Raw genomic sequence first — 103,053 nt, forward strand, 5'->3', positions numbered from 1 at the left:
GCCTCAGTTTCTTTGTGAGGAGGGAGCGAGGGGAGGAGAGGCGCGTCTGGGCCCTGGCGTCGGCCCGGCCTCAGTTTCCGCGGCCGTCGCGGCGGCCCCGCCGAGGAGAGCAGAGCGCGCGGCGCCCGAGCGTGTGGGGGGGAGTGTGTGCGCCCGGGCCCCCGGGGCGGCGGAGGGCCCCCGTGGGGCGCTCACTCGCGCCGCGTGAGGGACGTCGAAACGCCGCTATTGAACACGGGGACAAACACCCCCTCCCACCCGGGGCGTGCACGTGACAGGCTGGGGCTCTGGCAACTACGTGGAAACTTGGAATAGGTCTGCGGCTGCACACAGCCGGCCGCCGGGATTCCCGCGCCCCCGCCCAGCTCGTCACGGCCCGGGCGCCGCGCCACCCGCAGCAGGGGGCTCCGCGCGGCCGCTGCACGCGCCTCCCCTGTCCAGGCCCGCGGCTCTCGGGCTTCCGCACCGCCCGCCGCGCCCTGCCCGCCGGGAAGCGGCTCCCGAGGCGGCGGCGGCGGCGGGCCCGGCGCGGGCCCTCAGGCCCCGGCCATGTGGGACCCACGGGTAATTAGGTGCGTAAGCGGCGCGGGAAGCGCGGGGGGAGCCGCCGGCCTTCTGGGCCCCGCACCCTTCCTGGCAGGAGGCGGCCGCGCGCGGGGGCCCGCGCCCCCAGAGGCGGAGGCCGAGCGGGCCGTGCCCCGCGCTCATCCAGGTGCAGACCCGGGCCTGTGGCGCGGGCTCGGGCGGAGAACGGCTCCGGCCTTCCGGGCGCCGGGGGACGAGGGCACGCGCTGCGACAGGACTGCGGCGGCTCGCGGCCTGCCGCACACCCACCCGGGGACCGAACCCGAGGCTCCCGCGCCCGCCTCCCACCGCCTGGGGGACCCCGGGGCCGCTGGGACGTTGTGACGGGGAGACCTGCGGACGCGCCCCCGGGCACGCACTCGGGCTGGCGGGCTGGCGGGATTCTCCGGGAACTTGGAGAGTGGCCGCGTCCAGGCGGCGGGGCTCGCGGTTCCAGCCCCGGGCAGGCCTCTTGCCCAGCACCCCGATCGCGAGCGGGGCTTGTCCGAAAGGGGCCGCGCCGCCCTACGTTCTCCGCTAACCGAGTCTAGGGCTGGGGAGCAGCAGGGGCCCAAGGCTGAGAAGGGGAAATCCTCAGAAGCCCCGAGGCTCCTGCTTCCGTGCGTTTTCTAACTTGGAGCCTGGGAGGCGCGCTGAGCACCCCCTAGGCGCGCACCCACGGCGAGCCCTGAGCACTTGCAACGCCGCTGAAATAGCGCCTCTCTTTCCGCTTGCAGCCCCGGCCAGCCCCCTTCCGAGCTGGGCTTGTTTCTGGGAGGCAGCGAGCTCTGGTGCTTCCTGGGGAAAATGTTTAGGGAGACTTGCAATTTGAATAATAAAGGAAACAATTTTAAAAAGAGGACAGAGAAAGGGGGCTCTGATTTCTTTGGTCGCCAGCCCAGTTGCTATTAGTCCAATCAATCCTTAGCTGGAAGAAATACCAGCGAGCAAAAGGGCCTCTCACGCCCAGCACCCAGATTCTCTGACGCTGCTGAGCCTCCCAGGTGCGGGGCACCTTTCTTAGGCAAGGCTGTTGAGCAGACGTTGTGCTTTTTTGTTGAGCATCCTGTTTTGTGTCTTAAAGGAAGTACCACCTTGAAGGAGAGCCAGAAGTTTATTTCAGTTGTTTTCCAGTCAGTTCTGTTTTGTGTAATTGCAAGATGGGTGCTTGAGTTCTCAGTACCCTTTGCTGGCCCTTGCGTCTTCCACAGGGGACGGAGGTGGGATTGGGGTGTGTGGCATTCATCCCCAGAGTCAGATCCCACTTTGTCAGGCATGTGCGTGACAAAGACCAGCAACAGAGACCACATGCACATCCACCCCCATACAAGCATAAGTATAAAACTGCAGCAAGAGCTTCACAGTGTATTTATTCTCTACAGGATGAGGCACAGTGATATTTTCTTTTCTTTTTCAAGCTACGCATAATCCATTAACTTGATTTTATGAGTGACTAATCAGTTGAGGTGGCAACTGCAGGCTCTCTTTGGGACACCTCTGGAGAGGCCGAGGAGAATACCAGCCTTTCCCTGGGAAGTAACTTGGGAAGGGAGGAGTTGGTGTTGGAAAGATGGAGGCTGATATTCATACTTGAGTAAGGAAATTCTTGCCTGAGTAATGAGAGTACCACATTACACGGCTCTGTGGTTCACACCATTAGTGGCTGCAAAGGCGGGCTGGAGGATGCTTCTAGTTACTCTGGTTCTGGGTCTGTCTGCCTACACCAGCCTGGCTGCTTGCCCTGGGCCCAGTGAGGCCTTGTGTGAGTGCTGGGGAAGGAGGGGTGGTGTAGGGGAATAATGGTTTTTGTTCAATTATGCTTTTTTTCCCTTTTATTTTTATTTTTATACCTTTATTGATTTCAGAGAGAGGAAAGGAGAGGGGGAGAGAGAGAGAGAGAGAGAGAGAGAGAGAAACATCAATGATGAGAGAGTCATTGATCAAGCCCACTACCGGGGCATGTGCCCTGACTGGGAATCAAACCCAGATGGCCTGGATCCTAGGTCTACGCTCAACCGCTGAGCCACGCCCGGTGGGCTTCCCTTCTTTTTTTAAGAGTGCTGCAAGGCTGCCCAAAACTCTGGATTCATAAATTCCAAAGGGGATTCTTTAAGTCTCTGCTCAGAATTTCACACCTGCTGTGTCAGGAGCTGGGCCATGAACATTTTATAGATAAGGAAACAAAGGCCCATCACCTATTAGTGACTGGTGGGGGATCTGGGATTAGATACCAGTTCTCTTGCCCTGGCCGGTGTGGTTGGCATGTCGGCCTGCACACCGAAGGGTCTTGGGTACAGTTCTCAGTCAAGGGCATGCACCTGGGTTCTATCTCTGGTCCAGGTTGGGGTGTGTGAGGGAGGCAACCAGTTGATGTGTCTCTCTCATAGCAATGCCCCCCCCCCCCCCCCCCCCGGCTTTACACTCTCTTGGGGGGGGGGGGGAAGATACCAGTTTTCTTGACTTCCCAGTGCAAGGCTCTGAGGGACCAAATAGAGACTTTGCTTTTGTAGGATTCTTGAAGTTCTCTTTGCTGTTTACTTGTGTTTTCCCATGGCTGCTACCAAAGGCCCATTGCTGTGGTATATGCCCTCTTATTTGATCTTTGCTTCTTGGGATAAAGTTTCTTTTAGCAGCTAGAGTAAAGCCTGCAGGCCCCTTGTTTGGGAGGGGAAGATAAAGTGATCCCGGGATGTTTTTAAGAACTGAAGTGGAGGTTGGGATGTGGGCCTCTGGCAGTTGTCAGGAGTATGGCATTGTTTTAGTTGGCCTTAAGGAACAAGCTCTTCTCTGCCGTTTTAGATGGGGAAGTGGAGCGACAGGTCAGTTTCTTGCCTGCAATTTCCCAGCCAGTGACACAATTGACTGTAAGGTCATTGGTTTTGTATCAAGTTTCCTTAGAGCACAGCCTGAGGTTCTTAAGGCCAAGAAATCTTTATTACAAGAAATGAAAGAGGAATTTGAGGGGAAGTAGTCTCCTTAGCAAAGATGACACTTTAAGTTATAGCAGAGATTGAAGGTGGGGACAGTGGCAGTGGCAGGTTTAAAATTTTAAAAGTATCGAACCAGGTAAACAGGCATCTCTGGAACCCCAAAATGTCATGTTGCCCAAACCAAGAGCAGTGTTCTTCCTTTGGTCAGTGAGGTTGTCCATGCTGCTTGACCAGACCTTTTTTTGGGTCTAAATTTCTTAAGTAAACATTGCCTCGTTTCCTTGTTTTTGTGGAAAATCTGGACGTGTGAATGAGCCTTACCTCTGATACCCTGACTCAGTTTACCTGAATCTACTTCCTCATTTGCCTGGGTGTTGAACCTCAGTATCAGTGCCCACCTGTACTCACTATGGCACCTTTATCTGAGCTCCTGAGAGCCTGGTGAGCTGGTGGGACTCCTGTGTGTCTGTCAGCCAAACCAATTCTAGGTTTAGCTATGTCTGTGTTTGAAGTTCTAAAGACATTTAGATTAAGATGTTTGTATTTTTTTAAGCACTGTGTCCTCCTGTCAATGGGGGCAGCATTTGGAAGGGGGGGGGGTAGGATTGCTATCCCTAGAAAATGGTGATGACATTTTGGAGGTATAGGGGGTGGAAAATGTTTTCCTGTCTTCTCTGCTAGGTTCTTTGGCTGTTCTGATAGTTAAATTGACAGAAGACAGATTCAGAGGAGAAAAATAAATTTAATTTTGTGTGTATGGGAGGCCCATAAAAATATGAGACTCAAAGAAGTGACCAAAGCAAGAAGCTTTTATACCTTTTAGACAAAGAAACAATATATTGTGAACAATGATAAGACAAAGGGGTCTGGGTTTGCGGTAGTAAACTGGTAAAGAAATAACAAGGTTTGTTTATATAGCCTTCTCTGCCCTGAATTCCCTGTGTATGGTGATAAGAGTGCCTTCTACCCTCCTGGTACAGGAAGATTTATCTCACAAAGGAGGGTCAGAGTGTCCTTCTTGCACTGGCTATTTCTCAATACATTTAATTCAAAATAATTAGCATGTCAAAGTGACATATTTTGGGGAAACCAGGCCATTTTGGAGGAAACTGAACAACACAGAAAACAGACTCACAGTGCTATACTGGGTAATTTGATTCTCTGTGACAAGAATACTTGGATCATAGCCTTGAACTGGGATGAGCTTCATGTCCAGCTGTGGCCTGTAAGGCACTCTTCTTTGGCCACCGTTGGGCCAGCTCATCCTCTGCCCATCAGGGTCCACTCTACCTGGAGGCTTAAAATTTGGTGACTTCTAGGGCTCACTCAAGTCTGAACTCACAGGCCAGGTACTAAGGTTCCCCTTATTCTGGCCTCAGACTTTCTGTCTAATATGCCTCTTCTCCCCTCAGTGTCTTACCTCTTCTTACTTCTTTTTGCTTTCTGTTTTTCACAGCAGTGTCACCCTTCACAAAACTCAGGGCCCTGTCCCATGGAAGATGTAAACATATAACACATAGGCACTGCTAACAGTGGTGGAACACAATTACTGCCAGGCAGACCCGTGAGAAAGGATTAGCGGAGATGCAGACAAGCACTCCTAGAGAGTTCCCAGCCCCTGGATCCTTCCCAGGGGGACATTTGGGAGGTCAGTTTTGAGCTGTGCCTCGACAGGTGAAGAGAACTTCTAGCAGGCAGATTGAGGGGCTCCATGAGGGAGAGACAGACATTCCAGGTAAAAGGAGCAGCTTCTTTTTAAGAGTAATGGTGTCATCTTCATAATAGTTGATTCTGTGCCAGGCTCTATGTTAAGTGTGTTTCATATATTATCTTATCTCACAGAACTATTATGAGTGATCCCCACTTTACAGATCTCCCTGTAGCAGAATGTAAACTTCATAAGGGCCACAGTGTTTTGGGTCAGTCTCGTTCATTCGTGTATTCCAAGCATCCTGCAGAGGGCCTGGCACTCAGTGTTTGTTGACTGATTGAGGAAACAGGAGTCCAGTCACGTAGGCAATACTGTCTCTGTTTTCCCGTAAGGAAACTGAAGCTTAGAGTTAAGTGATTTGGGTACCTGACACCAGGCCTGGCAGAGGTAAAGTGGGGCTTGATCCTAGGCTTCTGGGTTTTTCTTTTTATCAGGGGGACACATTCATATTCTTCTATCCTTCTGACACTAGCCCCAGCCCTGTTACATTGCTGTGCAAAGGCATGTGAAAGGGAGGGAGCCAGATTAATTTGAGGTCATGTGCTACAACGTTGTGGGCACATAGTGTTGGAGAATGCTAGAAAGGTAAGTTGAGGATGTGTCTCTGTCTGTATGCATATATAGGACTTAGAATGGGAATCTGAGCTATTTGAGCTTTATTTTAAATAGAGTTAGGAGCCATGGAAAGTATCTGTGTGTGTGTGTGTGTGTGTGTGTGTGTGTGTTTTAACAGACCTGAGTTTTATTTAGAAGACTGGGAGTGTGGATGAATAGATCTTTCAGTCTGGCTACTTTTTTCAAGGCCAAGTTCAAGGACTCATGTTTCTGGACTGTTAGCTAGTGTTAGAACTGGGGCTAGAATTCAGATTTTCCCAGCACTGCTGAGGGGCTGCCCCTTCAGGGATTCCTGTTTGGGGGAAACTGTTTTGTTTATGGGGGTTTCCTGGACACCTCTGGACCCTCCCCACGCCACAGAGGATGTGTTTTAGCCCCCTTGCTGGGTTTGTCTTGACCTTCATTCAGGTGGAGGAAGAAGTAGATTACTTTGGTTTTGAGGGTGGGAGGTGGAATGGAGGCCATTAACCAGCATTTAAAATATTACAGTAGAGAGTGGGGAGAGGTCTGGAGAAGAGGATGACTGGATTGCTATCATTCAATTCAAGTTCTCTGTGAATGAGAAAGCATCTTTGTTCAAGGGCTGCTGCAGGAGGCCTTTGTGCCCTCTTGGGGGCTCCAAACTTTGCAAACTTTACAATCATCTGTAGCTCCCAGATGCTCTGGGGAGAGTGGGGAATATGAAAGGAATATGGCATTTGTTGGGCAGCCTGGATTTAGCACAGCTACTGAGTCAGGATTTATGAGCAATCTGTGCTGGCTGATGCTTCACTTCCTCGTTTGTCTTGAGGCAGAGTGTGGAATGCTAACTTTTTGGGCTTTCTTTGGGTTTGCTTTTGCAGGGATTCAGGATTTAATTTTAATTTTGAAGGCCATCCTTCCTTTTTTCCCCCTGTTGCCCTCTCCCTTTGTTCACCTTGTCTCTCCTAGAGTTTGTGAACACCGATTCTGGTACTAACTTGGATTTGTGCCTGGCTTGGAGAAGTCCCTTCACCTTGAATAAACCTGTTTTCTGACCTGGGAAGTTGGGATAATAATTGTACATCTCTCACTGGCATTGTTAGGGACATTCAATGAGCAAATGCCCAAGAAGAGCTTAGTATGTGGAATATAGTAAGTACTCAATAAATTTTACTTTTTATTGTGTAGCTGCCCAGGACTACTCTAATTCAAATAGCAAAATGGAAAAACACCAGTCTGTGGCACACACTGAGGAGAAATTGTGCCCATCTCTGGCCACCAGCTGGGAGGGAGGCATCCTTACGGCCTTTCTCTTTGGAGGTCAGGTGATGTGGAGACTCCGCTGCAGAACCAGGAGTTGAAATTGATCCATCTTTGCCCTTTAGCAATATTTCGTGAGCATCTTCCAGGGGCCTGGTGTGGTTTTAGGGACTTGGAACATCTGCCTTTCAAGGTCCAAACCATCTTCACGCTGTCCAAGACTAAAATGTGCTGCAAGGTTCTTTGCTCGTCCTTCCTTGAGAATGGCTTTCTTAAGTCTGAGTTTATATTTTCCTCCTTTTTTTGGAGTTAAATACTCCTTCTTTTGTGAAATTATGGGGAGAGATGGTACACTTTAAAAAAAAAGTTCTTATTTGGCAAAATAAAGAGCTAGCAACCCTATTTAGGTTTCTTTCAACTTCTTTTCTTTGTATACAAATGTTACTGTTTGCCAGCTCCAAACTAATCAATGGATTTTTCTTTGTTTTGAGCATTTCTGAATCTCAGGGACTATAATTTCACATGGGAATATGTGGCACTATTTGCTGACCATTGAATTCTCAGCAGGTACTTATAAATGTGTAAACATCTTTCTCCTTTGTTTTCCCCAAGTAGCTAGCAGCTTTGGCAGTTTTACTTTGGTTGGATTTATCTGGTGGTTTCTGGTTTGTATTTTGCTTGGTTGGCTTTTATTAAGTGTGTGCCCTCCCAGGGAACAGCTGACAGTTCAACATTTTTTGGCTTTCCAGGAGATGGTCAGAAATCCAAAACCACCAGTGAAATTACCCACCCCCCCAAACATTTCTTCCTTTCCCGTTCCGTCAGCTTAATCACCTGTCTCTGATCAAAGTAAAGAGCCAGAAAATCATGTATTCATGCAACGACCCTGAGTCCTCGGGTTGCAGAAATAGTAAGACTTAGTTCCTGCCTTAAGAGTTCAGTATACTGGGGAAAGCGGGAAAACAAGGGTCTAGCGCAGAGCTCGGAGACCTGGCGCCAGGAGAGTGGGGCAGGACACCCCTGACATAGACCTTGTTTAATGTGAAGTTGTCCTGAGGGGTGAAATAGGCAAGCCACTCTCCTTTCTAGTGAATGAAAGAAAAAACAAACCACTCAGGCCAAAAGAGGAAAGTTCTGGAAAGCTGTTGGTGTCTTTGGTAATTAGGAAAGGGGCCGGGGAGCAGCTGGACCTCAGAGGCAGTGGCATCTCGCTTTCTGCCTCTCCTGTGTCTGAGTATTGCCTTCTCTCACCCCAAAGTGGCTTTTTCACAGGGTAGGGGCAAGACCAAAAGGAGCCTCCAACCTCAGCTCCACCACTGGAGGAGCTCCTCCCAAAGTCCCAGTTGGCACACTCCTGTGGAGGAGCCCCAGCCTGTGGTGAACTGAGCAACCATCCCAGAGGGTGCTTACCATGGTGACAGCTCTCCAGCTGAAAAGGGTTTATTAGGGTTTGGGAGTAGGTGCTATTCCCTTCAGCCCAAAGGAACAATCACAAGGAAAGAGTTGGGGCCCTTTTCAGATGTTCCAGCTCTGACCCCTCCCACCCTCATCCGAGGCCTGAGTCTCATAGATTCTCTTAGCTGCTTAGCTGACTGGTCATTTCAGGAAAGCCCTGAGAAAACAGGCAAATACTAGGGCTATGTTTCTAACAAATATTTTCTCTATGCTGAGTCAACAAAGCAAAGGTTCTGTAAATGTTGCAGGGTTTACACTCGCATTACATGCAGAAATTTATTGTGTCATAGTTCAGGCAGGAGTGGTCTTATTCCCAGAGCTACTTCCCTCAGATCACCACTCTCGTTAGTTTCTTAAGTGTCTTTCCAGAAAGCCTCCTCATAGGTCAAGTGCACACACACACGCACACAAATATATATCCTCAGGCCCTCCAAGTTGCTTTACAAACTGTTCTCCGACTTGCTTTATTCTCCTTAATTACACATTTTGACTTCTCTTCCTCTATCTAGACCTGCCTTGTAGTTTTTCACAACTGTATGGTATTCTGTACTAAGCTGTACCTTTTTAAAAATATAAAACGCAGTTGTTGGGCTTTTGGATTTGTCTGGCCCTTGCTTTTACAAAGAACAAGGCAGTGAATATCCTCCTGTACTGGAACAAGATAGGTTTGTAGAGTCAACTCCCAGCTGCTAAAGAGCTGTGTGAAAAGTTTGTGTGTTTAACATTTCTGTAGGCAGGAGCTTCACCTCTTAATTCTGCCATCAGCAGTACAGGACAGTGACTCCCCACCCATAAGCTTGCTGATTGAGGGTGTTAGTTATTAAACTACTTTCCAGGCTTTTTGATGTCCAGAAGTTTTAAATTTTTTATGAATTCAGGACTGTCACTCTATGGTTTCCGCTTTTGTTGTCATTAGAATGGCTTTCTCAAATGTGAAGATTACATACAAATTTTTTGTTGTTGCATTAAAACTTGTGAATTTATGTAATTTTAAGAATAAAAAAAATATAAAAAGTTTACAGTGAAAAGGAGGGAGTAGTCTCCCTTCTCAGCCCACCCCTCACCCCACAGTAAGGGTAAATAGCTTTATTTCTGGTAGATCCTTCCAGAATTTCTTCATGCATATACAAGCAAATGCAAATATGTATTCTTATTCAGCCCTTCCCTCTTTTCAAAAAAATTTACACCAAAGGGAGCATAATGTACACACTATTCTGCATTTGCTTTTTAAAAATATATTTTGAAAACTTTCCCAAATCAGTACATAGAAAGCGTCTTCATTTTCCCTCCCTCCCCTCCCTCCCCCCCTCCCTCCCTCCCTTTGCTCCTTTCTGTTGTTAATAACTAGCTATTTACCACGGTATCACTTTTATGGTTTCTTTCTCTCAGTGCTTTTTAAAAAAAGAAAATAAAGTTTCTGCATGTGATAAAAGGCACAGATTTTAAGTGTACTATCCATTAAGCTTTAACAATTGTATATACCTAAGTGGCCACCACCCCAGTCACAGAGAACATTTCTGTCGCCCAGGAAGTGCTTTCGAGCCCCTTTCCAGTCTATAGCTCTCCCTCTCTTCAATTTCTTAAATTTGCCAATTCTAGAACTCGATCTAAGTGGAATCACTTCTTTTGCTTAACATAATGTTTCTGATATTTTTTATGTTGCTGTGTGTGTCAGCTTGTTGCTTTTTATTACTGTGCATTTAAAAAAAATTTTACTTTTCAATTACAATTGACATTCCGTATTTTATATTAGTGTCAAGTGTACAACATAGTAGTTAGACAATTAAACAATTTATGCTATGGTGTGTGTTTTTTTTACACTAACATTTTTTCATTCATTTAGAACGAATTTGCTATATGATGTGTATTAGTTTTCCATTGTTGCCATAACAGATGATCGCCAAGTTAGTGGCTTAAAACAATACTCATTATGTAATAATCTCACAGTCTGTAGGTCAGAAGTCTGGGTTAACCTGGCACATTTCACAGGCGGAAATCGAGGTGTTGGCTGGGCTCTTCCAGAGTCCCAAGGAATCCTCCTCCGGGTTCATTCATACTGTTTGCAGGGTCCAGTTCCCTGCAGCTGTAGGGCTGAGGTTCCTGTTTCCTTACTGACTGTCACCCAGGAACCTCTCAGTTTCCAAGGCCACATTCATCCTCAATTCATGCAGTGATGGGCCGTCTTTCTCATGGCTGCTGCTAGTCTCTCCTTCCTTCCTCCCTCTAGCCAGATGAAGTTCTCTGCTTTCAAGGGTTCATGAGCTAGAATGAGCTCATCAGATCATTCAGGATACTATTCTTATCTTAAGGTCTGTAATCCTAATTATACCTACAAAGTCCTTTTGCCCTGTAGTGTAATGTTTTCACAGGTTCTGGGGTTTGGGGCATGGACATTTGGGGGGGGGGTGCCCATTATTGGTCTACCACATGGTATGAAGGAGAGATTTAACTTCTATTCCAAATATCTAGCTAGTTGTACCAACTGATACATTCTTTCCCTATTGATTTAAAAAGCCACTGTTATCATGGATGGAATTCTTTTGTAGCACACGTTATTTCTCTATATTCCATTTGTTCCATTGATCTCCTTACTCTTATGTTAGTATCACACTTTAAAAATTAGATAACTTTGAAAATGCAATTTAAAGTTGGTAGAGAAGATTTTCTGTTCCTACTTCTCTTATTAAAAATATCTTAGCTATTCTGGTTTGTTCTTTTTGATGAAGTTGAGAATTTTTTCCTTAATTTCCTTAAACATCTTTTTTTAAATTTTTATGTCTTTATTGATTTCAGAGAGAGGAAGGGAGAGGGAGAGAGAGATAGAAACATCAGTGATGAGAGAGTCATTGATTGGCTGCCTCCTGCACCCCCCCCACTGGGGATCAAGCCCTCCACCCAGGCGTGTGCCCTGACCAGGAATCGAACTGTGACCTCCAAGTTCATAGGTTGATGCTCAACCACTGAACCACTCCAGCATGGCAGACATCCTGTTTCTTAAATAGAAATTCTGTTGAAACTATATGTTCATTAATATGGAGAGGATTTGACATTTTATAAGAGTGAATTTGCTCAAACAGAAATGTGTTGGGTATTTTTAAAAATCAAGACTTTTTTTGAGTGAAGTATTTTTTTAAAATTTTTTAATCCATGTAAGTCTTGCAATTTTATGAGTGTTAGTGGTTATTCTGTTTGGAGCCTTTAAAAAAATCTATGAGAAATTTTTATATACCTATACTTACATATTTTTTCATTAAATTTTTTTTTTTATTACCCTAGTTTTTCCTTGAAAATCTGTGTCTGTCCCCTCAGGTTGAACAGATATATTGTTATCTTATTCCTGTATTAATTTAAGCTTATAAAATTCAGTTGTAAAGCAGTGTGAATATAATTAACCTTCCCAGGAGTCCTCTTCCTGCTTTTCTCCACATAGCAAAGTGTTTCATTTATGATCTAGAATTTAAAAAACACCCATGTTTTGAAATACTGGTTGTTTGGGGGAACAAGAGGAGTCAGTTGGAGGTGAGTCAAGCCTTAATGTGCATATCCAGGGAAACTTAGGGCTCTAGAGTTGGCTGTATTGAAAATTCTAAACAGTTACTCAGCTGGGATAAGACTGCAAGGGCAGAAGAAAACGATTTAATCCCCCCTCAAATAAAAAAACCCACGTTGCTTTGTGACACCATGCCAGGAGATTTTCTCCATGCTTGCTTTACAAGGCAGTAGCAGTTCTCTTAGGTTGCCCCTTGATTTTGCAAGGCTTTGCTCTGTTAAGGGAGTAAGCGAGATAGAAACTTAAGGTTCTGGGTTTGTGGGGAAGCTGTGGAGCAGTGTGCTGGTTTCTAGTTGTACTGCTGCGGGCACTAAGGGATGCTTGGAGGAGATCCAGCCCGGCTTACTCAGCACAACCCGCGACCCCACATTCTATCCAAAAAGGCTGCAGAAGTAACTCCCAGAGAACTTAGTCCCTGGTTGCAGGTATAACTAATCTCTGCGTATTAGGTGTTGTGTGGGATGGAAAGACACACGGTGCTCAGTGGTGGGAATGGGAGTGCGTGATGTGGGGGTCTCCAGTCCTGGGCAGAGACTGCACACACCAATACCTGGGGCAACACCCTCATATCTACCACTCTCACACAACAAAGGCTGCATTTCTGACTGAGTAGGAAAATAATGTTCCAGATGTTGTACCCAGGTCACTATTCTATCTGGAACCTACTCTCCAATAGAACTTTCTCAGGGTTGGGGATATTCTGTATCTGTTAAGTACGGTATCCACATGTGACTACTCAGCACCTGAAATGTGGTGACAATGACTGAGGAACTGAAACTTTTAATTGAGTTTAGTTTTAGTTTAAAATGTAAATAGACACACAAATAAGGCAGGTCTCAGGATTCTCCCAAAGCAGTGGTACCCACATACTGTCCTGTGATTCCCTGGGCTCTCTTCTCTTCCATTTGGTGTCGGCTTTGTCCTCAGGCTGAAATTTGGGGCTGCACATGTGCGCTTGCGGTGTCGACATTCACAGCCTCACGTCTACACTGGCTGGCGCCCCAAATGACAGAGATTTGCTTCTGGAAGCTTATTCAGAATGGTTAGAAAAACTGTTCCCAGAAGCCTCCAACAAACATCTCTAAGTTTCAAGGGCCAAAATTGAGTCCCACACCCAGTCCTGAACCAGTCCCTGGCAGGGAGATGGGTTTTGCTCATTAGACCCTCCTCAGAGACCAGGGCTGGGGTTGGCTTCCCAAAAGGCCAGCAGCTCTAGGGGTGAGGGAGCGGTAATGGAAACAACAGGGGTTCAGTTAGGCAGGAGTAGCCACTTTAAAGGCCCCAAGATGGTTCACTACAGCCAGATGGGTAGTGTCCGGGCTTTCTGAGTTATAAGCACCGTTAATTGATATTCAGGGCCAACTTTCTAGTTTCTGCCATAGAAGTTTAACCTGCTTTTAGTTTTTACAGTGACACCATGCTATTGCTATAGAATCCACTGAAGTCTCATTAGCCACTTATTTGTAAAGCCCCTAGAAAATTTATTTCCTGACCTTGTTATTTGTGTGCTGTTTAGTTGAGTAATGGTTGTTGGGTGTCCAGGCCAGAGTCCACTCCTCTCCCTGCTGTCAAGTAGTGATATATTGATTAAATAATGAGCTAAAGTGGGTCTGGCATATTGTTGTCTAGTGGTTACTTATTAAAAACAAAACAAATAACTCTTTACTTTTAAGGTTGGGTCTGTTTGGCCCTCCAAAAAGGGACAGTCATGTGGCTCATATCTTTATGTCAAAGCAAACAACATCATTAGGCACCAGGAAAATACGAATTAGAATCACAGTGAGATACCACATTGGTTAAAATTGAGAAGACTGATAATACCTAGTATTGACAAATGTTGGCAATTTATACTCCCAACACCCTGCTATTGAGACTACAAATTGGTCCAACCACCTGAAAAACTGGTAGTATCTACAAAACTATACAGCACAGCACTCTGTGACCCAGCGATTCCACCCCTGGGTTATGCACTTAAAAGAAATGCAGATGATGGAAGACATATGCAAGAATGTTTATATAACGACTTTATTCATAATTACCTCAAATTGGAAACAATCCAGCATCCATCAATGGGATGGATAAATTATGGTATAAATTATGCAATGAAACACTGCACAGCAATAAGATACATGAACTACTGATACACACAGTAACATCGGTGAGTCTTCCACATACAATGTTTAAGGAAAGAAACCAGACTCAAGAATTTCCACTGTGTAACTGAGGTTCAAGAGCAGGCAAAACTAATTTATAGTTTAGAGGTCAAAACAGTGGTGAAGGTATGTTTACAGGAGGCAGGGGCAAGAGGGAACCGCCTGGGACCTGGCAGTGTACTATATATTGATCTGTATGGGGGTTACATGTGTTAAAACGTCACTGATCTGAGCACCTAAGATTAATGCATGTAATGCACAGTACTGTGTTTTACTTCAATGACAGTGTTAAAAGAAATAAATTGGGCCTTTTCAAGGTAATGTGTTGATGTATGTTGTCTGACAATTTGACTATCAGCCCAAATACATTATTTGCATAATTTTTTTTGTGGTCACAGAAATTACCCTTTGAGTACTGTCAACCACATGCATGTGATGCCTTCTGGAGGATGTTTCCCCCCCAGTTTTATGGAGGTGTAACTGACAAAATTGTAAGGTACTTATTTTAAGTGATGATTTGATATATACTGAGAAAGGATTTGGAGCATGGTTTTTAAAAATAATTTTTTATTTTTTAATTACACAGAATTATTCCGTACAATTATTGACATACAATATTCTAGTAGTTTCAGTTGTACGACATAGTGATTAGACATTTACGTAACTTATGAAGTGATCACCCTGATGGGAGGATAGGTTTTGCTTGCTGTCTTCTCGGTAGGGTCAGCAGTTAGCCTGGGTTGGTAAGTTAGTATCTTGGCCTCCTTCCCTTTCCTGGATGTGCGTGTAAGTCAGTACCACTGTGAGACGGGAGGTTTTGGTCTGCTGCCATATTTTGGCTGTCTTGGCCTATAGCATAGTACACATAGAGAAATAAATTTTCTGTCAGAGTTGGACTAGAAATATCAAGCTGGAAAATATTATTTTACACTGGAGTATTAGTGTTTCATTTTCTTCCTTTCTGGGTTTTTGGTTTGTTTTTACTTTAAATTTTATTTTTCTTCTAATATATCTATATTGATTTCAGAGAGAGGAAAGGAGAGGGAGAGAGAGGGATAGAAACATCAATGATGAGAGAGCCATCGATCAGCCGCCTCCTGCACGCCCCCGACAGGGGATCAAGCCCGCAACCCAGGCATGTGCCCTGACTGGTATGGATCCTAGATTGACGTTCAACCGCTGCACCACGCCCAGCCGGGCTAAAAAATTTTTAATTGTGGCAAAAAACATGCAACATCAAAGTTACCATCTTAGCCATTTTAAGTGTACAGCTCGGTAATGTTAAGCATGATGGATTTCCAGCACTTGGAAAATGGAAACTCTATACTTATCAAACAACAACTCTGCTTCCTCCCCCAGCCCCTGGCAGCCACCTATTTTCTATAGATGGCAACTATTCTACTTTCTGTCTCTATGAAGTTGACTGTTCTAGGTATCTCATGTAAGTGGAATCAGACAGTATTTATCTGTTTGTGACTGGCTTACTTCACTTAGCATATGTCCTCCAGGTTCATCTATTTTGGTAGCCTGTGCCAGAATTGCCTTTTTAAGGCAGAATTCTGTTGTATGTGAATACCACATTATGCTTATCCATTCATCTGTAGATGGATCTTTTGTTTACTTTTAACAGTTCTTTAATCTCAGGTTCCACTAGGGCAATGTTTCTTAACAATTTTTTTTCCTTCTAGACTGCCTCCAACCGTGTAAGCTTTTTTTTTTTTTTTTTCTAATACAGCTTTCTACCCCCATGAAATTTTAAAACCACAGATACATTGTATATCTAGTTGTGCATTGTATACATATCTGTGCTTTGTACATAAAAAGAATAAAAATTTTCACTCCTCAAGAACCATTTTTCACCCCTTTGGGGGACAGTATGGCTCCCTTGGTGCATGCTATAAGGAAAATTACTGCCAGACTAATGTATATGGAGGCAGCCCCAGATTTGCTAAATATCCTGGTAACGACAGAGATGGCACTTGAAGAAAATTTTAAACTCACCTCTGCTCTCTTTTCTTTACCTAACTCTTCAACCTCCCCATGGTGTACCCCCACCCCTTAAACACAAGCAGAAGAGGCAACCTCCTGACTCTGGCTTGGTTGCAGCAGAGACATCTCTTTTCCAGCCCTGGTGTAGGGATGCCTCCTTCTGTTCTAGAGGGGAGAAAGGCTGTCTGCATCAGCTGCTGCCCCACCCTGCCCGGCGGCTGCTGCCGGCGCTGGAACACTGTAAGGGTTCATAATACTACATTTGCCTCACAGGATGTATTTTCCTATAGAATGTATTTCTGCTTGGTACGTCCTGATAGTCGCAAGTGACCCATGTTCAGGCTTTCATGTGTTTCCCCCAAATTCCTTCATAGGGCATGTACTTTTACCCCATTAGAATGGTTCCTCTCAGAGGCTAGGCTATGTGTGTGTGTGTGTGTGTGTGTGTGTGTGTGTGTAAAAATTCCATATTATATGCATTTATATTTGAAACCAAAGCTCAGTATTTCTGTAAGGCAAAGTAAATTTTGAATAAAAGCTCTGGAGTTGGTTTTTCCTGCCCTTCATTCCCATGTTGCCCCATCGGCAACTCTTGTTGACCCTGCCAGAGTTGATTTTGGATCAGTGATTGCTTTTAGAGTCCTTTGAAAGGATTTCATTTAAAAAAAGAAAACCACCAAACACCAAAAAAGGAAACTAATTTGCTTTCAAGTCTTCAAGTGGTACCCAGATAACTTATGAAGGTAAAGCCTTCCTCTGCCTACCTCAGCTGCCCCCGAGCCCACTCCTGTTGGCAGTTTTTGCTCTGTTCCTGTAAGTTAGTTACATAATTTCAAGGGCATACACACAATGAATGATAAAAACCACAACAACCTGGGTCTGCTTTCCTTCAGACTTGTTTGTTTCAAAGACTACTCAGTGCACTTGTATTTCTCTTACTTCTGCTTCCTTGGGTGTAGCTAGGCAGCCGATGACACCTCCCAACAACTGGACCTTGAATTCTCTTATGTACGTAGTGAAACTGACTGAAAGCCAGTGCTGCAGCTGTGAAACCATCTCTACTTATCTTTCAGCTTTTGTATCATTAACAAAAGCGAAAGTGCAGGGGAGTGAGTGCCGGCCAGACTAACACATAGTGTAGTGATTTGACTGGGTGCTGAACTTTGGCCTCTGTCTTGGCCCTTCAGTGTGTAGTTGAGCTCTTAGAGTCAGATTCCAGCTCCACCACTTTCTGTGTGACTGTGGTAGGTAGCTTAACCTCTGTTTGCCTCAGTTTTCCTATATGTCAAATGGGGACACAGTCATGCCTACTTCATGGGGCTACTTGCAAGAATGAAATGACTTGATGATGTAAAGCCTGTAGTCAGTGCTCAAGCGTACCGTCATTATGTTAAATTATTACCACTTGTATTTAATAATTTCATCCTATAAATAGACCACCCAGTTTTTTTTAAAAAAGACTCAACAACAGAGCCCTCTGTGTTATAAGGCAGAGATAAAGAGCATCCTTCCCTATAAAGAGAATGTAACTGTCAGTAAATCCTCTTAAGATGCACAAAGCCTTCTGGGGTGGCAGTTCACTTTCCCTGTGACATGATGGTACCAAGAAAAAGCAGAAACGTAAATGCATGAATACATGTGATGTTTGCATATAGAATATCAACAGCCCACTCTTGGTTTCTAGAAGAGTACAAAAAAACCCCCAAATTCTGATGTGAATAGTGTTTATTATATTTGTAAGCACAGTGGAAATATTTTGTGTTCTTCAATTAAGCCCTTAAAGAGTCTTGTTTTGATAACATTGATTAAATGTTATTTAAAATAGCAAGTAAAAACAGTATGATATTGGTGTAAAAACAGGCATGGAGATCAGTGGAACAGAATAGAGAGCCCAGAAATAAACCCATGCCTATATGGTCAATTAATGTCTGACAGAGGAGCCAAGATACACACTGGGGGACAGGACAGTCTCTTCAGTAAATGGTGGTGGGGGAACTGGACAGCCATGTGCAAAGGAATGAAACTCGGCCACTACCTTACACCATACACAGAAATTAACTCAAAATGGATCAAAGGCTTGAACGTAAGACCTGAAACCATAAAATTCCTAGAAGGAAGCCTAGGCGGCAAGCTCCTTACATAGATCTTGGTGGTGAGCATTTGAATCTGATCCCAAAAAGAAAAGCAAGAAAAGAAAAATAAGTAAATAAATGGAACTAGATCATACTGAAGAGCTGCATAGCAAAGGAAACCATCAACACATTGAAAAGGCAACCTCCTGAATGGGAGAAAATATTTGCAAGTCATATATCTGAGAAGGGGCAAATATCCAAAATATATAAAGAACACAACTCAAAAGCAGAAAAAAACATAATTTGATTAAAAAAATGGATAGACATTTTTTCTCCCAAAGAAGATATTTGGACAGCCAACAGTTACATGAAAAGATGCCCAACATCACTAATCATCAGGGAAATGCAAATCAAAACCACAATGATATATCACCTGTTAGAATGGCTATTATAAAAAAGACAACACATGTGGGTGAGGACATGGAGAAAAGGGTCATGCAGTGTTGGTGGGAATATAAATTGTGCAGCCACTATGGAAAACAGTATGGAGGTTCCTAAAAAAATTAAAAATAGAACTACTACATGATCCAGCAATTCCACTTTTGGGTATTTATCCAGAAAAACCAAAAACACTCGAAAACATGTGTGCACCCCCTGTTCATTGCAGCATTATTTACAATAGCCAGGATAGGGAAATAGCCTAAATGTCCATCAGTGGATGAATGGGTAAAAAATATTATTTATTTCTAAAAAAAATGAAGTCTTGAAATTTGCAACAACATGGACGGACCTCAAAGGCAAAGTGAAGTAAATCAGAGAAAGACAAGTACCGTATAATCAATTTCTCTTATACGTGGAATCTAAGACAAACAAATCCAAGCTTATAGATACAGGAAATGAATTGGTGGTTGCCATAGATGGGGGTGGGGATTGGGAAAAATGGGTGAAGGGGGTATAAACTTATTTTTAAAACTTAAATGTATAATAGTCATGTGGAGCTGGTGGCTTCTGTATTGGACAGCACAGACCTAGAGCAATTGGGGTGATTTCTATTGAGCTAAACTCACTCTGTGCATAACTTACACTATTTCATTTAACCCTTAAATCAGCCCTGTTTTGCTGATGAAGAAAATGAAGCTGAGGGGTCAGGCGATGTGCCCATAGTTTCACAGCTAGGAAATGGCTGAGAGGAAACCAGGCACAATGCTCTTATCACTGTGAGATGAAGCCAAAGCACACACAGGACCAGGTTAAAGACTTTGGACATCAGAGAGTTTCCTCTCTAGTTGACCAGCTAGAAAGTAGAGAACCATACACCCCCGCCAAGGAAACTGACATTTTGGGAACCACTTACCTGACCCCATCTGGGTATCACGGAGCCAACAGGCCCCACGTTGCTGAATTCCAGCACCATGGCCTTTCAAAGGGGCTGACAACTCCATATCAGTACCTCAGCCCACCAAGTACCAAATAGGTCACCAGTGAATTTTGGCCAGGTAGAAGGTTCTAGAGTGAAACCAAAGCACCATTTTGGAAGGCATAGTGGGGGAAGCCAACTGGGGACTCAGTGAAGGAGAGTTTTGGGTTTGAAGCTTAGGTTTGCTTAGTCTCACTGATTGTTCTTCCTGCGATAGGGCTCCATCTAGTGAGGTTTCAATAACGTATCTTCCATATTTAGAAGACATAAGATCCTCTTGTTTACATTTGGAGATCTTTCCCGGAGAAATTAGGACCATAAACAGGACCTGAGTCTATGGAAATGTGGAGGGGCATTCTTGAGAGCCAAACCCGGAATGGAGGTAGTAAGTCTGAGTTTCCTGGAAGAAAGGCACCCATCCCAGTGAGGCTGCTCTTTAGGGAGGCTGCTGAGAAGGGGACACTTGGTGACGACCAGAATGCCTTCCCACTAGCCAATGGGAAAAGATGATCACAGTGACAAGGCCAAGTAGGGAGAGAATGAGAGTAGTTGAGAATCGTGCATTGAAGAGAGCCCAGAAGGACTTGTTACCACCCCCAATAAGTACCCGAGGCTGATTTGTCAACCAGACACACTTGCAGAAATAAGCAAGGGGGAAACACAGGGCCTGGCATTTTAATAGTTTTTAAGAATATGCCAGCTGATGACAATGGCTTCCACCTTGAGATGCCTGCAGGCAGCTCGTGAGGTTTAAAGAAGGACCCACTCAAGAGATGTCACTTGGCGCCTGGAGTTGAGGTCCTCCATGACTCCTATGGAGCACATGCTTAATCGAATTAATAAGTGAATGAAAGAAGAGCTGCACTCTAAGCAGAATGAATAAAGGGTGGGGCTTATTCTGCGTAGTAGAGGTAGAACTGTAAAAAACTCATTTCTGATTATTAAGGCAGTCCATTGTAGAGCAATTGGAAGTTGGAAAAATTAAAACCCTGCCTAATCCCAATGGTGTGACTGTTAACATTTTGGCATATTTTCAATACATTATATGGTTTTAAAATTTTAATTTGACATTATACACCTTTTTTTATGGAGCTTGTAGGTTTTATTTACCAACTTGGCCTATCATTAAATGTTCTTTTGCAACATGATTTTAAAAATAATTGCAAGGTGTTACACGGTATGGAGCATTCAGGGCTGCTTCCAGTTTTTCACTGTGGTAAACATCCATGGGCCTAAATCTATCCGTGATACAGTGTATTTCCCCTGTAAGCAGAATATGACAGTGCCCAACACTTGGGGTCATTCTTTTAATTATTTTCCAAAGATACCTTGTTTTAATTTTTCATTTCTTGCTTACTAGTGAGGTGATCCTGTTTCTCCTCTCTCCATATACTTAGCCATTCTTTGTATTCCTTGTGAATTGTCTGTTTAGGGCCTTACACATGTTGGCCGGGGTGTTGGCCTTTCCTTGCGGTGGAAAGATATTTACAAAAGAGGGCTATTAACCCTCTGTCAGTGGTTAATAGTGACTTCCTTTTTCTAGTTGTCCAATCATGGCCAGTTTAAAAAGTATTTAGGGACATATGGCTGACAATATTTGAAAGAGAATCTTATTTTTATTCTCTGGACAACCACTTCTTTAATTTTTTCCATGTTCTCAGACATCTCTGTGTCAACTCAAGCCATAGGACCGAGAGATTATTTAATGAAAAGTGTAGGTGGAATTTCCCCTTCTGACTTGTTTAAGAATCATGCCTCATTCTGCTGTGGCTCTGGCTCTGCCTGAGGAATGCAGCTCAGCTACAAAGCCCCATTGCCCATAAGCTCATACGGATTTGAAGTAAGTCACCACTCGTACCCACATGGGTTTGCTTTACCTGGCCAGAAATTCCTCATCAAGATTTATAAAGAGCCCTGGCTGGTGTGCCTCAGTTGGTTGAAACGTTGTCCTGTGCACCGAAGGATTGTGGGTCGATTCCAGTCAGGGCACATACCCAGGTTTCAGGTGTGGTTCCTGGTTGGGGCAAGTATGGGAGGCAACCGATCAGTGTTTCTCTCTCTGTCTCTCTCCCTCTCCCTTCCTGTCCTTCTTGAATTGGTGAAAACATATCCTCAGGTGTGGATTAAAAAAAATTTTTTTTGAACTGATAAAAATAATAAGAATTATCTGTCCAAGAATTGTGTTGGTCAGTAAGACCGCCAATGGAACACCTGAATAGTCCTCATATTTAAGACCTTCCCTTTCCCGCTGCCGCCTTGGGAGGAGGAAATCCTAAAGGACATCTCTTCTGTCCCCCATTTCCCCTACCTCCTTGAGGCTCTCTAAGCTGCTTTCCTGAGGCCCATCATGTGGGCAGGGCTATAAGCACTTCTCTCTGACTACTCAGACCACACCAGAGAGAATCAGTGAGAGGCAACCTCTGGGTCAAGCATTCAAATTGGTTACACCATAAATATTTAAGTACCCACTATATGCTAGGCCATAGGGGTACAAATGAACAAAACAGAAGTCATGACCTGAAAGAAGCAAGTCCTTCCTGAGAGGGGGCACAGACGAGTAAGAAGGTGATGGCAAGTTCCGGGGCGAACGTTCCAAGCCTTATTTTATAGTGCTTTCGGGCGGGAGGACGGGAGAGGCAGTGATGGGGGCCCTGTGACTTAGATCCTTTTGTGTATTGTGGCCTTCTGCACTGCACCTCCCCAACCTTCTGAGTAGAAGGACCGTCAGCTGAGTTTTGCTTGTACCAGTAAGCGAGTTGCACAGTGGTCAAGAGCAGAGGCCTGAATTTGGGGTCTGAATTGGGAAATGCCATTAGCAGATCCTAAGGCAAGTGGTATGACCCTCTTTGAGAACTGTTTTATCTGAACAGCGCCTCCTTCTGGGCTGTAGTGATGGGTAAATGAGAGTATAATAGTGGTGCCAGTTATAGGAACTGCTGCCACTTCTTGAGCCAAACTCCCTTCCAGGCTTATGTTGTCTTGCAGCATCCTTGCTCAGTGCAGAGCTGATCATTAAGACAGATTAAATGGAATCCTTCTGGCCTCTACCCCGGAGGTCAGAAAAGAGCTGAGGAAGAAATTACCTGGTCAGACTCTGTCTGGTTCCGTGGTGGCGAGGGGTGTTGTCAGGGTGTGCCTGCCACAGGTGGGTGGAGCCAGAAAGGACAGCTGCCTCTCCAGACTCTCAGCAGTGCAGATGTGAAGGGAAGTGCGCCCCATGCAAGCCTGGCAGCCAGTCCTTTCCTCTGTCTCCTCACAGGATGGACCCTGCAGCTTATGCTGAGCTGTTGAAAGAATCTGGCAACCAGGTTTTTAAGAATGGGAACTATTCTTTGGCCATCAGAAAGTACGATGAAGCTATCCAGGTTCTCCTGCAGTTATACCAGTGGGGGTAAGTGTGTGTATTTTCTTCCCACCTTTCTCAAGTAAATTGGAACTTAGCTGCTTTTGTTTTCTTGTTGTTTCTTATCACACTGCCTAGTTTCTGTTTTCTTTCTCGCCCACATCCTGTTCATCTCCTCTACGTAGCCAGCTCAGAAACTGAACAGAGCACACTGGAGTAATAAGGGAAATGGAAAGTGAAACATGAGGGACTGTTGATAAACTTTACAAAACTTTTCCTTCTGTCTGGTTACGGGATCAGAGTTCCTGGGATGACCGAAGAAGTCCCTAAACTTCTCAGTTGTCATTCATTTCGTCTTCTTGAGTACCCACACCCTAACCCCCTGGCCACAGTGCACACCACTTCAGAACTGAGGCTCACCTCTTCCCCTGCCCCTTCCACTTCTAATAGACTTGTTCCCAAACATTTTAATATCATGATAATGCTTAATAATGGAGGACCCGAAGAGCTTTTGTTTATGTAGGTTTTTAGCTGTCAGTATAGTCTGTATCAGAGCTTAAAATGGAGAGAAATTTAAAGTATACATTTATTTATCTATTTAAAAATATCAATAAGAAATCCATTACATGTTAATATAAATAACATTTTAAAGAAAAATAACTATATTTTCCAAAGCAAACAGTTTGGTGAAAAGACTGGCACATTTTACATTTTTACAAATCCCTTTAATATCTGTCTCAGTAGAAGACATGTGGCTTCTACATTCAATCTGTTTTGATAGCACACGTCTTGTAGCCTCTGAACATCTCCTAAACACGTGTGAGAGAATGAGCGTGAACAAGGTACGCAGTGTCTTAGTATTATTATTGTATTAGTTTCCTGTTGCTGCTGTAACAAGTTACCACAAACTTAGTGGCTTCAAACAATACAAATTTACTGTCTTACAGTTCTGGAGGTCAGAAGTCCAAAATGAGTCTTAACAAGGCTAAAATCAAGGTGTTGGCAGTGATGGTTCCTTGCAGAGGAGAACCCATTTCCTTGTGTTTTTGAACTTTTGAGTGGCTGCCTATTTTCCTTGGTTTGTGGCCCCTTCCCCCATCTTCAAAGCTCAGCATTCCAGTCTGTGTCCATCATCACATCACCTTTTCCTCTGCTATAGCCCAGTTTCTTCCTCTTTCTCCCTCACTCACTCCCTCCCTCTCTCCCAAGGTTGCTTGTAATTGTATATATTCTGGGACAATCTCTTCTCTAGATTTATAAATAAATACATCTTTGAAGTCCCTTTTGCCATAAAAGGTGACATTATTGAGGGCCATTATTCAGTCTACTACAGTTTTGACCTTGTGGACTACCTGAAATAGTCTTGGGGGCCCCCTTTCCCCCTGAAGTTTCCAGATCATATTTTGGTAACAGCTGTAGCAGAAGAAACAGAGCTTGGCATTTGTAGGGTAGATGCAGCCTAAACTTGTTCTTAGAAATGGCACTGAATTAAATTACTGACACATGGCTCCCACTCCTTACCTCCCTCTCACCATGGTATCTATACTCTGCCTGGATTTGAGTTGAGTGTAATCGACTTGGGCCTGTATTTCTGTCATTCTGCCCCCTTCTGATTCAGATCAGAACTGTGTCAGAACCGGGCCTGGAGCTCTCATTCAGGGCAAAACATTGGGCTTTCTTAAAGAGGAAGGTGGTGGAAAGTGGTTATGGCGACAGACCGACCCCACACTGTGAGTGCTCAAACCTCAGCTCCACCACTTAATAGCTGTATGACTACTAATGGGACTTCTGCCTGGACCCTCACAGGTTGCTTTTCATGGACCTTCCCGACATTGCGTCTCTTGCCCATTACCTGCTGCCTGCATTCCTGCAGACATAGGGATTTAGACGCATGTGGTTTACAGAGAAGGGAACTGAGAGAAGCAGGATAGGGCAGGGGAAGGCTCCAAGTAGAGATGTTGTCTCATCCAGAGTTCCCTTCAGCCTGGTCCCCCGGGAACTTTGGAGTATGAGTTGTACTGCAGAGCTGGCCCTGCTTTGGGGCAAGGGGGCTGACCCTTCTTTGGTTGTTAATCCTTACCCGTTTTTCCACTGATTTTTTTTAGAGAGAGAGGAAGGGAGGGAGAGAAAGAGAGAAACATTGATGTGAGAGAGACACATCTATTGGTTGCCTCCCGCACGCACCCTGACCAGGGCCGGGCATCGAACCTGCAACCCAAGTATGTGCCTTTGACCTGGAATTGAACCCATGACCCATTGGTGCTCAGGCCAGTGCTCTAACCACTGAGCCAAACCAGCCAGGGCAGGGATTTGACCTTTTAATTCCCATGTTAGTCCATCATTGGCTGTAGGCTGTTGGGCCCCTGGGAGTTGTGCTAGGGAGTGGGGCTGTATTAGTCAGCTTGGGCTTCCATAACAAAATACCATAGACTGGTTGTTTAACCAACAGAAATTTATTTCTCACAGTTCTGGAGCCTGGTACGCTGCTGGCCAGTTCAGTTCCTGGTAAGAACTCTCTTCCTGATTTGCAGATGGCCACCTTTTCACTCTGTCCTTATATGATGGAGAGAGAATACAAGGAAGCTCTCTTGTGTCTCTTATAAGGGAACTAACTCCATTGAGAAGGCCCCACCCTCATGACCTCATCTAAACCTAATCTCCTTTCCCAAAGTCCCATCAACAAACACCATCACTGGGGAAGGGGGTGGGTGCGGGGTGGAAGGGGTCAATGGGGAGAAAAGGGGACATTTGTAATATTTTGAACAATAAAAACAAACAAACACCATCACATTGGGGGCTAGGGCTTCAACATATGAATTGGGGTGTGGAGGGGAGCACAATTCAGTCCATTGTTGGAGCATAACTTCCTGGGGAGAGGGTGCTCCCATTAAGCTGAGGATAAATCGCTGGAGCCCCTAGCTGCAGCCAACACTCACTGCAGGTGGGGATGGCTGCACTGGCCTGGGTCTGGGCCGGACACCACAGGGCATCTACTACACACCAGTCACAGCTCCCTTGCCAATCACCCACTGGATGCCCCACTTCCTCTTCTGTGTTTCTGGGGCCTCATCTCTTGCCCTAGATGGAATGATGGGTGCTGAGAGAAGCCGGACACTCAAAGCACTGGGGTGATTTGTATCATATTCACAATTAAAATATATTCAATAGAAAAGAAGTTATAAGTCTTCCTTTCCCCTGCTGTGTGTCTTGAATTCAATGTCATTAAAAGCTGGGAGCAGAGGATTTGGGAGTGAGAACAAATTTGTACCATGAAAGTATCTCAGGCTTTTTAGGGATCTATAAGGGTCAGCTCTGATAGGCATACCTGGGACATTTTCTGCTGAAACCCCATCAGGATGGCAGCAGCAGGGATGGTCTTCAAGGATTATTTTCTATATTTGCAGGAAGATAGTTTTATGGATCTCCAGCTTGTTTTTTCTCACAGGGTTCCCCCCAGGGACTTGGCTGTGCTACTGTGCAACAAATCCAATGCATTTTACAACCTTCGAAAGTGGAACGAGGCATTTGTGGCTGCCAAGGAGTGTCTGCAGTGGGATCCAACCTACGTGAAGGTATGATGCGAGTGACTGCTGGGGGCTGCTGCCTCCTTCCTCTTAGCTTGCCTCCTTCCCTCCCTTCTTTTAAAAATGAGAGCGCTTCTCCCAACTGTCTCTGCACTTCAAACAGATGCCCATGGGGCCTGTGAGTGGTACCCAGAGAAAAGTGAAACCAGTGATGGCCAAGTGTTGAAATGTCCTTGTATGGGAGAGCAGAGCTGGGCCTCTTGGTGGAAGGAGTGCGGTGGAGATCCTCTTGGAGCTTGTTTTGTTATGAATTAGTGACACCCAAATTCAGTCTGTTCATGTTTTTTGCTGTTTGTAGGTTTCACTTTAGCAAAGCTTTACTTCTGATGCAAGCTTGGTGGATGACATGACACTGATTCTTGAGGCAGCATTTCTTACAGTAGAAATAAAGTCCTTTGGAGGGATCTAGGGGAGTTTGAGAGGCTAGTAAGACCCTAAGGTCAATAAATAACCATCTGATTGTTTTTTCAGCTACATACCAGTGCAGATTGTTTACTTTGATTGAAGGGAGCAGGGAACAACTTCAGTGTTCCTTGACAGCCTCCTTTCCCGGAACACTGTAGTCTAGGATTTTTTTCATTCCTTTCTTCCTGCTCAGGCTGTGATTTGAGTCATGGATAAATAAACCACACATGTAATTGGAAGCAGGCCAGCTTCCTTCTCTCTGTGTCATATGTTAGATGTTGTGTATGTCACAGATTCGAAAGTGATTATTTTCTTAGCAGTTAGAAAATGACAGAGGAAGTGTGGTCCAGAACCTCATGTGGCAACCCATGTGCAGTGCCTGTTAGAAATCTGTTTACACAGAGGTGAGATCCTTTCTAGAGTCCATTTCCCCGTGTCCTCAGTCCTGCTCGTCCTTTCCGCAGCACAAGAGAGGAGATGAGTGTTGTTGAGGTTTGCCTTTTTCTCGTTCCAGGGATACTACCGAGCTGGCTATTCCTTGCTGCAGTTGCTCCAACATTATGAAGCTGCTCACATGTTTTTTGAGGGTCTTAAATTTCTGCAGGGCAGCAATGATCAGAGCCAGTTTGCTGATTTCCTTGTGGGAGTGTTTACCACTATGGGCAGTAAGTCTGACTGGGGAAGCCTTCCTCCCCTCCCCTCCCCTCCCCTCCCCTCCCCTCCCCTCCCCTCCCCTCCCCTCCCCTCCCCTCCCCTCCCCTCCCCTCCCCTCCCCTCCCCTCCCCTCCCCTCCCCTCCCCTCCCCTCCCCTCCCCTCCCCTCCCCTCCCCTCCCCTCCCCTCCCCTCCCCATCCTAGTTATTTTTTTAAATTATTTTTTTAAATTGTATTTTTGTTTAAAATATTACAGTCCTAGTTATTTTATTTGAATTCCTTCTGCAGACTCAGGCTCCTGGGGAGATAATTACAGGTGTTTTTTTGGTTGCTAATTTATGCAGTTTGAATGAAACTTGTTTTCACATTAGAAAGCATTTTGAAAGCTTTGGTGGCTCATGCCTTTGTAAAAATGACTAAGTCCTATTGCTATTCATAGTTTTCCCTATTTATACTACTTACTTTATGTGATTTTGCTCTTCCATGTGAATTTTGCATATTTCTCCAATGTGTTCAGAAAATATTCTGGTTTGCTATGAAAATAACTCAAAAGGGCTGGCAGAGGGTCCTATGAAGCTGATGGTGTCGGGGCTGCGATGCTCACTGCAGCTGACGACCTTTGCTCAGTCTGGGAGGGATGCCTGGGAGGCCTTGAGCATCTCTAGATTCTTACTCTAATGACCTGGCCCTTGAGGTGCTTTGTCAGTGGCCTGGACAGAGAATCATAAAGCACATGTAGTATACTCCTTGCCAGTGACAAAGGGCCTCCTTCTAAAGTTCCGCCAGTAACCAGGCCAGTGTTTTCAAATATTATGTTTGATCAGATTTAAGATTGCGCTGATTTAAGATGTGCCGTTAGTCAATGTTCTGCCATTGAAAGGCAACATCGATTGTAACACATATCCCAATTTTAGAGATGTTAGAATGTGAAAAATGGCATGTGGTCTTCAGCTTTCAGAAGTGGGGAAATTACTGCTGGCAACAGATTCAGCTGTCATGCATCCAACCATTCCCATTGCAATTGTGGGAAAGTGACTTCTCTGATCTGTGGGTGGAGTCCTACAGGTTTTGGCAAGTTAGGCACAGAGAGGGGTAAGAGCAGTGCCAGGCAGTAAGTGGGACAGGGTTAGAGGTGGGCACAGCATGTCCCCTAGACAGAGAGGTAGAAGGTCCTCAGATTTTGAGCTGTCCACTTGCAGACAGTGCCTGCAGCCTGCTTCCCGTTTTCAGAACCAGATGGCTTGTCCTTCCCTACACTTCCTCATTGTCTTGTCTATATCTGCTGGAAGTCATTGTAATGTCAGAAGGCAGGCTGGCTATACAACAGCTCTTGGTGACTGTCCCTTGAAGAAATCTGGATGGTTTCCATTCTGCCCCCATCCTTAGAGGGAGCAGTTAGCAGGACTTCTTAGGGCCGTGCATCCCAGACTTTTCTATCCAGGTACTCCTATTGGGAGGGGGAAAGTATGCCCATGCCCAGTTTCTAAATTTTGAAAAACATGGAACTTTTGTATCCTTTTATATAATAGATGATTATTTTGATATTTACTTATTGTTGGAACTTAATGGCCCTGGAAGAGGTGCCATGTTATTCTGTCTGGCTGGTCCGCTTGGGTGTTCTTATCTGTGGGTTTGAGAAATGTGGTCTGAAGGATCACGGGTGCAAGGTTGACAGACCCCAGGTTAAAAGAATGTATGTTGACTAAAAGAGTTGTCAGATGTGGGTTCCAGTCTCGGTTTTGGTCATGAAGTAGCAGCATGATGCCCATGAAGCCTTGCTCCTTGCTCTGTATTGACATCATCATGACACTCATTCATGATGGTTTCTCATCTGTTGATGAGAATAAGATTTGTCACATTTTTCTTCAAGAAAGTGAATTGTGAAACTTCCCTTAAGCTTCCGTTTCCTCCGGCATAAATGGGGATAATAGCCATACCCTTGTGGTTTGTTTGAGAGATTAAATATAAACACAGGTCACTGGGTTTGGTGAATAGAAAAACTAAGTGAATGGTGGCTCACATTATGCTGTCTGACTCTTAGGGGATTGGTTGTCACCTGAATTCAAGATTATTACAACTTCACACATCTTTAATTTACCATTTGTCTGTGTGTGGTCTTAATTGGAAGATCTTTTCCCAAATGTTTTAGACTTTCCCCAGGTTAAAATTTCTAAACGATGGAACTTTCTTTCAGATGACCCCATTGTTTTGCAAAGTTTCTTGCCCTGCTTTGATCACATTTTCACTACTGGATTCTCCACAGAAGTGTGGCAATCTGTAATAGAAAAGTTGGCAAAGAAAGGATTGTGGCACGTAAGTAAAAGGAGATGGCTCCTTTGTGGAGAAAGCACGTTCTACATTGAGTGGTTTCTTTCTGCCAGCCTGGGGGACTGTAATTTATTATTTATTTTGATGCCAAAATAACCTTAACTATAACATCATTAAAGATAGAAAGTCACTGAGATATATTAATTAGCTAGCTTCCATTTTTTTAAAAGATAGGAAATATTCTTAGTTTGTGGCAACCTCACTTCTTGTTCTGTATTGCCATCGTCATCAAAGGAATGTGAAGTCCAAGTGCTAATGGTGACATGGAACGAGGGAAAGAAACAATGCATGTCCATCTTCATAATCCTCTCACATTGCATTTGCTAGTGTGGGCCCTGGTGACCTGCCTGTGTGGCTTGGAGGGTTTCTGTGCAGCTTTAAGGGCCTGCTACCCAGAGGTAGCTTTGAGGCTGTAGGACCCAAACCCAGAGCCAGGACTCCATGGAATGGAGTAGTAGAGTGGACTGTAGAGCCTGGCTACAGTGTCACACAGATGTCTCTGTGAATCCTAACCCTCCACTTTCTATTTTGGACTAATTACTTCCCCTCTTAGCCTCATTTCCTCATTTGTAAGTTGCAGGATGTAAACCTATTTCCTCAGGGTTTTGGTGAGGATTCAAAATAATGGACCAAGAGCACCTACTAAGAATATCAGTTAATGTTTATTCGGGGTTTACAGTGTGCCAGGAACTGAGCTAAAGAAGTTTTATAATATCTGGCATCTGCTAAGTGCTCGCTGAATAGTAGTTGTCCTTGGTGGCGGCCTGTAAGTGCACCTGAGAATGGGCTGGCCAAGGCTGGGAGTTTCATTAGAAAGGACCCACTGAGCTTTCTAAAGCTTTGAATTCCAGGAAAGTCACCAAAGCAAGGGCCACCTGTAAAGACTCTAGAGCCAGACAGTCTGGATGACTTTAGAATACAGAATTCTTCAAGTTTGGGAAGGGCATGTACCCCATTGAAAGTCTAATGAAATAGGTGGAACTCTCTTAGCATACATATACAGTTATGGGTATGGTTTCAGGGTGTCCAGCCATGAGTTCCTGGAAGCTTATTCCCATAATAAAAGATCTTGAGAAGACAGGCAGCCTAGGAAGACCCAGGAATCCAGCCCAAGTGGCAGGTCCAATATCCTACTAGCAGTGGGGCCCAGGTCATTTTCAAATATTAAAAACAGAGGCACTTATACAAGAAAAAGTGAGTGGTTGAGAGTGGGTATCAAACTGAAAGAAACTGAAAGCAAGTATGGTCATAGGCTCAGTTCTTGGCAAGAGAACACATGAGGGCAGTTGATTTTGAGACTGGGTCTCCAGTCATGGCCACACCAGTGCCTGGGACTCAGACCTGTTGGCATACCTGGGTGATCTCAATAAAGGGCCTCTAAGGATGTGCTGCTATCTGTGTGACCCAGGAAAAATTGCTTAACCTCTCTGGGATTCAGTTTCTTCAGTGGTTTAACAAGGTGCTTTCTGAGAAAAAAAAAGTCCTGATATGTAGTGTTTGCCAGTTTCTGTGGTGTAAATACTCTCGACCCTGGCCAGTTTCAAGCTACTAAAACAACCACAGGCTTTGGAGTTGGGAAGAGATGTGCACAGTCAACTCTCACTAGCTGATAGGAGCCAACTCCAACCTACCACTTGATAGGGTCCCATGGGCCCCCAAGACTTGGGGCTTACGTGCCAAAGAATTAATTGGGCTATTTCTAAAGGACTTGTTTCTTCTGCTTGCTCAGATTTCAGAACTTTGCAGGGAGTAACTTTCTTACCCCACTGCCACCGTACTCTCTGCAGTCCTGCTTGATATCCACTGCTTCTGTCCTCAGCAGGATTTGGGGGATGAGAGTTTAGCTCTCCACAAGAACAGGAAGTTGGCTACGCAGGGAGACTTTGATTATCATGGCTCAGGCTAAAAAACTAGCCAGGTGGCTTGAAAGAGACAGGGCCGGAGGGTGTTTTTTGTTTGTCCGTTTTAAAGCTTACGGTAACTTCTACTCTAGTAGCCTATGTGGAGAACACATTATTCCAACCCTTTCTTTTTCTGCCTCATCAGTCATTTCTACTTCTGTCAGCAAAGAAAGATCGACTACCGAGAAATATCCGTGTCCCAGAGTTATCACTGAAGAGCCTCTTTGAGGTAAGGTGGTTTTGTGAAGCGTATGATTTTCCTTTGGGCTTGGATTTGGGACCTTCTTTTTCTGCTGCCTAACTGCAGATTTATTATTTATAATAATCTTAGGCTTGGGCCACAGCAAATCCAGGTTTTACTGATTCTGAACTTTTATGGGCAAAGGAGTTGGAAGTTTCATGTTGATACAGTGACTTTCATGATTGCTCCTGTGTGTTCTATTTTCTAGGAATATGTCTTCATTGGATCTTATGAGAAAATGGAACAGGTGCCCAAGTTAGTCCAGTGGCTTATCTCCATTGGTGCAAGTATTGAGACGATAGGACCGTATCCTCTCCATGCCCTCATGCGGCTCTGTATCCAAGCAAGTGAGTATCCTCCCGGTTCCACAGCCTCCCAGGTGCCCTTCCAGCTCTGAGCTCTGGTGCTCCACTGAGCTCAAGTAAGAGCAGAATTTAGCCACTGGAGTGGAGACCATTCAGATGTTTTGAATATTCAGTGATTGATTATTCAAATGCATGAAGGCAGCAGGGAAACGGCATCATTTTTATTTCTCCTGGGACCTTGCAGCTATAGGAGGCTGGATTGAAAGGATTCTGTGTTCCTAAACAGATCCTGGCTGTAGGGTGAAGCCTCGGGACCCAAGGACTGGGATGGGACAGACAGACAGCCCCTGCTGGGCAGAGCTTCCAGGAGATCTGTGGAGTTTCCTCCCATTGGCCAAGGCAGATGTGGTCGTTGTCCAGGTCCAGGTTCATTTTCTCTGTGGCCTAGAGGGCTGACTGCAGGGCGAGTGGGGGGTAGGGTAGATTTCCAAGGGAAACACTGGCTATTGCTGATACAGATGGCTTGTGGTTCTTTTAAAGGACTCCTGTTTCCATAAAAGTCTTTAAAATATTTTTATTATTAATACACACACACACACACACACACACACACGTTTTATACTTTAGATCAGAGCTTGTTTTTCCTTTCCAAGCTGGTGTGGCATCACTGTTGGACATGTACCGTATCATTTTAGAGCAGGAAGGGCCAAGAGAACTGGTTTAGACAGTCTTCCTCTTCTAGGCTGTGCCATCTCCCTGGGAGTGAGGGAGTGGTGGTCACCAGAGGCTTGAAGACTTGGGCTCCCATCTTTGCTGCAGCCAGATTGCGTTCCCATCATTCAGTTTATGTGATGGGGAACCTCTAAGAGATTTTATTCTTACACAGGGATTGGTGGATAAAACACCAAGTAAAGTTTGATTGAAAGCAATCTAATCCAGTTTTCCCACTTTCAAATTAGGAATCTGGAGCCCAGAGAAGTGTGCCTCTGGGTAAGAAAGTCACGATTCTCGTTGTGTCCACTCTTTAAAGTAGCCCCTGTGGGTATAGGCGGGTGTTGATAAGATCAGGTCTTCAAGTTCATCTCCTATTCATTTCTGAGAGGAAAACTGACATGGTGACAGGTGGTGTCCACTGAGCTGGCAGATGTGTGTGACTTTTCCTCAATCCCGGGAGCTACAAGGAAAGGAATCTGGGAAAATCATTTAAAATATATGTCCTATTGATAGTAGTGCAGTCATCTGTTCGGAGCTACTGACTTGATGGGCACTCTTAGACCCTGTCCAGGTCCTCTTTACAACCAGTACTCACCCCCACTTGCTCTGCGTGTTGAAGGCTCCGACAGGGAATAGAGAACTGCTCTTTGCCAACAGGCATTACATCCCAGGGCGGTTCTCCCTCAACCTCACCTTTCTCCCAGGGACATCACATAGGTCTCAACTGACTCACCTGGGGGTACAGAGGTCAGCCTCTGCCTCCAGGTGGGTCAGCTCTTCGGTACAGTTCATGCTCCAGAGCTTCCCGTGGGGTCAGGCTGAGATGGATGCCGCTGGGACCACATCTCTGCTTGCCTCCTTCCCCTGTCCTGTCCTGCTTCCCCAACTCTTGTCTCCTGAGCTCCCTCACTCAGTTAAGTCATGTGGCCAAGAATCTTAGGCTTAGGCTTTGCTTTTGGGGAGTCTGACTTAAGCACATTATGGATAACTTTCTAAAACTCATCCTTTCAATGCACAAGCTCCTGTGTCTCCCATGCCCGTGTGTGGTGAGTGGCAACGTGTATTGGACTCCCCACTTGGTTCCCTCGGTGTAGTACACATGGACATGCTTTGGTGATTTTCTGTATGCTGGAAAGAGCATCAATGACTCCTGTTAATGCCCTGCAGGGGAAAACCACCTTTTCCGGTGGCTGATGGAGCACCAGCCCGAGTGGAAAGGCCGCGTCAACCAGAAGGACCAGGACGGCTGCACCATCCTGCACATGGTTGCAGCCCATTCCTCCGGATACCTCATCAAGCGTAAGTGGCAACACTATGGTGGGGGCCATGCTGTGGGCTGGAGGACTCCAGGCAGGAGAACCCACATGAAAGGCCATTACACCTTCCCCAGTCCATCCTGTGACGGGCTTGGGGGGTAAACTTTGCTTTGAGTTAAACGTGATTGGGAGGGGGGAGGGTAGGCGGTGTGCAGAAAGGGGGTGGGGTGAGAGAAGGACTGGTTGCTGGGCTCTGTGTGCTCTGTTGGCTTTGCATGGCGTCTGTGGGGTTAAAGCACTCCGGGACCTGGGCTTTGGCTGCATTTGTTCTCACCCTCACCATGTGGTTACTAAGTGCTTTATTTTATGCCACATCTGTGCTCCAGCAGAGATAAACTGTGCACCATTCAACAGACATAGTCCTGCTTTCCTTAGGAGCTAACACAGGAATTGCATCTTCCTGTACCCACCAGGGCCAGACAGGCCATGTGAAAAAGTGGGGTTGACATGTGAGGAAAAACTGGCTCTCTGATGCAGAGGTACCTCGTTAGCCTGTGAAACGGGAAGAGTGTGTGCACTCACACCCAGCTCTGTGAAATAAGGGATCACTGTGATGATAGTGGTAATGGATTTTCAGCCCCAGTTAAAAGGAGGTGACAGGGAGCCATGGGGAGCTTGTGCCTGGTGTGACCGTAACTTGGCACTCACTGGTCATGGGGACCAGGTCATGCTGCTGTCTTCTTATAGCAAGAAACATTGGAAGGCTGGATTAAAAAATATGAAAACTCATAATTATAGCATGTTGGCTTGAAATTGAACGTGCCTGTGGACTGACAACCTAAATCCTGCAGTTGGGGACCTCTGGTCTGGTGGGTCCCCCTGGGAAATCGCAGTTTTCTCTTTTCAGTGTGTCCTAGGACCAGCCCGTGCAGTTTGTTTCTCTGTTGTTATCCCCCTATGACCTGGGTCCCAGGAATCCATGTCTGAGATGTTTCCTATAGATTTTTATTTTGAGCTTTATTGAAATATAATTTATATCCCATATAGTTCACGTTTTTAAAGTGTTCATCTCTATGCTTTTTGAGTATATTCACAGAGCTGTGTAGCCATTACCACAAGTTTAGAACCTTTCATCACCCCAAAAAAGAACCCACACCCATTAGCAGTTACTCCCCATTTCCCCTCCCTCTTCAGCCCTAAGCATCCACTGATATATTTTCTGTCTCTATAGACTTAACTATTCTAGGCATTCATATAAATGAAATCCTGTAAATGTGGTCTTTTGTGAATGGCTTCTTTCACTTAGCACATTTTCTCGGTTCATTCATGTTGTAGTGTGTATCAGTACTTCATTCCTTTTTCTTGCCAAGTAATATTCCATTGTATGGATATGTCACATTTTGTTTATCCTTTCATCAGTTGATGGATACTTGGCTTGCTTCCACTTTTCAGATATTATGAATAATGCTGCTATGAACATTTGTAAGCTTTTGTGTTAGAATATATTTCCCTTTTTCTCAGGTGGATACCTAGGAGTGGTATTGCAGGATCCTATGGTAACTATGTTTAATCTTTTGAGAACCTGCTGGACTGTTTTCCAAGGAGGCTGCACCATTTTACATTCCTACTAGCAATGTGTGAGGGTCTAATTTTTCTATATTGTTGCCTACACTTGTTACTCTATATCTTTTTGATGTCCTATATATTTTAGTACCTTCTTAAAGAGAGTGGTATCCTGGCAAGTGTTTGACAGTGGGTTCCTCACAAAGAAAATCCCTGAATTGTAGTGTTTGCTGATTTCCCTGGTATAAATTCCCTGGCTGATTTCAAGCTACCGAGCTGATGTCATTAACCACCGAACTGGGTAATGTGCAATAGCGCACAATTATATTGCATTTTCTACACTCGAAACATGTTAAGAGATATGTAGAGATATGTAAAGAAACCTCATCATAGGTAATTGCAAAATGTAGGAAGATAATTAGGAAGGGATGAGTTTTATTTTTAATATTTATTTATTTGCTTATATTTAAATAATTTAGTTGTAAGTTTAAATAACTTAGTTGTTAATAATGGCTATGTTTATTGATGTTTGCAGCCTTCCTGGACATGGAACAGTTGGTCCTCATGGGCTGTTCTGAGCTGGTCCAGCGCTGCCATTAGCCTATAATTTGTGGTTAAAGTCCGTGCCTCTTATCACTGTGCCGTCCTTACCCGACTGATGCATATTCAAATGTTTTTCTGTTATTTCATTACTGAAAACATTGCTCAGGGCACATTTTCTACACCCATCTTTGTGAACTGCTATGAATGTATCTATGGGATAATTTCTTAGTTGAGAAATTGCTAATGGAAAGAATTTGTACACTTTATTTATTTGGATAAACTCTAACTTTATTCAAATTTTAAATAGACTACCTTAAAAAATCAGAAGGTACAGAAGGTCTACATTGAGAGTCTCTATCCTATGTCTGTCCTTCAGCCACTCAGGAACCAATATTATTAATAACTGATGTTTTCTTCCACACATATTTTACGTATGTAAAGCATATATTCAGTTTTAAGGTGTTAGCATGTTGATATGTATTTGGGTTTTGAAAGCTATTGCTTACCTGAACCCCAGAGAGGTTGCCCAGTGGTGTATGAAATTATCTCCACCTTGAAAATGAATATATATATATATATGTATATACACATATATATATATGTTTTAAATATGTTTTTATTGATTTCAGAGAGAGGAAGGGAGAGGGACAAGCAGGGAGACAGAAACATCAATGATGAGAGAGTCATTGATCGGCTGCCCCTGCATATCCCGGACTGGGGATCAAGCCTGCAACCTGGGCATGTGCCCTGACCGGGAATCGAACCACAATCTCTTGGATCAAAAGTTGATTCTCAACCGCTGGACCATGCCAGCTGGGCTTGAATATATTCTCGTTACACCGAGTCAAGAACTCTGCAGATTCTCTAAGGTGGCCTGAATTGCAAATCCACCATTTGAAATAACTGCAGCATCATAGGGCCTTAGGAGTCTTCGGTTCTGTTGGTGTTTTGGTGGATGCTGGTTGTTACGATGGCCCCCTAGCTCTGGAGCAGTGGTTTGAAAGACCCAGGGACAGAGTCTCAGGGAATCACCAGAGCCAGGCAGCAGCAGGACCCAAAGCCTAGAAATGGTCATCTCCTCGAACTGAAAAATTGAGGATGGATCCGGAGTAGTGGCATCTGTCTTGGTTACAAGCTACAGACACTCAACTGATTTAGGCAGGAAGGGGAATTTATTGGCTTATGTGACTGAAGAGTTGAGTCTGGTCTGGTGCTCCCAAGGTGTCTTCCAGAATCTGTCTCACCTCTGAACTCTGCTTCTTCTGTGTTAGGTCCTTTCGTAGACAGGCTTTCTTTCAGTTGAGGCCACCAGACTCTGCAGGATTATATTCTGCCACTTTGCCAATCACAGCCAAAGAGGGTACCTCCTTCAAATATTTCAGTCAAAGTCCTGGGAAAGAGTCTGATAATTTGACTTTGGTAACACTACCCTCTGTTTCCCCCCATGAACAAGTCACTAGAGCCAGGAGGAGGCGTGTGTGTTCACTTCTATCAAATCAGGTAGGCAGGGAATGGGCAGAGGTGCTTTCCCAAAGGAAAACTGGGTGTCATTCTCAGGAAAAAGAAGAATGGATGCTAGTCAAGTAAAAAAATTAAAAGTCAAGTATGTCAGTGGTCTTTAAAATTTGCTTTCTTATTCCCTTAAAGAATTTAAAAAACCTGTATACCGCTTTATATGTTTTTAAGGTGACATCTAGAATTTTTTATGTGTAAGTCTAAATAATTGTAAGAAAAGTTAATTTTCAGAACTTTGAACACGTTGATATTTTAAAATAAAACTTTTATCTCCTTTACTTGTATATATAGTAGAATATAAGTACATAATGATTTGATATCTTCTAATATCCATTTAAAAATTATGGACAAGTTCTTTAGTAGTCAAAAATACCAAATGTGAATTTCTCTCTTTTGATTTATATTTCCAGTTTATGTATATGAACAGAACTTTGCCCTAATGTATTTTATGCTTCAAACTCTCTTAGTGAGACATGCCTGGAACAATAAGTATTATAACTTTAAATTTCAAAATTTTCTGTGAGTGTAATACTGTAAGGGTTCATTTTTTGGGGGATTGAATTATTTCTAAAATTATTACTACAGAAATTATTGAAACAACAGAAATATATTACATTTTTTAATAAATATTCAAGATGAGAATAAAAATTTGTGGCAAAGTAAGAGGAGAATGGGTTATAGAGCTGCTTAAAAGGGGCTTGCTAGGCACTTAATTTTCCCTTAGATGATACCCTGGAGGTCAGAGCTTTCACCTCTTTTGGGACAATATGCTATGGTAACTGTGTTAGTTTCTATGCTATGTAACAGACCACCATAAACTACGTGGTTTAAAACAACACTCATGCCCGGCCGGGTGTGGCTCAGAGGTTGAGCAGCAACCTAGGATCCAGGCGATCGGGGCACATGCCCGGGTTGCGGGCTCCATCCCCAGTCGGGGGCGTGCAGGAGGCGGCCGATCAATGACTCTCTCATCATTGATGCTTCTATCTCTCTCTCTCCCTCTCCCTTCCTCTCTCTGAAATCAATAAAGATACATTTAAAAAGCAAAAAAAAGCAACAACACATTTATGAGCTCACAGTTCTATGGGTCAATAGTCCAGAGTGATGTGACTGAGTTTTCTTTTTTTTTGGTGGAGGGTCAGCAGCAGAGGGAACTGCTTTAATGTACATATGAATATTTGAAACATAATTGGTATCTTAGTAAACAAACTGTTTCATGATATTTTTCACTCTGCAAAATGTACTCCTTTTCAGTAAAAAAGAACAAAAACGGAGATAGACGTGGTGCCACCTGGTGGCCTGGTTCAGGATCTCAGTTCTGAGAATCTCAGATGGGGGCTCAGCAAGGGGGCTGGGAAGGATGGAGGTTGGGAGCTTGACTTTGTGGGTACAGCCAGCGTTTCTGGATTTTCACTTAACTGGAGCAATCCTTCTGTATCCATCACTTTTCTAGGATATAAAAGCACATTTTCTGGGATATCTAACCTTGAGATTGGAAGTCCAGCTCTGGTCTAAACTGAGGATAAAGCTCCAACTGTGAGCATGTATTTCGGGTGATAGAGCTAGAGGGAACAAAAACACACACACACACACACACACACTGTCTATTCAGTTTTTAAAAAAGTCTACTTTGTATGTATTAAAAACTTTGAACTGAAGGCATGTCTGAGAAATACTTGCTTCCTTCAAAAAGATGCCTATATTCTTATTAGGAGAAACAATGAGAAATGACTTTTCACAATGCCAGCCGTGGCCCCGAGGCTCAGCCAGCCCCTGCTGCTGTGTCCCAACACTTCAAGGGTCATTGAGTCACCACATGCCATATACTCAGGCAGGTTTTCTCATACACCCTCTGGGACAATTGTGAGGAAGGTATCAGGAGGCTAGTTTCACAGATGACGAAGCTCAGGCTGCTAGAACCTGTGTCACTCTCCAGATGAGTGACAGGATGGGAATGGGGTTCCATCCCTCTTCCTCCCTAGAGGACACAGAGCAGCCTCCCTTTTAGAAGATGGGCTTCCATATGACTGAGTTTTCTGCTCAGTGTCTCTCAAAGCTGAAATCAGGTATTGGCTGGGACTGTGTTCTTACTTAGAGTTCCAGGCCTTCCTTTAAGTTCACATGGTTGTGGCGGAATCTAGTTCCTTGTGGTTGTAGGACTGGGGTCCCATTTCCTTTCTCACTATCAGCCAAAGGCTGCTGTCAGCTTCAACAGACCACACACATTCCTTGTCATGGGGCCGCCCTCTATCTTCAAAGCCGGCAGGGGAGAATTTCTTGTGTGTCAGATCCCTGTTGTATTTTGAATCTCTGCTCTACATTTTTGACCTTTAAAGTTCAAATGACTAGGTCAGGCCTACCTGGAAAATCTCCCTATGTTAAGGTCAGCTGTTTTGGGACCTTAATTACATTTTCAGAGCCTCATCAAAGCAGTACCTGGATTAGTATTTGATTGAAGAACTGGGAGAAGGTATGTGTATACCAGGTGCTGGGAATCTAAGAAAGTGTCTTAGAATTCTGCCTGCGAGTGTGAGATATTCGATGGGGGAGAAAAAAGTAGAACTTTTAAATTTTGTCTTGGTTTTGTAAAGGGCAGAAGGGCAGTTGTTACTGGGAAGATGGGAAAGGACACCACCATGAGCAGGACAATACCTGGACAAGTGCCTGGTCAAGGCAGTGAATTTTAGGAAGGCATGGGTATGGAAGCTGGGGATCAGGCATTGATTCATTTAACTCTCCATGCCCACATAAGTTTTTGTACCCCAGAGATACACCTGTTCCATTTCTGAAAACTGTTGCATCTCTGATCACAGAGACACCTTGATGCCTGGCAAATAGATTCATCAAAGCAGTAAACAGAGCTGGCAGCCAGAGGTTAGCGGCTGGGAGGGTGGAAACAGTGACGACAAAAAGACCCTGATGTGAAAGCAATCACCACTTTCTTCTCCTGTCCCCAGACAGGCTTTTTTTGGAAGAATATTTTGTTTCCTCTCCAGGGAATAAAGAAATCTAAAGTCATAGCTTGCTGCTATCCTTGCAGCTGTAACTGTTGCCTAGTAACCAGATTCCCCCTCTCCTTGCTTGTTGCCAAGGAGAGGGGAGAAAGGTATAGAGGAGCGCACTTCTAAACCTCTTGAAAGCTATTGTCCTTCTCACTCCACACAGGACTCCTTGCTTCGGACAGTTGGGTGAATTGCCCAAGGCCAGCAGTTCAGGTTCTGTAGGCAGAGGGACCTTGGTCCCCTTGCCCTGGGCTGCTTGGGCAGGAAACTGGGAGGACGAGCACTCATAGGGACATCTCCTTAGGGAAGGAACCATGACAATGTCCCCTTTTCCTTTTTGGCCTGCCCTAGGACAAACAGAGGATGTGCAGATGCTCCTGCGCTTTGGGGCAGACCCCACCCTGCTGGACCGACAGTCCCGGACCCCCGTGGATGTCCTGAAGAGGAATAAGAACTTCAAAGCCATCGAGAAAATCAATAGTCACTTAGAAAAACTGGCTGCGTGTTCTAAGGACCTGTCAGGTACAGCTTCCAGTGAATTAATTTTTTTGGGGGGTGGGAGTAAAACTGGTTCTGTGATATTAGATACAAATCAGTTCATTTTTTCTTGGTATATAAAGATGGAAATGAGACTCCCAATCTTTGGAAAACTTGTTTGCTTTTTTTTGGAAGCTAGAATGAGACAACTCTTTCTTATGTAGAGAGAGCACCTGCCACATCCTGGGAACTTCGCCAGGTTCTCCTTTAAATTCTATGGGGGATTTTTTTTCTAATAATGCATGCACACAGTAAAAAAAAAAAAAAAAAAAAAAAAAAAAATTCAGACAGAACAGGAGATAACAAAAATCAATCCTACTCTTCAGAAACAGCCACAGCCAACAATTTAAAATACACTTATATTACATTAAATTACACTTAGGCACTTATATATTAACTTACGTTTCTATTTCTTGATTTATTAGTTTGGGACAGCATCCATTGACTGGCTGGTATGTAAGATGAAGTACAGCGAGTCAGCCCCACTTGTTGAATGTTGTCTACTGATGTTACTTGTGTCATTTACATTCTGTTGCTTAACTCTTTAAGTTTCCTGTGCTTCATCTATAGATTGATTCTAAAACTTGAAAACCAGTAAATGGCATTTGCATGGTAGGATGATTATGTAAATGTTACACTTTCTACAATAAGTAGCATAACTGGACCCACAGAAAAAGGAATTACCAAGTGTCCTGACAACTTTGCTCTTTAAATATTGAAATAATTATGTATGGTGTCAGGTGAGTACTAGACATATTGGGGGGATCACTTCGTAAGTTATGCAAATGTCTAACCACTGTGCTATACACCTGAGACTAATAGAATATTGAATGTCAGTTTTCATTGAAAGATGAAAAAATTAAAAAAATATGGCTCTGTTTAGGCATTCCAGCTTAATGACACATACATATACATTATTGTATATATGTGTATATGTGCATGTACACACATACAGTTTTTAGACTTTATTTGGACTTTATTCCCAGCATGTGTACATTATGCCTCTTTTAGTTCTGTTACTCATACAGGACTCCTGTGGCTCATGTTGTCTGTTTAGATTTCTCCCTTGTGCTGTGAGAGGACTGACTCGTGTAAGTTTTTCTTGGAAGAGTCATGGGTAGCAGACTTACGGAGTTTTGGAAAAGGCCTTTTCTTGTCCTTTATTGGTTGATAATATGTCTGAATGTAGGCATTGTATTTCATCGATTCCAAGTTACACTTTTTTGCCGCCCCCCCCCCCCCCCCCCCCCGATCTTAACATCTTCGAAATTGGAATGTGTTTCATCATCACTGACGTGCCCTGGTTTAACGGTCTGTTAAATTGAGAAACTGAAACTATCTTTGCCAAAGAATTTCCAAGTTTTAAAAACAAAAAACAACCACCACCAGTTAATGGTAGAAAATGGCTGCTTCGTTTGCCAATATATTGTTTATTAATTCTAATATTCTTAGAATACTGTATATGTGTACATGTATGTTATATTTAGTGTTATAGACTTTAGCGTAAGTCATTCATTTTTATTTAGTTTTTAAAATTTTTATATTTCAATTTCTTTGTATAGTAGAATTTTTGAATATCTGCTGATCTTAAAAACATCTCATCTACTGAGACAGGGTCTCGCTCTCCATTCCTCCCCTCCTTCACCACTAATTCTGGTCCAGTTTGGAACCACAAGAAGACACTCAGAATTGCAGCTGGTCCCTTTCTTACTTATTAGGACTCAACTGCACTTGCTTGGCTGAGAAACACATGCAGGAGGGGTGTGCCCTGTTCCAGGCTTGCCCTTGGGCTGACTGGGTAGTTTGCCATGACAGTAGATGTAGTCAAGTCTCAAGTCCCCAGTGCTCATTGGTAAATTTACCGGATGTTTGATTACCTTAAAGTTTTCCAGATCATTGACCAGGAAGGTTTCCTTGCTGCTCTAGAGGAATATTGAATGGCCACAGGGAAACACTGAGTTAAAAGAAGCAAAAGGAACTGATATAAATCAGAAAAGAAGTGGATGACAGTTATCAGGAAGAGCTAGCTAGTGATGGTGTCTGTGGATAGGATGGCTTTTGCATCTGGGTGAGAAATAAAGGGTCTTGCTGAAGATTTCTGCTGTTCTTTAAACCAGAGCTTCCAGGTGTAAATGCACACGGATCACTGGGGAGCCTGTTAAGAGGGTAGATTTTTATTCAGCAGGTTCAGAGCAGGACTCAAGATTCTCACAATCTGCCAGTGGGAGCCAGAGCCCACTTTGAGGAGGGCTTCAGTCCTGAGGAGCCAGGATTATGTAACTGTCTTACCCGCCTTCACCACCAGATGGCAGCATGTCCACCCCTGGCAGCTCAACTCTCTTTAGGGCCCCAGGACAAGCTTTGATCTCTCACTCATAATGCAGGACTTTTCAAGTGGGAACAGATGCAGCCCTCTGAAGCTTTCCTTCCTGGTCCTCCAGGGGGAGCCAGCTGCTCTCTGTTCTGTGCTGGTGCCAGCATCTATAGCACGGACTGGGAGGATACTGGAACCTTCTCTGTGTGTTGGTTTCCCTCACAGAGGGAGCCTGTGGCTCAGAGGCGTGGTTTCCCATCTTCGAATCTCTCAGCACCAAGACCGGCCCTGCTTCAGGGCTGTCCATGAATAAGGGGGGACTGTTGTAGCTAGACGTTGCTGTTGCTTTAAGTCATCCTCCTCTGTTACTTCCCTGAACTGTGATATCAGTTACTGGCTGCCGCATAACAGACCCCCCGAAACTTACTGGCTTAAAACAATAAACATGTATTCAGTTCCTGATCCTGCAGATCAGAAGTCTAAGCTGGGCTGTTCTCATAGTCTTAACTGAACGCTTTCAAGTGTCCCTACCTTGCTGATCTTGGCCAGGCTCCTTAACATCTATGGGGCCTCAGCTGGGATAACTGGACTGATTCCTCTTTGTTCTATGCTGTCTCATCCCCCAGAAGACCAGCCTGGACCCGTTCACATGGCAGAGACCAAGGTCCCAAGAGAGCAAATAGAACTAAACAAGACCTCTTGAGGCCTAGGCTCAGATCTGGCACAAAAATCACATCCCCTGCCTTCTATTTGTCATAACTAGTCATGCAGCCAGGCCAGAATCAAGGGTGGGGAATAGGCTCCGCCTCTCGATGGGAGGAGCTGCAAAGTCACATGGCAAAGCATGTGGGTACTTGGAGGGGTACAGAATTGTAATTGCAGCCTTCCACAGCTGTGATCTCTGAATTTGACAGCATCCCCTGGCGTTTTTTGCAGGACTGAGTAATGGTGAAGGACCCGTTAGTGAGAGTGACGTTTTCCAGAGGGCCTCTGCGGAGCTGGTGAAGTACATGAACTCAGGAAGCCAGTTATTGCATAAGAACTTTCTGAAGCAAGATGTAGTTCAGAAGTTCTTGCGCCTCCTTTCTTCTCTGCAAGGTAAATTTTCTCGCAGATTCAATTGTGTGCAAGGTGGTTTATGCTCATTAAAGCTCTTTTTGAATATATTTTAGAAATGGATTTAAAAATGTAATAACCTACATGTAAAACAGCCAGACAGCTCCGAACATCAATTATTACCAGTGAAAAGTTCGTCGTCCACCCATGAACTTCAGTCCCTAAGTCCTGTCCCCAAGGCAACCTCCATCACTAGTTTTTCATGCCTCCTCCTAGATTACTCTTTGCGTAGACTATCCTTTTAAAAATACCACAGATGTCTCTCTTCTGTAGATACTGGCTAACATTGGGGCATATAATTATTGTATAATTGAGTGTTAATTTTTTTCATTATGAGGAAATCTGAGAAATTCCAGAAAAGAATTTTAGATGACAAACTAGAGATAATTAGGGAAGATTCTAGAAATACCAAGTAGGTGAAATTTAGTTTTTAACATCGGCAGTCAGTATGGGCTATGAAGCATTCACTTGGACCATGTGTAGGGCTGAAATTTCTTAAGTCTACAGAGAATACAGGAAGGCAGGGCTAGAAGACCCACAATGCTCTTCAGGGTATGCAGTTTAAGGCTTGGAGTTTTGGATCTTAACTCTACCACTTACCAGATCTGTGACAGTACTGACGGGTGGGAGAACACTTTTATCAGAAGATAAGAGCATAGATTCTGGGGCACAAAAATTGCAAATGTTTGTTACAAAAGTTTATATTTTATGCTTTTGTTTTGCTGGTTCCTGTTAAGATAATAGGATAGCCTGTATTGACATTTTTTTCTTGTTTTCAAATGAACATTTTAAATATTAAAATGAATATTCATTTAGAAGTCTTAGGAAAAGATGGGAAGCAAAAACTAGCAAATACAAATCAAATCGTTCTTCCTTTCCCTTCCTTCCTGCTTTTCTTACTGATAGAATTGCCAGACAAAATACAGGATGCCAGTTGAATTATAATTTCAGATAAAAAATGAATATATTTTTAGTATAGGTATGTCCCAAACATTGCAAGAGACATACAAATGCTGAAAATTTGTTTATCTGAAATTTGTTTATCTGAAATTTCAATTTAACTGGCATCTTATATTTTTATTTCCTAAATCTGGCAATGTACTTGCTAAGTTTTCCACACTTAAGATACACCAGCATCATGAACAGGGATAACCATTACCCTGTCCCTAGACATTAGAGACCAGCTGGAAACATTTAGGTTTCTGGGAACAGAATTAGGAATTGGGGGTCAAACCATCCTCTCACCATTATCTGTAATTCTTGACTTTTTAATTATCCTGTAGTGCCTCCCTGTATTTCAGTGTTCCTTAAGCAGGACAAACTCTTTATATTATGCAGAATTTAAGCCGGGCTCCTGCCCTTTGATCTCAGTAGACTACCTTAACTCAAGTATTCTTCCTTAAGACAGTCAAAATTCTGCTCTCCTCCTGGACCAGACTCTACTCTCCTTAGAGTATTTCTAACCTTCCCAAGAAGCTTTGCGAGTAATTCATTACTTGTTTATAGTTTCTCCAGTGCTTAAAACTACTGATCAGCCTGGCTTGTGTAGCTCAGTTGGTTGAGGGTCCTCCCATACACCAAGAGGTCCCCGGTTCAATTCCCAGTCAGGGCACATGCCCACGTTTCAGGCTCCATTCTCAGTAGGGAATGTGCAGGAGGCAGCTGATCAATGCTTCTCTCTCATCAGTGTTTCTATCTCTCTCTCCCTCTCCCTTCCTCTCTCTCTAAAATCAATAAAAACATTTTAAAAACAAACAAAAAAACCCTACTGATCAGTAACTTGTGTTAATTGCATATATATGTGTTTAGTTGTGGTTGGGGACAGAAACTATATGAACCTCTTTTTGGAATATGGTGTGTTCTTGTTTTTGAAAGAAATTCCTCCTGACCTGGTCTGTGACATTAACCGTGACTGTGCCAACACCTTCATCAAGTTTTTACTGGAAAAGCAGAGATGGCCTGAAGTGCTTCTTCTGCTGACCCGCAAAGTGAGTGGGGAGCCCCCACTCGGAGAGAGCCTCCTCAAAGACTGTAACTTCTCGGACCTCGACCTCTGCTCTGTCATCCCCCCGCTCAGGGCCTGGGACCAGCGCCGGATACAGCTCCTGGAGTGCCTGATAGACAGTGGAGGTGAGAATGCCGAGGTGCTGAGCACTGGGGGTTCCCTCCCATGAGAGCTCAGGTCACTGCCTGTTGTGTTTTTCACTCGATTTTGGAGACTCCTTTAAATTCTGCCTCCTTCCCTTCCTCTGTATCTTCTCATTTTGAAACAGCGAGGCCTGTCAGTGGGTGTTGCCCTAGGAAGTCTACATTTCTGTGAATTACAGTTAGGAGGAACCTCAGGTACGTGGAGGCAGTCCTTGGCCCTGGTTTGGTCCTCGGCAGTCACTGCCCCCCCTAGCCCGTGGCTGGACTTTTCCCTGCACTGCATATACTGCATGGGTCCTGATCCACTCGGTGGTTTTTCCTTTCTAATCAACACATTGGGATTTCAGATGCTTGTTTTCAAAGAAACACTCAAATAATTGGTGGGCGGAAACACCTGCCTCTTCAGTCAGCACAATCACACTTGGTTGGATGGACGTCTGGAGTGTGCAGCATCTTGCTGGATTGGGTTTTATTTTAAAACAAATTTGGAAACACCAACCTCCTCCCGCCCCCCCCATCCCCACTAATGCCATTGCTAGCTAGCTATGTGGCCTTGGGCCTGCTATTTGTGCCTTCGTCTCCTCGTTTATAAAATGGGAATGATTATAGTCCCTCTTAGGGATGTTTTGAATATTAAGTGAGTTCACAGATTGGCTCTCATATAGCACCAGGGCTGTGGGTTTTCTGCTTGGTTTGCTGTTTAAGGGGAGTGATAACACATTGGTCCTCAGTTCTCAAAGTGCCATACGAAGCCCTCAGGCATTGACTCCAACCACAGGTTTCAGGAAGTGGATGGATGCCTCCGATAGTTTATTTCTTTAAACCTGTTCCTTGTATGGAGTGTTATTCCCTTTGCCCAGAAACTGTGACTCTCGCGGGATTCCAGTTTTATTCCTTTGTCACTGAGCCCTTATGGAGCATCAACCTGGGATCAGGTGCTAGGGCCCAGACAGAGAGTGAATGCATGGCTGTTGGAGGCCTGTGCAGGAGGGCTGCAGATCTCCAGCGGGTGCAGGTTGGGGAGCCTGCAGTGCAGAGGGGAGGCATGGACTGAGCTAAAGGAAGGTGTGTGGGGCTGGAGAGGTGTCAGGGAAGATGCAGCTGTGGGTAGATGAGCTTTCTCGAGAACAAGCTTCGTAGAAACATAGGATGTTAGGAGTAGTGCTCATGTCCTGATCACCAACTGTGCGGTAGGTATGGTGCCAGGCAACCACTGGGGTTCAGTTGTTTGCAGGCCCTGTCCCTCCTCCCCATCAGTGCTGATGCTGGAGTCTGTGTCCTGTGGTGGGACCACAGGGGGAGCTAGAAAGCTGGGAGAGACCAGGCAGATGGAGGGCACTTGAGAAGGAGTTGGGCTTTCACTCTGAGGGTGCTGGGAAGCCTTTGCCTCCCAGAAGATGGTAGCGGGGCCTCAGAAGTCAGGTGAGCATCAGCTCTTCCCAGGGGATAAATGGCAGAGGTGGTCCTGCCCTTCCCAGGTGAGCCGGGCTATACCTCGCCACATAAATGCAGCTCACGGGTGCTCTTTTGTTTCTCCCCCAGCCTTGCCACAGGGTCTCCAGGACAGCCAGGCAAGGCCGCTGGCCACAAGCCTGAAGCACAAGGACTTTGAGTTGGCCTTTCTCCTTCTAACCAAGGGTGCGGACCCCCGCGGCATTTCTCTCTCAGACGGTGACACTCCTCTGCATGCGGCTCTCCACATCTTTTTAGATGTCAACGGTAGGCCTCTATTTTCAAACTGTCTTTTCCTCAAGAAGGAGGCTGGATATTAGAACCCATGCTCTGGTGTGTTTTTTTCTGTTGGGAAAACCAGTGATCTGGAAAAAGCCTGTTTCTTGGCAAGGCCTGCCCCTGGCTTGATGGGATGGAGTAACCATCATGGTGAATGATCAGGGTGGGTCGATTGAGGAGGATTCTTAAGTTTCAGAGTTGGCTCCATAGCTAACAGATACTTTCTGTTTATTTACACCGTTTTCAGGGATCCTGACATAAAGATCTAGAATATTATAAGGTTATCTCAGGGTTTCTCATTGGCACTGTTAACATTTGGGCTGGATAATTTTTTGCCGTGGGCACTGCCCTGTGCTCTGTGGGATGTTCAGCAGCATCCTTGGCCTCTACCCACTCTATGCCAGTAGCATCTCTCAGATTGTGATAATCAAAAATGTCCCCAGACTTTGTCACATGTCCCTTGGGGAGCAAATTGCCTCTGGTTGGGAACCACCCGGTTATCAAATACTTAGGGGAGTTAGGTGTTCTAAGACACCCCTGGCTGGCATCTCTCTTAAATCCAGAGGTCTCTGTTCCCCGAGAAGAGGCTCAGCACTCACAGGGTTTTGTCTGTGTCTTTCAGCCGACATCGGTTTCAGCTTCCTCAACCACCTGTTGGGTCTGTTCTGGTCCAACCCCTCCAAATTTGACTACCTCAACCCCAATATCCAGGACAGCAACGGGAACACACTGATGCACACCCTCTTCCAGCGGGGCATGCTGAAGCGCATGAAGAAGCTGTTGAACCTGCTGGCAAAGTTCGACATCAACTTCAACCTGAAGAACAGAGAGGGCAAGGACGCACGGCACCGGATTAAGAAGAATGACCCTCTGCTCGTGGCCTGGAACAAAGCTGTGTCGGAGAGCCGGCGGAGGACCCGGCAGGACTCTGCCGCCCACCCAGGGAAGTCCCCGAGGGCGAATGCCCCTGGTCACACATCTCAGCTCAAGTCCCAGGCTCCATCCAAGCCTCTGCTGTGTGGTGTCGCTGCCAGCTCCCTGCCCGAAGGAGCCAAGGTCCCTGACAGCTGGGAGACTCTTCCAGATGCCCAGGTGATGAAGCAGGAGCCCCCAGTGGTCACGCCCTGCTCTCAGAGAGACTGCCTTGTGCAGGACATCATGGATCTGATCAAGAAGCTAGCATTGGATGCGCCCCTCCCAGAGGACCGTCTCCAGGACTCTAAGCCTCTGGCGACAGGAGCTGGCACAGAAGTGAAGAAGGACGAGCTCCAGAGAGCCCTGGGGGTGGCGTGCTCTGACGGTGCTGGGAACAACCCTGCTGGCCCTGAGGCAGGGGGTGAACATGCTCAGGCGGACCTTGTTGCCTTGCAGCTCATTCCTGCTGGTCCCAGAGGCAGGGAGAACAGCAGTGATCAGGACAACTGGCAGGAGGTGGAGACCTGCCTCCAGGACTTCGAGAATATGACGTGGGAGATTGAGTGTACTTCAGAAATGCTGAAGAAGCTATCCAGTAAAGCGATGACCAAGGTCATGAAGAAGAAAGTCATCCTAGCCATCCATCGGCTGGGGAATGGCGAGTGGACCCAGGGCCTGCAGAAGCGGCTGAAGAACCTGAAAGGGAACATCCAGCTCTTCGAGGCCAAGCTGGACAAAGGAGCACGGATGCTGTGGGAGCTCGCCATTGACTTCTCCCCCCGTTGCAGTGAGAACCCGGAGAAGATCATCGCCACGGAGCGGGGCTCACACTCCACGGAGAAGTCGGGGCGGATCTATACAGAGATCATCCGGATCTGGGACATCGTCTTGGACCACTGCAAGCTGTCGGACTCCATCAGGGCCATCTGCAGCGCCTACAACCGGGGCCTGTCCTGCATCCTGCGGAAGAAGCTGAAGGGCATCAACAAAGGCCAGGTGTTGGCCAACATGAAAATCCGAAAGCGGATACCGCGCTGCTACGTGGAGGACACGGAGGCCGAGAAGGGCGGGGATCCCGTGGAGCCCGAGTACTTCCCCCCGGCCAGCGCGGTGCAAACGGAGTACAACATCATGAAGTTCCACAGCTTCAGCACCAACATGGCCTTCAACATCCTCAACGACATGACGGCCACGGTGGAGTACCCCTTCCGCGTGGGCGAGCTCGAGTACGCCGTGATCCACCTCAACCCCAAGCCGCCAGAGCCCATCATCCTGATCGGGCGCAGTGGCACCGGGAAGACCACCTGCTGCTTGTACCGACTGTGGAAGAAGTTCCACAGCTACTGGGAAAAAGCCGAGCAGGCAGGAAGCCCGCTGCTGGCCAGGCAGGTCTGGCTGAGGAGGAGGTTAGACGTGACGCTCAGGACGGAGGGACCGGGCGGGGAGGAGGAGGGGGAGGAAGAGGAGGGGGAGGAGGAAGACTCCATGGAAGCGGAGACGGCGGGCAGCTTAGAGGAGGAGCAGGAGAGTGACGCCTGCGCGGGGGGAGCCGGTGGGGACCCTGCGGTGCCCGGCCAGGGGGCAGAAGCAGGTGCCTCAGACGGTCCCCAGCAGCTGGAGCATTTACACCAGATCTTCGTGACCAAGAACCATGTGCTGTGCCAGGAGGTGCAGAGGAACTTCATTGAGCTCTCCAAGTCTTCCAAGGCCACCAGTCACTACAGACCGCTGGAGCCCAGCGTTCACAGACTCCAGGACCTGCGGGATGAGAACTTCCCCCTGTTCCTCACTTCTAAGCAGCTGCTCCTCCTGCTCGACGCCTCCCTGCCCAATCCGTTTTTCCTGAGAAACGAGGACGGCAGCTTGAAAAGAACCATCGTTGGGTGGTCCACGCAGGAAGAGTCGTCCATCTCCAACTGGCAGGACGAGGAGGAGGAGCCCGAGGTGGATGGGGACAGTGGGGAGGAGGAAAGGGCTGTGGAATCGCGGTCGTGCGACGTTGACCCCCGGGTGTACGTGACATTCGAGGTGTTCTCCAGTGAAATATGGCCCAAGATGAACAAAGGGAAAACCTCCTACAACCCTGCGCTGATTTGGAAGGAAATAAAATCTTTCCTGAAGGGGTCTTTCGAGGCCCTCAGCTGCCCCCAGGGGAGACTCACGGAAGAAGAATATAAGAAGCTAGGGAGGAAGCGGTGCCCCAATTTCAAGGAAGACCGGAGCGAGATTTACAGCCTCTTCTGCCTGTATCAGCAGATCAGGTCCCAGAAAGGCTACTTCGACGAGGAGGACGTTCTGTTCAACCTGTCCCGGCGGCTGTCAGAGCTCAGGGTGCTCCCGTGGTCCATCCACGAGCTCTACGGTGACGAGATTCAGGACTTCACGCAGGCTGAGCTCGCGCTGCTGATGAAGTGCATCAATGACCCCAATGCCATGTTCCTCACCGGGGACACGGCCCAGAGCATCATGAAGGGCGTGGCCTTCCGCTTCAGCGACCTGCGCTCCCTGTTCCACTACGCCAGCAGAAGCACCGTGGACAAGCAGTGGGCCGTCCGGAAGCCCAAGAGGATCCACCAGCTGTACCAGAACTACCGGTCCCATTCGGGTATGACCAGGGCTTGGGAACTTACCTCGGGCTGCTTTGGGAGCTGTAGGCTAGCTTTTGTTAGGCTTTTGTAGCTTCAGTAAGGGTAGTATTTTGGAGTTTGTTAGTAAGTAAATACACTCACAAACAAGGTCTTATGATTTTTGCCACCACTTATCTCTAGGTTGATAATTAAGCTGTGGTTGAGTGGAAATGGACAGTTAACCTTTAAAAGACGACATTTAAAAGACAGCATCATACAAACTCCATATACTTAACAGGATCAACTGTACAAATAATGGTTTCTTTCCTTTTGCCTGTAAAAAAGAACGTATATGCTTAGGTTTCTGAGTATTTAACCTTTAAAAGACGGCATTTAAATTCTGTCAGCATTTAAATTCGGCCAGCGGGGCCCACTCCTTGCCAGGAACTAAAGTTCCCTTTCATCAGATAAAGGCTATGTAATTATATCTTAGGGAGTTTCCCATGACATGAAAACATTTCAGGGGGATGTTTAAACTGCTGAGAACTTGCATTAAAGCACTTTGGGAGCACCTGCTTATGCAATGGAAAGTAATGCGTGAATTACAAGTTATTAATTCTTAAACTACCTTTTCTATTAAAGAGAAGCCAAAAAACAGGAGTGGCAGGTGAGAGATAACACATTCTCAGGTGCTTTGAACTTGTACCTCAGTTGTGCCTGCATGATGCCAGGCAGTTTTCATCTAATACCTGTGCTTTCTCCTCAACCCATCAGGTAGGCATCATTCCCATTTTACAGAGAAGGAAAGTGAGGCACAGAGGGTTTAAATAACATAACAGCAATCCCAGAATACTACTTTGTGGTTTATAGAATGCTCACAAATTCACCTCCTGTGTCCTGTATGTGTCCATGAACAATATACAGTATTATTTTATGTGCTTAGAAATTTTATTTAATGGGATCACGCCAGAGGTATCCTTTTGCAACTTCGTGTTTCTGCACAACTTTACACTTCGGGATTTCTGCATGCCGATGACATGGAGCCGTAGTCCATGAGTTTCTAACTTGTTAGTATTCCATTTTGTGACTATAACAGGTTATTGTCCATTTTCCAGCGATGGACATCAGGTTCCTGCCAGTTTTTTACTGTGACATACCATCCTGGAGTGAATTAAGTTTCAAAATTGGCTACCTACCCGACAAATACTTTCCATTTATTTACACCATTCAAGATATAATTACACATTCAAGGGTCCTGAAATATAGGATCTTACTGGAATATTAACAAGGTTATTTCAGGGTTTCTCCACCTTGGCGCTATATAACCCTCTGTAATCTAATTTTACTTTTTCCATATAGAGAATCAGTTGTGCTGACACCATTTACTTCATAGTCCACCCTCTCCTCTGATTTGTAATGCTTTTTTCCCCAACATGTCTGTGATTTTGTTTCTGGGCTCACTAGTTTATTTGACTTGTCTATTCTTGTGCTGTTAATACTGTACTATTTATGATAGTCATCAAACTTGTTCAATGACTTTCTGTAATTTGGACTAGAATTTCATTGAATTTACTGCTCTTTGGGGAAGAAATCACATATTTACATCACTTGGGGTTTCTGAGCCATGACATATTTCTCTATTCAGGTCTTTTACTGCCTTCAAGAATATGTTATAATTTCCTCCAGACATTTTACACAGCTGTTAGATTTGTTCTTATACTTTTTGTTACTGTCATGGCTGCCTTTTTTTCTTTTTTTACATTTTCTAATCAGTTATTAATGGTATAGGAGAATGCTGTTTGTTCTTGTTTGTTGATCTGTATCTAACAATCTTGCTGAATATTCTAACTTACAGATTTTGGCATTTTTCTGCAGATAAGGGCAGTTTTTATTTTCTTTTACATGTTATTTCTCTTTCATATTGGTTAGGACCTCAAATAGAAGCAATAACAGGCATTCGTATGTTATTTCTGAAGGTAATGGGAATATTTATAACATTTCATCATTTTAAGTGTGATGTTTATTGTACGTTTTTGATAGGTGCTCTTTTTCTAGATGCATTTGAAGCAGGCTATGATTTAGTGGAAATAGAAAACATACATACCACAGACACATATCCATACATGCACACATACATGCATATACACATACATGCATATACATACACATTCATACTCATATACACCCACATTGTAAAATTAAACTAAAATTCTGATTTGTTTAGCCAAAGACTCAGGAAATGATTAGAAGCCAGGTGGCCTACCAGAGTATAGCATATACCACACAGCTCAGCCCAGCTTTGAAAATCTTTTCTCCAGCTCTGACGATTTCTCTTGGTAGAGTCCTCTCTCAGCTGGCTATAAACCTGGTGGAAAAGGGCGATGGTGGCCTTGGTGTAGCCCCAGCTAATAGCCAGCACTGCTGTTACCATGGCAACATTGTCTCCTGTGCTCTAAACACCAATGAGAGGGGATAAGCTAAGTCTTGTTTCCTTACCATCTATACCAGCCCCTTCTATTAGCATTCTGACAGCTCTGATTGTTCAAGTCATTTCTGCCTTGACTCTTCTTTATGAGGTAATTTTTTCTGATATGAATATAGGTCAGGAATGAGATCCTACAAAACCTTCTTAGCACAGCAGCATATCTCTGCCTTTATCCATTGTACCAGGGATAATATGCTGAGGGTTGAAGTGATAATCTAATGAGAACTGGAGGTTGGCTGCAATTATATGTATTATCAGAGCCAGTATTGCTTCTTAGGAAATAAAAACAAAACCAACCCCTAAAAAAAAAGCTCCACAAAACTCAGCCATATTGTCATGTTGTTCAATATCTGACTTGTGTTTTCTGTTTTATCCCAGGAATCCTTAATCTGGCATCAGGAGTGGTAGATTTGCTTCAGTTCTATTTCCCAGAATCTTTTGATCGCCTTCCAAGGGATTCTGGCCTCTTTGATGGTCCCAAACCGACGGTCCTGGAGTCTTGTAGTGTAAGCGACTTAGCAATTTTGCTACAAGGGAACAAGAGGAAAACCCAGACCATTGAATTTGGGGCGCACCAGGTGAGCTTCTTGGGATTGTATGCTTTGAAATAAAAGGCAGTTTGCAATTGAAAAAAGGTTTGAGAGGCTAAATTATTCTACAAGGTAGAATTCAGTAGCCCTTCTCCCAGAATGGGTAAGTTTCAGAGATGGGTGAGTGACTAATTGTTATTACTATTTCCACTAGCCTGACTGACCAAGTCCACACTGGCCACTTCTCCTAATCACATTTCCTACCTCCTATAGAAATGGTCTGAGCTTCGCCAGATTTGTCTTTGTAGAATTTGATGTGTTTTTTTCTCTTATCTCCCTTTTCTTTTTCTAGGTAATCCTTGTAGCCAATGAAATGGCAAAGGAGAAAATTCCAGAAGAGCTGGGGTTAGCACTTGTGCTAACAGTATATGAAGCAAAAGGCTTAGAATTTGATGATGTCCTCCTTTACAACTTTTTCACCGATTCTGAGGTACGTCACACCCACTTCTTTTCACACACCGCATGTATATGTGTGAGTTACACTGCCACTCCAGGAAAGAGAATTTGGAGCTGAGTAGAAGAGTTTGTCACAGGTGCCTATTTCTTTTTGGAGCATCACCCATTTAGTGTGGGGCTTGGAGTGTTCAGTGTGGTTTTGACAATGGCTATGGGTTGTTTCATGGTGTGTCCTGGGCTGGTTCTCCCTGTGCCCTTCCCTTCCCTGTTCTCTTGTAGTCTTCTTCTGAATGCCTGGTACCCAAGTGCCAGCTTCTGGTTTTCACAAGCTACTGTTATCCTTGACTCCCAAGGATGCTCAAGTTGGAGTCAGCTCTAAGGAGAGCCTTACAAATGAAGGCAAGGTTAGCAGTGTCCACCAGTGAGGACAGAACTGGGCAAGGTCAGTCCGTAGAGAGAGACAACTCCAGGAGGACAGATGAGGCTTGGTTCCTGCCCACTGGATCAGGTAATGCGGGGCATGAGGACAGCCGCCCGCCTGCCCGGGAGCTCCCTTCTGGCACGGCTTCGCCTCCACTGCTTGCCACCCATGCAGACAGCGGCAGCGAAAATGTCCCCAGACTGACCCCCAGTGACCTCTGTGCCAGCTCACTGCTTTGACTTGATGGTCTTTCTCCCCAAACCCAGTGCATTATGGGTAGAGCCACTAATTCAAGACCATTGTCCTTGGTTTTCTAGCCACTGATTTCTCTTCACCAGTGTCTTTGGTGGGGACTCAGGCTGGCTGCTGGCTGCTGACTGCTGTGGCATCTTCTTTGGGGACTTAGCTGGCTGTGCCCTGGTCCCTGTTGCAGACTTCTGCACATGACGCATGCTTGAAGGGCTGTTTTCATAGCCAAGTCAGGAGGACCATTAGCTTTGACACCTTAAACTCTGCCCCAGAATCGACCCGTTACGTGGAGTCCTTATTTATTTTTTGTGTGATCTTTGAGAAAATGTCATTTTTGACTTGCTAATATCTACAACTAATATTGTTATGGGTGCTTTACAGTTTGTGAAATACCTTCTGCATGTGTTGTCTCACTTTACCCTCCACCAGCCCTCTGAGGTTGTATGTATTTTTATTACCCTCATTCTACAGATAAGGCTGAGGGTCATGAAAATTAAGTGAATTGCCTATAGTCATAATGTAGGTGGCAGAGCCTAGAAATGAACTCAGATGCTTTGAGTTCTAAATTCTGCTGTACCCCCTTCCTTTTAAAGCCCTGCATGCAAATCAGCCTCCAGAACCTTCCACAGTGAGTAGTATATCATTGCCGTACCTTAAGTGCATTCCTTTTCTATTGACTTTTGCTAATAAAATCAGATGCACTCTCATTAACCCTGGGACCATTTTTAATCTCTGAGGACTAACTGTTTTCTCTCATAATACATCCATTGGTTATGGTTGGACCGAGGCTCTCCCAAAGAGGAAGGGGTAAGACTTTGTTGTTCCTGTCCCTTCTTAAATGCCAGTTGTATGCTTGTGCCAGTAAGAAGCTCAAGGAGCTCTGGACTTACAGATCTGTAACTTGTGATTGCCTCTGTTTTGTGAAAGAAAAGTACAGTGGTTGTCTCACCTTGATCCTGGAAATGGCAAAGGCCCAATACCTTGACCCTGTGCTCCCACCAGTGGCTCAGTGAGTTGCATGAAATTAAAACAATCAGAAATGGAATCTTTGGGTAACATCCGCTTCCTCCTATGCACACAGTAAGACTTATAGAAGGACCTCTGATGTGGTGCTTCCCAACGTACCAGGAATGTAATTGTGCATCCCTGGTACAGAGCACACCCTCAGTCTGTCATTTACAACCTCAAGACCCCAAAGCATCATTCAGCATGTGAGAGGAAAAGCTTTAATCAAAGCAGAGGAAAGACAGGGATCACATAAGTCCCTGGTCGCCTGTGGGCTGGCTGCTCAGTGGAGTTTCTCTCGGGGGACTGGATGAAGGTGTGCAATAGAGATTGTTGTGTGGGGTGGGGGAACTGTGGAGAGCTCCTCTCCATCCTCTGTCTCTTCTCCCACCCCGCCCTGGTTTATGTCTCTGGCAGCCACCATCTTTGCAGAATCTGCCACTTGGGTATGTGTGCATGTGTGCACGTGTAGTGGGGGGTTCTCATTGCCCTGGTTTGTGATTCTTCTCTCTGGAGCATTTACTACCCGTTCCACCGCAGGCCACCAGGGCCACTTTCTGAGATGGGGAAGGAACCAGGGAATGTTACACCAAGTCCTTCTCCTATAGAATTTTGCCTCATTTTGGGGAGAGACAGTAATTCTCCCTGTCACCCCCAAACTCCCCTCCTGTGGGGACTTGGAAGGATGCCTTCCACTTACAGTCTGCCCCAGTGGGGAGTTCTTTCCTTCACACTCATGAGCAAATAGCACAGGAAGAACTTTGAAAACCACAACTTTCGTGGGTTGCTTAACTAACCTAGAGAGCAGGCGCCACCACGGTAGGCTTGCAGCTTTACAAAGAGGACAGTCATCGTGTGTCCTGAAGCTGACTTTTTCACTTCCGACTACTTAAATGATTACATGATTCACATCTCTTTTCAGAACCTGGTGATTAATCCCATAATTGGTTATGAGCATAACCCTTCGTATTTGTTAGTGTTAAAGCCTTTCACCTAATGTTCATATAGTTTATGTTCTGGGGTAACTTCCAGGAGGTAATGAACTGTATTCACTCCATTTTTTACTCCTCTTTGAAAAGATACGTAGGTGGCGGGTAGCACCATTTTAGGAATAGAAAAGTCTAGGAGAATTAACACGCTACTAACATAAGACAGGTAAAGTATGAAGCCTGACATTTCATAGGAATTCTGGACTCTAAATAAATACTGCATGTGACCTGGGCACGTTAGCTTCACCAGGTCTGCAAACCATGGCCCCAGGGCCCAGCCCAGCCCACTGGCTGTTTGTGTATGGCCTGTGGGCTAAGAGTGGTTTATACATTTTAAAGTGGTTAAAAAAAATTAAAAGGAAAGTAATATTTCATGACACATGACAATTATTTTCAATTCAATTTTAGTTTTGAAATGTACACACCATGCCCATTGATTTACATGCTGACCATGGCTGCTTTTATATTGCAGTAGCAGAGTTGTGTAGTTAGAAGAGAGACCACAGGGCCCATAAAGCCAAAAATATTTATTTGACCCTTTAAAGGAAAAATTTGCCTACCTCTGGTCCATATAGTCAGTGTGGTTTTGTGGTTTGAGTTTGACATTGATGATCTTTTATTTTCCCAACAAACTTGGGTAGTTCCAGAATCCTCATTTTATAGAGCAGAAAAATGAGACCAAAGAGACAAATGGTTTGTGCAAGGTCACACAGCTAGTAAGTGAAAGGAATGAGATATGAATTTGTTCTGTCTGAGCTCAGAGTCTACCTTGAGCAGTGTATCAGCAGCTCTGGAATATTCTCCCATCCATGGTTGAATACTTGAGTTAGAAAATTCTGCCTACTGTATTTCTGACTCTAAGGGCATCTCTTAAACATATAGTGAAAAGGGGTGAGGACACTGTGTTCTTTTCTCCATGCTACTTGTCGAAATTCTTTCAACGAGAACTTCTTGGGCCCTTAGTGTGCCTTCTGGAAGTGGGCAATGTGCCTGACTTCTCAGCTCTCCTGACCAAGTCTCTGGGGGAGTTTTCCTGGAAGCTTTCCTGATCCCTGCCTGCACAACCTGAGTCCCATCCCACCATTCTGAGGCCATAGGATGGCCTCTCCTCACAGCTGGGGCTGATGGCCTGGCTGCCAGGCCAGGAAGAGGGGGGCTCAGTTCTCTATGAGGCCCAGGGTGGCTGTATGTAGAGTTGAAAAGCATATTCTATTGGTCTTTAATTTGTCGTTATTGTTCAGGCTTACAAGGAGTGGAAGGTCATTTCCTCATTTACACCTTCGTCATCGGACTCCAGAGAGGAAAGCGGGCTGCTGGTTGACGTGCCCCTGGAGAAGCCCAGCCCGTCTCAGAGTCGCTCTCTCATGGTGAATCCAGAAATGTACAAGGTGATTTTCTGCTGTTCATGCGCACGAGTGTTTGACAGCGAGCCAGTGAACAGTCTTGGACGAGAAGATGAGATGGAAGATGGACGCTGGCACCTGGCTTGCCTTCCTCTACATCAGCCCTGGGGGTGGAGGCAGGCGAGGGAGCAGCAAGGATCTCCCTGTTTCAAACTTCCTTGTCTCAGCCGGGAGCTGGGCCTGATGGGTGGGGCACTGTCTGAAAGTGGAGGGGTGGGTTGTACCTCTGTTCCCCTCGGGAACTGGGCTCTGTTTAGAAATTTCGATGTTGCTGATGGGAACTCAGAAGTGAGGTCCGGAACTATACTTAGTAGAGACTTGTGCAGCAGCCTTGGCTGTTAAGGTACCCGGCTTTCCTTGCCCTTTACATCCAGTGATGTCACGGAGAAGGAGGCAAAGCTGAGAAGTTCTCTGGAGTTCTCGACAGTGGGGTTGATGGGTAACTCAAGAAAGTGAGGGTGGCATCACACAAAGTTGAACCAGCAAAACCAACAACTAGGAGAAAGTACTATCTTAGTTTCATGTCTCAAACGGAGTATAAAATAAACAGAACAGCAGTTATCAGGTTAGTTCTGTAAATGCCTCGAAGTCTCTGGGGAAATAGAAGTTAAATCACTGCCAAGCTTTGCAAACTTCTAGGTAGCCGCAAATCCATTGTCTTGAAAGGTGCGCTATTTAATCAAGGAGGCCGTCCCTGTGTCCAAGTCATAATCTCCTTGTATCCACAGTGCTCAGTCATGGGGTAGGCCATGAGTTATTCATCCTAGCGATAGTTATAATAGAAGTATAGGACTGGTTTCACTTTTAAAACTAAGTTGCTGTAACTGTGTAAGATATAACCATTGGAGTAAGTGGAGTGGAGGTACATGGGACCTCTATACGATCTTTGTACTTCCTGTGAATCTATGATTATTTCAAAAGATAAAATTACCACAAATTCAAGGGTGGTCCTGAACTAATGGTGTGCTCCCTGCTAGAGCTTAACTGTGCCTATCTGTGCTGAGGCCATGGTGAGCACCTCAGGTCTTCATGGCCTGTGCTAGACTTCCCTATAATTTACTCTCTGTATTTCTCCAGAATCAGAGTAAGCCCATTGAAGTGTGTCCCCTTGTAGCTCCAGACAAAGGGCTCATCATCTTTGTCCTCAATCTTGGCTTTAGCTCCTCAACGGAGAGCTGAAGCAGCTGTACACGGCCATCACCCGGGCTCGCGCCAACCTCTGGATCTTCGATGAAAACCCGGAGAAGCGGGCTCCTGCTTTCAAATATTTCATTCGAAGAAATTTTGTACAAGTTGTGAAGACAGATGAAAATAAAGGTAAGATCTCATTAACATATTTTGGTTGTGGGACAGAAAGTATGTTACTCCCAGTTGTCCTTATGGTCAGGTGTAAAGGGTATAGGCTTTGAAAGCTCCTTCTGTTCTGAGAAGTGAGTTCCTATTTATTGGTGAGGTGTGCTGGGCAGTGTGCTTGTAATGGTGTTGGGAAGGTTAACTCCTTTAGGGAAGATTTTTAATTTGTCCTTTCATAGTGAGGCTTATGATCAAGGGTTAGAGGAGATAGGTTCTGTTGAGAGAATCCAAATTGCTGTGGGCTTTTGGATCGCTGATTGGCAGTATCTGTGAAAATAAAGAATGAGCAAACCTTTTGACCCAGTAATTCCACTCTAGGAATCTAGAGATACTCTTTTTTATTTCTTTAAATATGTTTTTATTGAGACAGGAAGGGAGAGGGAGGAAGAGAGAAACATTGATGAGATAAAAACACCAGTCAGCTGCCTCCTGCACGCCCCCTACTGGGAATCCAGCCCAAAACCCCGGGCATGTGCCCTGACTGGGAATCGAACTGGCAACCTCCTGGTGCATGGGATGACACGCAACCACACCAGCTGGGCTGGAGATATTCTTGTATAAAATCTCAAAGATACATGAACAAGAGTGCTCATCATAGCCCTGTTTGTGATTATACAAAACTAAAAATGACCTATATGCCCCCCAGTGTGAAACTGTTCACAGGTGGGTGTGGCGATGTGGGCCTTTTACTTTTCCCCTTTATACGCTCTATGCTGGTTGCAGTGTTGTTTTTTAAACATTTTCATACATTGTTTTCATAATTTACAAAGACTAACTAATTAAAACATGGAGTGAAGGTGTCCTGGTAGGATAACTTGGGGAGAAATGATCAGTCCTTCATGAGGGAGAAAACTGGCCTTTCTTGTGGGTTAGCTGTTGAGTTGGCTCCTCCAGGTCTTAGTTAATTTCTCCAAAGACGGGAGCAAGCGCAGGTCTCGGCTGCTGCACAGAGGTATTTGCTGGCTTCCTGAGCATGTTTCGGCAGGTTCTGTGGAGGCTATTTCTGGTCACAGCCAATAGCTCAGTTGGGACCCAGGATCAGACGTTCTGTCCCTGGTGTAGTGGGAAAAGCCAAGGGCTTGGGGTTAACCTAGCATCTTATTAGCATTCTCCACCTGTGTGGCCACAGGACCTTGCTCAGGCCCCACTTTCTCTCGCTGGGCCTTCACTTCCTCAGCTAAAAGGAAAACGAGTGGATTAGCCTACTGTGGCCGTCCTTCATCTTTCCTGCACGCCTTTCATTCTCAAAACCTGTTCAGGCACCCTTTATAAGAGATCATCAAGATAGGCATTTTAGAAATTTAAACATTCAAAATGAAAAAGGATTATAATTCATTATGTCTTGGTAGCGTTAAGAATACAAGAAAGTACAGTCTTAATTGTGTTGTAAGTTGCATATGATAAAGTTTTCGAGAACATCAGTTCCCTCTGTGCAAGGGAGCTGGGGATGAGTGTAGTGACTGTGATTTGGGTTTCTTCAACATGGTGCCAGCCGAATTCACTGCCCTCTGCAGAGAAACTGCAGAGCTTTGCTTGGGGATAAAAATCACCCGGGCACTGATAGTGCACATTAGGTCAGGACAAGATGCTGCGAAGTCATCTTTGCACACAGTGCTGTAGAGCATGGCAGAGGGCCCATGGGGCAGGGGCAGGTTGCAAGGCTTAACGTGTGTTTTTGCACCTTCTAAACAAAGCCGGCATATCTGCCTTGCTCCCTGGTTTATATCCATTGTCCTGGGCATCTCTGACCCCTTACTCTCAGTTTTGGCTGTCCAAGTTGTCCTGGTCGTCACTGTCATTCATGTGCTTGATGGAGCTGTGGCTCAACTCACAGAGAGTGTTGCCCACGGCTGGTGATGCTCGGGGTGGAGGGAGGGGAGCCGATACAGTCACCAGCTGACTGGTGAGGATAACAGGTGGGTCTGACAGCAGGTGGTTACAATAGTTTGTCCACCAAGGGGAGTGTCTGCAGATTTGGAAGCACTGTAAAATCCTGTCACCTGTCCCTTGCTATGGCCCCGACGTGAGTTTGCGAAGAGCTACATGGCTTTGGATTTTCAAGGAGGAATTAGAAATGCTACCTGCCTTCTAATCCATAGCCGTAGAAAAGGAAGGCAGAGCAATGTTCAAAAAGCAAACAGCATCTTTCTCACCTCTGCGCTGTCCTTCCAAAACCCACAGCAGCCTGGCCCGGTAAGCTGTGGTATATCTGTAAGTGAATGCCAGGAAGATAGCCACAGGTGTGTTCGTTTGCTAGGTTTGCCATAACAAAATACCCAGACTGGGTGGCTTACACAACAGACATTTAGGCTACAGTACTGAAGGCTACAAGTCCGGCAGATTCGGCTTCTTCTGAGGCCTCTCTCCTTGGCTTCTAGATGCCTGTCCTCTGTGGGACCCTCTGGCATCTCTCCTATGAGTCAGTCTCCTTTTCTTATAAGGACAGCAGTCAGATTGGATCAGGCTCCACCAGAACAGCCTCATTTAGGCCCGATGTCCAAATACAGTCACATTCTGAGGGACTAGATTAGGGCTTCAACCTGTACATCCTCAGAGGACGGGAGGGGGACAATTCACCCCACAACAGCGGGTTTAAGTGGGCAGATGCCCAGAGAAGAAATTAACTTTTATTTCCATTTTAGACTTCGATGATAGCATGTTTGTTAAGACCTCAACTCCTGAGGAGTGGATCGCACAAGGGGAATACTATGCTAAACACCAGTGCTGGAAGGTAAGAGCTGGGCCAGGAGGCGGGGGAGGTCTTGGTCATATTTTCCACCAGGGCAGGGCGAGGGTGCTGGTGCTTATTGAAGCATCAGGTCACCCCTTGATGAGGGGTGTTCCCTGTTGTGCTCCTTCCCCAATACAACCATGACAGCCCTTCACGTTGCCCGAGTGCCAGCATGTGTGATAGGAAAATGGAAGATTTTGCCCCACTGAGGAACACTTCTGGTTATTTTCTTTCCCTCCTGTGTTCTACTCTTAAAAGCTTTTGCTCAGTCATATGACTTTATTTTTAATCCTCACCTGAGGATATGTTTATTGATTTTAGAAAAAGAGGGAGAGAGAGAGAGCAAGGGAGAGAAACATTGATACGAGAGACAAACATCGATCGGTTGCTTCCCCTACTCGCCCTGACTGAGGATCGAACCTGCAACTTTTGGTGGATGGGATAGTGTTCCAGCCAACTGAGCCGCCTGGCCGGGGCAGTCATATGACATTTTAACACAGTAATGGATTGGTCCTCTTGTTTTTTTTAAAAAGTTGATCGGACAGACTTCACTCCCCATGTGAGTCTGGTGGGCATAGGTTAAGCTTTTTCACTGGACTGAGCTGACTAATTTCTAGCCACAGGACATCTTAGTAAGCCTGAGCGGCCTTCTTCCGAGAAATGTTATCACTGGCAGTCCTCTTGAAATATTGGAACCAGCTTAAAGAGCCCCTTCCTTTCCCTCACAGCATCCCTGTGGATCACGTGGTCTCGGGTGGGGTACCAAGGCATGTTATGTCTGCCGTGATGTTGTGTTAATGGCGTCTTCACCTGCAGGTCACAAACACCTTCAGTTCAACCAAGTCCACATGGGCCCAGTCTCATTCCATCTCCTCCTGGGTCATCTGCAGCTTGTCAGAGGCATCCCCCTCACCGTCATGTGATGGCTGTGGCAGTGCCAGCCATCTCAGCAGCATCCCAAGCAGGAAGGAAGGGCAGGCACTTTCTTCTCACGGGTCTCTTTTTTTATCATGAAGTCCCCAGTGGACTTCTCCTTACATCTCATTGGTCACTACTAGGTCGCATGCTCATGCCTGGCTATAGGGGAGCCTGGGGGAGCAATCTCATCTGGTAGTTAGGGTCTTTCATGGGAGACAAGGGCAAGAAAGGGAGGAGTGGGTGTGGGTAGCAGACCAACAGTGTCTGCCACCATGGGCATGACCACACGGAAATGCACATTTCCCTAAGATCTCACTCCCCCAGGTCCCTGGAGGGCCCCGTGCTTGCAAGTGCTGGGGCTGAGTTTGGGGCAGAGCACTGTTTGTCCTTCCTATTGCCTCTGTGCTCACGCTGGGCTTTGGTCCAGGTCCTCAAATGTTACCAGAAAAGTGCCTGCAGTTTCTCTTGCTGCACCTGAGCAAATGTTTTGAGAGAGTGATTTCTCCAAAGAGCTTGTCCGGCTGCTTTAATGATCCTTCTTTTCATTGGAATTTCTTAGCATTGGACCCGAGTGAAGGTACTGGGAAGTGAGGAGTGCAATGAAAATGCAAGTCAGAACTTACTGGAAGTCACTTTTGGAGGTGCCTTCTGTCTGACCTGCCTGGAGAAGGAATCCCAAGAGTTTTTTCCCCCCACAATTTTTAGGAGAATTTTGTCTCCTATGGCAGGGAAAGTGGTTTTAAGTCTACAGCAAGTAAGTCATATCTGGGGTTCATGTTTTTCTGCATAAAAAACAACCCCAAAACTTAGTGGTTTAAAACAAGTCACTCATGCATCTCCCAGTTCTGTGGGTTGGCAAAGCTGAGTCCAGCTGAGTAGTTCTAGTCTCAGCTGGGGGCCTCACATGTCCGAACTCAGCTGCCAGTTGGCAAGCAGGCTGCTTCTGGGGGTTGGCTGGCTCTTGGTTTGGGTGTTGGAGGTGAATGGGTTCCTGGATCACGTGCCCTTCAGCCTACAGTAGGCTGACCTGGGCTTGTTCACATGATGCCTGAGCAGGGTTCAAAGAGGGTGGCAGACATACAGTCCTCTCGAGGCCTGACCTGGCCTGGCCTGGGAGTTGTTCCAGTGTTGCTTCCGCTGTGTTCTGCTGGCCAAGCAAGTCACAGCTCAGATCAGAAGGGAGGGGAAATGGGCAGCCTTTTTTTTTTTTTTTTTTTTTTTTAATCCTCACCTGAGGATATTTTTCCCATTGCCTTTCAGAGAGAGTGGAAGGGAGGGGGGGAGGAGAAGAACATCGCTATGAGAGAGCCACACGGACTGGTTGCCTCCCGCATGCACTCCAGCTGGGGCGGGAGGAGGGGACCCTCAACCCAGGTATGTGCCCTTGACCAGGAATTGAACCTGAGACCCTTCGATGCACGGGCCGATGCTCCAACCACTGAGCAACTCTGGCCAGGGCTTGGCAGTCTTTTTGATGGGAGAGGGTGCAGGGTTATTCGGTAAAGGGATGTGGACAGATACAGGGAGGAACAAAGGACTGTGGCCACCCTCGAATCAATCCTAAGGGGTGAGAAAACAGAATTTGTACTGTTGGTCGTGTCTGCAAAGTATTTCCATAAATATGTAGTATTTAGCTGCAGAAGTAGACGGAGCCTCAAAACTTTATTCACTGCCCATCCTTGTTATAACTGCAAACAAATATCGAACACTTGGCTATTGTTATACAACCAAGAATTTTTTTATTTTTATTTTTTGGAGAGGGGGTAGGGAGAGAAGGGAGTGGTAATAATTGGAAAACTATATAAAGTCCCTTTATTCTTTCAGGACACTGTTGGTGTTACCCATACCGGTTGCCCATGGATTTCCAATTCTTTAGCCCTTTAAAAATGCCTATTGAATATTTGAATCTAAAGTCTTTTCAGGGGAGCCAGCACAGATGCAAAGGTTATTTCGATTCCGCTAAAGGACTGCAGGACTCAGGTGGTTTATTGAGTTTCTGGCTGCATGTCAGTGAATGTTTCAGAAATAAAAACTGCCTGAGATTTCTTCATTCAATAGATTCTTCTTAGCCAGCATTGTGTTTAGGTTGTGGGGATGTGATGGTGAGTGAGGCAGGCATATTGAAGAGCTCACTGTCCCAGCTGTTGCAGATGTCGTACATGAGAGACCAGCTGCCCCTAGAACCACTTGTCCTGGACAGGGAAGGCTGCTTTGAGTAAGGGAATGTTGAGCTGAGACCTATGGGATGAATGAAGTTAACCAGGCAGAGAAGGGATGGAAGAACATTTCAATCAGAGGAACAGTATGTGCAAAGGCCCTGTGGTAGGAAGGGGCATGGCACAGATCACAGGAATGAAAGGAGGCCCATGAGGCTGGGGAGGCTGCAGCAAAGAGCCTGAGGAGAAGAGATGACATCCTGTCCATCTTATCAGCAAGTGCCACTTAACCCTTCCCTTGCCTACACTGAGACCCAGTCTACCTACTGGACACAATGTGAACTTTCTGCCCCTGTAACCTGTGCGTGGAGACATGGTGGCAGCATTCCTGTTTGAGAAAGCAGCTTTTTGCTGGCAGGGATTGGGGTGCAGGCTGACTTCCTTGTGACACTTGTTGCCCACCTTCTGTTTGGTTTACACAGATCTGCATGTCCCAAGGATCTGCTTAGTTATCTTCTGGGATTTGTTGTGATAATGTTTCTATCTCCACTTCTACCCCCAGTAGGTGCACTGAGGCTGTTCCGCCAACAGTTAGCCATTGTAGTTAACACCAGGAGAGAACCTGTGTTGAATCCAGAAAAGCCACTGGGTACTGGGTGCCCTTGGGCCAATCACTCTGTGTCTCTTACCTGAAGTTGCTGCTCTATACAAGAGAAGGCTGTAACTTCTCATGCATGGCTGTTGGAAGATTAACCAAGGGTGTTATTATGGTGGCCTGTAAAGATATAAACTATGTACCCTTTCCATGGTTCTGGGTACTGCCAGAAGGAACCTTTGAGTGTGAACTGTTAGCTGGTAACACTTTTGGGCTTTATCCTTGGAGGCCGTTTCCTTTAGCTCACCAGCACCTTCTTGCTTCTCCCTCTCAGGTTGGGCTGGGATGAGACTCACTGTTTTGTCAGTGCAGACACAGAATGCATGCTCTAACTCTGGTCACCTCCATTACCTTTCTGGGAATCAAAACCTTTTGCCTTTTCCAGGTTGCAGCCAAATGTTACCAAAAAGGAGGTGCGTATGAGAAGGAGAAACTTGCGCTGGCCCACAACACCGCCCTCAACATGAAATCCAAGAAAGTCAGCCCCAAGTAAGTCTTAAGTCATTTTGGGTTTGTTCTGATGAGCTCAGTAGGTAAATATATTGGTGTTAGGTCAACATCCCATGGAAACTTTGTTTTGTTTTTCCCCTCCCAGGGAAAAGCAGGTGGAGTACTTGGAACTGGCTAAGACCTATTTGGAATGCAATGAGCCAAAGCTGTCCCTTAAGTGTCTGAGCTACGCCAAGGAGTTCCAGCTCTCCGCTCAGCTGTGTGAGAGGCTGGGGAAGGTACAGCCCGGCCCACGACTGCTCCTGGGAGAACTGGGATCCCCTTAGGCAGATTGAGGGGTAGGAGGGCTGCCTCTGCTGCTTCAGGAGGGGGCTCCAGTCCTCCAAAGAGGGAGAGGTTGGCTCTGTCAACTCTAGGGTAGTCCTTTCTCCACTTGCACAAGTGTTTAGAGGGCTCCAAGGACATGTGGGGTGTGTGTGTGTGTGTGTGTGTGTGTGTGTGTGTGTGTGTTCATGTCTATGTCTGTGTGAATGTTTGAGACCTGATATTAACCATGGGGAGGCCATATGTTCAAATCAAAGGGAAGACAGGCTTTAAAATATTCCTTCCTTCTTTTTCCCTGTGTTCACAGTCTGGATCTGCCCGGGTGAATGGCGTGGTATTTGCATGGCAGTTTTTCTCTGCTCCCTGTGATTGCTCTAGATCGGCACCGACCATTCTGGCAGCCACTAGCCACATGTGTCTATTTAATTTAAAATTTAAGTTAATTAGAATGTGAGAAAATTAAAAATCATTTCCTTAGCTTCACTAGCCACAATGTTATAGAACATTTCCATCATCGCAGGAAGCTCTGCTGGACAGTGATGCTGGTCTAGAGTACAGCAGCTCACACAGAGTGGTTAGCATTATTGACCGTAGTCACCATGCTGGACATTACGCTGTTTGTTTTAATGTATCAGTGGCAATGGACTGGACGTGTAAAACCATTGGGTCTCTCACCACAGGTGGTCTGAGAGGCTGTGCTCTGCAGCATCCAGCTGCGGCTGGTGCATTTGCCCTCATGGGCTTTATGACCCTTCAGTAGAGAGGTGGGTTTCCATGTCTGCACGTGAAATGTAGCAACTCCTGGATCCTCAGACCACGCCAGGCATTGGGTGGGGTGGGGGTGGGACCTACTGGGAAGTTTGAAGTGTGGCCCTGATGCTGTCTGCCCTGCCCCGTGTTTATTATGGGATGGGCCTTCTTAGGATGTGGGAGGTGGGGGTGGAATAGGGATTTCAGTGTGGCTGGAAGTTTTGGGTCCTAAGATTCCAGAAACTAGAAGTTTCCAACCTTTCCATGCTCCTTAATGCCCCGCCTTCCAATCTCTAATGTCACCACTGGACCCTAAGCAGTGACAATTACAGGCCTAAGCCTACTGCTTTCCCCTTTTTGCCTACCAGTGCCTGTCATGAATGGGCCGGAGCCCCCTTCCTATCAGTTCACCTTGCCTTCCCCAGCCTGCCAAGCTCTGCTTCTGAAAGTGGGTGGGGTGATGGGCCCAGGAGGCCATAAGCAGAGCCCAGGTTCCCTTCTCCAGGACTTCAGTGCCTTCATTGTGTGGAGGCCACCCTGCTCCCAGAGGCACAGCCTCCCCCTTTCCTTCCATCTTCACAGGCTTGATCAGCATATTTAGCAGCTACAAGCCCGCCACCGCCAGGGAAGTCTGGTCTCCCCCCTATTTTTTGGGCTCAGGCCCCTTCCTGGAAGGGGATTCGACCCTCAGCCAGCTTCAGGCCTCTTGAGGTCATCTCCCCTAACAACCAGCCCAACTCAAATTGAGCAGCTTGGCAGCAGCCTTTGTGAGAACCCTTCAGCCACATCGCTTCCCTTCTCCCAGCCCCCACCCAGGTGCTGCCCCTGGGAAGAAATGCTTGTGAGAGGTATAGTTGTGGAAGGTTTCCTTCAGGGATTCCTCTGCCTGGACCCTTCCTGCTTCTCTCCAGAGAGCAACACTGGTTTCCCTGGAAACCTCTCCGAGCCCTTGCTCTGGACGGTGGTGGCAAGGAGGCAGGGTGGTTAGATGTACTGGATGTGGGGTTTATCGATGTTGCAAGACGGGCCTAAGAGCTCCCTGGTCTGGGGTCTCTGGACACAGAACACCGTCACACCCGAATCTTGTGTATATTTTGGCCCTTCAGGGAGCTTGTCTTGTTAAATAAAACCCAGCGGAGATTTATTAGAGGGCCTGGCATCTGTATTTTGTTTCATTTTGATTTTGTTTTCTCTTCAGACCTCAGGTGCAGCAAGTAGAGCTATGAAGCTAAATATTCAACAAATCCATGGACCCGTGCTGTGTGCCAGGCACTGTAGGTGCTCAGCAAGCAGCAGGCAGCAAAGCAGGGGCTCTGCCCCTGCAGAGCTTCCCTTGCTGGTGTGAGAGAGATGATAGATAAGCCAGTGGTGTGTAAGATGTCAGCGGTGATGAGGGCTAGGTGAGAGGAGAGAGGGTGTTAGGGTTGCAGTTTTAGACAGGGGGCGTTGGGGGGCTGACTTTTGAGCAGAGACTGTGAGAACAGATGCTAGAGGGCAGAGCAGGCCAGGGATCCCTGCAGGCAAAAGGCTTTGAGGTGGGAGCATGTGGGCGAGTTCAAAGAACAGCAGGAAGCCGTTTGGCTGGAGCAGAGCAAGTGGGGTAGAAATGGTGAAATGAGCAAGAGAGGGGGGCAAGAACAAAACATGGAGGGCCTCAGAGTCCATGATAGGGGACTGGACTTTGTTCAAGTGTGGTGGGGAGCCAGGGGGAAGTTTGGATTGGAGTAGTGACATGAAGCTAATTATTTGGATGCTCTGTCAAGAGGTTTGTAGGCAGGAAGAGTAGAAGCAGACATGTCAAAAGAGCCTAGTGGTGGTTGAGGCTGAGACACGTGGCGTGGATTGCCACGATGGTGATGGGGGTGGTGGGAAGGGGTCATATCTAGGAAACAACGGGAGAGCTAAGCAGACAGGATTAACTGATGGGCTGGACGGGAAGTATGAGAGGAAGAGGAATGGAATATACTCTTCTCTTCGTGGCAAACTCACCAGTGAACATAGCACAGGGCTGCCCTCATTGCACTTCATTTTGTTCATGCTCTTCCCCTTCACAGCCCCTCTCCATTCCTGTTCTCTTCTCATTGGCAGCCATCCCCATGCATTTGCTGTATGTCCCCATGTGCATCTGTGACAGAAGGATAAATAGTAGTATTTTCTCTGCATATGTATTTTAAGCTTATTAAATAGCATCTTACTGTTTTTAATTTTTTTCACCTCCTGCTATAGTGTTATGTCTGGCCAGGTTTCTGATTGCTCATAGTATTCCACAGTGGGCATCTCCTGTATTCCTTACCCATTTCCCTAGTGTTGGGTAGACTTCCAAGTGGCCACCCACTTCTGGCTGCCACACATAGTACTGTGACACAGCATGTCTCCTCCAGTTCTGTGTGGGACCGGGAGGTATGGTGCTAGAAATGGACTTGCTGGCTCCAGGGTCCACATATACTTAATATCACTAAGTGAAGGTGTTAACTTTCCAGAATAGTTCATGCCACTTTGTGCCCAAAGATTCCTTGTGCCCCACATTCTTGACCACATTCAGTGGGTATTGATTTTCTGTTTTTTGCAAACCTGATGGATGGATCTCACTGTGGTTTTAATTTGCATTTCTCTGATTATAAGTGAGGCTGAGCATCTTCATTTGTTAAGTTTCCTCCACTGTGAACTGCCAGTTTATATCCTTGACCTAGTTTTCTGTTGTGTTTTCAGGAAAGCCTTTTTTTGTGTGTGTGGTTGCAGGACTCCATTTTATGTTCTAGACCTGCCTATTCTAGTTCAGTAGCCACTAGCCCCATGTGGCAATTAAAATTAATTAAAATTAAATGAAATCAATTCCTCAGTTGCTCTGCTCACATTTCATGTGCTCACAATTCACACATGGCGAGTGGCTGCCATGTTGGAATTTGTAGATATGGGACTTTTCTATCTTCACAGAAAAGTCGATTGGACAGTGCTTATCTAGATGTCAGTGTTTGTTTTCTCTTTGTTAACTGTGTTTCACATGCCCATTTTCAACAGTTTTGATGTAATCAAATCCATCAGTTTCTCCCCTGAAGTGTGTGTTTTGGGTTTTGTTGAAGACCTTCTTTACCTCTCAAGTCACAAAAGATAGTCTCATACATTTCTTCCCAATAGCTTTCACATTTAGAGCTTTAACCCATCTGGAGCTTCAGTTTGTGTGTGGTGTATGGTGTGAGGTTGGGATCTAACTTTGTTTTTCTCCCTCTAAAGAATTAGTGTTCCTCACATTACCTGTGTTTCGGTGTTTTTCACTTGATTCTAACAAAAAGCAAGACATGTGTCCATCCTCTTTATTATTCAAGGTGTTTAGTTTCCTTTTAAGGTAAAAAGTTATGTCCTGGATACTCAAAGGGGAAAATTTTGCTTTGTCTTAGATAAAAGATGCCGCCTATTTCTACAAGCGAAGCCAGTGCTACCAAGATGCTTTCAGATGCTTTGAGCAAATTCAGGAATTTGATCTAGCTCTCAAAATGTACTGTCAAGAGGAGCTCTATGAAGAAGCAGCTGTTGCAGTGGAAAAGTAGGTGGTTTTATTCTCTCCCTGCCCACCCCCTGCTTTCTGGGGCAGCCTGCCCTGGGTGATGTTGCCCTGTTCTCCACAGTGGCCTGGCCATGTCACCCTTCTTCCACTTGAGTGGTGGCCTCTATGCTGGGTCAAGAGCTCTCAGAGCAGAACCCTGTGTTCTCCGTGCTTTTTTTTTTAAAACATTTTATTTTATTTTTTAATCTGTTTTTATTGATTTTTGGAGAGAGGAAGGGAAAGGGAGAGAGAGATATAAATATTGATGAGAGAGAAACATCTTCGGTTGGCTGCCTCCTGCATGCCCCCTACTGGGGATTGAGCCCGAAACCCTAGCACATGCCCTAAGTGGGAATTGAATTAGCCACCTCTTGGTTCCTGGGTTGATGCTCAACCACTGAGTCATACTGGCCAGGCGTCCATGCTCTTTATAAGCTTTGACACAGGGTCATGAAGAGAAGGGGCTGAAGAAGACATTACAAGTGTGTATATAAAATGCACAGCAATTTTGTGTTTAATGATGGTTCTGTCTTCTTACCTTTACCTACTGAGATGATAGTTTCATTGATGTGGCTAGAGGTGAGAGCACTAGTATGGGCAGTCAGGATTTTGCTTCGTTGTGATCTACTGGTAGATGCTCAGCCATGTACTTATAAATATGTGTATGATATGTATGTGCACACACCCTCAGCTGTAGGACACAAACATTTCATATGTGACCCAGTGGAGGCTCCGTTGAGCCTTTAGCCTGGTTGATATTCCAGAGGGAAAGTGGAGATGGGTGGGGTTAAAGGTTGATAAGAAATCTAGGAAAAGCAAGGAACCTAGAAAGACTACTGCAATCATAGGTGTGGGCCCCCGCCTTCGTACTCTCTGTAAGCACATAACTAACTGAGCGGGGTTGCATACCCAGAAGAGTTAGCATGCTTTATGAAAGTTTAAGGGGTAATTTTGACTATGCATAATTTTTGCCCTAGAGACTGACTTTCAAACTTACTCTCACTTGATTAGGTTGTAGCTCTACTATATTTTATCATTGTAGAATAAGCATTTCTAAAGAAGCTGAATATGTTGAGGTCCTATTTTGTCATTTATATCTACATACGGCAATTTTATTTAAGTTGCTCTGTGCTCTATTTTGGAGGAGGTTTTCCATTGGTTGGGTGGTAATGAGTTCTTATTTGGGTCATTTGTCATTGCAGGTATGAAGAAATGCTAAGGGCCAAGACCCTACCGGTATCCAAGCTCTCCTATTCCGCCAGTCAGTTTTACTTGGAAGCTGCAGCCAAGTACCTGAATGCAAATAAGATCAAGGAGATGATGGCTGTCCTCTCGAAGCTGGACACAGACGACCAGCTGATGTTCCTGAAGTCTCGGAAACGGCTAGCAGAGGCTGCAGAGCTGTTGAACAGGGAAGGCCAGAGAGAAGAGGCTGCCTTGCTGATGAAGCAACATGGCTTCCTCCTGGAGGCCGCCAGGCTCACTGCTGACAAAGGCTTCCAGGCCTCGTGTCTGCTGGAGGTTGCCCGCCTCAATGTGGCCATGGATTCAGACATAGAACACACCAAGGCCATTCTGAGAGAAGCCCTCGATCTCTGCTATCAAACCAACCAGCTGTTTGGCATCGCTGAGGCCCAGTTCCTACTGGGGGTGATCCTGAAAGACTTTCAGAAGCTCAAGGATGCTTTCTTCAAGTTTGACACCCTCAACCACCCAGCCGGCGTCGTGGAAGTGCTCTATGAAGCCACCAGCCACTATGAGGCTGACCCTCAGAAGGTTCTGGCCCTGGTTCCAGGGGGCTTGGAAGTCCTCCTCAATCTGGTCAGGGCCCTCAAAAGAGTGACCAACAATGCTGAGAAGGACATGGTCAAGTCTTGCTTTGAGTTTTTTGGGGTTTCTCAAGTAGATGCCAAGTATTGCCAGATAGCTCAGAATGACCCTGGCCCTATATTAAAAATAATTTTTGAACTGGATTTGAACTTGAGAGAGAAGAAAACAAAAGACCACTTCTTGATAATGACTGACCAAGTAAAACTGGCCCTAAACAAACACCTCTTGAACAGGCTGTGTCAGATCACGCAGAGCCTGCTTGGGAAGACCTACCCGGGCATCTGCATGAGGTTTATTGTTGGCTTAAAATGTGAGGATGAAAACTGTAAAGACTACCATAGGCCTTTGCGGCGTTGTGAGGCCAAGTGTTTGGTTCAGTCAAAAATGTACCAGGTGGCAATCAATGGGTTGCTTTTGGAAGCCAAAAAAGTATTCCCTAAAATCTTAGCTGAAGAACTTAAAAGAATTGATTGTATTTTGTCTCCAGATATGTATCGCCATTGCACATCCTTCGTGAATGTAGCCTTCCCTAAGCATTTCCATCAGCGAGTATTGTCCGAAAACCCCATGGCATGCAAAGAAATCCTCAAACCCAATTACAAATCCTTACGATCCTACAGGTTCGCTCTGAAAGACTATGTCTATTTTCTGTTTCAAAACGAACGGGCGCGAAGCCGCCGGGAGTCCACCGACCTGTGGCTGAGTGCCATGCAGGCCTTCCTCCTGTCCTCCAGCTACCCGGAGGAGTTTGGAAAGCTGCTCCATCAGGAGGAGGACGACTACCACAGGGAGCTCAAAGCTCTAGCATCTGAGAAGGAGGAACGGGGCAGGGCGAGGGGCAGCAGGGCGAAAGGAATAGAGGGGAAGTTCGGCATGCTGGCGCCCAACAAGGGTGAGGAGAGCGCCGAGAAGATCCACCTGTGCTTCATCCGGCTGCTGGAGAGCTGCATCGACCAGCTCTATGTGCACAGGAACCCGGAAAACTACAAGAGGTTCTTTTTCCGGTTCATGAATGTCCTTGTCAAGAGGTGCAAAGAGCCGCTCATCCCCAGCATTGGGAACACGGTGGCCCTGCTGGAGTCCCAGTTCGTCCACTGCGGGATGGTCCTGGCCCGCCTGCGGAAGAGCGCCATCCTGTGCCTTCCCAAAAGCTACATCTCGCTCGTGCACTACTGGGAGTTTCTGTTCAGCAAGAAGGACAAGGAGCTTGGGGACGTGTTCTCCATCATTCAGGAATACAAACCGAAGGACGTGACAAGAGCCATCCAGGATTTCCGGTTCCACCTCTCCTACCTCGTCAAGGTGCTCTGCGGCTACGAGAATGAGAACTTCAACGTCCTGCTCGATGCCTTCAGTGACATGGACTGTGTGGTCTCCGGGGAGGCCGAGCGGACCCTGGTGCTGTGCCTGGTGATGCTGGTGAACGCCGAGGTGGTTCTGCAGCCCATCTGCAAGTCGCTCCTGTGCTGCCACTTCCAGGAGGTCGACGAGAGGCTGCAGCTGATGAGCACGGACCACCCGGGCCAGGTACCCGAGAGGCTGCGGAACGTGGTAAGGCGGGTCTTGGTGGCGGTCGATGTGAAGTCTGTGGCTGAGGCGCTGCAGAACCTGCTCTTTGAGCGGGACGAAGAGTACCTGATGGACTGCCACTGGCGGTGGGACAGCACGCACACCAAAGGGGTCATGGTCCGCGGCCTCTACCACGAGGAGGTCAAGCTAAACCGCCTGCTCTGCCTGGGCCCCGTGGACTGCTTCGCTGAACCAGAGTGTGAGTTTGGTCACGATGAGACGGATGAGCTGGCGTTAGAAGACCGAGACCACCTCCTGGCCACCATCCTGTCCCAGAAGCAGCGGAAGGCTTCCATCCAGCGGAAGTTGAAGAGAGCATGCCTGGTGGTGGCCCTGTGTGTCAGCTGGAAGAGAAGGGTGGGTGCCCACACGGAGGGCTCCAGGGAGGACACCAGGGAGCCCGGGCCTGGCATCTTCAAAAAGGCAGACATTGACAGGACCCAGTGTGACCTGTGCGGAGTGAAATTCACCAGGGGCCCTGAGAGCTACTTCAGCCCCAGTAATGCCTTTGAAGGAGAGACTTCCGAGGCGGTGGCCCTTTCCGAGGCTGAGCTGGATGACAAGGAAGGTCCAGAGAGGAATAGCGAGTCTTATGAGCACCACATCCTCCTCGAAGGCCACCAGAGGCAGCAGGTGGCCTACCAGAGATACTCGGAATTTTTCCGAGAAAGGGTGGACCCGGCTGTTCACGAAGGCAAGCAGGTGGTGCAGGACATCGAGCAGAGCATGTTGATTCGCAGTCGCCTGGGCTCCAAGGAGCACAGCCACATGCTGCAGAGGAAGGTCCAGGAGAACATCAGGAGAGTTTCAGACGTGGTGGAGGACCTCTACAGGCAGAAGGCCTGGGCCCGCGGTAAGGGGCCCTCGGAAATGGGGCCCAGGTGGTGGTAGAACTGGGCTTTGAGAACACACATCAGAGCCAAGCCCTTTGCGTTGAGGTCTGACCTGGAATGATGGAGCTTGGCGTTTGCAGAAATACAAGTGAGAACTGTGTGTTCTCAAGCTAGAGCAAAACCCCATGGTTTGGACCATCCTTTCCCCAGTTAAAACTTTCTGATTATCTTGGGCCAGGATGGTTCCCCTGGCACTATAGTTGGCCTTGTTGAATAGTTCTGTGAAGACGATATAGGGAAATGTTTAAAGTCCTCAGGAAACTCTTTAAGCTTCTGGTTCATTCGTTCAGTGATCACTTCTTGAGCACCCGCTCTGTACTAAGATCTGGAGGTGCATAGTGGTCGCTTCCTTTTTGGAGCGTCCTTAAACCACACCCAGTGTGAGCTTTCAGGATAAGAATTCTTTTTTGTTGTTACTCTTCATCCGAGGATATTTTTTCCATTGATTTTTAGAGAGAGTGGAAGGGAGAGAGAGAAACATCGATGTGAGAGGGACACATTGATTGAATGTCTCCCTCTCTCACCCCCACTGGGGCCAGGGATTGAACCTGCAGCCCAGGCACCCCTCAGCCCTTCTGTGGGCAGGCTGATGCCTTAACCACTGAGAACACTGGCCAGGGTTCACGATAAGAATTCTTTTTTTTTTTTTTTAATATATCTTTATTGATTTTAGAGAGAGGAAAGGAGAGGGAGAGAGAGAGACAGAAACATCAATGATGAGAGAGTCATTGGTCGAGCCCATGACCTGGCATGTGTCCTGACCGGGAATCGAACCCTGATCGCCTGGATCCTAGGTCGACGCTCAACCGCTGAGCCACGCCCGGCCGGGCCACGATAAGAATTCTAACGTGGTCTCTGAATCAGATTTCCTCTAACTCCCTTGTTTAGCTACTTCTCAGCAACACGGGTAGAAGTTCTTTTATGTATAAGATTAGTGAAATTGCATATTTTAGAATCATTCTGTAACTCAGACACTGCAGTTTAAGGTGTAAGGACACTTTGAACAAAGCTTCCTTAAAGGCTTGCTGTTGGCAGTCTGTAGACACACAGCTATGGCGGCAGGCTGGGATTTAATGGCAGTTTATGCTTCTGGTGGCTGTGGGTCCTTGTCTGTTGTTTTCCTCAGCTAAAGCACAGAGACAAACTCTTGGGGTCTTTGGTTCTGGTAGTGGGTGTTCGAGGCCCTACAGCGGCCCCTTCGCTCAGAGCCCTGTTCTTTGGTTCCCACAGCTGGGGAGGTGATGACTCAGCTGGTCAACATCCTGAGCCTATCAGTCAAGGATGCGAGGGAGTGGCTAAGGAAAACAGAGCTGCACTTGAAGGAGGAAGGTAAGGAGCCCTTTACCCTAGGATAGTGCTCTGGGCCCCATGGTTCTTGGTTCTGCTGACTTTCAGGTCAGTCTGCTGCAGGGCTGCCTATGATGTCAGCATTGGCCACTCTTTGTCTAGGAGCATTGCCCCGAGTCAGATTATTAGTCACATAGTATCTGAGTTTCTCCATCGGACTGTGAGGGTGTTATTCTGGGCCCATGTTAGTTGCTTTCTCATAAACCTCTTGCCACTCAAAAGCTATTATCCATAATGTTCGGCCACTACTCATGCTCAGAACAGTGACTCCTGGGGATACACAAAGTATTGCAAAGCCATTCCTTAATAAATATGTTTTTATGTAGGCTAATGATTATTAATGAGTGTTTAGTATGTGTCACTAGTGTCCTGGGCTTGGGGATATAAAACAAACAAAATCATTGGGGCAGCTTGCATGCGTCTTCTCAGAGCAGTAAGGCCTGTGTTGGATGAGTCAGGTTTCTCTCCTGACAGTAAGAATTATCTTGCCAAATTCTGTTTGATCTGCAAAGTCTTCTCTCTTGCCCATCCCAACTGCTGCCCCCTCCCCACCTGCTCACATTTCTTCTTGCTCTGAGTATTTCACCTGTCTCAGGTTGCCCTTCTGTGAGTCGTTTTAATCCAGACTTCAGAGCTGGGGAAAACTTGAGGGGACTTGGCACAAATGTCTGTGCCAATAAAAAAATCTGGGACTATGATTTTTGTTATTGTTTCAAAAGGAGGGTAACTGACGTATCGACTCAAGTCTGGTTGAGTTTAGCTTTTGTTTGATTTCTTTCATTCAGTGGCCTCTAAAATAAGGCCAGAGGAGCCAGCCTGTAAGAGAGCTTAATTCTAGAGACTAGGGCTTCCTTGGGCTTTGGCTTATCCTGGAGAGCAATATCAGTGCTCCAGGATACATCCTTACTCTCTGGAACCCTGGTGGAAGGCCGTTTTCCCTTTAAATTACGACAACAATTACAGAGACATGAGGTTTTGCTAGGGTGTTATATTTTGAACCGGAGTGGGGAAAAAAATCACCATTCTGCACGTTGTTTCTTTGTTTGTTTGCTTGTTAAATAGGAATCATTCAGGAAGATGATTATGAAAATGAAGTTGAGGACTTTGGTGAGCTCCGTCCTAGAAGGCGTCCGCGGAAATATGCAAAGCAGAGAAAATACTAAGATCCACACAGCTGCTGCTGTCTGAACCTTTGGAACATTCCGTCCTGACTTGGAAGTCTGAGTGCTGGGGCAGAGAGGAAAGACTGTCAGTTAGCATAAAGAAGTAGGGGAGCCTAGCAGCCTCTTTGCTTTCTGCCATGTGGCTTAGGGTCTGACTGCTCCCTCAGCGCGGGGACCTCTAGTGCTTTCCCAGCTCAAGTTTAGCAGTTATTTCCCCTAAAACTCATTAGATGAGAGGAGTCCTCCTGAAGGGAACCTGGGGACTCTTCACCCCAAAGCCCCCAAGGTCTCTGACTCAAAACCATCACGACATGAGTCAGTAGGAGGGACCCCCTCACCTCAGAGTTTGTTGCTGCCCTGGGCCAGGAAATCCCCCCAGGGATTCCCTCATCTCCTTCCACATGGCTGCAACAAGAGCTGTGTGCGCCCGCGTCTGTGTGGGCCCTGCCGCCTCCCCTGCCTGATCCCGAGCCACAGTCTGGTCATCTCTAAGCCTACTTGTAGCACAGTTTGTTTCCTTATATACATTAACCTTTTCTCTCTGTGGCAACTTTTCTGCCCCCCTTCCCCCCCCCCCCCCGCCCCCCATGCTCAGCTACCTGTGCAAGTCACGGTTAGACTACCTCAGAATGTAGTCAGGGATGTCCCCAGCGTCCTTTGGGCCACCAGCTGCCAGCTGTAGGACCTTCCCCTAGAAGGACAGGCTGGGGGTTTTGCTGGGGCTTCCCGGCCTGCCTTGCCAAGGGGGCCCTCCCTCTGCCTCGGCTGCGGCACAGACATTTTGGAAAGTGTTTTGTATGTAGCCTTGTATGTCTAGTTTCCTTGGTTCTCCCTGGCGAGTTTGTCATCCTAGCTTAGGTTGACATTCCGGTGAGTTGTCTCCCACTGAGCTCACCACGGTGGGACAGGGACCTGCAGCGACGCAGGTTAGGGACAGGTGGACAGAGGAGGAGGCTGGTCATACAGTCCAGTCCTGGGGACATGGCTGGGAATCACTGCCCACGGGTGGGGCCCTGTAAGAGGAGGGTGGGGTGGGTCTGTGTGCAGGAGGCATCGCTTTCTCCCCCGCCTCTCCGGGCCAGCGGCCATCAGCAGGGTCCCCTCAGCGAACCTTCATGCCTCTCTCGCGGTCACTGCCCACCGTTTCCCCAGCCCCTCGGGCCAGCCTGGAGCGAAAGAGCAGGTTCCGCTCGGTCCCCTTGTTTTGTCATCTCAGCAGAACCAGCTTTCTCTCCCGTTGCTGCTGCTTCTGCTGCTCACTGTTTTCACTGTCTTTCTAAATGACTCTATTTCCTCAAAATGTTTGTTTCTGATTTTTATTAGTTATGTTTCTAATTTTTATTCCAGGTGTTTTTTATAAACCTCATTTGCCAGGAAAAAAAACCCCAATCAAATCTTGCTGTATTATCACATTTTATAAACTATAATCATTTCTCTTACATGCTGCCGTCCACTTGTTTGTTTCCAGTCTCCACTCCGAGAGTAAAGGGGTAAATCTTGGGCTGGCTCTTTCTGGTCAGCTGGTTGATGCTGACCAGGGCGGAGCTTTCTGTGCCTCCCGAAATCCAGGCAGGGACAGAGGGAGAAAGCACAGCCCGGCCCTCACAGCTGGTTGCAGTGTCTCTCGAGGGCCTCCCTGTGCAAATTCTTTCCTGTGTGGATGCTCTGAGTGCGGGGTGGACTCTGTAGCTTTTTCAGCTGTCAGTAGGGAGCCCCCCTAACAGCCCCCTAACAAGAGCATCGCCCTGGGAGGCGGGGGACCTGGCATCAAATCCTTGTCCTTCCCCTGACGAGCTGTGTCACCTGGGGCGAGTCAGATCCATCAGCACTCCCGGGGTGCCTAGACTCGGCCATACCCTGGGGTCTCATGATCCCATGTGGGAGAGAGATGGAGACTGGGAACAGTGGCATGATGGACAGTGGATCGCATGGGGACACAGCAGCATTGGCATAACCCAGGTGGGCCTCAGTTTCCCCTTTGGGAAATGAATGGTCTGAGGTTCCTTCATGCCCTGGTGCAGAGGGCTTCTGTAGGCTGTTGCCATGGGTTTGAACGCCCTTGGGTATTGGTTGTGTGATCCCAATGTCACTCGATTGTGCTGGGTGAGCAGGCCAGCTGGATCTAAGGTAGGAAAGTGTCCTCTGGTCCGAAGCTTCAGGTCCCAGGAGGCTCAGGACTAGAAGGTCCTGCTACCTTCTATGTCAGCACTGTCTGGAGAGCTGCCTGGAGAGAGCTGCTCCCAGGAATACATTCCTCAACTCGTGAGGGTCCTTGGAGTGTGGATGTGGAGCCTGGGCGGAGAACGGAATTCAGCAGTAGAATCGGTAATTCCCATCCATGACCGAGTCCTGAGGCCCAGGCCAGTAGCGGGCACTTTGTGTCTCAGGCCCTACCTGGAAGCCCAGGATGGGGGTATATCAGGGGTCCCCAAGACCACTGTCTGTCTGCCTTTGGAAGGAAAGGGCTTCAGCCACTTTACCTGTTTTCCTGGCCCAGTGGGGATCCTAGAACCCACCCATGGAAACAACCATTGGTCATCTTAGCCACGTCCCCTATAGACCGTGTCGTCTAACTGGCCAGCATAGCTTCACCAGCTGTGGAGACTTGGTTGCTAGGGCAGGAGGAGTTACTCTGACCAGTGTCACAGGTTCTCTCCACTCAGCTCCTGGGCCTGATTCCCCTGGGACACTGACAGCCAACGCTGCCGGCTGTCACATGAGGGCAGGCCTGCCCCTGACATTTGTGGGGTTTGGGCTATGGATACAACAAGAGACCTCTCCCCCATCCCTTCTTGCCCCACCCACCCCTTGCTTCATCCTGCACCAAGAAGGACTTTCCTGGTGTGAGGATGGACACTCCAGCCTCCCATGCCAGCTCGTTATGTATCTATACCCCTCCCCTCCAAACAGCCACCCTAGGCCACCTCTTGGACCCAGCACACTACCAGGGAAGAAGCTTGGGGTTTTTTGGGGGGTGGGGCTCCTGGGTACTGGAATATGATCTGGAGGGGGGCATGGATTCGTACTGTTTTTGCAAGTTTGAGACACAGTATTTAGCTCATGGTGCAGCATTGTGCTGCTTTTCTTGGTCATTTCTCCTCCTGCATCTGTCTCCTTCAGGGTCCTTGCAGGGCTGGATTCCAGCATTCATCGATTCCCCAGCCATGATAACCATCTGAATCTTCTCAACAGCTAACATAGCTCACTCTCTCTTTCCCCCTGGCCTTCTCCCTCAGGCCAATCCTGGTGCTGGGATTCCTTGAATGTGCTCCTGGATCAATGCCATGTAATTGCCAGAAACTCCTGTCCCTGGGGTCATCCTTAGGTGTATGACCCAGAGGATGGGTAAATCAGCACAGTGGGTAACTTTTCTCCTTACTGCCACAAATATCTTTACGGACCAATTGTGACTCACTTTGGATGTTGTCAATCCAAATATGCTTCAGAGATTCTGGCTGGAGAGGGTAAGGTCAGGTGGGTGGCCTGAGGAGCCATCTCCCCACCCAGCAACCCCATAATGACACAGAGGCTAAGAGTTCATGGGAAGCCTCCCCATTTAACCCGAAATATTGGCATTCTTTCCCGCAGTTGAGAAAACGGGTCTGCCCACACCAGCAGGCAGCTGATCCTCACTCCTACCCACCGCGGGAGGAAATGTGTCTCCTCCCTCGCCAAGGGGGAGGGAGGGAGAAGCCATCAGCAAGGTAGCAGGTGCTCTTTAGGTGGGCTGTTTAGAAACCTGTCTCATGGTGGTGCAGAATTCTAACCCTGTTTAGAATTCTGTGTTCTCTGCTTAAAACACATGATCTTACCCTCCATGGTGCAGCCTGAAAACCTAACAGGATCTTTCGGTGGGATGGGTGGCCCTGGGGAAACAGTGCTTTCATCACAGTATCTTTGAAGTGAGCCACGATTGAGATTTAGCTTCTTACACTGGGAATTCAGACACGTTATTTAAAGGCTTTGAAAAAAAAATGAACAAAATAAGTGAACAAACAAAACAGAAACAAACTCATAGGTACAGAGAACATTTTGATGGGTGCCAGATGGGAGGGGGGTTGGGGGAGTGGGTGAAAAGGGGGATGGGATTAAAATAGACAAATTGCCAGCTATGAAAACAGTCACCAGGATTTAAAGTACAGCACAGGAAATATAGCCAACAACATTATAATAACTATGTATGGGGTCAGGTGGGTACTAGACTTATCAGGGGACCACTTCATAAGTTAAATGTCTAATCACTATGTTGTACATATGAAACTAATATAATATTGTATGTCAACTGGTACTGAAAAGTTTTTCAAAAAATAATGAAGAGATTGAATGATGCAATCTTTTTTTTTTTAAATATGTCTTTATTGATTTCAGAGAGAGGAAGAGAGATACTGTAGAAACATCAGTGATGAGAGAGTCATTGATTGGCTGCCTTCTGCACACCCCCAAATGGGGATCGAGCCCGCAAGATGGGCATGTGCCCTGACCAGGGATTGAACTGCGACCTCCTGGATCCTAGGTTGACGCTCAACTGCTGAGCCATGACCGGCCGGCCAGGCCAAATGATGCAGTCTTGACTTGGGTGTTGCTGGGGGGCATTCAGAAGTGGACGATAGGAAAAAAAAGTCTTTGAGCCCATCTGGGGGTTTATAAGATGGAAATAGAGACAGAAACTTGTAGGTTGGCTGCAATATCATTACTGTCCCTCCCCCTGCCTCTCCTCCATAGATGGACCAAGAATGTGACAAGATTTCAGCAGTGATCTGTTTCCAGAGCAGGGAGGGGTGGTCACGAGCCATGACAAGCCCCAGGGACAAAGCTGGGTCAGTTTTGAGTGCCCTTTATGGAGGTGGGGGCATTTCTAAGAGGGCTTTGTTCCCTGGCTATTGAGACAGGCTATTTTTAACCCCGGTTTTGGTGACTCTGCAGGACAGCTGTTTCAGGGAAATATGTAGGCCAGTCTGTGATATTTGGAGTCATCGTTTTAAGGTTAGGGAGTGGGATGGGGGAAGAGAGCACTCTGGAGTTCCGGAGGCGGCGGCGCGGAGGTCTGCACCCGCAACCCGCAACCCAAAGTTACTTCCTGGCCACTCTTGAGGGTCTGGGGGGCCGAGCAGATGAACATCCTGCTGTTCCCTGCAAGCTGAGTGTCAATTTCTGCCCTCTGTCGGTCCCCATTTGCCATTACCAAACCATGATGGGGACAAGATGGACAATGCCCGTGTGGGAGAGGCCGGGGAAGGGCACCCCTGCAGCGCAGTGGAAGCAAGGCCAGTACCGCCCTTCCCCGGGCCGCTTCCCCGGTATCTACTCAAATTAAAAAATGGACTCACCTTTGGACTTAGCTTTCCCATTTTTTTTTTTTTAAATCGTGGTGAAATACACATAACGTACAACTTGCTCCTACCCTTTGTTGCACACAGCTCAGTAGTGTTGAGGACATTCACGCTGCTGCGCAGCCAATCTCCAGAACTGTTTCTATCTTACAAACCTGGAACGCGGTACCCACTGGGCAGCCCCATTGGTCCTGCCCTCCGCCCTGGCCACCACCATCCTACTTTCTGTCTCTGTGACTTTGACGACTCTAGCCAGCCCTGCCCCTCGGGACTCCCCCTCCAGAACGGGCCCCTCCCAGGTAAGTTTGCTTGAACCGTCCGGAGATGGAGAGGGTGGAAGTTTTCCCGAGAATAAAAATACTCTTTTTCCATCTGCTCCATCGGCTTCCTACTCCCTTCAGGATTGCTTCCCCCGGCAGACGTCGGCGCGTTTCCAGTTCCCTGGAGCCTTCGGCTATCTTGATGGCCCACCTGGCAGGTGCTCCTCTGGCAGTGGGAAGGAGGTGGGAGCCTGTTCTTTGTCACTTTGCACAAAGTCCCTTTTCCTGGGAGAGCTATGCTGGTGGACCCAGCGTCGGGTTCTTTCCCATCATGTCATGGGGCTTGTCAGCTTGGGAGCGGGACCCCTGGGACAGTATAGGGCTGGGCCACATCCAAGGAAGGGGAAGAGTCCCTCTCATGGAATGTTCCTGATTTCACAAGGGAGGAGACAGAACAGACCACGCTGGTGACTTTTGCAACTTGACTTGGAGCTTCTGGGTCAGAGCTCGGGGAAAACACTCGCTTCCTTCCGCTGGGGTTGTGGGATGCTGGGCCCTGCGGATGAAAGGCAGGGGATCCGGTCTGCTGTCCTGGCGTCCGTGGGCCTGATGCCAAGCGCCGGAACCTGGGAGCCCACCGCAGGTGTGTGGGCCTTGGCCAATTCTCTCGGCTCATCAGAGCTCAGCCTCAGGAACCCAATCGGGTTAGAGATTTCAGGGAGACCTGGGTTTCCAACTGAAGTCCTGTCCTAGGGGAACTTGAATCTTCCTCCTACTGAAGGCTTTCAAACAGTTTTTAAAGCAGCATTACTCCTGTTGGAAGAGAAGTGTGGGCTGCAGATACTGGGCTGTCAGGCTGTCCGCCCTGGAGGGAGTGGCCTGGGCCCCAGGGGACAGCTTGTGAGTAGGCGGGACACACCCCGGGGAGGGAACCGGATCTGTGTGCAAGCTCTCGAGCCTGCGTGTGCACAAATGCGTGCGTGAATGTGTGTGCGTGTGCGTGCGTGCGTGTAGGGGGTTGGGGCATAGGGGGAGAGGGTGCAAGTGGCAGAATTTCTCATCCTTTCTGTTTCTTCTTTGCCTTTAATTCAAGGGAAAAGATGCACAGGCTGCCCTGGGGGTGTCCAGGTGGAATTAAGTCCAGGTGTGTAGTCCAGGGGAACTGCAGTCGCAAATATGTTTGAGAAGGAGCCTGGCCAAAGGACAAACACTGTTTTGTCTACCCTTCTTCCAGGAGATATTTTAAAAACTAAAAGGGTGTACAAATCTTTTTATCATCCCACACTGAGGGGAGTGGGTGTGTGTGAGTGCGGCAGGCAGGGCGGGGCGCTGGCAGTGGGGAGGGGACTGCGTATTTGGCCTAAGGAGAGGAGGACAGGCCTTCTTGACTAGGGCCATCACCCCACTAATGATAACCAGGTATATGTTACTCAGCCTGCTGTAACAAAGTACAGGCATACGTCGTTTTATTGTGCTTCGCAGATGTTGGCGTTTTTTATAAATTGAAGGCAAGACGCCCCCCCCCCCCGCCAGGAAAAAGATTGCGACTTGCTTTATCGCATACTCGCTTTATTATGGTGACCTGGAACCCAGCCCGCAGTATCTCAGGATGCCTGTACCACGGGCTGGGGCTTAGCCAACAGAGATGCATTTCCTCACAGTGCTGGAGGCTGGGCGTCCAAGAGCAAGGTGTTGGCAGTTTGTTTTTCCTCAAGACCTCACCCCTCGGCTCTTAGATGGTCCTTTTCACCCTGTGTCTTCACGGGGCCTTCCCTCTGTACGTGTCTCTGTGTCCTAATTGCCTGCGACACCAGTCCTATGGGATTAGGGCCCACTCTGATAACCCCGTTTTAACTTAATTGCCTCTTTAAAGGCCCTACCTCCAAAAACACGCAGTATCTGAGGCACTGGGGGTTGGGGCTTCAACATACGGATTTTTGGAGAGTGCATGCAGCCCAGAGAACCAGGTACAAGCAACGGCTTTTCTGAGGAACGCTTGAGGGAGGAGGAGCTGGGTTGAATCCATTGGCCCCAGTTGTCAAATCACAGAGAACTGAGCCTGTGGTGGTGATGTTTTGGCTGAGGAAAGGGGACCAGAGGCTTTATGTTCTCTGGTTGACCAGAATGTTGCAGGTGCCGCTGGGACTTGGTGGCTGGCTGGGGGTGGGCACAGAGGCTGTCCTTTGGGCTCTGTCTTCTGCCTCCCTCTTGTTTTTTTTCTGATCATACTCCCTGGACTCCTTCACTCCTACGGCCTCAGTTTCCCTGGTATGCTTGTGACTTCACAGTCAAGTCTTCCTGCCCCAACACTTCTGCCCAAGGCTTGCTGGACTTCTCCACTCGTGCACTTAACTCAGGGGACCCCAAACAAAATGCCCTGCTCCGCTGGCCAGCGTTTCTTTCTGATTTCTCGATTTTCATTAAAGGTCATCCTCCCTCAGTCATGAGCCTCAGAAGAAGCCGGTTGCATCTCTCAACAGGACTGATCTCCCCAAGGGTAGGACTTGAACTGGTTACTGCTGCGGCCCCCACACCTACACATGCAGTCCTTAGCGGGCACCCAGGAGCTTTCTGGAGACTGAGGGAATGAATCTCTAGTCTTGTTTTATCCTATGATTCATTTCTAATCAGTTCCCAAGTCTGAGAGATTGAATTCAATTGGACATATGTGTTGGAGGGAGTAAGAGAACCAGAGGGTCTTTTTTAAAAGAAACAAAAAACAATGGAGTCTTTTTAAAAAAATTGTTTTCATTTACTATTTTTTAAAATATGTTTTTATTGATTTCAGAGAGAGTGGAAGGGAGAGGGACAGAGAGAGAAACATCGATCGACCGCCTCCTGCACGCCCCCGACTGGGGATCGAGTCCGCAACCGGGGCATGTGTCCTGACTGGGAATCGAACCAATGACTTCTTGGTTCATAGGTTGACATTCAACAACTCAGCCACCCTGGCCAGGCCAGAGGACTATTTTTTTTAAAAAAAGAATCTTTGGTGCTCTTTAACCAGGCTTGCAGTCTTCCAAAGTGAACTGGCAGCTTCCCCTGAGGGGCAGAAGGAAGGAGAGAAAGGAAGGGAAGGCCCGGAGATGAGCGCCTGCTACTTGCCAGACCTGAGTACATCCCCCAATTTTGTGGGGGATGGTGGGGTGTGTGTACAGGTGCAGACAATTGCTGTTCTAGACATATTTCCCCCTAGAGATGAGACACATTTTTGGCTCACAGCTTACCACAGAATCAGGGCCAAGAGTGTGCACTCGAGTGGGTGCGTCTGAAACTGTCCTAATGTTTGAGCCTGGCCTCCTGGGCGCCTGCTCCGCTGTGCTGCCCGGCCAGTCCACGGGCAGGCTGGCCGAGGGGCCGGGCCACCCTCCATCCGCGTGGGGAGACGAGAGAAATGCAGGGAGGCCCGCGCGGAGGGAGAGTGAGGCACCTGGCCTTTTTCCAGCCCGAATCTGGGGCTGTGTGTCAGTCTTAGCTTCAAGCAGAGGCACCTCCCTCGCGGTGGCAGCGAGCTAGTTTCTCTGGGAAACCCAGTCTTCAGCGCCCCTGACAGCCCGTGGGAGGCTCCGAGCTCTGCCAGGTTCAAATCAAGAAGTGGATCATCTCTCCTATCAAACTGGGTTGCCTTCCCATAGGTTCCCCCAGGAATTAACATTACAAGATGATTTTGACACCCAGGACTGCATCCATTCCTGGTCCAAAATTGTCAGTCCATTTCCTTTACGAATGCTCGGGAGCTACTTCAGCACAGTGATCATGCGCGTGTGTGGAGCACCCACCAGCCGGCACTCGGAACCGAGTGCCTCATTGCATTTAAGCTTCCTGGTGACCTTGAGAAGCCCGCGGTGTCCGCTTTGCAGATGCAGAGACTGAGGTGCGGAGAGGCTAAGCTGCCTGCCCGTGCCCTTCCCTCACCACTCAGTGCCCTGCTCTACCCCTCACTAGCGCAGTATGAGCACGAGAATGCTAGTTGCTGCCCCCACCATGTCCTCGATAGCTCTCAGATTTGTCCTCCTGCCAACGCTGAGCCAGTGCACCCACTCTGGGATCTGATACAGCATCCGGTACCACTGACTCCTGAAGCTCCAGTTAAACCTTCCCCCTGTCCCACCCCAGCATCCTCAGCCTTAAGCAGCACCCAGCGCAGATGCCTCCAAGGAAAGATGACAACTGTCAGGCAGGACAGGAGAGCTCCTTGCTGCCCACCACCCTCTCTGAGCTGGGTCTCCACCCTGGGCAGGGCATTGCTTGCTTGCTTCCTCTCTCAGGCCCTGCTTAATCATGCTGCTACTCACACTCTCACCTGAGAGACACCCCTGCCTCATCTGTCCTGTGCTCCCTATTGTCTCCAACTTTTCTTTACTTCCTCTCCTGTGGCAGATTGTATTGTCCAAAAACAGGCTCAGCAACATTTCTAGTCCCAGATGCTCTACTGGTGCTTAGATACTCATCAAGGAAAGTCTATTTTCTCACCCCTTGAATTGGATGGGATTTTGTGAGTTCCTTAAGGAACAGAATATGGCAGAAGAAAAACCACATTATTTCCAAGGTTAGGTCATAAAAAGTGATATGGCTTCTACCTGCTCCCCTCTCTCTCTCAGAGCCCAGCCACCATGTTGTAAGGAAGTCCAAGTAGCCATTGGGAGGGGCCCCATGTTCCAGCCAGTCGCCCCAGCTGGGGTCTCAGCCAACAGCAGGCATCAACCATTAGACATGAGTGAGCACACCTCCAGAGATTTCAGCTTCTAGCCCTTGCCCCGTGATGCCAAATGGAGTATAGACAGGCTGTGCTCACTGAGACCCACTCAAATTGTAGACCTGTAAACAAAATAAATGTTGTTATTTTAAGCAACTATGTTTTGGGGTAGCCATAGTAACTGGAACCCCCCCAGTGGATTTTTAATCCCAATAATTAATAATAACTGATACATCCCTTTTCTGAGTTCTCCCCCAGCCTTTCCTCCCAAGCTTTTAGGCTGGTCTATTTGCTCCAACTGTTATCTTGCATCTCAGGCAGCAACAACTAAGATGCTTGCCTGTTAGCCTATAAGTGTTTTCAACAAATGCCCCCCAGGACCGCTGCCTCTGGCTGCTGCTTAGTAGATATCCTGTAGGATAAAGTCCTTAAGACCTCAGGGATTATGACCTTGTAATTGTAGTTTTAAAAAATACCGTCTGGCCCAGTTTTGAGGCCTTGGCTAGAGGCTGGTAAATTCTCTTTCCTGAACAGCCAGTTGAGTTCACACACCCTCACCTCCTCTATCAGGCTTTCCCATTCAGGGCCACTGTACACCTGCCCTAATGTCCCAGGGCCAGGGAACTCAATGAAACCAGGAGACACTATCTCATGGCATAGAGAGCATTGATCAAAGGATAGAAATTATATAAAGGAAATGAACAGAAGTTTTGGAGTTGAAAAGGACAACTGAAAATGAAAAATCATACCTAGATACATCAAAATCAAAGGGACACAAGGGCCAATCAGCTGAAAGGGAGGGTGTAAACAGACACAAGGAGCAATCTTCGTAGCCAAGATTTGCTTAGTCTCATGCTAAGCATTGTTGCCGTTGACATTGCTCTTCTTGAAAAGATATTCCAGTCTTGTCTTCTTCCACAGACCAAGAGTTAGGGCTGCTGATTCTGCCCTTCACAAGTGCTTCCCTTCCTCTCTCTCCCTCAAGGACCTATCAGGTGAGATCATCCGGACACCAAGACGCCCTGGGTGAGAGCTTCTTGCTTAGCAGAAAGTGGCTTTGCTTACCTGGGTTCTGAGCTCTCTGCCAGGTTTGCCTGTGGCATGTCTGGGTTGCCTGGCAACAGGGCTCAGATGACAACAATCTGCTGAAATGACAGAGGGATCCACCCCCACTCCAGCCCCCACTCCCCAAGGTGCTTCTCTCCTTCCCTTGGAGGATGAGCACTGTGGTCTTCAGTTGCCAAGACCGTGGCAGGCCAGAAGCACCCCAGAGGCCCCCCTTTCTTAGTCACTTTCTGTCGCAGCTTCCAGCTTTATTCACCTGATAGGACTTACCGCGCCGAGAAGTTATCTCATTTATTTGTTTTTCTCTTTACTGTGTGTAAGTTCCTTGAGGGTTGGAATTTTGTCTATTTAGTTCACCTAGAATAAAATAGACATCTTCAGCACCTAGAGCAGGGCCTGTCCCTCTTTACCAGGAAAAACGAAAGTTAATCACTGGAGAAAACTCTAGCCCTGCCAGCCCAGAGAGGACCCCAAAGGAATCTACATAACAAACCTTGACAACTAGTCCTTACCCACCTTTAGCTTCTCCGTACCTTTCACTCCCCCCAATGTGCTGCCCCTAGACGCTCAAAGTTCTGCCACTCCTCTGGAGATCTTGCTTTTGTCTTTAAGCTGCTGTCCAAGCCCCGGCTCTGACCCCCTCCGAGGGCCTCACCTCCGAGCGCTCCCCTGTGCAGGGGAGACGCAGTGTCCTCTCCTGCACTTGTCTTTTTCAGTCTCGCGCGGGGCCCCGGGGAGAGCCGCGGAGGGGTGGAGGCGGGTTTTTCTTTCCTCCCCTGCGCCACCAACCCTAAACTATAATGTGTTGGGGAAACAGAATCTTCTTCTGACCCAGAAGTCCTCGCCACAAAGGAAGGAGAGAGAGAAAACTCTTTCTTTCTCGTGCAACCAGGGTGTGGCTGAATGAACCAGCGCGAGCAAGCCGCTGGCCACTGCAGAGACGGGAAGGATCCCCGGTTGCCTGCCCAGCCTCGGCCTCTTCCCCTGCCAGGGGCCGTCTGTCCAGGGTTCCCCTGCGATTTGGACACTGTCTGTCCTGTGCGGGAGCCACCTCCCTCCCCTCTGCCGGAGGCTCCTGGGTCCCCGGGGCAGGGGTGGCTTTGGCCCTTCTCTTTCTTTTAACTCTGCTTTTTTAGGGGCCGTAAATGGGGAAAGGTCAGTACCCGGGGGAAACTAATGGGAAATAGGATGATTTATTAAGATTTGTCATGTGGGGTCCTGTCAGTGATTAAGAATCTTCCCGGTAGCGGGGAGGGAGACACCCCCACAAACGGGAATTGATGTTAGCTTCACGAAGGGACATTCAGACGCTGCCTGCAGGCGGACAGGGGAGGGGAGAGGGTTTTCCTTACGTCTCTTCTCTCTCAGTTGCCTTCAGCTTCAAATAACCCTTATGCCCAAGGGCATAGTTTAAGGTGGCATACTCCAGTCCCCTTCCATGGCGTTTTATTTCCTAGAAGATTACCTAATTCGTTTTTGCTTATGTAAAAAAATGGGGCTATTTTAAATGTAAAATGCAGAGAAGCGAACCTATCATAAGAGAACTCAATGAATGTCTACAGACTGAGCGTGTCCATGTAACCGGGCCCTAGAGACCGCTGTGGCTCCTTCCAGTCCCACCTCCCGCCGTGATGAGTGCTGCTGCCCTGGCCTCCAATTTTCTATATTAGCTTTGCCCGGTTTGTACCTTATATAAACGGAATCTGACAGCGTGTACCCTTTTGCTCTGGCTTCTTTCACTCAACAGTGTGTTTGGGAGATTCATGTATATTGTTGCTTGTGCTTGTAAATCACTCATTTTCACTGATGTATAGTACTTCACTGTGTGACTGTATCCCATCTATTTAATCCATTCTGCGATGGGCATTTGGGTAGTTTGTGGTTCTTGGGCCATTATGAGTAGTATGACTTACAGACATTTTTGTCCATATCTTTTGGTGAATATATGTACATGTTTTATACACTTAGGAACAGAATAGGGTTTGCGTGTGGTCATTTTTAGTAGATACCGCCCAATGATTTTCCAAAAATGGTTGAATTGCTGTTGATTTTTTCTTTGATTTTTAAAATGATGGTAAAATACACATAATAAGATTTACTATATTAACCATTTTAAATGTACATGTCGATGATATTAAATACATTCATAATGAGGTACAACCATCAGCACCACCATCTATCTCCATAACTCTTTTCATTTTGTGAAACTAAAACTCTATATCCATTGAACAATAATTCCACACTTCCTCCTCCTGTAATTGATTTTTATGTTAATTATGTTTCTGAAATCCATGGTAAACTGTTATTTATTCTAATAGTTGATTCGGTTATGTTTTTGTTCATGAAACCCTTCCTTCCATTGAAAAAACTTTAGATCAGAGCGTAGGAACATTTTTGTGTTCCTATATGATTTGGTGTGCTTACTATATAATTTGTATGAGAATTACCTCACTTTTCAGAGTTGCCCTCTAGTCTTCTAATTAGAGCTAAAGAAATCATACTTTAGATTTGTGTGAGGAAATAAACCACATTACGGCTATCCTTGCCTTCGTCTAAAAATGTATTCCCTTCAAGTTCTCTGCCATTTTTCAACTTTTTGTTTGTTTGCTGATTTCCATAGTGCTGCTGTTTTCTGTGTAGCTGATAAAAGAGTCTCATGTGGGGAAAACTGGCATTTATAAAATGCCAGCTCAATATGAGGCATTAAACAAGGTACATTACCAGGGAGCCTAGTATACTAAACAAACATAGCTCTTTTTTTTTTTTTTTTTACTTCCAACTGCTAATTTTAAGTTTTGTAGCTGGGCTGTTCTTCTCTTTATTGGTCCCCTGTAAGTTACAGAATGTCTGAAGCTCACAGTCACCAGGTCCCTAACAGCAAACAAAGCCCTCCTTACAAAAAACCTGCTCCCCAGAAGGAACCCATTGGCTTTCTTCTCCTGCCTCTCATTTCTTCCGTCTTCCCTTTTTAAAAGTTAGGTTTATTGAAGTATAATTCATGTGTGGCAAAATTCACCCTGTTTAGGTGTGCAGTCCTGTGAGTTTTGACAAATGCATTTGATTGTATAACCAACACCACTCAGGATACAAAATATTTCCATGATCCTGAAATAGAATTAGACACTATGTACTCTGGTTTCTGGCTTCCTTTGCTCAAAATACTGTCCACGAGATTCATCTGTTGTTGTTGTACCTGTAGATTGTTCATTCTCGCGGCATGAATATACCATAATTGGCTTATCCAGCGTAATGTAGATGAGAATTTGGGAGGTTTCTAGTTTTGGGCCGTAATGAATGAATTGCGGGGGACATCTGTGACCGTGTGTAGATAAATACGCATTTCTGTTGGCTAGATACGCTCGATGGCATAATTGCTGGGTCACAGGATGGGTAGATGCTCAGCTTTCCTAGATACTGTAAAACTATTTTCCAAAGTGGTGGCAGCATTTCACCTTCTCACCAGCGAGGCCTGAGAGTTTCAGGCTCTCTCCACACTCACTTATACTTGGCATTTTGCATCTTTTAAATTTTAGCTATTTTGTGTGTTTTGTAGAGGTATCTCACGGAGTTTCTAATTTGCATTTTTCGAGTGAGTAAACAGAGGAAGCATATTTTTCAACGTTTATTGGCCACTGAAGACTTGTGCAAGAGTGTGACACAGTCACGCTTGCGTGGAGTAGCTGGTGGAGGGCAAGATTCTAAGGGGGGAAGCGAATTCGGAGCCATGGCGGCGGTCCAGGCAGGATGGGACAGTGGCTTGGACTGGGGCGCTGGTAGCTGAGATGTGGATGGATTTGCTACATTTGAGGTGACATTGGCAGGACTTGGTGGTGAAGTAGCTACAGGGGCTGAGAGAGGAAGGTATAAAAATTATAGCAATAACATTTGTGGTGAGTCCACCATCCCTTTCTATTCTGTATTTAGGTTGCTATCATGATACATATTTAAGATTTTTTTGTTACTCTCCAAAGACTACCAAGAGGAAATTTTAATTGGGAAAACGAAACACACCTTTCAATTGCGTGTTCCGTAAAGAACCACAATTCAGTGGCACACGGTAATTGAAAATGACCTTGTCGTTAATCATTTTTTATTTGGCTTCTCTTATTCTCTAGGGTTTCTAAATTTTTAATTTTCAGATGACTCAGAAATGCAACAATGCAAGGACCTAGATAAATATGACCTTGGTGGCCAGAGAATTCTCAAAAGCGCAGAGGCCTTTAGAGGCTGCTGGTCTGGCCGGCCAGGTTAGTGTTCCGAGGGGCATTTTATGACCTGCTCTTTCGGTGGGTTTATCTTCAAGGAGGCAGTGGCGTGGCAGCTCTGTCTATGAATTATCCCCGAGTCCCTTTCCTGGGGGAGCGCCTTCTGCCCGACTCTCCGGCCTGTCGGCTTCATCGGGCTCGCGCGGCTGGGCAGGGGAAGGAGCCCCGGGAGGCTCATTAGCTGCTCCCCGGAATGTTTCTGAGTCACGTTGCATGTCCCATGACTGAGGTCCCACAGGAGTCCTTGGCATCTATTAACAGAGTAACATCATTTTTATGTCCCTGAAACACATTTTTCCCCCATTGACGTGGTTTCTTATGGGCGATTCCCACGATGCAATCCCATCTGTCTCCAACACCCTTGAAGATGGACTTTTTCATTGAGAACTGGAAATAGTACAATGAGTTCTCACACTTGCATTCTTGGGTTTCTCTCAGGATTTCCTGTTTGATCCAGATGGTTTCCTCTAACAATTTCCCAAATGTAAAGAGAGTCAAGTTTCACCCGATGACATTTGTTCATCTGAGCAGTATCCTCTGGTTGAGTCTCTTGAAGTCTCAGATTCCCACTCAGCTTCTCATGGTCATTGTCACTTGAGGTAAGAGGGATGGAAAGTGAAGCTGGGACACCGACAAGTACAGGGAATGGTGGTCCAAGTTCTTGATCATCAAGAAATTTTAAGACACAACTTGGCCTTCAGAGCTGGATGAAGCTGGGCTGGAATGTGTCCACATGTGATGTTAGAGAAGTTATGTAACATTGTGTAAAGGGAAATGAATAGTTTCTGTTTCGTATGGAGCTCAGTTTTCCAAGGTCTGAAGCCCCTGGCCGAATGTCTAACGGCGGAGGCACTTGGTAAATATTAGTTTTATTCATCTTTCTGTGGCCAAGATTATTTCTCTAGATGGCATCTTAGAAAGAAAGTCACTGAGAAAAATTACTGCAAACATGTTTTATAGACTCTCAAAGCTAATGACCTTCCAAATATCACACCTCGATGAAAGCAATGTTTGTGAGTGTCCGGCTCGCCGTATATTGACCAACATTGAGCAAAAAGGCTCTGTCTGCCGCTATATTGGTGTATTCTCGCTGTTATATGGCTTTGATAGCAACTGGACTTAAATGGTTTCCTATATTTTTTAATACAGGATAGAATTCTGGTTTACTTCGCCTTCTGTACACCGGGATGCCTGGTCTTCTAGACACTGGGTCTGACATAATACTATATCTTTCATGAGCTCTCATTTCAAAATGTTGTTAAAACAGCCTCACGGTGCTCATTGTTTAATTTTAACATGAGTATTTTATAAATGTGAATATATAAAATAAATCCTCACCAAGAAAATTCTGCTGTTGGTGGCCTTATGTATTAAGGCTTCATATAGAATTTCAGTTGAGTAAAGGGTTCTACTAAAAATAACTGTTTGGAAACCATATGTAAAGAGGCTCCTGTCCGACCTCTTCCTTGCTGACCCCCCCAAACTTCTCATCCTCTGACAGCAGGGAGAGGGTTCTGATGCTGTCTGCCGGGGCCAGAACAGGATGTCTCGGGTCACGGCTCATAAAGCTCTTCCACTCCCTGACTAGGGGAACAGAGGCAGGGTGACTGGAGGGCTCTGTTCTTCAATGTGAGGTTTACAGAGCAGCAGCCTGGGCGTCACCTAGGAGTTAGAAATGCAGAATCTCAGGCCCCAACCCACATCTGATAAACGAGAATCTACATTTTTAAAAGTTTGAGAATCATTGATATAGGGCAAGAAACACAGTTTTTGCAGGCAAAGGCCTTGACGTCAACTTCCAGGCCCACAATGGATTTAGCTGAATAACCTTGGATAAGTCACTTAACCTCTTGGAGTGTCTGATTTTTTCTCTCTAACATATAAAACGAGGATGGTAACATGTCTGCCTTACAGGCTCATCACCAAGGGTGAAGTGAACTGAGATCTGGGACCATGCTCTGTGAAGTACTCCTCAAAGGAGAGCCAGGACTGAGGTCAGCCCTGCTTTTGGGTCATTACAACTGAGCTGCAAAATCTGGCAAATTAATTAAAAACTCTTCGGCCTTAAATGAAATTTCTTGGTCTCACATTTCGCATCCCAGTGCCGTTTCTATCTCCCCGAGTCCCTTTTCTAAGGTTCTGGGCACTGCATGCAGATATCTGTAGCCAGATCCCTTTAAGTCACTAAGCTGGGAATAAACATCACCTGATTCCCTCATTGTTTTCTGCTTTTAGAATGGAAGCTGGCTTGTTGCTAAATAAAGAGTAGACTCGCAAGTGAAACATGTGGCTTCTTGTGAGCAGTTTCCCTAAGTCTATACTCACAGTAAAATCAGAAGGAATCAGGTAAGTCATATTTCCATGTAAAGCAACAAAAAATGGGAAATACATTATGATTTTAAGAAAGCATTACATACTCACATATTCATAGCAAAAAACATCAGCCAAACAGTGGGACCCAAAGATGTGTTATTACCATGAAAACCAGTTATTGAGACAGATGAAACACACTGCATGGCCTCTAACATGCACTGCACTCTCGTTTTTAATGGTTGTTTAGCCTTGGCTTTGGACTGGAATGGCCTAAGTGTTATCCATCGGTCTTTTTATCACAACTTTTAAAATTCATTTTCTTGTTGCTGTTATCTTGTTGCTTCTTGGAGAGTCACTTCATCTGATTCCTTTTTGACGTGGGCACAACAATTTCCAAATAGGTTGTTGAGAGGAGTAAATACGACAGTTCACACACAGCAAGTCACCCAGAGCTTGGTACATAATAGATGCTCTGTAGCTGAGGTTCTGAGGACCAAGGTAACATCTTAAAGTTCAGGTGTAGGAGGTGCCATCTTTTAGGAACCACGTCTTCTGTTACTGTGTGTCATTTGCTTTCATTTTTTCCCCCCCTGAGAAAACAGTCTTTAAACCATATCGAGGCTGTCTTCATTACCAACAATTTCCATTTGCACTCTCCAGTTCTGTTTTCCTCAGGACTCAGATACATTCTGTCTGTTCCTGCAGGACATGTGGTCGGTGGTCCAGAGGTGAAGGCATCCGGTAAACGCTGCCCATTTTTTCAAACAGAAGTCAGCATGCTGCCAAGGGCTTGGAATTATATATTTACCAGTTTTGCTTTGTTAGATAATTGTGCTTTTAATTTTTAAAAAAATGTGTCTTTATTGATTTCAGAGAGAGGAAGGGAGAGGGAGAGAGAGAGAGAAACATCAGTGATGAGGGAGTCATTGATCGGCTGCCTCCTGCACGCCCCCTATTGGGGATCGAGCCCGCAACCCGGGCATGTGCCCTGACCGGGAATCGAACTCTGACCTCCAAGTTCATAGGTCGATGCTCAACCACTGATCCACACCGGCCCAGCAACTGTGCTTTTTAAATGCTTTCCTGAAAATAGCTTTAAAAAAAAAAATCTACATTTTCTACCTGCTCTGAAACTTAGGGACAATTTGAGGGGTTTTGTCCAATTTTCTTGTTGCTAAAATGCTGCAAGAAACCACCTTATTAAAAGTGAACCAGAACAAAGTTAGGATTTTCTCGTTTCATTCTTAATCTCTTCTCTCACCCAGAAGAGGCTGCTTCATTTCCCTGGGTCTCATGTTCTCCACCCACTCTCAGTATAAGTGGGATGGTCTAAAGATTCACGGAGCACTTGGAAAATTCTTGAAATTTCAAACCAGGAAGGTTCCATGTGAGTGTAAAAGACAAAGAGAAGGACCACATACAGAGGACAATGGCTGTCCAGACCCAGCCACGACTGCCCTGTGTTCATATTGCAAAAGTAGCTGTGCTCAGTGCTTATTTGTCTTTAACGTGTTTATTTGGGAATTTATTTTTAAAAAGTAATTTAGACCACTCAGGGGGAGTACAGATCACACACAGTGTACCAACTTTAAGTTCAAAATATTATGATTTTCAAATATTACAAAGCATGACATGAAAACATCAACACTAATAACAATAGTTCCAGATTATGTGGAAGAATATTTTTTTCCCACTAGGGAATCTCTCTCTGCCCACTTGTGCACTAGGCCAGGCTCACCCTCTCACTAGCTGGTTTCTTATCTAATTCCTTCTTTCTGCTAAATCACAATCGTAGGCTCTCGGGATGCCAGCAGGTGTTTGATAGCTCTGTTAGTTGCTTTGGATATTGGAATCCGGCTATCACCCAGAAATTATGGAGTGATTTCTTACTGGAGACTCCGCTCAGAGTCTGTTAGGTCAACAGTTACATTGCACTCAGCCCAGGAGGGCGGCTCCTGAGCTGGCAGACAGGCGGCCTGCATTCCTGCTCTGCACTCGGTTGACTCGGCCCCAGGAAGGATTTCTTCATGGTCTGGTGCATGGTTTGAATGTGGCTGTTAAACATGCTCGATAATCTGATATTAATTTCTTTCTCTGGTGAATGAAGAAAATAAAATGTTGGGGAAAAATTCCCACCCAGTGAGAGAGTCATTTGTGCCACAGCTCAAACTCCCAATGAAATGAGAATATCTTAGCTCTGATAGTATTTACAATTGTGACATCTTAGCTTTGAGGTTATAATCTCGGCCTCTCTACGGTACTGAATATATCAGTGACACTTGCCACTTGTGACATACTATCCTGTGATACCTGAAATCTTGCCCTGAATCTACACTACACTGCAAGGACTTGAGAATGTCTTGGACTTCCCTTTTATTACTGTTCCCTACTTGAAAATTGATGAGTAGTTTTGCAAACAAATTATTTTTTTTGCTAGAATACAGACACAATGATCTGCATCTTGCTTTCACAGCACCGAGTGCCATATTTTTGGGCATCAGGACGGCCCAGATGGCAATTTCAGGAGACACTGGAAATAAAGGGATTCAGTTGAAAGCACGAGCTTGTATCCAGGAAGGGAACACATCACGATATATTCCTTACATCATGTCCACGTACATCTGACACACAGTTACCTGAACCAGAGTGAGGAGGTGGAGAGCATCCACAGGAAATCCTATATTTTATCTTAGGCAGTGCTTCTGGCTGCTTCCTTCTTGGAACCTTCCGCTAGTGTGGACTCAGGTCACGGTGGTGAGTCTTTCACACCTGATTCGGGCTGACTTCAAGGTAGATAAGAACCACTGGCTGAACGGAATGTGCCAGGGACCGGGTCAGGTGTCAGCGCTGGGGAGAGATCAGATGGGCCATGACGCAGTCACTTCAAACACCCTACTTTCCTATCTTTCTGCGGGTAGGGAGGCCAGAGGGGTAGGATTTGAATCGTGTCTTGGCAGTGCACTCACGGTGAGGCGGTGAGGCCTGAGCCAGGGCTGCAGAGGGGCAGGTGGAGCAGGTGCCTGGGAAGAGATGGTGGCCGAGACAGAGCAAGGCAATCGCAGTGGCTGGAGCCATGAGCATCCACGGGAGGTGGCAGGAGGGGGGTTAATGGGTAGACAAGGCCAGAGGCTGAAGGGCCTTGATGATCATTTTAAGGGGTTTAGCTTTTAACTCTCAAGGGACATAGAGCCCCTGGCAGATTTTCAGTGGAGAAATTATGTGGCACAGAGAGCAATATCGAGAATGATGGCCTTGTCTCCAGTAAGGCTGATGATCTCAGAGGAAGAATGGAAAGGATGGAGGGGTGTCGGGAGGAGATGCTTGGGATGGTCAAGGCGGGATGTCCTGGGAGAGTGGACAGGGCAGCGGCAGGGAGATGGTGAGGGGGCCAGGCGAGGGCAGTGGATTTGGTGACAAAGTGGAGTGGACGTTAGTGTCTGGGCTATGGCTTGGAAAACTGCATTAAATAAGACCAAGAATCCAATAGGAGGGGCAGATTTTTGGGGAAAGGTGATGAGTTTTATTTTGGATGCGTTGTAAGAGGTGCCTATGAGAGGCGTTTTCTAGCAGGATTTTGAAAGAGAGGAAGCAAAATTGGTCTGAAGTTAAAACCAAGAGATTGGATAAGATCAACAGTCAGGTCACGAGCGGTGGCCAATTTGCTTTTGGATGCCTGTGAGTTTCCTCAGACAGCCTTCAAATATCCTGTGCTCCCTGCACTTGAGCCAGTGGAGTGAGATTCTGCTCAGATGCCTTGACTACGCCATGAGGGCTTGTTCCCCGCTCTTTAGCTCTGCTAAGTGAGTTGCTAGTTAAGTGGTTCACTATAAATGTGATGTTCCTCCCTGCTTTTATTTTACATTTAAATAATTGCAAATGTGTATGTCGAGGTTTCTCTTAATATGAACTTCGCAGCAGGTTGAAGTTTCGGTCTGTTGTGTGTTTCTCCACATTTTTCTGGGACAGGCAGCTACTTGGGCTATTGACAGGAGCATCCAAGGGCAAACCAACCCACAGGAGTACATTCCAACCCTCTGTTCACATTATATCCAGTAACATCCCCTTGGCCCAAGTCAGTAAGTCTCAAATCAAGGTTAGGGAAGTACACTCCATGTATCATGAAGGGTGGTTGTCTAATTCTATTGAGGGATAAAGAGTTGAAAGTAATAATCCAACCTACCACAGACACGATGTCTGACATCCAGGACCAAAGGAGGCTGAGAGGACAAAGGAATGTACCTATTAATTAAGAGCATTAGCATCTTTAAGGAGCCCATCTGATACTCAGACGTAACATTTCTAATTCTATTTCATTGTCCAGAAACTTTTCATACAGCCATTCCTGGCTGCCAAGGGAGACTGGGCAATCTATTCTTTATTCTAGGCTTTTTCTCAAATTACCTTGCCAGGGAGGCCTTACTTAAAATAACAACACTCCCCATTCCTTGATTATTTCATTATTCTCCCCTTCCCACCCACTAGAAGGCGAATGACTTTGGAAGCGGGTCATTTGTCATTTTGTTCAATGTTGGTGAACTGGGTTGCTGAAAATGGCCCTTGGTAATCACTTTGGGCCATCAAACCAGCTAGAGGCAGAAATTCCTTTTCACACAGTGGCTTCATGAGGCTGTTGCAGCCGCTTTGTGACCCTGAGGTAACAAGTCTGAGAAAGAAGGCAACATATAGAAAGTGGCCACGTGGAAACCTGGAAGAGATCAGGGCCCTAGGTCACCCCTGAGAAGTGGAAGCAACACCCAGCGGCCTTCTAGACTTTTCCGTGTGAGAAAGAGAAAGACTCTGCCATCTGGGAGCTGACCTGCTTCTATCAGCTCGGTCTCCCTGTTCTGTTGACCATGACAATTTCGCAGACACCAGCGTCGGACAGGGCCACTCTGAGCCTGGCTGGATCGAGGCAAAATCAAGACTGTGCTGCAATCATGTCAGGACATGTGGAGACGCGGGCCTGCCTTTTCCCTGCACTCATCTCTCCCACCAGAGGCCTGGGAGCCAGTTGAGAGTTTGATGTGTGTCCTTCCTGCACCCCGCCCCCCAACTTGTGACTTCAGTCCTGGGGGATCTACAAATATGAGGATTCGGCACGTGGTGCTGGGAAGGGGTTTAGGGATATAACAGCACAAGGGGCACTGAGTGGCCTTTAGATGGTACCGGGAAGGCAGGAGGCTGGAGGGATGTTCTGCAGCCTGTGGATCTGAGGCCACGAGTGTGGACCAGAGTGTGAGCCGGCCTCTGAATCTGGGGGGCGACGAGGGTGCAGGGCAGCCGCTGGACCCAGAGCCAGTTGACGGCGGCAGCGGGCACGGGGCGGGAGGAAAGGAGTGGCGTGGGAAGCCTGGACTCTGCCGGGAGGGGCGAGCGCTGCTGGGGCCCTGGGGACGTCTTTGGTCCGCCAGCAACAGGGAGCGTGGGCGAGGCGCACGTTCAAAGCCCGACCCCGCCTGGCTCGGCGGTGCGCACGGCCGGAACCAGCGCGGCCGGGCTGCACTCGGCCCGGCGGGGACGGGCGGGGCTGCCGAGGGACCCCCGGGGC

The 103,053-nt window shown here is 46.5% G+C and overlaps 1 protein-coding gene across 2 annotated transcripts; it reads left to right on the plus strand.

The window, feature by feature from the left end:
- Positions 1 to 549: 549 nt before the first annotated feature.
- Positions 550 to 81,106, plus strand: TRANK1 (tetratricopeptide repeat and ankyrin repeat containing 1). 2 transcript variants are annotated; one of them, XM_087824870.1, is made up of 25 exons: positions 550 to 572; positions 22,937 to 23,068; positions 25,487 to 25,525; positions 26,466 to 26,592; positions 27,524 to 27,674; positions 29,857 to 29,975; positions 32,037 to 32,120; positions 32,341 to 32,479; positions 34,319 to 34,450; positions 41,382 to 41,552; positions 44,818 to 44,979; positions 46,873 to 47,127; positions 48,688 to 48,864; positions 49,499 to 52,396; positions 55,222 to 55,421; positions 55,726 to 55,863; positions 59,735 to 59,881; positions 61,057 to 61,213; positions 63,892 to 63,980; positions 68,095 to 68,198; positions 68,305 to 68,437; positions 72,629 to 72,774; positions 73,977 to 77,026; positions 78,297 to 78,395; positions 79,476 to 81,106. In XM_087824870.1, exons 1-25 carry the CDS (start codon positions 550 to 552, stop codon positions 79,574 to 79,576), a joined length of 8,973 nt encoding a protein of 2,990 aa, XP_087680996.1. In that variant the 3' UTR covers positions 79,577 to 81,106. The 2 variants fall into 2 exon arrangements, with proteins under 2 accessions (XP_087680996.1, XP_087680997.1); XM_087824871.1 differs by lacking the exon at positions 25,487 to 25,525.
- The last annotated feature ends 21,947 nt before the right edge of the window (positions 81,107 to 103,053 follow it).

This window comes from Miniopterus natalensis, chromosome 15, assembly GCF_054644295.1.
Source record: "Miniopterus natalensis isolate mMinNat1 chromosome 15, mMinNat1.hap1, whole genome shotgun sequence".
In the NCBI taxonomy this organism is placed as follows: Eukaryota; Metazoa; Chordata; class Mammalia; order Chiroptera; family Miniopteridae; genus Miniopterus; species Miniopterus natalensis.

Excerpts from the sequence above, each read along its gene's own strand:
- TRANK1 (XM_087824870.1), top strand. The coding sequence starts at position 550 with ATGTGGGACCCACGGGTAATTAG. Across the intron at positions 44,980-46,872 it reads CCTCCTTTCTTCTCTGCAAG|AAATTCCTCCTGACCTGGTC; the intron begins GTAAATTTTCTC and ends TGTTTTTGAAAG. Across the intron at positions 47,128-48,687 it reads GTGCCTGATAGACAGTGGAG|CCTTGCCACAGGGTCTCCAG; the intron begins GTGAGAATGCCG and ends TTTCTCCCCCAG.